General features: G+C 40.2%; 3 protein-coding genes across 11 annotated transcripts in view; 2 read left to right on the forward strand and 1 right to left on the reverse strand.

Moving 5' to 3' along the window:
- Positions 1-39171: 39171 nt before the first annotated feature.
- HNRNPC (heterogeneous nuclear ribonucleoprotein C) lies at positions 39172-94308 on the forward strand. 9 transcript variants are annotated; one of them, XM_044917768.1, is made up of 10 exons: positions 39185-39313; positions 44202-44227; positions 44765-44939; positions 66276-66553; positions 72582-72696; positions 73295-73342; positions 91811-91971; positions 92681-92794; positions 93037-93197; positions 93297-94308. In XM_044917768.1, the coding sequence occupies exons 4-10, from the start codon at positions 66313-66315 to the stop codon at positions 93378-93380; spliced, it is 924 nt and encodes a 307-aa protein (XP_044773703.1). In that variant the 5' UTR covers positions 39185-39313; positions 44202-44227; positions 44765-44939; positions 66276-66312; the 3' UTR covers positions 93381-94308. The 9 variants fall into 9 exon arrangements, with proteins under 9 accessions (XP_021550994.1, XP_021550998.1, XP_021550989.1 ...); XM_021695314.2 differs by lacking the exon at positions 44765-44939 and having other exon boundaries at positions 39177-39313; positions 93297-94064; XM_021695321.1 differs by lacking the exon at positions 44765-44939 and having other exon boundaries at positions 39177-39313; positions 72582-72657; positions 93297-94064.
- A 21845-nt stretch (positions 94309-116153) lies between these two features.
- Positions 116154-117239, forward strand: LOC110585457 (olfactory receptor 5AU1). Its single transcript, XM_021695663.1, has one exon. The coding sequence runs from the start codon at positions 116154-116156 to the stop codon at positions 117237-117239; it is 1086 nt and encodes a 361-aa protein (XP_021551338.1).
- A 26257-nt stretch (positions 117240-143496) lies between these two features.
- The window catches only part of TMEM253 (transmembrane protein 253), a 1942-nt gene continuing 1259 nt past the window's right edge, over positions 143497-144179 (reverse strand). Inside the window, exons 5-6 of the mRNA XM_021695557.2 lie at positions 144025-144171; positions 143497-143661 (exon numbers count right to left, since the gene is read on the reverse strand). Coding sequence (XP_021551232.1) covers positions 143581-143661; positions 144025-144171 — 228 coding nt within the window. The 3' untranslated portion in view covers positions 143497-143580. The remainder of the gene's footprint in view (positions 143662-144024; positions 144172-144179) is intronic.

Genomic DNA, 144179 nt, shown 5'->3' on the forward strand with positions numbered 1-144179 from the left:
GATTCTTATTTTATTCAATGGGTTATAATCCATCAATATCATTATTCATTTTGATACCCAAATTGTCCCAGATTCAGCCACTGTGAGCCTTTTCAGTTGGTTCTGGTGTCATTTTAAAATATCTCCATGAGCTTTTGAGCACTTCCACATTTTTTAAAAAAGATTTTATTTATTGGGACACCTGGGTGGCTCAGCTGGTTAAGCGTCTGCCTTTGGCTCAGGTCATGATCCCGGGGTCCTGGGATCGAGCCCCACATCAGGCTCCTTGCTCAGTGGGAAGCCTGCTTCTCCCTCTGCCTGCTACTCCCCCTGCTTGTGCTCACTCTCTCTCTGATTAAAAAAATAAATAAATAAAAAATTATTTATTTATTTATTTATTTGACAGAGAGAAAGAGACCGAGAGCACAAGCAGGGGGAGCAGAGGCAGAGGGAGAAGCAAAATTAACCAAATTTTATACTTAAATACATTCAGTGTATTACATGCCAATTATACTTCAATAAAGCTGTTTTTTAAAAACTTACTTGTTTTTTTGGGGAAAAAAAAGAAAATTAACATTAAAAAAGATGTGGTATATATCTACAATGGAATATTACTCAGTCATAAAAAATAAGATCTTGCCATGTGTGAACAACATGGATGGGCCTAGAGGATATTATGCTAAGTGACATTAAGTCAGATAAAGACAAATACAATATGATTTCACTTATATGTGCAATCCAAAAAACAGACAAGGGGCACCTGGGTGGCTCAGTCAGTTAAGCCTCTGACTCTTGGTTTTGGCTCAGGTTATGATCTCGGGGTCATGAGACTGAGCTACGCATTGGGTTCTGTGCTCAGTGGGGAGTCTGCTTAAGATTCTTTCCCTCTCCCTCTGCCCTTCCCCCTGCTCATGCTCTCTCTCTCTTACATAAATAAATCTTAAAAAAAATAAATAAAAAATAAAGAAACAAACAAAAAGCAGAAACAAACCCATAAATACAGAGAACAAATTGGTGGCTACCAGAGGGGAAGGGATAGAAGGATGGGCAAAATGGGGGAAGGGCAGGGGAAGAAACAGGTTTCCAGTTATGGAATGAATAAGTCACAGGGATGAAAGGTACAACATAGTGAATATAGTCAATGGTGTTGTATAGTGACAGATGGTAGCTACACTTGTAATAGCATAAGAGTTCATGAATCACTATGGTGTACATCTGAAACTAATGTAACATTGTGTGTCAACGATACTTAAATGAAAAAAAAAGTTTCTCTTCTCCCAAAGCAAAGTTTCCAAAATAAATTCAAGATTGCTTAGAATGGGGGGAATAAAAAAGCTATAACTTCCAAACCAATGAACTTACAAAATAATGCAGCTGATTGCCAGGCACACTTAATAGCTTAACAGGAAAGAATGATCACTAGGAATAAAAATTTTTTTTAAGATTTTATTTATTTGTTTGACAGAGAGAGAGACAGCAAGAGCAGGAACACAATATATATATTATATATATATATATATCACAATATAGACTATTACATATATATATATTTTTTAAGATTTTATTTATTTATTTGACAGAGAGAGACACAGGGAGAGAGAGAACACAAGCAGGGGGAGTGGGAGAGGGAGAAGCAGGCTTCCCGCGGCCAGGGAGCCCGATGCGGGGCTCGATCCCAGGACCCAGGGATCATGACCTGAGCCGAAGTCAGATGCTTAATGACTGAGCCACCCAGGCGCCCTGCTACGAATAAAATTTTTAACATGACGATAAACCTTTATGAAAATCTTCATTTATAACAAGCACTTTATTTACTTTTAGCTATTTCATAAATAACAGGAAGAAAATTTAACACAGTTTGTAATAAAACCTACAAAATTTCTTTCCCACAAAGTAAATATGTACATCCTTCATTTTGGCACCTTCTTTTGAAGAAATATTAAGTTATTTTGGGTTTTTGTTCATGAGGATGGCCTCAAAACTGACTCTCTAGGTGGTTAGTCCCTGCACAGGGTTTTCTGTCACTAGTACTATGACTTTCCTGACTTTGAAAATTATCTCAGCCAGCTCACATTTCAGTTCGTGGAACACTTAAAGCTTTGAGAAGCACAAAATCCCAAGTTGCGCACTGCTGAAGAGCATACTGAACACAGTAGATTTTTCTTTTTTGGTTTTTCCTTTCTTTTTTAAGTAAACTCTACAACCAATTTGGGGCTTCAACTCATGACCCCAAGATCAAGAGCCACATGCTCTGCTGACTGAGTCAGCCAGGCACCCCTAGATTTTTCACTTATTAAAATATTATGATCCATTTAGCATCAGTAATTGAACAAGCTCTAGACATGTGGCTTTGGTTACCACCCAGCTTGACTAGGTCCCACCATGGGTCCTTTTTTTTTTTTTTTTTAAATTAAACATGTTTTATCGTTAATGTGTTAAACAAATGGAAACACAACCCAAAATTTATTGGATGAGATAACAGATAACAGGAAATTTATAGCTACAAATGCTTACATTAAAAAAGAAGATCTCAAATCAACTAACTTCCACCCTGAGAAATTAGAAAAAGAGGAAACTAAACCCAAAGCAAGCAGAAGGAAGGAAATAACAAAGATTAGAGCAGGAATAAATGAAAGAGGAGACAGAAAAATAATAGTGAAAATTAGCAAAACTAAAACTGGTTCTTTGAAAGATCAACAAAATTGACAAAACTTTAGCTAGATTGACCAAGATAAAAGAGAGAAGACTCAAATTATTAAAATCAGGAATGAACGAGGTGACATCACTATCAACCTTAAAGAAATAATTATATGGGAATACTACAAACAACTGTATGTCAACAAATTAGATAACCTAGGTGGAAAGGACAATTTCCTAGAAAGACACAAATTACTAAGATTGACTCAAGAGGGGGCGCCTGGGTGGCTCAGTTGGTTAAGCGACTGCCTTCGGCTCAGGTCATGATCCTGGAGTCCCAGGATCGAGTCCCGCATCGGGCTCCCTGCTCAGCAGGGAGTCTGCTTCTCCCTCTCCCACTCCCCGTTTGTGTTACCTCTCTCGCTGTGTCTTTCTCTGTCAAATAAATAAATAAAATCTTCAAAAAAAGATTGACTCAAGAGGAAATGGAAAATCTGAACAGACTTATGAGACTGAATTTGTAACCAAAAACATCCCACAAAGAAAATCCCAAGCCCAGATGACTTCACTGATGAATTCTACCAAATGTTTAAAGAAGAAATAACATCAATCCTTCACAAAGTCTTCCAAAAAAATAGAAGACGCAACACTTCCCAAATTATTACCTGAGGCCAAAACCAAAGATACTACAAAAAACTATAGATCAGTATCTCTTATAATTATAGATACAAAATCCTCAACAAAATAATAGCAAACTGAATTGAACAACACATAAAAAGGCTTTTCACTATAACCAAATGGAACGGATCCCAGGAATACAGCTTGGTTTAACATATGAAAATCAATCAATGTGGGGTGCCTGGGTGGCTTAGACGGTTAAGTGTCTGACTCTTGATTTCAGCTCAGGTCATGATCTCAGGGTTATGAGATCGAGCCCCGTGCCGGGTTCCATGCTCAACATGGAGTCTGCTTGTTCCTCTCCCTCTGCTCCTCCCTACCACCCTGCTTGTGCTCTCTCTCAAATAAATAAGCCCCCCGGGGGACTCTAACCCAGGACTCTGAGATCATGACCTGAGCCAAAGGCAGTAACTTAACCGACAGAGCCACCCAGGTGCCCTTAAATAAGTAAAATCTTAAAAAAAAAAAAAAATAGGAAGACATCCCATGTTCATGGATTTCAAGAATTAATATTGATAAGCTGCCAAGATTTCCACAATTCATATACAGATTCAATGCAGTCCCTATCAAAATTCCAGTTGGCTTTTTTTCCCCATACATTGACAGGCTGATCCTAAAGTTCATTTGGAAATGCAAGGAACCCAGAATAGCTAAAATAACCTTGAAAAAGAACAAAGTAGGAGGATCCATACATCCTGATTTCAAAACTTACTACAAAGCTACAATAATCAAGACAGCATAATACTGATACAGGATACATATGCAGATCAATGGAATAAAACTGAGAGTCCAGAAATAAACCCTCACATTTATAGTTAAATGCTTTCCAACAAGTATGCCAAGAAAATTCAATGGGGAAAGAATCGTTTTTCAACAAATGGTGCTGAAGGACTAGACATACACATGCAAAAGAATGAAGTTGGATCTGGGGCACCTGGGTGGCTCAGTTGGTTAAGCGTCTCCTTTCAGCTCAGGTCATGATCCTGAGGTCCTAGGATCGAGCCCCACGTTGGGCTCTCTGCTCAGCGGGGAGCCTGCTTCTCCCTCTCTGCCCCTCCCCCCGCTTGTGCTCTCCCTCTCTCACTCATATTCTCTCTCAAATAAATAAATAAAATCTTTAAAAAAAAAAAAAAGAATGAAGTTGAATCCTTATCTCACACCATATAAAAAATTAACTCAAAATGGATCACAGACCTAAATGTAAAAGCTGAAACTACAAAACTCTTAGAAGAAAACATAGAAGTAAACTTTTGTGACCTTGGATTAGGCAGTATTAAATACGACACTATGAAGTTAGACATGAAACCAAAAGCACAAGTGACAAAAGAAAAAATAGATAAATTGAACTTCATCAAAATTAACTTTTGTGGGGGCGCCTGGGTGGCTCAGTCAGTTAAGCGACTGCTTTCAGTTCGGGTCATGATCCCAGGGTCCTGGGATCGAGCCCTGCATCAGGCTCCCTGCTCCGCAAAGAGCCTGCTTCTCCCTCTCCCACTCCTCCTGCTTGTGTTCCCTCTCTTGCTGTCTCTCTCTGTCAAATAAATAAATAAAAAATATTTTTAAAAAATTAACTTTTGTGATTCAGAGGACATCAAGAAAGTGAAAAGATAACCTACAGAATGGGAAAAATATTTGCAAATCATATATCTGATAAGAGATTTGTATCCAAAATACATAAAGAACTCTTACAACCAACAATATAAAGACAAATAACTCAATTTAAAAATGGACAAAGGATCTAACGAGACTTTTTTCCAAAGAAGCTATACAAGGGGCTGGTAAAGACACAAAAGGTGTTCAGTGTGATTATTCATTAAGGAAGTGTAAATCAAAACCACAAGAGAAATAACAAATTTTTAAAAACCACACAAGATATCACTTCAATAACAAGTGAGGATATGAAAAAATTGGAACTCTCATACATTGTTGGTAGGAACATAAAAGGATACAACTGTTTTAAAAATAGTTTGGCAATTCCCCAAAATGTTAAACATAGAGCTACCATATGACCCAGCAATTCCACTTCTAGGGATATACCTAAGAGAAATGAAAACATGTCCACCCAAAAAACTTGTACACAAATATTCACAGCAGCATTATTCATGATAGCCTCAAACTGAAAACAACCCAAATGTCCACCAACTGATGAATATATGAACAAAATGTGGTATGCCCATACAATGAGATATTACTCAGCAATAAAAAGGAATGATAAATGATAAATGCTACAACATGGATGAACTTTGAAAACACTATGACAAGTGAAAGAAGCCAGACTCACAAAAAAGCATATGTTATGTGACTTCATTTATAAAGAATGTCCAGAATAGGCAAATTGATAGAGCCTGAAAGCAGATAAGTGATTATCAGGAGCAGAATGTGGGGACAAGGGAAATGTCCACTACAGGGTTTCTTTTTGGGGTAATTATGAAATTAGTTGGGATGAATGCAAAAAACTGTGAATACAGTAAAAATTGTTGAATTGTACACTATTTTTTATTTTTTATTTTTTTAAAGATTTTATTTACTTATTTGACAGAGAGAGACACAGCAAGAGAGGGAATACAAGCAGTGGGAGTGGGAGAGGGAGAAGCAGGCTTCCTGCCGAGCAGGGAGCCCGATGCGGGGCTCGATCCCAGGACCTGGAATCATGACCTGAGTCGAAGGCAGACGCTTAACGACTGAGCCACCCAGGCGCCCAAATTGTACACTTTAAAAGAGTAAATTTTATGGCATATAAGTTATAGCCCAATAAAACTGTTATGTATAATAAAATGTATTATAAATAAAATACATTATGTATATTATTATAAAAATGTTAGTATTTCCATATCACACATATAAAAGAGCAAATAAAACATATCTGGGCAGTTTGGACAATAATAAAGTGTACACAAACATACATACTAGCTTAAGAAATAGAACATTACTAGTACATGAAGAACCCTCTATAAGTTCCCACCCATTCTATTCCCTTCTTCCCCCAGAGGTGACCACTATCTTAAATGTTCTATAACTATTAACTGCCTTATATTTCTTTATAATTTTATGAAGAAAATTAGATTTATTTATTTTATTATAAAGAAAATACATTTGTTATTTCATTGTATGAATATATATCCATGTGCATTCATTTCCTGAATTACGGACATTTATGTTGTTTCCATTTTTTGTCTTATGAATAACACTGCTATGACCATTCTGGTATACGTTTCCTGGTACACATATGCAAAAATTTATGCAAATTTTTTATCCAGAAGTAAAGCTGCATGTTCAACTTTACTAGATAATGTCAAGCTTTTTACCAAAGTGACCTCACCATTTACACACCCATGGGCAGTGCATAAAGCACCCCACCCTTGAAAAAATTTTATAGAAGTGAAATCAAATAAAAATGGATTCAATAGTAACTGTGACTGAGGGGTGGGAGAGTAGAAACAAAGTTAAAAAAATATCTTAAGGTAAGTGTGGAAGAGGGGCACCTGGGTGGCTCAGTCAGTTAAGCGTCTGCCTTCGACTCAGGTCGTGATCCCGGGGTCCTGGGACTGCGCCTGCATCGGGCTCCCTGCTCTGCAGGAAGCCTGCTTCTCCCTCTCCCACTCCCCCTGCTTGTGTTCCCTCTCTCGCTGTGTCTCTGTCAAATAAATAAATAAAACCTTAAAAAAAAAAAAAAAAAAGGTAAGTGTGGAAGAAGCTCTTGTGGGGCTGTGCTCTTTCATCTTAAATTGCCCACCTTTGTTTAGTGAGAGTGAAGGGCTAATAACATGGATAGAGGAATGGACCACTCATTTGTTCTCAGCTTTTGTTGTGGTGGTATTTAGCTTTACCTCCTAAATCTGCACAGTAAAACTTCTGTTGTAATAATTTAGAAATAAAATGTTGAGAAGATTGAGGAAAAGAGCTGAGAGCAAAGCAGTCACTTTGGAGGCTAGCAAGATGCCACACAATGACAGACTGAAAGTTGTTTTGATTTTAGAAGACTTCCATCTTCAGGCACAATTTACCTTTTGACGCTGGTACCATCAGAGGTAGTTGTTTATTGATGTGTTGTCCACAGGGGATGTGATGTCCTATCAGTTCCCAAGCTATAGATCCCAGAGGACACTGAAATAAAGGCAAATCCAGTCAATTACATGCAACTTTAGGATATCTTCTGCAGGCTGTACCTAAGTTGTATGTATGAATTTATCAACACTTTTTTTTAAAAGATTTTATTTATTTATTTGACAGAGAGAGAGAGAGAGAGCACTCAGTGGGCAGAGGGAGAGGGAGAAGCAGGCTCTCTGCTGAGCAGGCAGAGGTAGAGGGGGAAGCAGGCTCTCCACTGAGCAGGGAGCCCGACGCAGGGCTTGATCCCAGGACCCTGGGACCATGACCCGAGCTGAAGGCAGCCGCTTAACTGACTGAGCCACCCAGGCATCCCTTATCAACACTTTCTTGACAGTACATGACACACTAGCATTTTTTTGTGGTGGTGTTGACCACTCTTTGTTAAAGAGTAAGACTAAGCGGTGCCTGGCCTGATCAGTCAGTAGAGCATGTGGCCCTTGATCTCAGGTTCAAGCCCCACATTGCGGGTAGAGATTACTTAAAAAAAAAAAAAAATACTTTGGGGGGCGCCTGGGTGGCTCAGTCATTAAGCATCTGCCTTCAGCTCAGGTCATGATCTCAGGGTCCTGGGATTGAGCCCCGCATTGGGCTCTCTGCTCAGCAGGAAGCCTGCTTCTCCCTCTCCCACTCCCCCTGCTTGTGTTCCTGCTCTCGCTGTCTCTGTCAAATAAATAAATAAAATCTTAAAAAAAAAAAAAAAAGAAAGAATCTTCTGATCCCTGCCTCCCCACTCCATTTACAGGGACTGACCCTTCAGTAACCAGTTTGACCCAAGCTGGGCCAATCAGATTCTCTTTCTCAGATGGTTGGAAATGGGACTGAGAAAGTTAAATTAGCCTCTTTGGATGACTAAGAACTATTACGTATACTTGGAAGTTCTGGTATGGCCATCCATGTTCTTCTCTATAGCCTTAATAACTGGGGAATCCTATCTGTAGAATTGCCTCCCACCTTGGTCAACACTTCTTCCTGTATTATCGTATCAGTCTTTTGGCTTTAAATACTGTTGCTTCATGGGGCGCCTGGGTGGCTCAGTTGTTAAGCATCTGCCCTCGGCTCAGGTCATGATCCCAGGGTCCTGGGATCGAGCCCCGCATCGGGATCCCTGCTCAGCGGGAAGCCTGCTTCTCCCTCTCCCACTCTCCCAGCTTGTGTTCCCTCTCTCTTTGTGTGTCTCTCTGTCAAATAAATAAATTAAATAAATACATACATACATACATACGTACATACATACATACTATTGCTTCATGGTCAACTAATCTTCAACAGAGCAGGAAAGAATATCCAATAGAAAAAAGACAGTCTCTTCAACAAATGGTGTTGGGAAAACTGGACAGCAATATGCAGAAGAATGAAATAACCACTTCCTTACACCAGATACAAAAATAAACTCAAAATAGATGAAAGACCTAAATGTGAGACAGGAAACCATCAAAATCCTAGAAGAGAACACAGGCAGCAACCTCTTTGACCTTGGCTGTAGCAACTTCTTATTAGACATGTTGCTGGGGGAGAGGGAAACCAAAGCAAAAATGAACTATTGGGACTTCATCAAGATAAAAAGCTTCTGTGCCGCAAAGGAAATAATCAACAAAACTAAAAGTCAGCCTATAGAATGGGAGAAGATATTTGTAAATGACATATCCGATAAAGGGTTAGTATCCAAAATTTATAATGAACTTACCAAACTCAACACCCAAAAAACAAAAAATCCAGTTAAGAAGTGGGCAGAAGACATGAATAGACATTTCTCCAAAGAAGAATACATCCAGATGGCTAACAGACACATGAAAAGATGCTCAACATCACTCATCATTAGGGAAATACAAGTCAAAACCATGATGATATACCACCTCACACCTGTCAGAATGGTTAAAATGAACAACACAAGAAACAACAGGTGTTGGCAAGGATGAAGAGAAAGGGGAACCCTTTTACACTATTGGTGGGAATGCAAACTGGTATAGCCACTGTGGAAAACACTACGGAGATGGTGCCTCAAAAAGTTAAAAATAGGGCGCCTGGGTGGCTCAGTCGTTAAGCGTCTGCCTTCGGCTCAGGTCATGATCCCAGAGTCCTGGGATCGAGTCCCACATCGGGCTCCCTGCTCTGCCGGAAGCCTGCTTCTCCCTCTCCCACTCCCCCTGCTTGTGTTCCTGCTCTCGCTATGTCTCTCTCTGTCAAAAAAACAAAATAAAATAAAATCTTTAAAAAAAAAAAAAGTTAAAAATAGGGGACGCCTGGGTGGCTCAGTCGGTTAAGCGGCTGCCTTCGGCCCAGGTCATGATCCCAGGGTCCTGGGATCGAGTCCACATCGGGCTCCTTGCTCAGCAGGGAACCTGCTTCTCCCTCTCTCTCCCTCTGCTTGTGCTCTCTCTGTCAAATAAATAAAATCTTAAAAAAAAAAAAAAAAAGTTAAAAATAGAACTACCCTATACTCCAGCAATTGCACTACTTGGTATTTACCCAAAGAATACAAAAATACAGATTCAAGGGGGTACATGCACCGCAATGTTTACAGCAGCATTATCAACAATCGCTAAATTATGGAAACAGCCCAAGTGTCCAGCAACTGAAAAATGGATAAAGAAGATATGATGCATATATATATATGACATTTATATACATATATACATACAATGGAATATTAGCCATCAAAAAAATGAAATCTTGCCATTTGCAACAACGTGGATGGAGCTAGAGTATATTATGCTAAGTAAAATAAGTCAGAGAAAGACTACTACCATATGACTTTACTCATATGTGGAATTTAAGAAACAAAATAGATGAGGATGTGAGGGCGATCTGGCTGCGACATCTGTCACCCCATTGATCGCCAGGGTTGATTCGGCTGATCTGGCTGGCTAGGCGGGTGTCCCCTTCCTCTCTCACCGCTCCATGTGTGTCCCTACCGAAGCTGCGCGCTCGGTCGAAGAGGACGACCTTCCCCGATAGAGGAGGACCGTTCTTCGGTCAAGGGTATACGAGTAGCTGCGCTCCCCTGCTAGAACCTCCAAACAAGCTCTCAAGAAACAAAATAGATGAACACATGGGAGGGGGAAAAAAGAGAAAAGGAAACAAACCATTAGAGACTCTTAATGATAGAGAACTGACGGTTAATGGAGGAAGGTGGGTGGGGGATGGGGCAGATGGGTGATTAAGGTGGGCACTTGTTATGATGAGCATTGGGTGCTGTAAGCAGTGAACCATTGAATTCTACTCCTGAAACCAATATTGCACTGTATGTTAACTAACTAGAACTTAACTGTAAATTTGAGAAAATAAATAAATACTGTTGCTTCCAAAATTTTTTTTTTTAAAGATTTTATTTATTTATTTGAGAGAGAGAATGAGAGACAGAGAGCACGAGAGGGAAGAGGGCAGAGGGGGAAGCAGACCCCCCGCTGAGCAGGGAGCCTGATGTGGGACTCGATCCCGGGACTCCAGGATCATGACCTGAGCCGAAGGCAGTTGCTTAACCAACTGAGCCACCCAGGCGCCCCGCTTCCAAAATTTTTATCGCCAGCTCTGACTTTAAGATTTGTACATCTTCGGGGCGCCTGGGTGGCTCAGTTGGTTAAGCGACTGCCTTCGGCTCAGGTCATGATCCTGGAGTCCCGGATCGAGTCCCGCATCGGGCTCCCTGCTCGGCAGGGAGTCTGCTTCTCCCTCTGACCCTCCCCACTCTCATGTGCTCTCTCTCATTCTCGCTCTCTCAAATAAATAAATAAAATCTTTAAAAAAAAAAAAAAAGATTTGTATATCTTCCTGTCTTTTAAACATTTCCACTTGCATGAGTTTCTATCTCAAACTCATTTGTCTCACACGGGAATTTTGATTTCTCTCTCAAACCTAATTTCCCAGTCTTCATTCCCGTAAGTGGCATTACCATCTTACTAATTCCTAAAGCCTTGATTCCTCCCTTTTGTCATCTAGGTATTTCCTAAAAAGTATATCACTCTGTCTCCACAGCTACCACTATAATTCAATTATGTCCTCGAATACCATGTTTTTCTAATGCTCTCCCCATTTCCTCCCCCCGCCCATCAATGCTCCCTGAAACATCCAGAGTGATCTTTGTGAGACAACCCAGGTCATAGCATTTCCTGCCCAAAATTCCCTAATGGCTTTCCTTTACATTTAAAACAAAATCTGGGGTGCCTGTGTGGCTCAGTCAGTGAAGCATCTGACTCTTGATTTTGGCTCAGGTCATGATCTCAGTGTCATGAGATGGAGCCCCATGTTAGGCTCCGTGCTGGGCATGGAGCCTGCTTAAGATTCTCTCCCTCTGCCCCTCCCCCTGCTCATGTGCTTTCTCAATAAATAAATAATCAAATCAAATCAAATCTAAATTCCTTACCATGACTGACAAAGTCCTCCATGATCTGACTTTCCTATTTCTCAGATCCATACCTTGAACATCTCCTCCTCCAGCAAACAACACTCTTGGACACCGGCCTCCTCTTTGCTCCCCCAACCATCAAGCTGCTTGCCCTAAAGCCTTCATCCTTTACAGGAATGCTCTTTCCCTTGCTCTTTACACGGCAGTTTCCATCTCATCCTTCAGTCTCTTGGCATCTTTCCATTTGCCAAGAGAACTTTCTTTGACCTTCATAACTAAAGTGAGCACTTCCTAAGTTATGCTCTGTCATGTTGCCCTGTTTATTTCCCTTGTAACACTTACTATACTCAAAACTTCTTTTATTTATATTTGTTTACTGTCTGTCTTCTCTCACTAAAATCGGACAACTTTGAAGGCAGAAAATTGGTTAATTTTGTTTACCTCTATTTCCCAGTGCTCAAACAGCTCCTGAAACATAGAAGGCTTCTAATAAACATATGTTGAATAAATAGATGAATGAATAAACAAATCAAGAGAGAGAATGACACTGAGTGGCTGAGATGAGTCAAAAAGTCCTGAAGCTTTCTGTTCTTGATTCTAGTCTTTTTCAAGGCCTGTCTCTGTTCCTGCTCTTAGGTTCTGTAGGACAGTCTTATGTCCTGTATAAAAAATACCCCCTTTCTGCAGAAGCTAGCTTGACTTGTCAACTGAAAAGGCTTGTTTACAAGCTTACTTTGAACAAACAGAGAAATGTAATAGAGAAATTCTACCACTGGAAGAGAATATTAACATTTGTTGATCTACTTTCTAGACAATTTAACTTCAGTTGGACCATTCATATTCCATTCTGTAATGTCTCATTTTTTAAAAAACCGTAACAAGTGGAGAACATCTTTCTAATGACATAATTTTAAAAGGATCTATACAGATTTTATAGCATACCTATTTTTTTTTAAAGATTTTATTTATTTGACAGAGAGCGACACAGCGAGAGAGGGAATACAAACAGGAGGAGTGGGAGAGGGAGAAGCAGGCTTCCTGCTGAGCAGGGAGCCTGATTCGGGACTCAATTCCAGGACCCCGGGATCATGACCTGAGCCGAAGACAGACACTTAATGACTGAGCCACCCAGGCACCCTACAGCATACCTATTTTAAAGAAACTAAATAATCACCCACAAGTGGATGTCTTTTCACATGTTAGACAATAGTCCTAAGATTAGAACAGAATGGAAGCAATCAAGGAAACCATTTTGTTTTAAAGTAAACCTCACATTTAAGGTAGCTTTTGCAAATTTGCTAAATTATCCAGTCTTCCCAGCCTCCTATCACAGAGAAGTAACATGAAGGAAGAGGTGAGGTGATTGCATTACAGGCCTTGTCCGCAGGACCTGAAGCCATTTGTAAAAAGAGAACTATAGCAGAAGAAGAGATTCTGTAGTTCCTTACTATTTGAACCCTGAGAAGATTGTCCTCATTTCTGACCATTCCACAATACACCACTAAAGCTGTGTGGCACTGTGGAGCAACTGAAAAGTACTACTGAAAAAACAGAAGCTACAGAAGCTCCAATAAAGACATGAAGGCTGTCAGAATACCAGAAAAGAAAACCTAGGAGAGACAGTCAGTGGAGGCATGATTAAAGAACATCCAAATCCAATGAAGTGGCCAGATTTAATCTCTCAGGGAAAAAGGATTGGAGAGTAGATGTAAGGAGGGTTTATCAATTGTTTTGAACTCAACGGAATGAAAAACTGAAAGAACTCCCTTGAAGTGATATTCAGAATTGCAGTGCACTGGGGCGAAGCTTGGGTGAGGGAGAACAAAGAATAACACTTTAATTGTGATAGATCCATAAAGCCAGCTTGACGACACCAGCACTTAAAATTACACAGCCAGGGGCGCCTGGGTGGCTCAGTTGGTTAAGTGACTGCCTTCGGCTCAGGTCATGACCCTGGAGTCCCGGGATCGAGTCCCACATCGGGCTCCTTGCTCGGTGGGGAGTCTGCTTCTCCCTCTGCCCTTCCCCCTCTCATGCTCTCTCTAATAAATAAATAAATAAATCTTAAAAAAAAAAAAATTACACAGCCAGCTCCTCTACCTCTGATTTTATACTCACCTCTGATTAAATCTGGAGAGAATGAACTGTAAATCGTGGCTATAATCAAGAGCCTAGGAATAAGAAAGACACGGATTCACATCTTTTCATCATGTGTGACCATGGACAAGTTATTTAACCACTTTCCTTAGCTTCTTGATCTATAAAACAGGGATGAAATACTAACCTCATATGGTTATGATGAGGATCAATTAATATAATGCCTATAAAAAGCTAAGCATAATAGCTGGTATTTAGTACAGTCTCCAAATTAGGTAAATGCTAGCTGTTTTTATTGTGTCCACTGAACTAGTCTCTGGCCAATTGATAAGTCTACACTGTATTTATCTGTATAAGGTACTGATTTATATTATGCTATATATGATTTTCTCGTGTGTTGGTGAATATAAGTCAGTTCTCTATAGTGCTTGCACATCATGTCTCCTCACTAGTCCGTAAGCTCTTTTGAGGACATCTTTGCATACAGAGTGCTTAGCGCAGTGTCTGGTACCTGCAGATGTATAATAATTTTTCAGCAGATGCATTATTATGACATTGGATCGTAGAAGAAACTGTTTTCCTTTTTGGAATTACTTTTAATGATTTTACAAAGTTTTGTATTAATTCCCCTCTATATCCAAGGACACAGGGAAGTGAAAGCCATAGTGGTGTCACTGATTGGAGTAGGAGAGATGAGGAATAAGAAAATTTCAAAAATCAAGTGGAAAATCTGCCCAAAGGAACGCCCGTAGCATTTTCAATAGTGCACAGGAAATGATGCTGCAAAAATATTCCCCTCTTTTAAAAATTAATGGATTAAGTATGCATGCATGACAAAATATAGAAGTAGGGTTTTAACTATTTCCAACTGAATATGGATTAGGAATTCAAGTCTTCCCATTGTACAAGGAATTAACTCTAGCAGGCCCCAAAAGAGTCAAGTCCCTGAAAGGGGGGCTGCAGTGGGGCTACTTTGAGTTGATGGTCTGTGGGCAGAAAGGAACAAATTACGAATAGACCTTTAAAAATATGTATATATTTTTATAGTGAGCAAGAGAACCCAGGAGGAGCTGATCTTATGTAAGAGAATAGAAGCAAATGAGATGTAAGTATTGAGAAAGAAACTTGGAGCAGAGATAAAGAGAGGCTGTGGAGAAAAGTGCAGGCTCTGTAATTGCAGCATTGGTTGTATGAATGCTCAGAAAAGATGACAGGAATTCCTGGAATTTGGATGGAACTTAATTTGACAAGTATTACTGTGTGCCCATTTTGTGCAGTTGCTACAGGGAGAAGAAAAATAGAGCCCTGGGCGCCTGGGTGGCTCAGTTGGTTAAGCGACTGCCTTCGGCTCAGGTCATGATCCCGGAGTCCTGGGATCGAGTCCCACATCGGGCTCCCGGCTCAGCGGGGAGCCTGCTTCTCCCTCTGACCCTATCCCCTCTCATGCTGTTTCTCTCTCTCTGTCAAATAAATAAATAAACAAAATCTTTAAAAAAAAAAAAAGAAAGAAAGAAAGAAAGAAAAATAGAGCCCTTGCTCTTAAGAGGTGAATAATTAAGAGGGGAAATGAGAAAAGCACATTCTTCACTGTAAGGTAAAACACAAAAAGTCAATCAGAGAAGAACAAAGCAAAATAAGACTGTAAAGGAAGACTCACATTCACTTGAAGGACCAGATAAAGCTTACTGGAGGGGGGATTGTTGGAGTCTGGCAGAGATTTTGGCAGGTGGAGATACAAAGTATTCCAGAGAGAGGGCAGTCTGAATGGACTGTGCAGGGGTGTGCAAAGAGCAGGGTGGTCTTGGACAGTAGCAGGTAGGCATGCTGAGTTTGAGAAAGAGAGCTGTGGGAATTTAAGTGAAAGGAGGCATATTTTGCAAGACCTTGCATATAAGTCAGAGGAGTTCTATTCATTCTGCAGATAATCAGCAGCGATTACATATTTTGAGCACAAGAGCAATAGAGTTAGAGCTGTGGAAAAGCTTTAGGAAGACTGATCTGGCATTAGTGAGTTAGAGAGACTGGCAGAAAGGAGGAATGTAAGGATATTGCTGTGGTTCATGCAAGTGGCCTTGAACTAGGAAGGATGGTGGCAGTGGGATGGAAGAATGGGATGGATCACAGAGACACTGAGGAAGGAGAATGAAAAGACTTGCCACCTAGTTAAATATGGAATGGAGTCAAGAGGGTGACAGGATTAAAGATGACCTAGTGATGTGGTGCCTGGATGCCAGGGAGACGGGCAACACAGTACAAAATTAATAAACTTATTTCACTCTTCTCAAAAACACCCTAGGGAAAGAAATGGGGGACTATGTGTGGTACATATAAACTTACAGTTCTTGCTTCCTCCAGAGAGCTCACTCTAATTCTTTTCTGACTGTTCCGGTGTCCTCTGGTCCTCTAGAATCCTCTTGTCCTCCTGGCTCATTAAGAGAGGAATTAATACAGTTCTGTTTAGCTCTTAAGATATTAACTCTTTGTAGATCTGAGCTTAAAGGCTGTGCTTTTTCTCTATGTGTGTCATAGTTGAAGAAAGTGCAGCTACAAGATTCCTTAATGTACCAGTTTCTCAACTAAAACTAAAGCTGAAAACATTTATTTGATTTGAGATAATAAAATTTGTTGGTATTGGGAGAATGATCTTTAAATCTCTTCCTGAAGGGCAACAACAGTGGGAGCCCTGAGATCTCTCTGGAGAGAACAAACCCTGATCCGTTGGTGGAATCAAAGTGCCTGCTCAATCCACATGTGTCAGAAAGTAAAAGAATGTCTATCTCCCAGTTCAGTGTGACCATAGTTTCCAAACTGAACACTGGGCTGTAATTATGCAACAGAACTTGGTATTTGAAAATTAGATGTTCTTAAAAATTCTGCATGGGTGATCACTGCATTCATACCATATATTAAGTGGCAGACGGTCTCAACTGTCATATAAAATTCTCTCCTTTATGCACACTCGGTGTGTGCATTGGGAAACTCCATTCTGGTTACTGCCATGAAACACAGAGATACCCAAGAGGGTGAGCACATGTTTAATGGGCCTCGGGTGACTTCCCCTCTATCCTATGAAATAATTAAAATAAAATAAAAATGAGGGAGATAAATAGGAAGTATATAAATGACCTAGAACACATAAATTTCCCAGTGAAAATAAGAAAATCAACATGTTTTCCCAAGTTTAAGTGACAGAAGCCTTTTCTGCACCTAAAATTGCTTCTTGCTCAAGCTATCTCACAAGAAATCTTAGGTCTTCTCTCCTTTTTTAGATGATCTAACTAGAGAGAGTGCTGGGCAAAATTTTGAAGTAGGCCAAGTTTGTATTTGGCGATCTTGCTCTCTCTTTTATCTCTGATTTTAAAAATTTTTTAAACATTTATTCCTGCCCCTTTCAGGCCACCAGTTACCTCTTGCTTTTCTCCTTGCTATCCTCATTACATCTTAGAGTGAATTTAGACCATCTGATATTTTTTTCACTAGGCTTAATGTACTTTTTTATTTTTTTAAAAAGATTTTATTTATTTAAGAAAGGGGAGGGGGAGGGGCAGAGGGACAAGCAGACTCACCGCTGAGCAGGGAGCCTGACACAGGGCTCCATCCCAGGACCCTGAGGTCATAACCTGAGCCCAAGGCAGACGCTTAACTGACTGAGCCACCCAGGCACCCCAGCTTAATGTACTTTTAAATGTGGAATGTAAGGCTTTGTTCCATGTTAAAGTCATTACAAAGGAGTTGGGAGATATCATAACATTTTTCTGATTACAAAAGTAATACATGTCGATGGTAGACTTGAACAGAAAAATTTTAAAAAATGAGGTGTACTAGTAATTGTATCACACAGAGATAGCTAATGCTATCATTTTTGTTTGCATATGCATAAAAGGATATATAATATTAAAAATAAAACAGGATCATTTATCTTACTTCTTAGTATTAAAAAATTCTAATTCTAGTAAAATACACATAAAATTTGCTATCTTAACCATTTTTAAGTATACAGTTCAGTAGTGTTACATATTATTAAAAAACAAAACTCAACTGGGTAAATTTTAAAGATCTTACCGGCTTTTTTCAACAAGTCAAGAATCAGGCCACATCCAATCTTTTTGCTTGTGTATTTGTTCTTCGTTTTTTTTTTTTTAAAGATTTTATTTATTTATTCATGAGAGACAGAGAGAGAGAGAGAGGTAGAGGGAGAAGCAGGCTCCCAAGGAGCAGGGAGCCCGATGTGGGACTCGATCCCAGGACCCTGGGATCATGACCTGAGCCGAAGGCAGACGCTTAACCATCTGAGCCACCCAGGCGCCCTCTTCGTTTTTTTTTTAAGTAGCTTCCACCCCCAGCCTGGAGCCCAAAGTGGAGCTTGAACTCATGACCCTGAGATCAAGACCTGAGCGGAGATCAAGAGTCAGACACTTAACTGACTGAGCCACCCAGGCACCCCAAGCTATATCCCACCTAAAAGACAGAAAGGAGCTGCAAGAAGCTGTACAAAATGAAAGACTTTTATAGGCAAGAGAAAACAGGAACAAGGAAGTTATACTAGACAAAAAAAAGCTGGTTGGTTATTATAAGGTCATTTTCCTACTGGGGATGGCAGGGGTCTACCAGACAGATTAACCAACTAGTGCTAATTAGGGGATTCCTGATTGGTTTAAGATTGCATTTCTGGGAAAGCCAAAACTCTAATTAAGTCAAGTCTCAAGTTTGGTGACATGGGGTTTAGCATAAGTGGCTCCATTCAGGGCCTGTTTTGTTTTTAACAGTATATTCATACTATTGTACAACCAATCTCCAGAACCTTTCCATCTTGCAAAACTGAAACTCATTACCCAACCACTCAAGTTGAAACAACAACTCCCCATTTCCCTCTCCCCCTACCTAGCCCTTGGCAACCACGCTTCTACTTTCTGTTTCTATAGGTTTGATTACTCTAGATCATTTATCATCTTCTATTTTTAAAGTCATTATTTTTCAATACCAGTATGCAATGAACAATAAACGTTTATAAGTGTTAAGTAGTCTACTATATGACTTTAAAAGGCTGCTTAATATTTCTATAAATACATAACTTATTTAATCATTTTGACTTTTTTGTCATTATAACCATATTGCATTAAAAACTCTCATAGAGGGCGCCTGGGTGGCTCAGTTGGTAAAGCGACTGCCTTCGGCTCAGGTCATGATCCTGGAGTCCCGGGATCGAGTCCCGCATCAGGCTCCCTGCTCAGCGGGGAGTCTGCTTCTCCCTCTCCCGCTCCCCCCTCTTGTGCTTTTTCTCTCTCCCCCTCCCCCTCTAAAAAAAAAAAAAAAAAAAAAAAAAACTCTCATAGATAAAATCTTGCTTACATCCATAATTATTTTTCTAAGATGAACTACTAAAATTAGGATTGCTAAGTCAAAGGGAATGCCTATTTTTAAGGTCTTTGGTACTTATTTCCAAAAGGTCATACCAGTTTACACGCCTATCAGCAGCATTCATTTCTTCTCTATTAGAAACATCTTTTTAAAAAAATATCTACTTCATAAGTGAAAATATGAATTCACTGTTCTTTTAATTTGCATTTCTTTGCTATTTGACTTGAACTTTAAAAATATCATCACTGTATATTTCATTTTTTAAACATTTTTTTGAGTATAGTGACACAATGTTACATTAGTTTCAAGTGTACAACATAGTGATTCAACATCTCTATTACCTTATGCTATGTTCACAAGTCTAGCTACCATCTGTCATCATGCAAGGCTATTACAATTCTATTGACTACCTTCCCTATACTGTACCTTCTATTCCTGTGACTTATTCATTCCATAACTGGAAGCCTATTTCTCCCATCCCCCCATTATATATTTCTTTTAAGAGTCCCCGATATGTTAAGGATATTAATTTTTGCATGTTTTCTATTTTGGCTATTATATATATCTGTTGTAAGTATTTTGAAACAGATTTAAAAAAGTATTTTTTAGGGCGCCTGGGTGGCTCAGATGGTTAAGCGTCTGCCTTCGGCTCAGGTCATGATCTCAGGGTCATGGGATCGAGTCCCGCATCGGGTTCCCTGCTCAGTGCAGAGCCTGCTTCTCCCTCTCCCTCTGCCATTCCCTCTGCTTGTGCTCTTCTATCTCTCTGTCAAATAAATAAAATAAAATCTTAAAAAAAAAAAGCTTTTTTTTTAAATTTTATTTATTTGAGAGAGAGAGAATGAGAGACAGAGAGCATGAGAGGGAGGAGGGTCAGAGGGAGAAGCAGACTCCCTGCCGAGCAGGGAGCCCGATGTGAGACTCGATCCTGGGACTCCAGGATCATGACCTGAGCCGAAGGCAGTCGCTTAACCAACTGAGCCACCCAGGTGCCCAAAAGAAAGTATTTTTTAACAGCTTGGAAAAGTTTTATGTACTAGACCTATGCTGTTCAAAATGGTACTGACTAGCCTCATGTGGTTATTAGGTACCTGAAATGTAGCTAATGTGACTAAGGGACTAAATTTTTAAATGTTATTTCCTTTTTTCCTTCCAGTTTCATTTTTTTTAATTAATTTTTTTTAAAGATTTTATTTATTTATTTGACAGAGAGAGAGATAGTGAGAGCAGGAACACAGCAGGGGGAGTGGGAGAGGGAGAAGCAGGCTTCCCGCAGAGCAGGGAGCCCGATGCGGGGCTCGATCCCAGGACCCTGGGATCATGACCTGAGCCGAAGGCAGACGCTTAACGACTGAGCCACCCAGGCGCCCCTTAAATTAATTTTTTTTTAAAGATTTTATTTATTTATGTGACAGAGAGAGAGACAGTGAGAGAGGGAACACAAGCAGGGGGAGTGGGAGAGGGAGAAGCAGGCTTCCAGCTAAGCAGGGAGCCCGATGCGGGGCTCGATCCCAGGACCCCCAGGACCCCGGGATCATGACCTAAGCTGAAGGCAGACGCTTAACAACTGAGCCACCCAGGCGCCCCTCATTTTTTTTTAAAGACTTTATTTATTTATTTCTTAAAGATTTTATTTATTTATTTGACAGAGAGAGACACAGCGAGAGAGGGAACACAAGCAGGGGGAGTGGGAGAGGGAGAAGCAAGCTTCCCACGGAGCAGGGAGCCTGATGCGGGGCTCGATCCCAGGACCCTGGGATCATGACCTGAGCCGAAGGCAGACGCTTAACGACTGAGCCACCACCCAGGCGCCCCTAAAGACTTTATTTATTTGACAGAGAGAGCACAAGCGGGGGGAGTGGCAGAGGGAAAAGAGGCTCCCCACTGAGCAGAGAGCTTGCCACTGGGCTCGATCCCAGGACCCTAGGATCAGGACCTGAGCCAAAGGCAAAGGCTTAACCAATTGAAACCCAGGCACTCCTTTCCTTCCAGTTTCAAAAAACAACTTTATTGAGGTATATTTTACATATGGCCATTTCGGGTGTTAAATACAATGTTTTTTTAGTAACTTCACTGACTAATGCAGCCATCACCATAGATCAATTTTAGGTTTATTTACTTTAAATTTGAGGGGTGCCTGGCTGGCTCAGTCAGAAGAACATGGGGCTCTTGATCTCGGGATGGGGATCATGAGTTCAAGCCCCACATTAGGTGTAGAGATTACATAAACAAACAGATTAAATTTGAATTTGAAAACTGATACTTGATTCAGTTATTGGGAACCTTCTCAGACAAGCTTAATACGGCTTTCTTTTGCTTTTGAGGAGTCAAATAAAAGAGAAGGGACTTTTGCCTATTTTTAAATTGGATTTGGGTTTTTGTTTTTTTTGGGTTTTTTGGTGATGAGTTGTATAAGTTGTTTATATATTTTGGATACTAACACTGTACTGGATATGTCATTTGCAAATATCTTCTCCCATTCTGTCAGTTGCCTTTTAGTTTTGTCGCTTGTTTCCTTTGCTGTGCAGAAGCTTTTTGTTTTGATATAGTCCCAATAGTTTATTTTTGCTTTTGTTTACCTTATCCCAGGAGACTTATCTAGAAAAAAATTCCTAGGGCCAACGTCAAAGAGGTTACTGCCTGTGTTCTCCTCTAGGATTTTTATGATTTCAAGTATCACATTTAGGTCTTTCATCCATTTTGTGTTTATTTTTGTGTATGGTGTAAGAAAGTGATCCAGTTTCATTCTTTTGCATGTTGCTGTCCAGTGTTCCCAACACCATTTGTTGAAAAGACTGTCTTTTCCTCATTGCATATTCTTGCCTCCTTTCTCAAAGATTAATTTGTTACAGAACCTGGACTGGATCGCCTGATGGAAGAACCAAGCAGCACCCAGAGATCTTGGAGAATAGGAGGTTTATTTAACGCCGGGAGGCTCAGAGGAGAGTGGTCTCCAGAGGTCTGAGCCCCGAGCACACACAAAGGGGGCAATTATACACTTCTACTTCCACATACTGGGCACTCTTGGCGCCTGCGTGAAGCGGGGCGGGGAGAGGAACCCGGATTGGCAAGCTCGGAAAGCAAAGCCGAGAGCCCCAGGGCAGGGGCTGGGACTCCCTTGCTGGCTCGGTTGGCCATCTTAGGACACAGATTTTTCCTTATCAAATAGATGATATGGTGTGCCTGGGTGGCTCAGACGTTAAGTGTCTGCCTTCAGCTCAGGTCATGATCCCAGGGTCCTGGGATCGAGTTCCACGTCAGGCTCCTTGCTCCGAGGGAAGCCTGCTTCTCCCCTTCCCACTCCCCTTGCTTGTGTTCCCTCTCTTGCTGTGTCTCTCTCTGTCAAAAAATAAATAAAATCTTTTTCTTTTTTAAAGATTTTATTTATTTGACAGAGAGAGAGAGCACAAGTAGGCAAAGCGGCAGGCAGAGGGAGAGGGAGCAGACTCCCCGCTGAGCGAGGAGCCTGACGCGGGACTTGATCCCAGGACCCTGGGATCATGACCTGAGCCGAAGGCAAATGCTTAACGACTGAGCCACCCAGGCACCCAAAAATAAATGAAATCTTTAAAAAAAAAATTGACCATATAATTATGGGTTTATTTCAGGACTATTCTGTTCCATTGATCTATGTGTCTAATTTTGTGCCAGTACCATACTGTTTTGATTACTACAGCTTTATAATACAACTTGAAGTCGAAACTGTGAAACTGCCAGCTTGGTTTTTCTTTTTCAAGATTGCTTTGGCTATTCGGGGTCTTTTGTGGTTCCATATAGATTTTAGGATTGTTTGTTCTAGTTCTGTGAATAATGCTGGTGGTATTTTGATAGGGATTGCATTAAATCTGTAGATTGCTTTGAGTAGTATACATTTTGACGATATTTGTTCTTCCAATCCATGAGCATGGAATGTCTTTCCATTTCTTTCTGTCTTCAATTTCCTTCATCAATGTTCTATAGCTTTCAGAGTACAGGTCTTTCACCTCTTTGGTTAAGTTTATTCCTAGGTATTTTAGAAAGACAAATACCATATAATTTCACATATATGTGGGATTTAAGAAACAAAACAGCAGGGGTGCCTGGGTGGCTCAGATGGTTGGGCGTCTGCCTTCGGCTCAGGTCATGATCTCCAGGTCCTGGGATAGAGCCCCATGCCGGGCTCCCAGCTTGGTGGGAAGTCTGTTTCTCCTTCTGCCTCTCCCCCTGCTTGTGCTCTCTCTGTCTCTGTCTCTGTCTCTCTCTCATGAATGAATAAAATTAAAAAAAAAAAAAGAAACAAACAAACAAAACAGCAAACAAAGGGAAAAAAAAAAAGACAAACCAAAAAACAGATTCTTAACTATAGAGAATAAAGGGATGGTTACCAGAGGGGAAGTAAGTGGGAAGGAATAGGTAAAACAGGTGATGGAGATTAAGTATACACTTATCTTGATGAGCACTAATATATGGAACTGTTGAATCACTATTTGCACATCTGAAAATAATATAACACTTCATGTTGACTACACTGGAATTAAAATAAATTTTTTAAAAAGGGAAGGGATTTTAATGATCAGTCCTCCACTGCTCAAATCTGCCAATTCAAATGCATGCTACCTTTCTTTGTGATATTATCCCCAATTTGGCATTTCTTTTCATTCCCCAAATTCACCATTTTTTAACTCCTACTATTCTATTTTCACCACTCTTTAGAAGGGAACAGTACTCAGGGTTCTTTGGACAATGAAGTGAGCAGGAGAGTATGTTCTGAATTTTAGGTTCCTGAATATAAATTGAAATGACAAAAAGGCAGTATCCTGGGGGAGGAATTGTGGAATAGGATAGATAAGAATCATTCTATTGAAATGTTCCTAAGACATTAAGACAGGTCTCAAAATTGTGTTTAAAAAATACCTGGGTAGGGACACCTGGATGGCTCAGTTGCTTAAGCGTCTGCCTTCGGCTCAGGTAATGATCCCAGGGTCCTGGGATCAAGTCCCACATCAGACTTCTTGCTCAGCAGGGAGCCTGCTTCCGCTGCTCCCTCTGCTAGTGTGCATACTCTCTCTCGCTCTCTCTCTCGCTGACAAATAAATAAATGAAATCTTTAAAAAAATAAATAAAAATAAATAAAAAATACCTGGGTAAACTTTGTAATGGTCAGTCATGTGAAAGATAATTACTACATAAAATATAATTTCATATTTGAAAGGATCTGAACCAGTTCACATAGTAGTTTTATAACATTTAGATGTGTGCTCAAAAGGTCAATTTCTACCATAATAGAAATGTAAGGCTTGTCAACTGAAAAGCACTCTGTAAGCTGTATAAAGATTAGCCTAATGAAAAATTACCAGAGGATAAAATCTTGTTCTTCAGAGCCAGAAGAACAGATGGCAAGTGTGTTAAGAGGGCTTAACGTACAAGAAACCAGATTTAGGTCAATGATGGGATGAAAATTAGAAGAGGAGCAAAGAAGACGAAGGAAAAGATGGAGAAACATTTAGTAGGAAGGGGGAAAAAGAAATTAAGGAAATAAGAAATAGAAAGTTTTTTTCTGAAAGTTCTTTAAATTAAGTCATTTATTTTCACAATATTTCCTTGAAGGGGCAAGGGCCTATATTATACAGGTTCCACAGCACCCCATACTTATCTTTAGTAGCACTTAATACAATTTACTATAAGTAATTAATTATTCATTTAATACTTGACTATTCTGAAGGTCAGGGACCACAACTATTTTGTTTACTTCTATGTTCTTATGACCTGGCATAGTACTTGGCATAATACTTCTTACATAGCATGCACTTCATAAACATTTGTTGAATAAATGGATAGGATTTTCCATCTTGGCAAACTATTAATAGCTGTACAATGGTTATATGCACACACTCTAGAATCACACTTCCTAGCATCAGAATCTTAGCTACCTCAAAAACTGTGCCACCTTAGGCAAATTACCTAACCTCTCTGTGGTTTAGTTTCCTCATCTTTAAAATGGGGATAATAAAATCACCAGATAAACTAATTTGCATAAAACACTTAGAAAAGTGCCTGACACATAGTAACTGTTCAATAAAGGTTATCTATTATTTTTTTTTTTTCCTTTGGTGGGTAACAAAGCAAGGCTTATTGAGGAGAGTACAGTTTATTGAATAACAGTACAAAACTCCTGAGGAGGGAAGGAACCTGAGATGGTTGCCACCGAAGTTTCTAAGTCTAGGGGTTTAATGGGCTTGTTATCGGGCTGTTTTAATCTGATTTACCCTCCCTGCACCTCTCATCCAATCAGGCTTTTGTCACCCATCTATCACATGGGAAAGGGTGGAGGGCTCCTTCCAGGGTGGTGTAAAATCCTTTTAAGGGTGGTTTCCTCTTAGGGCGGGGGCCCCTTGTCCCTGCCTGCCTGCCTTCCAACTATCCTTCATCAATATTTGAATACTCCTATTCTTTTTGAATGGTTACCCACTCTATACTTTTCTCAAGTGATTAGAATCCTCTTCTGATCCCTGGGGTTTTAAACTTTCCCAGTGAAAAGTCTTGGAGTGAATGTGTTGGGGAGGGTGGGTTTTAGTCTGGAGACTCATAGTGCCAGGAATGGCCAGCAATCTCTGTACCCACGGATGAAAGATTACTCCAAACTTTGCTGTGAAAGAGAGAAGGCAAGGGGGTCAACGCTCAGAGACATGTCTATCTTAATTAAACTGACAAACTTAACTTAGTTCAAACACTGAATTATGTTCCACCTGGATCCTCCCCATTGTCAATTTTTACCTGAGACACTGGTGGGGAAATCTAGAGTGGGTGGTGTTAGGTCCAGGGGGTGTTCTTCTTTGCTCCTTGACAGTGAAAGGAAGAGCCATGGTGCCTGAGGCACCAAGGATGGTCTGGAAGCCAGTTATGCAGTCCACACCCAAGGTGGTGCAGAAACAGGAGAAGAGGGAGGGGGAGACAGAAGAGGCAAAGTGCTGTCAGAGGGCAGAGAAAGGGTTCCTGGTTCTATGGAGCTCATCAGCTCCAACAGGGTAGCAGACGTCATGTTTTCCTGCCAACAAGGAGGAATAGGTAGTCCATGTCAGGCCAGAGAAGACAGGGAATTTCCCCAAAACAAAGAGTTCTAGCAGCTGCTTGGGAATGTTCCTTAAAGTCCCCATCCGGAGGTAGACTTAATCACAGTTGGCTCCAATTACAGCCATTAACCCCGGAAATGAGTGAGGGAGAAGCCCCCACATCTATTAAGAACAGTGAGTGAGAGAGAGAGAGAGAGAGTCAGGAGTCCCCTTTGTCTGGGATGGCCTGTGTTTCCTCCAGTAACCTGGGTTTACTCGGAGAAGGCCTATTTAGATAATTACCATCCAATATGTCAGGAGGGAGTTTACTAGCCAAACACATTCGGTAGAACACATTCTGCAAGGCCCTCAGATTGGGGTCCTGATGTAGAGCAATGAAGGCCTAGGTACGAGCAATGGGTACCTTAGGTCCATTTACCTTTTCCTACCGAAGAGAGCTAACTGATAGTCCCACTAAGGCCATGCAGTGTTACAGGAGATCAATCCTTTACTAAATTTTGCAATCCAAATTGTTTCCAGTGAGTTAAAAGGTATCCCAAGGGAGAGTCCTTGGGAACTGAAGAAAAGAGAAGGTCCATTACCTAGAAAATTGGGGCGCCTGGGTGGCTCAGTTGGTTAAGCGACTGCCTTCGGCTCAGGTCATGATCCTGGAGTCCCTGGACCGAGTCCCATATCGGGCTCCCTGCTTCTCCCTCTGACCGTCCCCCCTCTCATGTGCTCGCTCTCATTCTCTCCCTCTCAAATAAATAAATAAAATCTTTAAAAAAAAAAAAAAAGAAAATCCCCTTGACTCCCAGGTGGTGCCCCACGTGGGATATGTCAGAGGTTCCTGGTGTCAAAGCAACCTGAGGTGTCCCCCGAACAAAACTGCTATGACTACCGCCACTGATACAGGCCCCTGTAGGAGGGAGGCCTGCCCTACCCCCCGCTTCCCCATCGCATTCTAGACTAAGATGGGTGCCGGTGTATGGACTGAAATACCGTGCCTCGAAGGTCATGCCACGAAGGTCACACCTTATTTTACCTTGCCTTGAAGGTCATGCCATAGAAGGTCATGCCTTATGTTACCTCGTCTTGAAGAACCGGCCATTTTTAACGCAGGAAAACACTAGAAGTTTTACAAGGGGAATTATCCAATTTTGTAGCTTAAGTAGTTAGTAGAGGACATTGAAAGAAAACAGTAAAGATAGAAATCCATTATGGTCTAAGCAACATTCCAACACACGTAGTCTTTACTGCCTAGGAAACAGTCCCCTGCAAGTATCGCTTCCCAGATGTAGCCCCCAGTAAGGGTCAACTAAGTGGGGGGCAAAGAGGGGAAGGTGGTGGAATTTCCTAGTTGGTGGGGAGGATGGAGCTCTTCCTCTTTGTTGGGTCTAACCTGAGAAGGGCTAATCTGGGGAGCTGAAGGAGTCATAGGTTCCTCTTCTTTTTCTTTAAAGACATTTGAGGTGTCCTCAGTATGTAAAGAGGCCAGGGCAGACTAGACCCCACATAGTAAGGGAAGCAAGGGACACCTTTTTACCCTGTTTATGGCAATGTTTCAAGCTCTTTCCAATTCTCTCCCATACTTCTAAATCTAAAGTTCCCCGGTCAGGGAACCATGGGTTCTGCTCAATAACACCTGTAACAAACCCTGAAGTTGGTCCTCCATTACAGTGGCCCCGCTCACCTTAAGGAGCTGTTTCTCATTTATAGTAGCCCTGTTAGCCTTTATAAGTTGCTTTAAAACCTTAATATATTGGGGCGCCTGGGTGGCTCAGTCGTGAAGCGTCTGCCTTCGGCTCAGGTCATGATCCCAGGGTCCTGAGATGGAGCCCCACATCCGGCTCCCTGCTCGGCGGGAAGCCTGCTTCTCCCTCTCCCCCTCCCCCTGCTTGTGTTCCCGCTCTCTCACTGTGTGTCTCTCTGTCAAATAAATAAATAAAATCTTAAAATAAATAAATAAAACCTTAATATATTGTCTCTGTTCAAGAGAGAGGTTTTTTCCCCCCATATCTGGAGTTCTTAGAGACCTTTTAATTCCATAAAAATACCCAAGACTGAAACTTTCCGAACTCAGCCGTGAGCTGATGCCAACTTACTGTGCGCAGACTTTTTGTTTCCGGGCGGTCCGTACGATGTCCATTGCAAAATGGTCACACCAGGGTCACCACTTGCCGGGAATGGCCAGCAATCCCTGTACCAATGGATGAAAGATTACTCCAAACTTTGCTGTGAAAGAGAGGAGAAGGTAAGGGGGTCAACACTCAGAGATGAAGACCTATTATTGTTTTTTTTTTAATTTTTTAAAGATTTTATTTATTCATTTGAGACACAGATAAAGAGAGAGAGATAGAGCATGAGCAGGGGGAGAGGCAGAGGGAGAGGGAGAAGCAGACTCCCTGCTGAGCCAGGAGCCTGATGTGGGGCTCGATCCCAGGACCCTGGGATCGTGACCTGAGCGAAGGCAGACGCTTAATCATCTGAGCCTCCCAGGTGCCCCTACTGTTACTATTTAATCTGAAGGTGACCAGTAATACTCACAATCAAATACTACTCAACTTTAAAACCACTAAGTGGATGTCAGGATTCAAAAAAAAAAATTTTTTTTTTTAAAGATTTATTTATTTGACAGAGAGAGAGACACACAGCGATAGAGGGAACACAAGCGGGGGGAGTAGGAGAGGGAGAAGCAGGAGAGGGAGAAGCAGGCTTCCCACTGAGCAGGGAGCCCCGATGCGGGGCTCGATCCCAGAACCCTGGGATCACAACCTGATCCAAAGGCAGATTCTTAACAACTGAGCCACCCAGGTGCCCCAGTATTCAAAATTTCTTTAATCTATAACTTTTTCAAGCTTCGTGGATAAACATTTTTTTATTCTTTATTAAAATTTTTTTTTAAAGATTTTTATTAACTTGACAGAGAGAGACACAATGAGAGAGGGAACACAAGCAGGGGGAATGGGAGAGGGAGAAGCAGGCTTCCCCCGGAGCAGGGAGCCCGATGCGGGGCTCAATCCCAGGACCCTGAGATCATGACCTGAGCCGAAGGCAGACGCTTAACGACTGAGCCACCCAGGCGCCCCTTTATTGAAAAATTTTTAAGCTCAGGGTTTTGTTTATTAAGAAAAAGAGATGAAGGGTGTCTGGGTGGCTCAGTAGATTAGGTGTCTGCCTTTGGCTCAGGTCATGATCCTGGGGTCCTCAGATCAAGTCCCTGAGCTTCTTGAGCCCAGGGGCGGGCTCCCTGCTCAGGGGGTGTCTGCTTCTCCCTCTGCCCCTTCCGCCCATTCGTGGGTGGCTCAGTCTGTTAAGCAGTTAAGCATCTGCCTTCCGCTCAGGTCATGATCCCAGGGTCCTGGGATCGAGTCCCATATCGGGCTCCTTGCTCAGCAGAGAGCCTGCTTCTCCCTCTGCCTGCCACTTCCCCTGGTTGTGCTCTCTCTCTCTCTCAAATAAATAAACCCCTTTTTAAACAAAAGAGATTTAAAAAAAGCCCCTGATTACAGATTATGATAATATTTAGGTAAAAATAAATCCATATATTTTTTAAAGATCTTAAAGATGTACACTAAGTAGTTAAGAATGGTTGCTTTTGGGGGCGCCTGGGTGGCTCAGTCGTTAAGCGTCTGCCTTCGGCTCAGGTCATGATCCCAGGGTCCTGGGTTCGAGCCCCGCATCGGGCTCCCTGCTCGGTGGGAAGCCTGCTTCTCCCTCTCTCACTCCCCCTGCTTGTGTTCCCTTTCTCGCTGTGCCTCTCTCTGTCAAATAAATAAATAAATAAATAATCTTAAAAAAAAAAAAAAAGAATGGTTGCTTTTGGAGGATGGATCAAATAGAAACTTTCACTTCATCTGTAGTTCAAATTTTTACAAAAATCACATATTATTAGAAAAAAAGAAAACAGCTTATTTTCATAGGGAAATCTTTAAAATAATGAAGGGGGAACCACTGGAAGCCTTAAGAAGGTATGTATCCAACCAGAGTGACCAATAATTTTACTAGCAGTGTATAAAGTCTTTTTTGTAGAATCTGTACTCTAGAAGCCAGATCATCAATAATCTATTCATTGGAGTCTAAATTCCAAATTTCCCTAGTATGATTTTACCCACTGCCAAAGGCCTTTGGAACGAAAACAGAAATAGGTATAACAAAATGCCATGTCAAACAGTGAGTCAAATCATCAACCTATTAGATTTTATGATTTACACACATACACCAAGTACAAAATGGGATCCATAAATAAAAGGATTACAGAAAAAAAAAAAACAGTACTATCTTGTTAAAGGGTAAATAATAACTATGAAATGAGCCTGAGAAGGGGTACAAGGCTTGAGTACTGGAATTACGTTATATCTAGTTTTGTGAGTAGAGAAAACAAAGTTAAAAAAAAACCCATGGAGTATTGGTTGATTGAATAAGCAGCTGAAGCATCTATATTCTTTAAAAACATTAACTGGGACTTGAGTTGGGTTTTAAAGAATAGTTGGACTGTGGGGAAAGAGAATGGCAGTGTGGCCTGTTGTAGTCCAAGGACGGCAGGTGCTGGCTAGGCGCAGGGTCTTTTTTTTTTTTTTTTTTTTTAAAGATTTTATTTATTTATTTGAGAGAGAGAGAATGAGAGACAGAGAGCATGAGAGGGAGGAGGGTCAGGGGGAGAAGCAGACTCCCTGCCGAGCAGGGAGCCCGATGCGGGACTCGATCCGGGACTCCAGGATCATGACCTGAGCCGAAGGCAGTCGCTTAACCAACTGAGCCACCCAGGTGCCCCGGCCAGGGTCTTGTGCGGGGTGGGTCGGCGGGGCGGGGAGAGGACATCGATAGGTAACATTGATAGGTAAGGCGGAGCCAGTCACGGAAGAGCTGTGAATGAAACAATGAAAATGTAGGACTGCAATAGAGAGCTATTATAGAATTCTAGTGTGGGAGTCACACACAAAAAAGTGAATACTTTCAGATGATTACCATGACAGTAATTTGCAGAATCAGCATGGGGGACAGCCTCAGTGTGGGAGAAACAGAAGGCAGTAAAAGAGGAAGGGTCTTGAAAGTGATGTGTAATATCTTTATCATGTTATTTTTCACATAGAATAAAGTTGCCTGTAGAAGATAGATTGCAAACATTGGGAAAGGTTTCCAAATGACTGCAAAGAATTATAAAGTACTGTTGGGTACATCAGAGAGCTGTGTGAAGTTTAAATTAAGTGCTTTGTCTGGATTCATCAGAAACCACCTCCTCACTCTCCAATAGGAAGGACATCCTTGGCCAATGGAGGATGCAGAGGAAAAGAGGCAATGACGATTGACTAGTATAGTCCCATTTGACTTGTTGAATGGAATAAGGTAGATAATTAAGTACAATGAGGGCGTGTAGGATGACAGATACTAGTACAACATTCAGCTAATAACTTAGGGAAAAAGTACATTATGTATTTCACAGCTGTTGCTGCTTTTCCTTTCTTCTTCTTGGCAGGTGCCTTGGAATTGGGAGGAGGGAAGGTTGCAGGGGATACATTACCCTGGTAATGTATTTATTAAGGTAACTATTACCCTGGTAATAACTCCAAACCACATAAAGCCTTCTTCAAAGATAATTACTTCTTGAATTAAAAAACAAAAGTTCAGTTTTGCTCTGTTTTTTCTTTATCGCAAGGTAAGGAGTTACTGCTTCTCTGTTCCTTACCTCTTCCCCCACTCCACCTCCATTATTGGAGTCTGGCTCATGGCTTTCTATTATACACAACCACCAATAGAAGCAAGCATTCAACTTTAGAACTGTACGGTGTTTAGAGTAAGCAAAAGAGATCAAGGGCACTTCCTACTTTCCAACTCGCCCACCTAGGTTTACAAAGCCTTAAAAGAATCATAAATATTTGTCATCAACATGGTGCTTAGCATTCTGTCTTGTATTATGCTATTTTTTCACTTATTTTCCCATCCTTAGTAAATTCTAAGTTATTTGACAGAGGGATTGATTGTTAATTCTTCCTCTATCTTCTACTTCTACACCACCTAGCCAAGAAACAAACTCCTTGAAAATATAAATGGTCTCTTAAGTACTTCTCTCACATCAAATACAGTGCTGGTTAATAAATAGGTCATGACAAAGATCACGCAGTAAAACAGATTTCTGGTAAAACGAAAGTAAGTAGGTTTCATGAATATTTTATAGATATTTTTATTCTACAAGAACAATGAGTAATAAAACATGTTAGTGTTGTTAAAAAACAAAATTCAACTGAGTAAATTTGAAGATCTAATTGACTTCATTCAATGATTCATGAATTGGGCAGCATCCTGTCTAGCAAATAGAAAGGAACTCCAAAGAGTTACAGGAAGGACAGGTTTTCAAAGGCAGAGAAGGGGTGAGATAAGGAAGACATAAATGGGGGGGAAAAAGGATTATTTCAGGCTAGGTCACCTTCCTATGGAGGACAAAAGGGTCTATCAGGTGGATTACCTCACCAGTGCTGATCAGGCAATTTCAGACTGACTGGTTAAGATTATACTCCTGGGGGAGAACGAAACTGCAATTAGGTTAAGCATTAAGTTTCAGTTTGGTAGTGTGGGCTCAGCACAGGTGATTCCATTTGGGGCCTGCTGTCTTTTTTTTTTTTTTTAATTTTATCTGTTTGTCAGAGAGAAAGAGGGCACAAGCAAGGGGAGGGACAGTGGGAGAAGCAGACTCCCGCTGAGCAAGGAGCCCAATGCAGGACTTGATCCCAGAACCCTGGGATCATGACCTGAACTGACCAGAGAGGCTTAACCAACTGAGCCACCCAGGGATCCCACATTGTCTCTTTTTAAACAGTGATTATTTCTGTTTACTTCAGTAGTTACATGAATTACAGGTCAACCAAGCCTCCGGTCCCTCTGAGTAAGTGCTATATAAAATATATAATAAAGAAAGGACAGTTTACCTGCGTGTCCTGAGAAAATAACAATTTCTCCTGATAAATAAGTTACTGATTAATACAAATTTCAAACACTCTGTGTAAGGCCCTGGGATATGTAGTAAGCAAGGGGAATACAGAGAGTAGTAAGAATTAAATCCTTCGGGGCGCCTGGGTGGCTCAATCAGTTAATCATCTGCCCTCGGCAGGTGATGATCCCAGTGTCCTGGGATCAAGCCCCGCATCAGGCTCCGTGCTTGGCGGGAGTCTGCTTCTCCCTTTCCCTCTGCTCCTCCCCCCCTGCTCATGCTTGTGCACTCCCAAGTATGCTCCTGCTCTCTCTCTCTCTCTTTCTCTCTGTCATGTCCTCTCTCAAATAAATAAATAAAATCTTAAAAAAAAAAAGAATTAAAGTCTGCCATCCAAAAACTTACCATCCAAAACCAAACAAAGCCCAAAGTTAGTAAAAGGAAGGAAACAGTAAAGATCGAGGTAGAAATAAATGAAGTAGATTGAAACCAGTAGCTGGTTCTTTAAAAAGATAAACAAAATTGATGAACACTTAGCCAGACTCATCAAGAAAAAGAGGGAGGACTCAAATAAAACTGGGATTGAAAGAGGAGAAGCAACAACTGACACCACAGAACTACAAAGGATTACTAGCAACTACTACAAAAACTTACATGCGAAAATTGCACAACCTAGAAGAAATGGATAAATTTCTTGAAACCTACAATTTTGCAAAACTGAATCAGGAAAAAATAGAAAATCTGAACAGACTGATTACTGGTAATGAAATTGAATCAGTAATCAAAAACCTCCCCCAAACCCAAAGTCGAGGACCACATGGCTTCATAGGTGAACTCTACCAAACATTTAAAGGAGAGTTAATACCTATTCTTCTCAAACTATTCCCAAAAAACAGAAGAGGAAGAAAAACGTCCAGATTCATTCTACGAGGCCAGCATTACCCTGAGACCAAAACCAGAGAAAGACATCACAAGAGAAAAAACTACAGGCCAATATCCCTGATGAACATGGATGCAAAAATTATCCACAAAATATTGGCAACCAAATTCAACATTACATTTAAAAAAATCATTCACCACAATCAAGTGGGATTTATTCCAGGGACACAAGGATGGTTCAATATCCACAAATCAGGGGGCGCCTGGGTGGCATAGTAGGTTAAGTGTTGGACTTTCGGTTTCAGCTCAAGTCATGATCTCAGTGTCCTGAGATCTAGCCCCACGTGGGGCTCCATGCTCAGTGAGAAATCTGCTTAAGTTTCTCTCTCCCTCTTCTTCTGCACCTCCTCTCCCCCACCCAGCCATGTGCATCCCCTCACTCCCTCTCTAAAATAAATATTTTTTAAAAATCACAAATCAATCAACATATCACAATAACAAAATGAAGGTTAAAAACAATATGATCCAAAAAACCCCCCAAAAAACAATATGATCATCTTAATAGATGCACAAAAAGCATTTGACAAAATTTAACATCCATTCATGATAAAAACTCTCAACAAAGTGGATTTAGAGGGAATATACCTAAAAATAATAAAGGCCATATTTGACGAAACCACAGTTAACATCATACTCAATGCTGAAAAACTGAAAATTTTTCCTCTAAAAATAGGAACAAGACAAAAATGTCAATTCTTGCCACTTTTGTTCAACATTGTCCTGGAAGTCCTAGCTGCAATAATCAGACAAGAAATAAAAGGCATCCATATTTGTAAGGCAGAAATAAAACTGTCACTATTTGCAGATGACATGATATTACATAGAGAAAACCCTAAAGTCTTCACCAAAAAAAACTGTTAGAATAAATAAATTCAGTAAAACTTCAGGACACTAAATTAATATACAGAAATCTGTTGCATTTCTATGCACTAATAATGAGCTATCAGAAAGGGAAATTAAGAAAACAATCCCATTTACAATTACATCAAAAAGAATATTGTGGGGCGCCTGGGTGGCTCAGTTGGTTAAGCAACTGCCTTCGGCTCAGGTCATGATCCTGGAGTCCTGGGGTCGAGTCCCGCATTGGGATCCCTGCTCAGCAAGGAGCCTGCTTCTCCCTCTGGCCCTCCCCCCTCTCATGTACTCTCTCTCATTCTCGCTCTCTCAAATAAATAAATAAATCTTTAAAAAAAAAAAAAAAGAATATTGTGATTAACATAACGTAATAAAATAAAATTTAAAAAAAAGAATAAAATATCTAGGAATAAACTTACCCAAGGAGGTGAAAGACCTATACTCTGAAAACTGTAAGACACTGATGAAAGAAATTGAAGACATAAATGGAAACATATGCCATGATCGTGGATTGGAAGAATTACTATTATTAAAATGACCATACTAGCTAAAGCAATCTACAGATTTAATGCAATCCCTATCAAAATACTAATAGTATTTTTCACAGAACTAGAACAAATAATCCACAAAAGACCCTAAGGAGCCAAAGCAATCTGGAGAAAGAAGAACAAAACTAGACGTATCACTATCCCAGATTTCAAGATATACTACAAAGCTATAGCAATTGAAAAAATATGGTTACAGATGCATAGATAAATGGAACAGAATAGAAAACCCAGCAATAATCCCATAGTGACATGGTCAATTAGTCTATGACAAAGGAGGCAAGAATATACAATGGGGAAAAAACAGTCTCTTCAATAAATGGTATTAGGAAAACTGGACAGCTATATGCAAAAGAATGAAACTGGACCACTTACTTACACTTTACTTACACAAAAATAAACTAAAATGGATTAATGACATAAATGTGAGGCCTGGAATCGTAAAACTCCTAAAAGAAAATACAGGCAGTAATCTCTTTGACATCAGCTTGGGCAAGGTATTTATGGATAATGTCTCCTCAGACAAGAGAAACAAAAGCAAAAATAAACTATTGGAACTACACCAAAATAAAAAACTTTTGCACAGCAAAGGAAACCATCAACAAAAGGAAAAGGCAACCTTCTGAATGGGAAGAGATATTTGCAAAACATATATCCAATAAGGAGTTAATATTCAACATATATAAAGAACTTATACAGCAGCATGCTTTGCTGGCTCAGGCAGTAGAGCATGTGACTCTTGATCTCAGGGTCATGAGTTCAAGCCCCTTGCTGGTCACAGAGCCTACTTAATTAAAAAACAAAAAACACTTAACACAGCTCAACACTAAAAAAACAAATAATCCAATTAAAAATGGGCAGAGGACCTAAACAGACATTTTCCCAAAGACATACAGATGGCCAACATCACTGATCAGGGAAATGCAAACCAAAACCACAATGAGATATCACCTCACACCTGTCAGAATGACTAAAATCAAAAACACAAGAAATAAGAAATGTTGGTGGGAACATGGAGAAAAAGGAACCCTCCTGGCCTGATGGGGGAAAATGTAAATTTGGGGAGGGCGGGGAATGTAAATTTTTGGTGCAATCACTGTGGAAAAGAGTATGAGTGTACCTTAAAAAATTAAAAATAGAAATACCATATGATCCAGTGATTCCACCACTGGCTATTTACCCAGAAAAAACGAAAACACTAATTGGAAAAGATATATGCACCCCTATAATTATTGCAACATTATTTATAATGGCCAAGATATGGAAGCAACCTAAGTGTTCATCAATAGATAAATGGATAAAGATGATATATATCTTTATATACACACAATGGAATATTTCTAAACCATTAAAAAGAATGAGATCTTGCCATTTACAACAACATGTATGGGCCTAGAGGATATTATGTTAAGTGAAATACATCAGAGAAGGCAAATGCCATATGATTTCACTTACATGTGGAATCTAAAAAACAAAACAAAACAAACAGAAAAAGACTCATAAATACAGAGAACTGGTGGTTGCCAGAGGGGGAGAGAGTGGGTGGGATAGGTGAAATAGGGAGAAAGGGATTAAGAGGTACAGACTTCGATTTATAAAAGAAATAAACCACAGATTCTAAAAGTATAGCATAGTGACTACAGCTTATAACATTATAATGACATCGTATGGTAACTACACTTATTGTGGGTGGTGAGCATTGCATAATGTATAGAACTGTGGAATCACAAGGTTGTGCACCTGAAACTAATATAACATAGTCAACTATACTTCAATAATAAACATTTTTTTTATAAAACCTTACCATCCAGGAGGAGAGATGAATGTAAAATTAACCATAGAGCTGTGAGTTTCCAATGCAATGTGGCAACTGAGCTGGCATTAAGCACCTGGAGGATGATTACTTGTTCAGAGTTGACAATTTGGAAAATACAGAAAAGCACAAGCAAAAAAAAAAAAAAAAAAAAACCCTAAAAAAAAAAAAAACACCAAATTTTCCCAAAAAAAAAAACACAATTAGTATTTTGGTTTTTTTTTTTTTTTTAAAATGCTTTTGGTTTTGCTTTTCAGGTTAGCTTAAAAAAAATACATGCATATGGCAAAAAAAAAAAATTTAGCAGTATAAAAAGGCATACCACTTAAAAAGGTAAAAGGTCCGCTCCCCAGAGGTACGTTGAAATAAATTTCTAGGTCCAAGATGGAGTCCCTCCTGCCAGGGGTCACGTCCCGGAAACCAAACTTTGGTGTTCATTTAAATTCTTCTTGACCAGAAACACTGTATCTTGTCAGCCAATCCCCAAAAGCCAAGTCAACGCTGGGCTCCCAAACGTACTTCCGTGCTCCTTGACCTTTGTAAATAAGGTCAGATATGCAACTCCAGGCCTGTTTTGATTTGCCGCGTCTAGCGTCTAATGCTCTGTAAAAGTCGCTGTTGCCCAAACGCCCTCTAGTAGAAGGCTCCATTGTTTGTGAGGCACTGTATTCTCCTAATCCGTGGATGGTTTTCCCTTGGGAAGAAAGGACATCAAGCTAGTTACAAAATTGTTTGTTTTGTCATTTGACAGGTAACAGACAGCTTCGTTGTGAATCTATCTGCAATTCAGAATTAATGCAAAACTAATGCATAAAACTGCATTCACATATACATTTACCCCTTAAAATGGATACAGATGTAATCACGTTAGCAGGTGTTCTGCATCTTCCTTTCCTTAACGGCACAAGGGAATCTCCCTCCTTAGAAGAGCTAGACCTATTTCTTACTGCGTTCAGAGCTGCTGCAATATAACCAGAGGGACTGGGCAGGTGGTGACCCCACCCAGTAGACAGTAGGTCATTTCGGGAGGCGGGGGGAGACAGAGGGGTAAGCCAATTTGGTTGGCATGTACGGTATCAGCAGGATGATTGGAGGCCAGAGGGTGGGCATGGTATTCCAGGCCAGCACTTTAGACTTCCTTTACTTCTTGTAGTGGAAAAGAATAAGTAAGTCAGTTGGTTTGGGTGAGATACGGTTTGTATGAAGGGCTTGACGGGCTGACAAGTGGATCCAGGAGGGAGCTGACATTTGAGTCTAGAACTGAGAAGGGATCTAGGGTCAGGAAAACTGTAGGGTTGGTTAGTTTTCTGCAGCCTGGTCTTCACTGCTCCCTCCCCTAAGAAAAGTCCTCTCTTTAGCTACATTCGGTGGAGGATTCACTAAAGGCATCACCTTTTTCCTAGGCCGGGTGCTACAGCAGATCCTTCGAGCCGGTACCTAACAAAATCCCTCAATCCTTTCCCCGTCCCCGGGCCGCGGGAATTCTGAGATCTGGGCGGGCCTTCTGCTAGGCGCTCTATGGAGCAGGGATAGGAGAATACAGCCGCCAATCAGACCTCCCAGATACCCGGATGCGAAGCGATGCGCGATACAAAGGCGCGTTACCACCCAGCGCTTCGTCAAGTACAGTGGCCAATAAGCACTTCTCAGGTGATAAATGACAGGAAAAATAGCCATTTACAAACTAGTTTCTCTCACGCATGTGGAAATTCTCCTGCATAGTCTAACCCACTACTGATTGTGATTGGGCAGAATTGTGAAGAGCGGTAGAACTGTCTAATTAGAAGCGGGAGCGAGAAAAGTCGCAGCCAATAGCACGATTCTCGGGAGCGGGGCGGGGGCTAGGCCTTCGCCTCGGCGGCAGAGGAGACTCGGGGGCCATTTTGTGAAGAGACGAGGACTGAGTGGTGTGGCCGCGTTGTCGACCTCGAGCAGCAGTTGGCTTCTCCACGTAGAACTCGGGAGTAGGAGATTCAGAATCGAATCTCTTCTCCCTTCCCCCTCCTGGTAAGTGGAGGGGGCAGAAGCAGGGCAGGCGCTGGGTTCCTCGGCGAGCGCGAGGGGGTGTGGGAGAGAAGACGAGGGAACCCTACCCTCGGTAGAGTAACCAGGCCTCCATTTATTTTCTTTACGTTGGGGCATTAGGTTTTATGCAAAGAGAGTTTTATAGGCCTCAGCCCTTGCGCAGATTTAACCTAGTGTCCTCTAGGCCACGATCGGCAGGGAAAACGTCCTTTTCCTTTTTCGCTCTTTTTCTGTGTTAACGGCTGCTTTCCTTTCATTTTCTACGACCATGAGGACTCCGAGAGAGATGAAAGGGAAGATCGAGATGCTCATTAATACAGTTGGAAGTTCACGTAGTGCTGATGCCTCCTGTTAAATTTAAAAATTGGGCGGGGGATGGGTAAGGGTTACCAAGTAGATACTGTACCGCGAGCCTCTCAATTCTGGAGCGTACCGCAGGGCGTAAGAGTTGTAAATATTTTAACAATAGATTTAATGTTTTACTGATCATTTTTTATTTTACACCTCTCTGAGCAACGGCGGACCTCGAAGTAGTTATTTTCAGTTCTATTTTTTTAATATTGTAATCTCATTTACATATTAACAGTAATAATTAAAGCTGGCTTACTTTTTATCTGCAGGTTACAAATCACTTGAAATATATAAGTTAGTGGAACTTTGCTTGAGGTAGGTACTACTATCTTTCTCAGACAGAAACAGAGGCACAAGAGTGTCGGTTGCCAGGGTCATAATAAATCAGTAGCGGAACTAAGGAATTTGACTCTACTAGGTTAGTCAAGTGGTTTTTACCTAGCTGTTGGAATAGTAGGTATTGATAGTACTGTATTTGAATTTTTTACGAGAACCTAATTACAGCAGTCACTAGCGGTAACTGGAAATTCCCAAACTGCACTTGGGAAAAATAATTACGAGAATTGGCAGTTATTAATTTAACATTCTAATACAAACTTAAAATTTGACTTTCAGGGTATTCTGGCATTGATTTTCCAAAATATCTATCTGAAAATATGTAGTTAACCATACTTTTTATTAAGAAAGTAGTATTGTGCCCACTATTTGCTAAGTCCTGAAATTTAGGAAAATTTTCGCTAGGTTTATAAAAATTACATAGGTGTTTCTAAGTAGTATCACATTCACTTATCCAAGAAATCGCCTTTTTTTTGGATACTTGGGGAAGGGGAAGATTTCTTTTTTCATAGTGTGTTCTCTCACAAAAACTGTTAGGCAAAGTTTAAACCAATACTGAAGGATAAAATCATCCCTTAGGAAACAGATAAAAGGTAAAAGTACTTTTATCCGGAATGGTGAATGGCGCTTAAAACTAAAGTTTGTGTCACTGCAGAAGTGTTAGAAATGAGATAAGGGCAGTGATTAGTTGATTTAACTCGTAAACATAATAAAAATATCGTTGGCAAATAGAAATGTAAGGAATTAATATTTAATAACAGTTGATAAAAATTGAAAATAATTGGGCACTTGCCTTGACCTCTTAGAAATACTGGGTTTCCTGGGATCAGCATGTACGAAGGAAACCGTTCCTTTGAGTTACTATCCATCTGGAAAGATTGGGCCCCAGAATTAATGTCTGAAACAATTTTAGAAGGGGTGTTCAGATAGGCTTTAATAGCATTTTCATGTGGCTAAAGAGGAAGGATTTAAGAAGGATGCCTAAGTTGCAGGTCTTCCGACCTTTTTGTGTTTCCCATGCTCGTTGCACTGGAATGCTTGGTGTTGGTTGCTATTCCTTCTGTGGAGAATTTAAACATTCCTTATATTTGTGATTAGGGCTTTAGTGGGTTTCACATAGCACGCATCTTCGTTTTGGTTGGAATTGCTGTAAGAACAAGCAAGGAATAAATCCAAAATCGTTAATTCTAATAAAAATTATATTAGGTAGTCATTATCTAAGATGTTAACTGGGGAGTGACAGTTGAAAGAATCTTGGCCTGAGAGAAGAGAACTGTATCCCCATCTCCCTTACCCCCCCCCGTTATTGTATTAGGCAAATCAAAAGTTATGGATTTCAGTTTTATACTTAGAAGAGGGCTTAGACATTTTACCTATTTTAATTTCTGATTTCTACTCAAGTCATTTGTCAGAAGGCTGAAGTGTATAAAGTTTTATTAAAAGCAGTTTTTATATATTAATATCTAAAAGTCTTGAAATAGCTTTATAATTGTCTTTGGAGATCATTATTTGCTCATATTTAATATGCATATTCATTCTGATTGGGGTCAGGGAAGATGATGGTTATTACCTATTAGATTTATTAGAGAATTGACGGGTGAGAACCACCACTATTTGATGTAGCATAAATGCAAGTGTTCTCTTAGATATTAGAAAGTTGGGGCTTATAGAGGGGAAAAAGGATTACCATAGGGTTTTTAAATTCTCTTGGTGCATTTACTATGGTAAGTCATGATCTTGGATTTACTTTATACCACTCTTAACTATGGGATAGGGGTTCCCCATTGAACCCTCATAGTGGTTCTTAAATGTGAACCAACATTAGAATCAGTAAGGGGAATAGTTAAAATAGATTGCTGGGCTCCACCACCAGTTTCTAATTAAGTCTGGTGTAGGCCTTGGTAATTTGCATTTCTAATAAGTGCCACTTGGTGCTGGTTGGCAACCCACACTTAGAGAATAGTGCTTTAGAAGAAGGGATCCAAACCTCCCAGAGGTATTACAAAGTGTAACTTAGGTACACTGTTAATTGCAAAGTATTATAATTAGGCACTAAAACTGGTCTTTTTTTTTTATGAGTTGGTAGCTCATCAATTTAACGTAACTTTTTGGAAGACCTCTTGATGACTTTCAGAAATGTAAATGTTTCTTTTCATCTTCTTGGTGAGCGTTTGTCTTGCGACACGTGCAAAGGCTTTATTTGTAGATGAGCCACAAAGTTAATTAACATACCCTGAAGATTTTGAGTACCGGGTTCAAGCTGTGACTTAAGAAAATTGAAAGTTTCACCATAACTGGACATCACAAACATTGCCGTAGAGATAATATTCAAATGTGTACGTTTTCTACAACTTTTTTTTTTATGGTTTGTATAATTTGTTTTGAAGATTTTATTTTTAAGTAATCCCTACACCCAACATGGGGCTCGAACCCACAACCCTGAGATTGAGTTCCACACTCTCGGAAAAATTTACAGTTAAAATTTTAGAGGTTTAGTACCTGTTCTGTTGCTGTAGTCATCCACACATAATTGACTCAAGGAACACTTTAATTTTAATTTTATTATTTTTTTAAGTTTTTTTGAGAGGGAGTGGGAGAGGATTCTTAAGCAGGCTCCAGGGCCAGTGCAGGGCTCAAGCTCACAACCCTGAGATCATGACCTGAGCTGAAATCAAGAGTCAGATGCCTAACCAACTAAGCCACCCAGGCTGCCCTGACCTTTTTTTTCCCCCCCCCCTGCTTTTTGAAGTAAGCTCTACACCGAACGTGGGGCTTGAACTCATGGCTCTGAGATCAAGAGCCACATGCTCTACCAGCTGAGCCAGCCAGGTCCCCCTAGTTTACTGACATTTGTAAAGGAGAATAAGGCCATTTGGCTGAATATTAAAATAAGAGGGCGGTGATTTCCTTATTTTCTCAAAAAACCTACAGCCTAATTGAAAATCTTGTAGCTGATGAAACAGCCAATTTGTCATGCATGTTATTTTTTAGTGTGGTGGTCTGTGTCAGATTCTTAAAATTCATATCTTGAAATTAGCTCTGTATACTAGCTTATAAACGGTGAGACCACAGAAACAAATCCATTAAGGACCATAATTTTCACTTTATGACATTATTCAGTAACTCTAGTAAACTTTTCTCCTTCATTTGTGGTTTTTCATTCTGTCACTGGAATGATGAGCTCCTTATTTATTAATTTTTATGATGTGCTCCTTAAGTAAACATCTTTTCCCCCTATAGAACCTATCAGGTCTTGTAGTCTCATCACTTTACAGGTTTTGAGAATAGATGTCATCTCTAGTGTGTATCTTCATGGTAGACCATTCCCCTTCATAATCTTGATACTTGATACTTGCTCACTTCTTCATCTCTGTTGGCCTGGTTTTTCTATAATTTCTTTGTCCAAACTGCTGATTATCAAATGAATGTTTGAATGTAGATTTTTGTTTTTAAGACCCTTGTGGGAATATAGGCATATATTTAGTAAATTTTTGTCACCTACTGATAACTGAATTGTGAAGACAGTCACTGGTAGAGGTGATGGTTCTATAGAGGCTCTTCCCTTCCCAGTGTAATGTTATGCTTTACCAAAATGTGTTACATGCAATGGACAGATGTTTCTGTCTTGGGGGTTTAGGGCACAACATTTCTGAGGAACTCTGACTCAATCTGTCCCTTCTCCTTTCACAGGGCAGCAAGGCGAACCCCATCCCTACTCACTGGAGCTCAGCTTTGATTTTTAACCTCCCTTCCCCACCCTTCCAGAACACACACATTCCCATTCCAAAATTGATTTTATAAAGAGATTTTAAACATAATGATGCAACTTGGTGTGCACTACGGCAAATTTACAGGTGTTTTTTTTTCAATTGTTTCCAAAAACGGGACTTGGATTTAAGATGTAATTTTTAAAATTTCTATTCTATTTTTTCTGCAGCAGTTGGGTTAGAGGAGGAGGAGCCTTTTAGCCTCTCATAAACTGACCTCTCTACTTCCTCGTGTATTTTTAAGATTGATTGATGATGTGGAAAGGGCTTTGCTTGTCTGCTACTGAGAACTTTACCCTTGCGGTTTTTGTGGAAACTGCTTTTGGAAAAAGAAAAGAAATGAACTTTACTGACTTGACATTTTTGCACCTCCCGTTTTTCTAATCTGGGCTATTTTTATTTTTGTTTTTTTACAGTGAGATTTTTTTGATCTTCAGCTACAGTAAGTTATTCCAATTTTTTTTTTTACATTTTTCCTGACTTTCCGCTGATTTCCTTTTTATTGTTGTTACTAGTTACTATTATTATTTATTATTATTATACTTAATGATGGTGATGATGATGATGATAATGACACTGATGATTTTTAATCGGATTAAAATCGAGTTTTTCTGAATGTTCATAAGAATTTCTCCGGCCTCCTGATTGACTTTGGAGTTTTGCATCTTGGGAGAGAAGGTGAAGGCATTAGCATTTTTAAGTGGATTGATCACATAAACCTTTTCTCTCCCAACCCCACCCTTGCCCTCATCCCCTTCCCCAGGCTCGAAAGAATTTTACTGGCTGTTAAGTCTGTGACCTTATTTTTCCTGATCTTTAACTTAACTGTTTAAGAGCATCTCTGGACGTCTGTATTTTTTATTTTTTATTTTTGTTTTTTTTATTTTTAATCTTTCATTTGTTAAAATTTTTAAACTGTGCTGCAATAAAATGTGTGTGGTACTACTTAACACCTATGATGGTGATGGCATTTTCCCAGAAAGCCATTTTCCTCCTGTTTCCCTTGAAATCCCATCCTGCTTTTCCTGTACACTACTACCCCTCACAAACCACAAGCTGCAGCAACATGGATGCCCAGCCTGGAACAGCAGCAGCCAGGATGACCTGGAGCCAGGGGGGCCTTCGGAACAGATGCACACCCTTCCTGGGTGATGGTAAGAGGTGTGAGGTCCACTTGGTTTCATTGCAAAGACTAGGAAATACACCCATTTAAGTCTAGTTGATACAGTGTAGGTGATAGCTTCTGGTAATGTTTGGGTTAAGATTTTTGTGTATCGAGATGTTTCCCAAAGGATGCCAGCTCAGTTTTTTATAAGCTAGTGGGATTATGAGGTTGTAACTAACTTGGGCTGACTGAGAATTTTTGATAATTGGAAAGAGCAGCTGAAGTTTACATATACTTCAGAATGAAAATGGTTTGTTTTAAATAGCAACAAGACAAGGACATATTAGATGGGTTTATTCTTAGATTATTGCAAATTAGTAAAAATTTTCTGTCATTCAGAGTAATCTTCCTTGGGTTTGTAACAGTAGTTTTTGATTGTACTCCAGTTAGACTATTCTTACTGAAATTTAACATGAATCAAATCACAAGAAACATGCTGTAATATTAAATGCTATCTTACTGGGAGGTTTTTTTTTTGTTTGTTTTAAAGGATAGGTAGATTTTTAATCTCAGAAAGCAGTGAAATCTCTTTAACCTGTATCCAAATCAGGAAAGGTGTAGAGTTGCCCTCTTTTTCAGTGGTGACTTGTGACCCAGCAAATGTTGGGGAATCTAATGTGTTCCCAATAGTAATAGGAAGGAATGAGTACCTAAAGAATTAAGAATTTTAGCAACCTGTAGTATTTAAAAGATTTATTCAATTTAGAAGTATTTAAAAGATTTATTCATTTAGTAGGGGCAGAGGGAGAGAGAGTCCTAAGCAGACTCCACACTGAGTGTAGGTCTTGATCCCACAACCTGAGCCAAAACCAAGAGTTTGATGCCCAACCAACTGTTCCACTCCGGCACCCCACAGCTTATAGTATTTTACTGACTACAGTGGAATATTTTGATAACTCGCTCTAGAGTTGCTGTAGATTTTGAGCTGAAGGAAAAAAATGATTTTTTAAAGGCCTATTCAATGCTGTGTGTTACTAGGATAAATCACATACTACTTCCTTATTTGTACCAAATGAATAAAATAACACTGAAGGCATCCTCAAAGGAAAACCGAATGGGAGAAGGTTATATAAAATGTCCTGAGGTTATCTGGAAGAGGAATGGAAAATTTTCTTTTCTAGGTCCAAGTATTATTGATGTCCTCTGTTACATGAAAGCTATTTTTACCTGTTAACTCATCTGTCATTGTGTGGCTGCTGTTCACTATCGGTCCGTCCTTGTTAATTTTACAAATTCTTGTGGGTCATGTTCTGATTTGGGGAGACACAAAAAGGTATGGTAGTTTTTCAGGGACTTGGAACCTTGTGAGGGAGACAGATGAATGAGACAATGTCGTCATGTGATCAGAGGTAAACATAGAACCTATAGAAGCATGTAAAAATGAGTACCTGATTGACTCTTAAAAGGGCAGGAAATGCTTCTAAGAGAAAGGGAACTGAATTGAACCTTAGAATTAAGGCCAGGTTATAAAAATTTTAATGCCATGCTAAGGAGTTTGTATTTTATCCAAAAACTATTGATGAGCTATTGAAAGGTTCTAAACCAGGGATTGAGATCAGATTTTCATTTTGGAAATGTCATTCTGATGGTGTGGAAATGGCTTGGAGGAGGTAGGTGATAAGGAAGATGGTAAAATACACAGAAAAATAATGAGCTGGCCTGGTCAAAAGCAATGGTATTGGGACTAGAGAGGAACTGATAAATTTAGGAGGATTTGATGGTTACTGTGATAATGAGGAGCAAGGGATTCAGTGTGACTCCCAGGATAGATGAAGGGAGCAGATTAGGGTAAGAATAGGAGAGAGCAATTTAAACAATTGGTTTTTTGAGGCGCACGTGGAACATTCAAGTAGAGATGCTTATGCATTAGACGTTTGAGTGCTTATTCTGAAAATCACCAGTAGGGTGGGGCATAGGGATGAAGAAAACCTACTGTCCCCTGTCCTCTCTTGGACAGATCATTGAGGGGAGAAATTGAGTGACAAAGAGCACTATATCTAGAAGGAAAGAACAGAGTAAGATTATAGAAAGGGAACCAAATTTAGAATATGGAGGTGGTAGGGTGCTTCCAGTGAAGTGACCTTGAATTGATGGTGAAATTAAGATCTAGAAGTGGGTTATCCTATCTGAAAGCACAGGTAATGGAGGGAAATCTTGACTTCCGAGCAAAAAATACTACTGGAGAATAGTCACCAAGAATGCATAGAATAAGAGACAAAGTTGGAAAGATAAACAATTAGCAAGCATGGTATACAGGTCTTTGTAGGATCCTTATTTAATATCTAGGTTGTCTTGGGAACAAAGGGAATCTTTTGAAGGACCTTGGAGGATGCTGAGATCCTATTAACTTTGGAATTTCCTTCTGGCTATTGTCTGGGGAATGTTAGTAATGAGGACAGAGTTCAAGGAGGACAATATATTAGACCTATCAGAGTAGGTCACTATCTTCTAATCTTTTAGAAAAAAGTAGTAATCCTAGGCCTGGGGATACTTGCCCAGTTGTTTCAAATGAGTTTTTTGTGTGTGTATTAATGAGCAGATGTAATTAGTTTGAAGAGGACAGGTTGATCAGACTCTAGGAAACTACTGATCACTTCTCTGAGAGGAAAAATGAAGTAGACCCTCAATTTTTTCCTTTTGGAAGTAATAATCTGGACACCTTATTGTGAATATGTCTGTCATTGTTAATGTTCTTACAGCTTTTTTAATCATCATAAACTTTGTGTATTATCATTAGAATTTTGGAGATGAGAATATGGAAACACAATTTTAAGAATTTCCTCACAGTTAGACATACCTAATAAATGGTGACACATGGATTCAACCCAGGCCATTAAGCCTACAGATTTCAACTCTTAATCATACTAGATTGTTCTTTATTTGACATAATGAAGTATTTTCGAAAAATCTTCAGTTGGGCTACAGTTACCCCTCCCCCCCCCAAAAAAGAAACTGCTTCGGACTTCTATTTTTAAAGAGTTTCCAACTAAATATCATCAATATATTTTTTTTTTTAAACCCATAAGCATTATTTTTTTTTTAAAGATTTTATTTATTTATTTGAGAGAGAGAGAATGAGAGACAGAGAGCATGAGAGGGAGGAGGGTCAGAGGGAGAAGCAGACTCCCTGCCGAGCAGGGAGCCCGACGCGGGACTCGATCCCGGGACTCCAGGATCATGACCTGAGCCAAAGGCAGTCGCTTAACCAACTGAGCCACCCAGGCGCCCCTATCATCAATATATTTAGCTTAATTCTTTTTTTTAAGATTTTGTTTGTTTATTTGACAAAGACACAGAGAGGGAACACAAGCAGGGGGAGTGAGAGGGAGAAGTAGGCCTCCCGCGGACCAGGGAGCCTGATGCAGGCCTCGATCCCAGGACCCCGGGATCATGACCCTAGTGGAAGGCAGATGCTTAACGACTGAGCCACCCAGGCGCCCCTTGTTGTTTCTTCTTATCTATCACTTTATTTTTTTAAAAGATTTTATTTATTTGAGAGAGAGAATGAGAGCACATGAGAGGGGCAAGGGTCAGAGGGAGAAGCAGACTCCCCGCTGAGCAGGGAGCCCGATGCGGGACTTGATCCTCGATCCTCGATCCCGGGACTTCAGGATCATGACCTGAGCCAAAGGCAGTCGCCTAACCGACTGAGCCACCCAGGCGCCCTGTTCTTATCACTTTAAATGACACGATGAAGAGTTCAAGGTAATAACTTAGAGGTAGCTTTGTGGTATAATTTCATAAAATGTTTGGATGTGACCATATTTCAGGGAACTAAACACACTTTAAAAGTGAGTTTTAGTTGAAGAAATAAATAATTGCATTTGTGGTTTTAAAAAAATACACATCCCAGAGTGGTGTATTGCCAAATCCAGCAGTGGTCTTGTAGTCCTCATCACACTTGACCAGTTGGTGTGATTTAACCAGTTGGGCCACTTTCCTCCTTGAGGAAAGTTTTAGGTTTTTGTTCTGTATCTGGCTTTTCTTCAGCTCTGTTGGAGTACTCTGTGTTCATTCCTTCCACTTCTCTTTTTTACATTCCCTGGGTCATTTCATTCAATCAGATGATTTTCTATACCATCTATAAGCTAATGAGATTCCCACGCTTGCATCACCAGCCTGGACTTTCTCAAATGACATGCCAGTATGTCTAGTTACCTAGCTGACGACTCCTTGAATGTTAACTATTACCAATTTAAAAGTCCCAAACTGGGCTCCTGCTAGTCTCAAACCAGTGTTTCCCGTTTTGGTTAATGCCTGTTTTGGTTGCTGCTTGAAAATCAATAGCTTCCTATTTTCAATGTTAAAATTTAAAAATTCACTGTGATTTAATACCCTACAATGATGTTGTGCTCCTCCTCCCTTAATAATACACTTAGTATATTCTGCTCTAGCCGCATTGCCTCCTTATTGAGTCTTGAATGCTAGATGGTCCTATCTCAACCTTTTCTTGGAATTTTCTTCCTTGAGACATTCCTAAGATTACTTGGTTGCTCATTTCATTTAGGTTCTTATCTCAAAGGTCATGGCCTCACTGATGGCTTCCTTCACTTAGCCCTTCAAGTTTCCCCCTCCCTACTGGATACTCTAGCACATTGCACCATCGCACATATTACAGAAGTTTATTATCTATGTAAAGGTATAGGGAAATATCTTGAACGATACAGGTATAACAACATTGTTAGCGTTGGAAGGAAACTTGCTGTGTGCTTGAAGAGTAATATAACGAGCAACACGGTATTCTCATTTAAGTAAGACAAAACTTAGTAGATCTGCTTCAATTTTTCTGTGGCTGGGTGTAAATGGCTACAGCCTATGTACTAGGGGTTTAGTAAGCAGTTTTATAGTTGAAAAACAGCTTTAAAACAGGTCTGGCTGTGGTGGAATGGATCAAGTTTTCATTTGAGAGCATAGGCTATTGTGTTTCCTGTGATAGGGCTGCAGGCAATTTGGAAGAACTTCATTTTTTTTTAAAGTTACTCTCGTGAGTATGCATATAGGCTTTTCAAAACATACACATTCAAGTACAGAAAAATTTTTTATTTAATGTGAACATAATATTAACATAAAATTAGTAGAAATCTGAAAATTTAAATAGCTACATACATAGCATCCTTCTATAATATTTTACTTAAATAGAACTCTGTCTTGGGCCTTTAATGTTTTCCCATTTTTCCCTTGTATACATAATTGAACAGTCTGACAAAATTTTGTAAATACCCTTAAGTATTTTATTTCTGGATCTGTGTATGCATAAATTTGGTGCTATTTTCATTTTTGTGGAAAACTTCCGAGAGGAGTATAATCTCCCTGAACTTGTCCAGCTTTAACAGTCCTTGGGTAATCTTGTTTCATCTATACCTGCATCTACCCTCTCTGCTTCATGTTATTTTGAAGTAAATCCTTTATATATTTTATCTGTAGATATTTCAGTATCCTATTTCTGAAAGGTAAGGACTTAAAAATACAGTCATTGTCACACAATTATTTAAGACCCTAAAATACTGTGGGGACTGAGAAAGGCATTTCCCAATTGTGTTTTATTTTTGTGGGAGTATTAACAAGGATGATTGATTTTTGCTTACATGTTGTTTTTTGCTTAGTCCTTGCTGGACTTTGAGAAGTTCTTTTCTTAGAGATAAGTTTTGTTTGTTTTTTTAAGTTGAGAGAATCTTGGCATTTTGTTCTCATTGGTGATAAAATTGAGGTCAGGGTAACAAAAGATGGGATTCCTCTCTATATTTTACTGTTAATTTGCAGATTTAGGTATAATACTATGTTCTAGCTGTTTAGGTCTGAGTAATGGAGAATGTTGTAAATTTAAGTTGGATTTCCTTATTAAAAATAATTTCTTTACACAAAATAATTTTCCTCTACTGGTCAGAGATCTTTTATTTACAATTCAGAAATCTAAAAATTTATGGGAAATTTTTTCAATAGTTTGACAGTTTGGTGACAGCCTGACTTCAGTTGACAGGAAATCATTTATAGTCTGTTAAATTAAGTGACTATGATTATGCATATGATTGCAGAAATACTAATATATTTGATTTGACAGCTGTGTGCTTCCCCAGATCCCAGTGGGGATCTGGGGAAGCACAGTATTGGTAAATTCTGTGGAAAACGCTGATTTTCCAAACATGTCCCCATGATAGACTTTTTTAAAGATAAAAGTATATTTTGTTGGAATTCAATGAAAGATAATTTAAAGATAAATAAAAATTGAATCTACTGTCAGTAAGTATTGTTGACCCTTGCTATTCAGAATATGGTCTGTGCTCCAGCAGCAGCAGCATCACCGTCGTCATCATCATCATCATCATCATCATCATCATCTGGAAGCTTCATAGAAATACACAATTTCATGCTCTGTCCTAGAACTGTGATGGGTAAAAAGAAACTGGTATAGACCACTTGCACTCCTTTTTGTTGCTTGCTTGTGATTTAGAAATTTTGATGGGCTTTCTGGCAAGGGTTTTCGGTGTTTGGGGGGAAAGTTGAGGATCATGGTATGGCTCCATTTTATGTAAATTTGAAATAATGCAATGTAAAAACGGTTTTATGCGTAAGATTTGAACTAATGACTCTCACCAAATTGCAAATAGGATTAAGAATCAAGTAATTTCGGGGCGCCTGGGTGGCTCAGTTGGTTAAGCGACTGCCTTCGGCTCAGGTCATGATCCTGGAGTCCCAGGATCGAGTCCCGCATCGGGCTCCCTGCTCCCCGGGCGCCCTCCTCTCCCCCTCCCTCTCTCTCTCTCTCTCTCTCTCTCTCTCTCTCTCTCTCTCTCTCTCTCTCTCCCTCTCTCTCCCCCTCCCCCTCCCTCCCTCCCTCCCTCCCTCCCCCCCCTCTGTCTCTCATGAATAAATAAATAAAATTTTTAAAAAAAATCAAGTAATTTCAAATAGGCAGACTGGGTAAATGGTGATAACACTTAAGCTAGTAATCGAAAAGAATGCCATCCTGAAATAGATGGATTTTGAATTATTAGAGCTTTTAGGCAAATCATACATCTGGTATAGTGTGACCACTCTATAATTACTTTTTGGTGGTATATGATAGCTGAAGAGAGTAATATTTTAAAAACATAATTTTGCAGGTCAGTGTAGATCTGATTATAATACTTGTGAACATAATTTTCCGTTTCCCCAACATTTTAAAGAAAATATTCAAACATACAAATAACAATGTAATTTTCTTTTTTTTTTTTTTAAGATTTTATTTATTTATTTGAGAGAGAGAGAATGAGAGAGAGCACATGAGAGGGGGGAGGGTCAGAGGGAGAAGCAGGCTCCCTGCCGAGCAGGGAGCCCGATGTGGGACTCGATCCCAGGACTCCAGGATCATGACCTGAGCCGAAGGCAGTCACTTAACCAACTGAGCCACCCAGGCGCCCACAATGTAATTTTCTATATACCTTCCACCTAGATTGCCATGGTTCCATTTTCTTTCAGTGTCATTTGCTAAACCATTTAAAGGAAATTCCTGATTTAAGACAGACCCCTAAAATTTAAAGCATGAATCTCAAGTATAAAGATAGCGTTCTAACCAGGGGTTTATACAAATTAAACCGTGTATTCTCATTCAAAAAATTTTAGTGTTATACTGGAAATAATAAGGCCTTCCTGTATTTTTTTACTTACTTTTATATATTGCATATGTTCTTGATGTTTTAGTTCCCAGTCGAAATTTATTGACTTCACTGAAGTCATTTTGAAATGTTGATCTTAATTCTTTCCCTGTTAATAGCATTCTTTTACATTTTTTTTAAATATTTTTTTTGAGAGTGAGCGAGAACACAAGTGGGGGGAGGGGCAGAGGGAGAGAGAAAAGCAGACTCCTCACGGAGCAGGGAGCTTGAGGTGGGGCGCCATCCTGGGACTCCCAAGATCATGACCTGAGCCTAAGGCAGCCGCTTAACCAACTGAGCCACCCAAGTGCCCCTTAAATATTTCTAATGCTTGATACTTGTAGATTTGGGAACCTCTTTTTTTCGAATGGCTTAAAATGTTCCCAAAGTAAATAGATGTTTGTCAAGGGGAGTTTTGCTATAGAGAAGCTGCTCTGGTTAAGAATATGATAGGCTGGGGCGGCTGGGTGGCTCAGTCATTGGGCATCTGCCTTTGGCTCGGGTCATGGCCCTGGGGTCCTGGGATCCAGCCCTATGTCAGGCTCCCTGTTCTGTTGGAAGCCTGCTTCTCTCTCTGCCACCCCCCCCCCCCCCTCTTTTTCCCCCCCCCCTCTTTTCCCTTTAAAAAAAAATTTTTAAAAATATTATGGCTTCTGAAATGCTGGGGTTTTCTTTTCTCTTTTTTTTTTTTTAAAGATTTTTTGAGCGAGCACAAGCAGAGGGAGGTGCAGAGGGAGAGGGAGCCCGGTGCGATGGAGAGCTGATCCCAGGACTCTGGGGTCATGACCTGAGCCAAAGGGGGGCACTTAACCATCTGAGCCACCCAGGCGTGCGCCCCCCATTTTGTTTTTTATTTAAAAAAATTTTTTTTTTAATTTTTAGGTAATCTCTGCACACAGTGTGGGGCTCGAACCCACAACCCCAAGATCAAGGGTCACATGCTCTATCAACCCAGGCAGCCAGGGCTCCCCTCTCCCCTCTTTTAAGTCTCATGTAATACTCTGAAGCAGACGAATACCGTTTAGTAATGGCACAGTTGATTATGAAGGTTGAGACTAGAGAGAAGTGTCTGTATTTGGTGGGACTACCAATGAGAGACCCCCAATTTATGAAACAATATCCAGTGAAAACTTTGGTATAGAGATGACCATTTTCTTGATTTTATATAGTTGTTTTTGTTGTTTTTTTTAAGATTTTATTTATTTATTTGACAGAGACACAGCGAGAGAGGGAACACAAGCAGGGGGAGTGGCAGAAGGAGAAGCAGGCTTCCCGCGGAGCAGGGAGCTCAATGTGGGGCTTGATCCCAGGACCCTGGGATCATGACCTGAGCCGAAGGCAGACGCTTAATGACCAAGCCACCCAGGCGCCCCGATTTTATATAGTTTTGAATTGCTCTTGTGGAAGGGAAGCACTCAATCTTTACAACCTCTGTTTAGAGGGTTATAGAAATCTTCACTGATTCTAGGCCAAGCTGTGTATCACAATCATTAAATCTCAAGGTAGCATTAAGCTGTCTTTGCAAAATGAAAAAATTATGAAAGCAGTGTGGTTGTTGAGGAAAAAGTACTTTACTACTACGTCCTGAGATGTCTTACTTAATGATTTAGATAACTTGTACAGTTGACTCTTAACACGGGTTTGAACTGTATGAGTCCTCTTTTGTGGGATTTTAAAAATATATAGTACTGTATGTATATTTTCCTTAAGATTTTAATAATTTTTGTCTTAATTGCAAGAATGCAGTATATAATACATACACAAAATATGTGTTAATTTACTGGTAAGGCCTTCCGGTCAACAGTTTCTGGGGAGTCAAGTTACATGGGGGTTTATTTTTGACTGCACACTGGGGAGGTTGGTGCCCCTAGCTCCCTGTGTTGTTCAGGGGTCAGCTGTATGCTCCTTACCATCTTGAACATCTCTCAGTGTCAATACATTGTCATTTTTATTTATTTTTTTAAAGATTTTCTTTATTTGAGAGAGAGACAGCGAGAGAGGGAACACAAGCAGGGGGAGTGGGAGAGGGAGAAGCAGACTCCCCATGGAGCAGGGAACCCGATGTGGGGCTCGATCCCAGGACCCTGAGATCAAGACCTGAGCCGAAGGCAGACGCTTAACGACTGAGCCACCCAGGTGCCCCAGTACGGTGTCATTTTTAAATAATTGTTGCTGCTTGTATTCAGTTGGATTGATGCACTGAAGTTCATTTAGCCAGTCCCATATTATCATACACTTACTTTCTAAATGTCGACATACTTGTTTCCTTAAAATGAGTTCTCAAAAATGAGATTATAATAGAGTCAAAGAATATTCACAGCGTTAAGGCTTTCGATAAAAGTCCAATTGTCCTATAAAAATAAGGTACCAATTCATAGAAATAATACATTAAAATGACTTTTAAAAATGTTTTTCCAGGGGCACCTGGGTGGCTCAGTCATTAAGTGTCTGCCTTCGGCTCAGGTCATGATCCCAGGGTCCTGGGATCGAGCCCCGTATCGGGCTCCCTGCTCTGTGGGAAGCCTGCTTCTCCCTCTCCCACTCCCCCTGCTTGTGTTCCCTCTCTCACTGTCTCTCTCTCTCTGTAAAATAAATAAAATCTTAAAAAAAAAAAAAAATGTTTTTCCACACTTCATCTAAAACTAATGATGTAATGTATGGGGATTAACATAAGAAAAAAAAAGGGAAAAAAAAATAAAACATCCTTGTTTTCAAAGAAAAAAAAATGTTTTTCCTTGTTTGGGAAGTGAAGTATGATAATTGGTTTAATTCCTGTTATAGTGATGTTGAATTTTTTTAAAAATCTCCATGGACCTTTAGTATTATTTGCTAATAACCTGTGTGCATCCTTGCCCCATTTTTTTGTTGGTATTTGCCAATAATAGTAAATGATGTAGTAATAGTAACAGCTGCAGCAGCAATACTTGCTATATGCCAGGGACCATGTACTTGATTTATGCCTCATATCTCACCTGGGAGACTAATACTGTCAATGATATTCATTTTACAGTTGAATCTGGTTTTTGAAGGAATTGGCTTCCCAAAGGGTAGTGTACACTTTTCAGAGGGGTTGAGTTCAAAATTGAAACAAGTCTGTCTCATCCTAAAGTCTCAGACCTCTTAATCATTAGGTTGTATTAATATTTTCATGCATTTTTGTATACATTACTAAGAACTTGAATTGTGAACAAATGTGTATTGCAGACATTGGGGTTTTTTTTAGTTTTTTTGTATTTTAGTGTGGGGATGTGTTGAATTTTTATGTTTAGAAAGTTCTCTTTAGTCACTATTTTAAGCGAAGTTGGTCATGGTGGATATGGCTTGAATTTGTGGGGATAGGTATTTTTTTATCTTCCTTTGTGGTTTAAAATTGTTTTTTTAAATAGGCTTTACCTAAATTTTGTTCTGCAATTTTTTGAGTTATTAACCCATGTCCTGCTCAAAACTAAACCAGGGTAGGACTTTTCAGTATACAGAAAATATGCGAAAAGACAGTTGGGACTGACTTTGTTCGTTGTCATTGTTTTAAAACTAGTATATAACATGAAAAAAAAATTTTGTTATTGAAGGAAAATTGTGTTGATATTAAACTTTTTTAAAATGATAAGGGTAAGACTCCTCAGTATGGTGAACAAATCAGTGAAGAATATATAATTGTAAGAGATTGTTAATACTTAACAAAATCAAAATCTGAAACTTTCTTCATGCTGGAACTAGGGGCAGTGAACTATATGTAGGAGGATGAAATGGTATTTGAAATGTAAAGCTCGGGTGCCTGGGTGGCTCAGATGGTTAAGCGTCTGCCTTGGCTCAGGTCATGATCCCAGGGTCCTGGGATCGAGTCCCGCATCGGGCTTCCCGCTCCTTGGGAGCCTGCTTCTCCCTCTGTTTCTGTCTCTCATGAATAAATAAATAAAATCTTTAAAAGAAAAGAAAAGAAATGTAAAGCTCTATACTAGATGTAAAGAAACCCAACAAAGTAGTTGTCCCAATACAGGAAGTTAGCGTTATATTAATAAATGTGGAAGAATTAGGGGTTTACTTAGTGAACTCTGCATGTGTTGACAATGCAAAAGTTACCAGAAACAGTAGCATCGGAGAGCATCCAGGGTGTGTTCCATTCATTGTTTTTTCTTTACGATTTTATTCATTTATTTGACAGACAGCGAGAGAGGGAACACAAGCAGTGGGAGAGGGAGAAGCAGGCTTCCTGCTGAACAGGGAGCCTGATGTGGGGCTTGATCCCAGGATCCTGGGATCATGACCTGAGCTGAAGGCAGATGCTAAACGACTGAGCCACCCAGGCGCCCAATGTGTTCCATTCTTGAAAGAGCAACCAAATTTGGATTGTTACTGTGTTCAAAGGGACATTGACAGATTAAATTGTATTTGTTACAAGGCACCATTTTTTATTTTCGTAGAAGATGGTGAGGATAGGGAACAGTTTGAATAAGATGATTTACGTTAAAGAAAAAAAATTTAATGCTAATGAATGGACACTAAAGGAAGGATGGAACTAAAGGAAGAAATTAGTTAAAAGCCAATTAAGTTTTAGAATTGAATATCATATTGTGAATTCCTTGACTTTGGTGGCAGTTCTCAGGAGGTTAGATTATTAGTGAGCAAGGATGTTGTAAGGGGATTCTAACATCCTCTGAAGATCTGTGGGGCAGTTGAACTACATGATTTAGTTTTTTCCTCTTTGAGATTCTGGGAATATTGCAGAGGGGCAGTTGAACTACATGATTTAGTTTTTCCTCTTTGAGATTCTGGGAATATTGAAGACCTTCATTTTAAAATTTTTCATAATATGTTTATACTTTGACAGGAACAATCTTTTATAATAAAAATGCTTATTAAGGAAGACTTGAAGGAAATATGTATATAAAACAAAATATATTTTTTTAACCACTTAATATTTTGGTGTTTGGGTTCATCTCTTTCTTACAGCTATAGGTGTACCTATATACCTGTATTTTCTGATAACATTTTTAGCAAAATGGAATCATTACCATATGTAGTTTCAGAGTCTTTGTATTGTAAACATTTTTCACCTAGATTTCTATAGTATGTTTTTGTTAAGTGGTTGTGTAATGTTTTTTGTTAACAGGGATTTTTAGAACTTAATAGATGTTCAGAGTTTTCTCTTTCAATTCCAAACATAGGATGACCTGAAATTCAACATTGCCAATTGCTTAGTTAATGCAAGTATGTAGGCCTGCCCATTGCTTGGCACTTTTTAAGAATTTTCAGAGGAACCTACAGAAATGTACTGGTTTACTTAGTACAGCCGTGGGAGTGCCAGGTCTTTTAACCCCATTGGATGATCATTTTTATATTAGAAAATACAACAAAAAATACAATTTGATATTTTGTGGGAAGTGCTAAAGCGTGTTACCTGGTATGTATCATTTTTCCGTTTGCTATAATAGGAGCTTTAATAAACTTTGGAACAGGTAATATTACATACGTAAAATACACCATCCGTTTTCCAGCCTTCTTGTTCTGGTAGCTACTGGGTGGATTGCTATGTTTGCTCTGTGTGTGGTGTTTTATTTTGGTTTTTTTCCTTCCCGAATGATGTTAAAGTTTTAGGCATGATACTTAGGCACTTGAACATGCCTGCATCTCCTCTAAGAATAAAGATAAGCTATATCACCAAAATAATTATCAAGCCAATGAGAATTAACACTGATTCAATTTAATATTCTCTTGTATACAGTCCATAATAAAATACCCTGTCACCAAAAAGTTGTTCACAATCCAGTGTCCAGTCAAGGTTCACACATTGCTTTCTTAATCTAGAAAAGGCCTCTACATTGTATGTATGTATGTATGTTTGAGGAGTCCCAACCAGTTAATATTGTTGTATAATGTCTCTACAAACTTGAAATTGTCTGTTTCCCTATGTGCAGGTTCAAATATTTTACCAAGAATATTGCATAGGCGATGTGTGTTTTAATTTTGTCACACCAAGAGGCATGTAATGTCAGATCAGTTGGTTTAAGTGGTGGCATTTATGTTTCCATTGTAAAGGTACATTTTTTCCCTTTTGTAATCAGTATTCTTTTGGGTAATATTTTGAGATCCTGTAAATCCTTTTCTTCCCAACAAGCTTTTCCCCAATGATATTAGCATGTATCGACAGTTGTCTGAATTAATTCTTAACAGTATTAAAATTTTTCATGTTTATGATTTGTTTTGCATTTCCTGCCCCTTTTCTTGTTCATATTTGTTGGGACTGTTGGATGTTTTCTGTTATTTAGGTTTTGACAACTGCGTATGTAGTTTTTTACATTTACATTTTGATCCATCTATTAATTTATTTTTGTATACTGAGTTACGTTTTTCGAGGTTTTTTTGGTTTTTAATAGCTATGTGCTACCATTGAATTATCTATTTCTCTCTGTAATTTGTAATATCTTGAGTATTCTCTTAGTTTTAATTCTTAGGCAAAGCAGTTAGAATAGCTTATCAAAAAAATGACCAGCACCTGGCTCAGTTGGCTAAGCGTCTCACTTTTGATCTCACCTCAGGTCTTGATCTCAGGGTCATGAATTCAAACCCTGTGTTGGGCTCCACCCTGGGCGTGGAACCTACTTAGAAAATAAAAATGGCCAACTTAGCTTTTTATGTCCTGAAAATGTCCTAAAGGTACCACAATATTCTATTTTCTCATGCTAGTAGTCTTGACCTTGATATCATATCTGTGTTTTGATGTATAATAAGTTTTGGGGATGGAGCAGATTAAAGTATACTCTTCTTTTTGCAGACACATGGACAGTTCATTTTAGCCAGAGGGAAATAATTGATGAATGCAATAAAGATACATAGGTAGAGAACAAAGGAGGGCCAGATAGAGTAATGTGAAAGAGTACCTAAATGGGCAAAATAGGAACTTCAGTTTGTTTGAGTGCAGATGATGATGCCCTAAGTAGAAGGGGAAATTTATAGTATCCAAAAGGTACTGAGAAACTTTGACATGTTGTGAAAGAAAGGCAGTGCAAAATAGAAAACCTTGGACTCCAGATTTAGTCATCTTTTTATAAAATTGCCAACTCGTTGCTGCCATCTAGTGATATTTTGCTTTTTGTATTCTTCACAGAAAGATGGGAAATAACAGCCAATAATGGTAGTTGCATCTGATTCAAATTGAATGTATAGGCTAGTTAAGGGGTAGTAATGAAAGTTCTGAGGTAGGGTTCTGAATTTTCTTGTCTGAGGCAAGTTATTTCCCTTGTTCTCTAGTTAGTATGATTTGACATTTCATAAGCCATACAGATACTGTATTTGATTTTTTTTTTTTTTTTTGGACTAACATAATGTGGTATGAGTAAGTATAACTGTGAGTAGCCTAGGTGAATAGGGTGAACAGGTAGAGGATTGGCTGAAATCTTCATTAGAAACATCTTGTGGTTTGTTACCTATTTTCTCTGATGGGCTTTTTTGTTTGTAGTAAATGTGCCTACATATGATACTGAACACAGTCTGAATAAGTGGCACTGTTTATGTCAAGTATTTGTCTTTCCAATCGGTTTCCACTACAGGTGGAGTTTATTGCCCTGCAAATAAAGGAAAGGAAGCTAAAGGCTTGATTTCAGTTATAAATTGAATTTGGCCCTGCACCTAACAAAATCCAACACCTCTCATAATAATCAGATCATGCAATCTGCCTCTCCCACCTTACTGCACCTCTTCCCAGCAGAATTTACTTGAGATTTAATGCTAACTTAAATGGGGTAGTTGTTACAAACATTTACCAAACTTTTACCTAGATTGCAAATCCAAGATAGGTTTGTCTCAAGAGGGCAAAGAATGAGAATAGCACGAGCTTCAGAATGAACAGTTAAAAACAAAATTTTGACAGGTTTGACATTCTAACCAGATGTAGATTTTACTTACTGGTTTTAGGATGTAATTGGAATGGCAGGAGTGGAAATAGAAATATTTCTTTTTTTTATTTGTCAGAAAATGAACAGGGGAGTAGCAGGCAGAGGGAAAAGCAGGCTCCCCGCTGAGCAGGATGCTGGGATCATGACCGAGCCAAAGGCAGGCACTTAACAGACTGAGCCACCCAGGCATCCCTCAGTTACTTTTTTTTTTTTTAAGATTTTATTTATTTTTTAGAGAGCGAGCAAGAGAGAAACAGCATGAGAGGGGAGAGGGTCAGAGGGAGAAGCAGGCTCCCCGCCGAGCCGGGAGCCTGATGTGGGACTCAATCCCAGGACCCTGGGATCATGACCTGAGCCGAAGGCAGACGCTTAACCATCTGAGCCACCCAGGCGCCCCCCTCAGTTACTTTTTAAAGTAACTTAAATTCAGGGGCACATGAATATATCCACAAATCTTAAGCATTTCTTGTCCTTCACACTGCTACTAAAATCTCTTAGTTTTATTTATTATTTATTTAAGATCAAGAGAGCAGAGCAGGGGAGAGAACAAAAGGGAGCAGAGGGAGAGGGAGAAGCAGACTCCCCATGAGATAAGACATGCCTTAGTGATACTTTGATGATAAAAATCATGGGATGAGGGGCACCTGGGTGGCACAATCAGTTAAGCATCCAGCTATTGAGCTCCGTTCAGGTCTTGATGTCAGGGTCATGAGTTCATGCCCCATGTATAAAAAAAAATCATGGTATGAAAATATGTGTATATATAAATGTAAAATACATAGTATACAAACACCTGTATTCATATGCACCTATGGACTACAGTTTTGAGTGCTACTACCCAAATAACCATTAGGAAAATGTTCATTTTATTCCATTTTATTTTATTGTGTTCAAATTCTGCTTTGCTGGAAACCAGATTCACTTAATCATCAGTAGTGAATTAAACAGGATGCACACACACACAAAAATAGGATGCACAGTATCAATGGAACATAATCATTTCAGAAATCTACCCTCTTTATTTTTTTTTTTTCTTTTTAGAGAGAGAATGAGTTGGGAGGGGCAGTGAGAGAGGGAGACAGAATTTTAAGCAGACTGAACACCCAGCGTGGAGCCCAAATGTTGGATCCCACAACCCTGAGATCATGACCTGAGCTGAAATTGAGTCGGAAGTTTAGCCAACTGAGCCACCTAGGTGCCCCAGAAATCTACTCTTGATTTTTCTCTTTGAAACCAATTTTAGGAAAGAAACTTTTTTTATTCTGTGTACAAGTAGAATGAATTTGACTTAAAAAAATTTAGGGCATCTGGCTGGCTCAGTTGGAAGAAAAGGCAACTCTTGATCTCTGGGATGAGTTCAAGTCCCACATTGGGTGTAGAGATTACTTACATAAAGACAAACTTTTTTAAAAAATGATTTTTCTGTTAACACCTGAAACATATATATTAGCTAACTAGAATTAACATTAAAACTTTTAAAAAGGTTTTCTCTGAGAAAACTTAAAAGGATATGACTGGACTAATTTCGTCTGTGAGGAAATATTGAGTGTTCAGAACGTGCCAGAAACTTCTGGTTGTGGAATTTATAAACTGGTTTGAGGAACTGGACTTCTTGAGGAACTATAGATGATAAGGATTAACCAAAAGCAGAGTCTTGCTCTTTCCTAAGTATGATTTTTATGTGAATAGTTTATGTATGTCTCCTGTTACTGAACAACTGTAATACTGCTTTTTGACGTAAACATTTATTTAAAGATTTATTTATCTATTTTAGAGACCCCTTGATTATGCATGCACAGGGTGTGGGGGCGGGCACAGGGAGACGGGAAGGTAATTCCAAGTATACTCCCCACCAAGCTCTGACTCCAACAAGGGACTCAGTCCCACAACCCCGAGATCATGACCCAAGCTGAAACCAAGAGTCAGACACTCAACCATCTGAGCCACCCAGGCACCCTTTGACTAAACATTTAATCATAATTCCCACATTATTTAAAGTGATTTGCAGTTATTTATTTTTTTATATAGTAATCTCTTATAACCCTGAGATAAGAGTCGCATGTTCTCCTGACTGAGGAAGCCAGGTGCCCCTAAAGTGATTTGCAGATTATTCTAAAGACTATAGTTGTTGGTAATTAGAATACCAGGTTGTTAAAAATTAAAAATGCATGTAGAATGTAATACGCTACAGAGGTAAGGTAAAAAGCAAAAGTTAACCCGTTTTCTTCTGAAACTTGCTTTATTCTTATTTTTTTACTTGTAAATTTTTTTAAAGATACTTATTTGAGAGAGAGTGAGCTCGAGCAGGGAGAGAGGCAGAGGGAGAGAGAAAGGAAGAGAAGCAGATTCTCCGCTGAGCATAAAGCAAAAATCCTGTAACTACTAAAGCCTGTAAAAACAATTTTGTCAGCAAGGTTTACAATTTGGAATGACCCTGTGACAGTTTGGAAGTAAATAGAATAATAACATATTTAAAGAAAGAAAATGCAGTGCTAAATTTATACCCAGCAAAACCAACTTAGAACCGACTCTAGAAATAAGAGGGCACAGGCAAACTGTTACCAACATGCAAGAGAAACTTGTTCTAAGTAATAGATGAGAGATAAACCTAAGAAACTATAATACTTAAGGTGTAGAATTTAAGCATTAATAACCACAAAAAGACAATGTCATTTATATATAGTCTTCCAAAAGATTCACGCATGGATCTGATCAAGGCTTTGGTCCCAGGTTCCAATTTCAGGAAAAAACAGAAGAATATGTGGAATTGTACTAAGAGTATGAAATTGTGGAAAATCCAGACTGGGAAACTTCAGGTCGTGTACCCTGTATTCTTCAAAGAATAAATTTGAATTTAAAGGGATGGAAGGAAAACTTACCTAAAAGGGGTGCCTGGGTGGCTCAGTCGGTTCAGTGTCTGCCTTCGGTTCAGGTCATGATCTCAGGGTCCTGGGATTGAGTTCCTCATCTCTCTCCCTGCTCAGCCCTTCCCCTGCTCGTGCGCTTGCTCCCTCACACAGGTAAAATTAAAGTGATTACTATAAAGTTAGAATAATAGTTACTTTGGGGTTTGGAAAGGTTTTAAGAATGGAATGCTGCACGTGCGGCTCTGAGTTTTGAGATTTTAGAGACTAAGCTGCTCTGGCACCTTAAGACGTTTTTATGAGTACCATTGGGGTTCCTTGACACCCAAGTTTACTATCTAGTTGCTTTTATGTGGGGATTCAGGAAGGTTCAAAAACTGCTTTGCTGTTGCTTTTTCTTCTAGGAAACCCAGGGGTTTCCCCTTGCCTGCAGTAGTTTCTTTGCATTTAGGATGCTGACCATTTTACACTACCCTCCCCCCCCCAGCAGATATTTCATGGGTAAGGTGCCTTAATGAATAGAGGTAGGGTGAAATGTGACCTAAGCTCATTTGGTTATTTGTAAAATTTTGGGAAATATGTTCCCTCTTCAGTAAAATTTTAAACAGTGGTATCATTAGTGTGTAAACTCTGAGGAATCCTGTCTCTATTTTTCCTCTGAAATGGCCTTGGTGTACCTAGTACTTAACAGATACTCAATAAATGTTCAGGGAAAAATGTATAAATTTGTAGTAATTTATTCTTTAGAAGATGTGTTCCTTGGAGCAAGATTAATGGACCTTTGTGGGTTCACTTGTTTTTACTGTTGCTCAGATCTTGAATAAATTCTTAGAGTAAGTATGGGCATTGAAAGCTATTCCACTGACTTTAGCCAAGCTTTTGAGGTTGAGGTCATTATTATTTTTCTGTTAACAATTCATGATTCTTGTAGCAAATTTAGTAACCACATAGAATTGGAGAAAATAGATTATATACTGAAATTCAGAGATGGCAACCATTGTTAGCACCTTTTTACTTGTGTATCTGGATGTTTCTTTACCAGCCTTTCCAAATGGAGTTCCATGGGTATTAATCCTTAATATCCTAAGGCATTCTTTATATGTAATGAATTGTCTACTTCTAGATTGGTACTAGCTATGTACCATCTTTGTAAAAAGTGAGAGAATAGTCCCGATTTCCGTTCTGTGGTTCCAAGGAGTATATTTGAAGAGGACGTTATTGTTTGGTGTTTTACACTCTTGTTCAGTTTCCTGATGTCATGTAGAACCATCCTCTTTCCCCTCACAGGTAATTGCTAATTCAACCTAGGAAGATTTTTCCTATACTTATTATTATTTACTGTAATATGTAGAATATTTATTTTTGGTGAAAATATTTGTAGAAAATTGGCTTAAGTTCTCCCCACTTAAAATAATAGCATACCTTAACCAGCAAGTAATATTTGAAACCAGTTAGGCCTTTCACTACATTTTTTTTTTTGACATTCTAAAGATGCTTTCTGGGACTCAGAGTTGAAAGGGTGTTGGTAACTGTGCTACTGTTCGGTAAATTTTTATTGCGTAGTCTAAAAAAATTAACTTGTTTATAAAGCTATAATTCAGAAACCAAAATCAAGTAAAGACAATTTCTTGAATTTTAGAAAGGGTAGGAGGGAAAAGCAATTGTTAACAGCTTTAAAAAATCTAGGTACTAGTTGTGAAATGAGTAGGTGTTTTAAGGATCAGAATATTAGTCTGTATAAATGATGTTATGCTACCTCTTGTCACATATATATGTATATAGAAGATATTTTTACATAATCCATGAACTAGTTTGTCATTCTCCTGGGGATTGGAAAGATAATATACTAGACACTGGTATCTCATTTGAGTGTCAAAGGGATGAATGGGAAATAAATCTTAAGAATGCGGGCCCATCTTAAACTCTGTTTAGTTTTGGTAGTTGGAGTGGGAAGGAGCAGCAGATACAAAAGCTAAAAGAATGTCAAAATGTTTCCACTTGAAAAAGACCTGAAAGATGATAGTATCATGAATCTCCATGTAATTATGATTGAACCTTCATATACATAAAAAATTTTTGTTTTGAAACAGTCTGAGGAAAGTTGTACTCTTCTTAGTTCTCTTGGTCCTCTTTTGATTCATGCAGTGTTTTATCTGCCAGTTTTATCATCATCACCATCTAGTATTAACAAATATCCTAGCTGTATTTTGTAGATTATCACATAAAAAGTAGGTCAAGAGTCATTGCATTCTATAAAATGATGGTATTGTTACTTAAGGTATCTCTGGCATATTACAAATCAATTAATGTACCAGAAATATTTCCAGACTGAATGATTTGGGTCTATATATTGCCTTAGTATAATAAAGTTAATTATACTTGAAGGGGAGAGTGTCTGTTGAACAAATTTAGTTAAAGAATGGTTTGTGGGCAGAATTTGGAGTTTTGTAGATCTTTGGAATAGGTGAGCCTCATTTTAATAATAGCAATGTATAAGAAGGTGGAATTCTTGATATATGGCAGAGAATGGTTAGGTTAGTATGACAGGGAAGGTTAAAAATACAATGAAAAGTTGGTGGTAGAGAGCTTAAGGGGTTCTAAATTGCTTGAGGACTTCAGAACAGAGAGGGCTCATTTGAAATGAATAATATCCTTAATTGTGTTGCTAGTAGTCTTCCCCACCCACTGTCCCGTGAACTGGTAGTCTAGTGCTGCTGGAATAGACTAGGGAAGATGGAGCCTGAATTTGTATAAGGATGCATATATTCAGGAGCTCTCCTCTCTAAAATAGTAATGTACTTGCTGCTGTGAGAGCTCTTTATGTTCACTGATACTCTAGTCACAGTGGTTCAAAATAAAGAGTAGAAAGTTTTATCAAGGAGTATTTTGATTTTATCTTTTTTTTTCCCCACCTGAATGCATTTTTTTTCCTTTCTAGTTTTTCAGCTTTGTGAGGAACCTTATCATCAAAGAAAATGGCCAGCAATGTTACCAACAAGACAGATCCTCGCTCCATGAACTCCCGTGTATTCATTGGGAATCTCAATACTCTTGTGGTCAAGAAATCTGATGTGGAGGCGATCTTCTCAAAATACGGCAAAATTGTTGGTTGCTCTGTCCATAAGGGCTTTGCCTTCGTTCAGTATGTTAATGAGAGAAATGCCCGGGCTGCTGTGGCAGGAGAGGATGGCAGAATGATTGCTGGCCAGGTTTTAGGTAAGATCTGGGTTGAATTTCTTCGTTGACTGTTTAATTGAGATACAAGGTTTTCCTGTTCATGCTTCTGTTTTTCTCTTCATTAAGCTAAGTAAAAAAAATTTAGGTTATAGGTATAACTGGCTAAATAAGGATTTTATTCCTTTTCGTGTAGCAGAAACTGGATAACAAGTTGGTGGTCTTGAGTAAGGTCAGGAGGATAGGAATGATAATACTACGTCAGGTACAGTTGCTGCCTAAATAGCTGTCCTCCCGCTCACAGTAGAATGGGCAAAGACTATAGCTTAGTCACTCATGGGCTGTGGATCAGATTGCTTGGCACAACTGTGTGTTGGGCAGTCCACCTAATTTGGTGAGTCTTCTCATCTGTTAAAACGGAGGTAGAGTACGTAATCTGTTTTCTGTTCTTACCTGAGGTAATAGTACTTTGGTGTTACCAAGAATTTGGATTAATTAGGATGATTCATGAGAAGCTTCTAATACAAGTCTAGCATGTTACGCTCAATAAAAGATACTGTTGCATATGTTTTAGCATTAGCAGTACAAACTGGTTTTGTTTTAGGTGTTAGTTTCCCCAATAAGGGGTCTCCTGATCTACCATGTTCAAATGTTTGGAAGATGAGATCTGAGCTCTGCTCAGATGTTTATATTCTAATCTTTAGAAAATCTCATTACATATTAAGATTTTAGAGCACATAAGTATGTTCCTGATGATTGTAGAATTTCATCTCCTTGAATAGTTTTCTAACCACGTATCAGTTGCTAAGATTTGCTATCAGAATCATAGTTAATTTTATATAGCTTATATTTTCCTGGGTATGAATATTAGGGAAGCTGAAAGGTTTGTAAGACAAAAGTCTATTTCTTTTTGCTTTTTATGAATAAGAGGGAATAAGCACACAGACCTCTTGAGTGCCAAAGAATGGCTAGTTCCATTGTTGATAAGGTATTGCTTAGCAGTTAAACAAAATTACTACTTTAGATTTATAAAGTTTATAGCAATTCATAATTGAGACTTTTTTTAATTGAGAGTTTTCTGATTATTCCTGTGGTGGCTTATTTAAATTTTCATTTTCTTTTCAGCATATTCAGGAGTTTGTATTTGGTTTTTTTAAATGCATAATGTTCAAGTTTAATTCCACCTTAAATGTTTTATTTTCTACCTGGCTTCCTCTCTTCAGGTTGCAGTGGATTTTTGTCCCCTTAAGTGTTCCCATGTTGGTGTTTCCCTACAGTACTACACAAAACTTCAGCATTTCATAATGTTTGTAGTATTTAATAAATACTTCTTACATAACATGATTTATTGTAAAGTTTCAACAGTTTTTTTTTTTTAAATAAGTGACAGCTCCATTCTTGTAGTAAACAGCATTACTCTTCATAGCAGGAGCAGCTCTTCTAAGATTTTTTGTTTTGTTTTTAATATTTTTTTATTTGACAGCACAAGCAGGGGGAGCACGGGAAGAGGGAAAAGCAGGCTTCCCACTGAGAAGGGAGCCAGATGTGGGTCTCCATTCCAGGACCCTGGAATCATGACCTGAGTCGAAGGCAGACACTTAACTTGAGTTCCCCAGCCTCCCTCTTTATTTTATTTTCGTGAGGGGGAGGGGGCAGAGGGAAAGGGGAAATATCTGAAGCAGACCCCCCTGAGCACGGAGCATGATGCCCTACGGGGCTCCCATCTCATAACCCTGAGATCATAACCTGAGCCAAAACCAACAGTCGGATGCTTATCTGGCTGAGCCACCCAGGCGCCCCTCACTTTTTATACTATTTTGAATGTTTGATTATGGTCTCTCAGTGGCTCTTTCATGAAGAGCTCTTTCATGCTAGAATAAAAGTTTTGTGTAATTTGTAAACACTTCTTAAATACTATTTTTAAAAATCCTAACCATACTGGGGGCACCTGGGTGGCCCAGTTGTTGAGCGTCTGCCTTCGGCTCAGGTGGTGGTCTCAGGGTCCTGGGGTTGAGCCCCGCATCGGGCTCCCTGCTCAGCGGGAGGCCTGCTTCTCCCTCTCCTACTCCCCCTGCTTGTGTTCCCTCTATCGCTGTGTCTCTCTCTGTCAAATAAATTTTAAAAAAACTTAAAAAAAAAAAAAAATCCTAACCATACTGGATTGGGAAGGAAAAATATTGGAAGTTAGAGAGCCTTGTAATCCTTGACATTGAAGATACATAGAATAGTTGTAATTGAGAATACATAAGAAATTTTCATACCCATTTGTCCTATACCCAAAGTATAGGAAAATACATGTATAAAATTTGGGCATCTGTAAAATGGCTGCAGTGAAAATGAACTAAAACAGGAGTTTTGCATCATAAAGACAGGGTTCTTTTGACACTTGTTTTTTTTAAACTGTCATGGAAATTTAACACAAAAGTAGAAGAATTTAATGAATCGTGTGTAAGTACATCTCACCTAGTTTATTTTTTTTTTTAAGATTTTACACAGGGAACACAAGCAGGGGGAGTGGGAGAGGGAGAAGCAGGCTTCCCTCCCGCTGAGCAGGGAGCCCAATGCAGGGCTTCATCCCAGGACCCTGGAATCATGACCTGAGCCGAAGGCAGACGCTTAACAACCGAGCCACCCAGGCAACCCACATCTCACCTGGTTTAACAGATACCAGTATTTAAATTGTTTTCATCTGTTCTTTCTATTGGTTTTCTTTTAAATTTTGTTAGAGTAATTTTAAGACGTCAGCATATATCCAACCAGATAAGAAATTTTAACAAAATGCAAACCACACTGCTCTTACAGCATATTAAAAAAACCTCACAGTAATTCCTTAATACCATCAAATATTTAATCCATATTTAGATGGCTTTATTGTCTCAAACTTTTTTTTTTGTTAAGATTTTATTTATTAGAGAGCGAGCGAGAAACAGCATGAGAGAGGAGAGGGTCAGATGGAGAAGCAGGCTCCCCGCTGAGCCGGGAGCCCGATGTGGGACTCGATCCCAGGACCCTGGGATCATGACCTGAGCCAAAGGCAGTCGCTTAACCAACTGAGCCACACAGGCGCCCGTCTCAAACTTTTTTAAATCAAGACCCAATCCATGTCCACATATGCATTTGATTTAATTGCCCCTTATGTCTTTTATTTTTTATTTATTTTTTTTTTAAGATTTTATTTATTTGAGAGAGAGAAAATGAAAGACAGAGAGCATGAGAGGGAGGAGGGTCAGAGGGAGAAGCAGACTCCCCGCCGAGCAGGGAGCCCGATGCGGGACTCGATCCCGGGACTCCAGGATCATGACCCGAGCCGAAGGCAGTCGCTCAACCAACTGAGCCACCCAGGCGCCCCCACCCCTTATGTCTTTTAAATCTGAGTTTCCCCATCCCTTCCTTTCCCATTTAAAAAATTTGTGACATTTAATTTGTTGAAGAAAGCCTCAGTGTCTTCCATACTGTGTACTGATTTGATCCTTTGTGGTGTCATTTAATTTGTTCTTCTCTACCTCTGTTTTGTGTAATACTGCTAGATCTAGAGCAGTGCTGTCCAGTAGAAATATAAACATGTATACTTAAAATGCATCTGAATTGAGACTTGTGGCTAGCAGCTTACTATATTGGACTGTGCAGATCTAGAGGCTTGATTCAGTTACAGTGGATAATGTTAACGTATTTTATATTGTATCACACCTAACATGATTGCAACCTAACATGGTTGCCCATTTTTAGTGACGTTAAGGATAATTTGGGTTCAGGTTTTAGATCTTGATCCATCTGTGATAAAAAGTTTCCCATCAATTTTTCACCTTAATGGTGATCATCCATTGATGATCATTGATTAGATATTTCATTAGGGGTTGCAGAAGAGTAGATTTCTCGTTTCCTTCTGCGTAACTTTTCTGAAATGAACAACTCACTAATATTTGCTTTTTCTGAAATACCATTTATGTTGGAAAGTTTTTAGCAGGAGGGTGGGGTAGGAGGGGCAGCAAAGCAAGGTTTATTGAGCAATAGCAAAGTGATAGTACAAAGCTCCCAAGGAGGGAAGGAACCCGAGAGGGTTGCCTAGCCTTTTTTTTTTTTTTTTTTTTAAGTTCTATAAGCTCTTTCCCATCCATGGGCTTGAACTCAAAACCCCCTAGATCAAGAGTCACATGCTGTACTGACTGAGCCAGACAGGTGCCCCCATAATATTAATTCCTCTAATAATTTAAATTGGTGTGTTTTAGTACATTCCATATCCTTCTTTAGAGCTCAAAATACTTCATCTGTGGCCAGTGTAACCTGTGTCCTTGAGACCTTAGTTTTTTTGTTTTTTTTTTTTAAATTTTATTTATTTATTTGAGAGAGAGAATAAGAGACAGCACATGAGAGGGGGGAGGGTCAGAGGGAGAAGCAGACTCCCCGCCGAGCAGGGAGCCCGATGCGGGACTCGATCCAGGGACTCCAGGATCATGACCTGAGCCGAAGGCAGTCGCCTAACCAACTGAGCCACCCAGGCGCCCCGAGACCTTAGTTTTATAATTTCATTGCATCCTTGCTTTCTGGCACCACAAGATACTCCAGGTGATCTGATGTATTTCTTGACCTAAATCTCGATTTGCCACTTACTGAAATAATGGGAATTATATAGAAGCCACTGTCTGTACACCAGAAGTGTTTATAATTCAATTTTAATTGCTTCTGTCTAGTTTTCAGGCAGAATAGGAAGCACTTTTTTTTTTTAAGAAAAAATTTTATGTGTGATTAGTACCACAGTTTCAAAATAACTATGCCTTTTTGTTTGTTTTTTACTAAAATTAAGATTACTAAATGCATTTTTAGATTTGAGGTTCTAAGAGAGTGGGCCTGCTGGGGGTAGGGCTGGGGGACACTGCCTGGAGCCTACTTAAAAAAATAAAAATAAAAGTCAACTGTAAAGGCAAGGTTGTTAACGTTGGATGCTAAAAATTGGAAATGAGTTTAGTGAACCAAGAACTCTGCAGATTCTTCATAAATGTAATGGTGTTCAGCAAATAGTGTACTAAAAATCTGTTTTTTAGTTGGTCATTTGATGAACTAAGTTTTGGAGAGCTGGCTTTTGACCAACGGATTCTTGTTAGAATAAGAAAGAGATATGAATTCTTTTGTTTGGTAGGCAGTGGGTGGCAGGGTTATAGCTGGCCATGTTGGAATAGTTGTTTTTAATAACATTAGTTGTTTATGGAAACTAGGACTTTTCCTTTGTTCCCTTAAGTCTCCCTTGGTGTGTGTGTCTGTGCGTGCGTGTGCACACAGACACACAAGTGCACACACAAATGTGTATGTAAAGGTTCAGCAATTCACTGAATAGTATTTTTTTTTTAATGAAGTCTGCAAATTTTTTTTTTTCTTTTTCAAAGATTTTATTTATTTGACAGAGAGAGAGAGAGACAGAGAGGGAACACAAGCAGGGGGAGCAGGAGAGGGAGAAGCAGGCTCCTGACTGATCAAGGAGCCCGATGAGGCGTGGGACTCGATCCCAGGACCCCCAGGATCATGACCTGAGCTGAAGGCAGACGCTCAACGACTGAGCCACCCAGGCGCCCCCTGAATAGTATTTATTAACTATTTTTATTCAACTTTTACAGCTGATCCTGTTTGTAAGGAGAATGAAAATTCGCCTTTGGGGATAATTTGAGGGTATCAATAATTCGTGAATTGCTATATATTTTATATCTCTGAGGTCATTCATTGATTCCTAATATATGCTCTTAATAGCAAGAGTTTCATTTTAGCGGGAGCTGAGGATAGAAGGTACCAAAGAGAAATGTCGTGTCTTATATAGGAGTGTGTGTGTGTGTGTGTGTGTGTGTGTGTGTGTGTGTGTGTATGTCTTATATATAATGAGTACTTTTTACGTTAACAGTACAGAGGACAAAGTATTGAAATACTAAGTACTAGCCTTACATAAGGAAGGATGAGATACAGTGTTCGGCCTTTGTTGATTTATATACTATGTACAACTTTAAATACTGTAGTTTAAAATTCTACCCTATCCCTGCCCCAACAGAGTTGTCATTAAAAGTTTTTATCTTCATTTTTGTTTTTTCAGATATTAATCTGGCCGCAGAGCCAAAAGTGAACCGAGGAAAAGCAGGTGTGAAACGATCTGCAGCGGAGATGTACGGGTCAGTACCAGAACACCCTTCTCCGTCCCCTCTACTCAGGTCCGGAACTTTATTATTTATAACTGCATTGTGTCCATCAGTGGGCATCTTCTCTATCTGTTTTCTGGATGTGGGGAGGGTTAACTGTAGTATGTTTTATCTGTGTAAAAATGCTTTATTAATTTTGTATTAGTATACCTCCTTTTCGCCCATTTCCCAGAGAATTACTAGAATTCCCTGAGATTTTTTACTTACTAAGGAGCAGTTTGCTATTTTTAACATACAATGAAATCTTTGAGAGTTGTTCAGTTTGTATAAGAAGCTGGGAACTATGAAAGGGAAGGGAGGGTAGCATAAGAATGTTTGGTTTACTGTTGTATTTTTCAGTGTTCTTATATTAGCTATTATGTTTTATGTTGAAATTGTAGCAGATTTACGCCTAAATTTGCAAATTAGCTGCTGCATGTCCAGTGGCTTCTAAGATGATTGGAATTTTAGTGATTTGTTGCTTGAATGATTGGGGATTATTCCATGCTAATCTCTTGATCTGTTTGTTATGGTTGGTTTTGCATGGTTTTTTGTTTTTGTTTTTCCCATCTGCTATTGTGAATTTACATCAACAGCTCCAAATTAATCCTTTTCGGTATTTATTTTTCAGCTCCTCTTTTGACTTGGACTATGACTTTCAACGAGATTATTATGACAGGTATGTTAAAGTTGTTTTGTCTATTCTGGTAAAAAGCCATTTAGTAAGAACCATTTATTTTTCTGTTTTGTAATGAACATTCTCTTTGTAGTAACGAACAACAAACATGTTGTCAAAGTCCCCCCTTGATAAACAAAATGAAAAATACCTTCCTGCAAATTGTCTGGGTTATACTAGGGTGACATTTCTGTTGATTTCAAAGAATCAGTTTATATAGTGTCAGGGCATATGGGAACATGTCCAGTATTATATTTGAGTTTGTGTGCCAGACTTGCCAAATGACAAAATAGGACTGAATTAGCATTTCCATGTTCTCTTCATTATTTCCCTATTGCATACTTGCCATTTGGCTTTGCATTGTAGGGCATTACAGCAAAACTACTTAAAAAAAGATCCGTAAGTCTCCCTTGAGCAAACCAACTAATAGAAAATAGGATACAGTAAGCATACATAAATGAATTAACAATATAAATTGCTTTAGGGGTTATATAAAGTGTTGAAGACTTGTAGATTAGGGGTGGTGGTTGACACCATTCTAAAAGCCAAGGTGGTAGGAACAGTGGTTGATTTGTGTGTGTGTGTGTGTGTGTGCCTTCAGAAGAGCATTAGTATTTGTTGAAGAGACTTGAGAAATCGGAAGATGTGTGGATAGGGATACATTATGGACAATTATGAATTAGAGATTTAGATGTGATGATATAGGAGTTAGTTATTGGGGAATGACATAATACACAAAAGATACTAGTAACATTGGCATTCTGTTAACATTAGTCCTCATGAACATTAAGAAAATACTAAGTTTATTTGGTTTCCTGCTTTTTTAATTACGCATTATATGGAGGTATATGGAGCATACCTCCTATATTGGACTTGATCTAGTATGAATTTTCCTTTGCTTTTTCATCTTAGGTTTTCGGTATTCCAATCATAAGTATGATGTTAATATATATAAGAATTTCAATTAGATCAATTTTTGCTTTGGAAATAAAAATAATGTCTTGATTTGGGAATGTTTCCCTAAACTAGAACTTTTGGAACTGAGTTGATTAGTCATGCCAAGGGAGTTGGGTAATGGAATCAAGTCAGTCAGTAAACGCTATGAGTAAGGCCTGAACATGTATACTTTTTGTGTTTGAGAGAGATACGGACTGCAACAAGCTAGTAATTAATAGGCCAAAAAAATAAGACTGGAAAAATAGTTTGGGCCTACATTGTTAAGATCTTTAAATGCCATATTAAGGTTGCATGATTGAGTATTCTTCATGTATCATCAGAATGGTTCTTTCATTTGTCCTTAGAGATTTCTTCACATATTTGTGTCTATTTATGTTTGAATACATATATTGAAAACTATGGTGATTCTCATACTTTGAAAATATTAAAATATGCCCAGATCTGTTCTCATTTTATCTCTTTGCTACTGAAAATGTGATCATTGGGTGAGTGACTTGAAGGCACTGAGACCTACTAAGTTAATCTGAAGCAGCTACCCTTCACCACACACTCTGCTTAAAAAATACTCATGCCCAGCTATACCTATAGGGATTCTGGTATACATGGTATATAGGTAGATTCTTGAGTATTGGTGTGTGTGTATATATATGTATGTATGTATTTTTATTATTATGTTAATCACCATACATTACATCATTAGTTTTTGATGTGGTGTTCCATGATTTGTTGTTTGCGTATAACACCCAGTGCTCCATGCAGTACGTGCCCTCTTTAATACCCATCACCAGGTTAACCCATCCCCCCACCTCCCTCCCCTCCAGAACCCTCAGTTTGTTTCTCAAAGTCCATAGTCTCTCATGGTTTGTCTCCCCCTCCGAGTTCCCCTCTTCATTCTGCCCTTCCTGCTATCTTTATATATATATATTTTTTGAAGTTTTTCAAGAAATTTGATGTCAGAGTCAAGTAAGAAGGGATGGGGAAGTAGTTTCATTTCTGTAATTCTTAGCCTGTATCTTTGTTCATGGCTCCCTTTAGAAAAATTCTAATACATTTATATATATGTATATACATAATAAATAATTGGGGGTGTACCATAGACTCACACAAACTCCTGTTTCCTGTTTTAAATTGAGTGATAGAGAATTTTAACATGTACAATCCTACCTTTTTCATGAAAATAGCGATCTAAAGTTTTACTTTTTAGTTGTCCTGTTGAGGCAGCAAAACTTTGGACCGTCCCTACCATCATCCCACTATAAGTAAGTTCGGAAAAGATTGTTTTGAGTGAGGACTTCTGAAGGGTTAATTGAAAAGAGCTGTAAACAGCAGGGAATAGAGAAGAAATTTAGATGTTTGCAGAAATACCTTCAAATTTCTTTCCACTGCTATTTGATCCTAAAAGTTGGTGGCAGTGCCACTATTGGTCTCACTCTTTCGTTTTTCAAGAGGCAAGAGAATAACTTTAGTCAGTCTGATGTATTGCTTGATTTTATATAGGGTTGGTGAAAGTAATGTCTTTCTCCTTCCATTCTAATCTCAGCCAGTAGAAAAAGACTTCTGATAACTAATCGAGCAACAACCAGGCAGTATCTGGGAAAGAGCCGATTCAAGTATATTACTAAGGTCTGTGATGGGAAAATGAACCTGTTTGGTCAAAAAAAGAACTAGTCAGGAAAATTGCATTAGTTTCTTCTCAGAAGTCATTCTGAAGATAATTTGCAAGGTTAAGACTTTTGTTATTGTCTTTGTTGCTAACATAATGATCCTAAATCAACTGTGTTGGATTCTTTATTAAAGCAGAAAATTGGCTCTGAGATGAGCTGAAAGCTCTGGGTCTTCCTATGTAAGTGGGGTTAAATCAGTGTCTACCTAATCTCTTTAGTCATACCCTTAAAAACATAAAATTCACATAAATGTTTCAAGACATATATGGCATTTCTTTAGGTTTGGGGTTTTTTTTTTGTTTTTTAAGATTTTATTAGAGAGCTTGAATGAGCTGGGGGAGAGGGAGAAGCAGACTCCCTGCTGAGCATAAAACCTGACACAGCCTGATGACTGGCTCCATCCCAGGACCCAGATCATGACCTGAGCCAAAGTGAGATACTTAACCGACTGAGTCACCCAGGCGCCCCAGATCATTTCTTTGTTATCTAGCTTTCTGCGATTTTGAGGTCTACTTATTCTTACGGTAGAGAGGCAGCTGATAGAGGGCCTAGGAACGAAACAGTTGAAGAATCCAAAGGCGTATTTAGCAAAGAAGTTTATGACCGAAGTCATATGTAATCACAATTTTCTTATCCCTAAAATGGAAATAATGCTTACTAATAGAGTGGGTATGAAGACTAAAGGAAACCTGAAAGATAAGAAATTGCATTTTAAGGGCGTCTGGTGGCTCAGTCGGTTAAGCGTCTGCTTTCAGCTCAGGTCATGATCCCCGGGTCCTGGGATCAGGTTTCACATTGGGTTTCTGCCCCTTCTCCCCTACTTGGGCTTTCTCTCTGTTTCTCAAATAGAATCTTTAAAAAAAAAATTAAAAATTGCATTATAAATGTAACAACGCCCAAATATTGTAACTATTAACAGCCAATCAGTGAAGACCTTGAGGATTCATTCCTGTTGATTATCAAGATTTCTTACATGCTAAGTTTGCTGAAAGTTATACTTCTGAATTAGTAGTTTTATTAATCCTATTAACACTGACACATACTATTTTGTTGACACTTAGTAAAATGAAGGGACTGGATACCCCACCAGTGCTCTTCCCAAAAAAACTAACATCTGTAGCATAACTTGTTCTTTATGTGTGACAGTAGTCTTACCAACTAATGCATAGTAAAATGAACAATGGTTAGTGTTTGTTTTCTAGACACCTTTTTATTTTAACTCTGTCTTCTAAAACATCTCAATTTAAATATATGTAAAAGAACAGATGGGGCACTTGGGTGGTTCAATCAGTTAAGCATGTGACTCTTGATTTCAGCTCAGGTACTGATCTCAGGGTTGTGAGATTGAGCCCCTCCTTGGGCTTCACACTGGGCGTGAAGCCGGCTTAAGATTCTCTCTCTTCCTCTCCCCCCACCCCCCAAAAAAGAATAGTGCACAGTAAAAGATAAAGACTGCTTTTATAAACATAATCCCAGTACCATTTATAGTTAAAATAATATTTCTTAATCTCATCTGCTTTCCACAGACTTGATACTGTGGGTTATATTTTAGCATGTTTCTCTGCCACCTGTATTTTGTCTGACCTGCTGGGTAGATTTGCAGGCTTGATAAGATTTCAGGTTCTATTTTCTTTTTTTTTTTTCCCTTTCCTTTAGGGATGAGGGAACATGAGGGGGTTGTGGGAAAGAAGAGCAGAATACTTCATTAAAGGCATTATGCATTTTAGTTATCATTAGCCTGATTTTTGACAAATTTTAAGAATGCAGGAAGCATTGGGTGTTGTATAAGGAGATATACTTTAGATATCAGGAAGTATGTAATTAACAGTTGTTTTCTTAGGAGAGTTAGAATGACCTGTATTTTTGTTTGGGGATGAGTGGGCATTTTTTATCAAGTCCCAAGGATTGTAAATACTTTACCTTTAAAACTGGAGGGTAATCAAATGTTAAGACTTAACCAAGTCACTTATATTTTAGTGTGTTGTCTACTGAGGAGACAACGGGATCAGATTCTGTAGCTTTATGCTACATCCTGCAGTGATTTTAATTCGGAGTATGGGCGGAAAAGTTAAAACTGTTACCTGTGATCATTAAAGATTACCATAGTTCGGAAGGATTCTCAGTACAGGGTGCTGTTCTTCCAAAGTTAAATAAAGGTATTTCTTAATATCTTAGCATTATTACAGTGATCAGATTGTGCATTTTAATGATGTAAAAGTCAAAATGATTATTAGGTTTTTTCCGTAAGTTACCTTTTTCACTGATTACCTGAATTAGGCCTGTCTTGTTTTTGTTCCTAAGGCCATTCCTAATTTTATAGGTGTTGGACATTTTGGGATGAATTTTAATAAAAATTGCTGATACATGTTAGATGTATTAATATTTTGACAAACTGTCCACTCTGTTTCACATACCAGATTCATTAACCAAAACATTTTTTTCTGGCAGGATACAGCCCCATAAGGTAGTTTTTGTTGTTGTTTAATGATGACCATTGATGGGCATCTATGTATAAAACTAAGGGAGTTGCGTCATACCTGTGTGCAAAACATTACTGTTTGTTGATGCTGAAAGCCTGAAAACGTGTAAGCTTCTGACAGAGATCCAATTTCAGTTGTGTCCTATTGCGAATCTTGTTGCTTTTAGGAAAATTGTTGCTGTAGGACCTTGTGTGAGCAGTTGCTTTGAAATACTGAATTTGAAATTTATTTCTAATTTAATTAAAATCTCCACATTGAGTTTTAGTCATTCACTTTTGAAATTATGGATCATTAGAAGGCTGTATGTGTTCTCGTGCCAGAAGTGTTGTAATAAAAATACTTAGCACAGGGCGCCTGGGTGGCTCAGTTGGTTAAGCGACTGCCTTCGGCTCAGGTCATGATCCTGGAGTCCCTGGATCGAGTCCCGCACCGGGCTCCCTGCTCGGCAGGGAGCCTGCTTCTGCCTCTGACCCTCCCCCCTCTCATGTGCTCTCTCTCTCTCATTCTGTCTCAAATAAATAAATAAAATCTTTAATAAAAAAAAATATTTAGCACGTTATTGGAGATACACGGGCATTAAAGCTCATTTTTTTTGAGGAATCTTAACCTTTTAAGCAAAATTGGGATATACTACAAGTAGATCTGAAAGTTCTTAGGCTGACATATGCACGGAATTGATGTTTGCCATACTTATACTGGCATTATTAAAATCATATTTGACTTGTGTTTACTGTTTGTGCACAAATATTTAGTGTTTCCTTAAGTAAAAAACCATCCATTTTTAGAAAAATACTGAGATTCTATGGATTTTAATCAGTTGTGGTCCCACTTTTGTTTCCCTTACAAGATAACCCATGAGGGCGCCTGGGTGGCTCAGTTGGTTAAGCGACTGCTTTCGGCTCAGGTCATGGTCCTGGAGTCCCTGGATCGAGTCCGGCATCGGGCTCCCTGCTCGGCAGGGAGTCTGCTTCTCCCTCTGACCCTCCCCGCTCTCATGTGCTCTCTCTCTCTCATTCTCTCTGTCTCAAATAAATAAATAAAATCTTTAAAAAAAAAAAAAAAAAGATAACCCATGAAATTGTTCTGGAATTACATAGTGGTAATGGTTGCACAAGTTTGTGTACATTTATTCTATGGTATGAGAGTCATATGTCAATTTAAATGAAAAGGAAACTACCCAGTTATGGACAGCCACGTAATTCTCCTTATTCTATTGAGAACTTGAGAGCACAGGAAAAAGTGTCTTATTAGGTTTGATGGTAGGCTATAATATGAAAGCTGAGACACAATAAACATCTGGTAAGTGATGGTTCAAAAAGATCCTGATTTTAGTTCAGTGTGATCTGAGGACTTTATAATAAAAATCACACATTGCATATGGTATGTGAATAATAATGTAAACAGTGTATAAGTGATTGGACTGTAAAAATTCTTCCATCAGAGCTTTTTCAGAGTGCTATTTTTATTCCATATCGAAGTATATTAAGTAAATATGCCGGCACACCATGAATAAAAAGAATGGAATACATCAACTCACATATCAAATACAGTGCGTGTATGACAAGCCATATGTTATTTAATGAAGAAACTGTTGTAGCAAGCATTATATGATACAGTGAAGAAAGTGATGTGGAATTAATATCAGCTGCTGTGTTCCCTTCATCGTATAGGATTGTGTCATAGGAAGACGAGTAGTGTTGCCTTTTGTGGAGCTCCATGCTCTGGTAAGATTTAAAGAGCCCCCAGGTAGTTTCACAAAGTGCTATATTTCAACTTGCTTTTGATACTAAGTAGGAGGTTTTGCCACAGATGGGGTAAAGGTACAGAGTTGTAAATATCCCTGGTTGTATTTGGGGAGCAGCCAGTTGTAACTGGAAAGAGTGTTGGTTGGGTCCCTGGGTGGCTCAGGTTAAGCATGCGTCTGCCTTCAGCTCAGGTCATGATCCCAGGGTCCTGGGATCAAGCCCCACATCAGGTGCCCTGCTCAGTGGGGAGCCTGCTTGTTCCTTTATCTCTCTGTCAAATGAATAAATAAAATCTTAAAAAAAAAAAAATGTTGGTTGTAGAGGGCTTTGTATGGCACGTTAGGCATATGTCCCGTAGGCAGAAATAACTTAGAAACAGCTTCATGGCTAGAAAAGAGAAATTGGAGGGGAAAAAAGATGTTTTAAGTAGTTAACATTGTAAATGTTGGAATGGAGAAGGAGGTATAGGAATTTCTGAGGTAGACTGGTCTTGGTGTAATTGATTTAAAGTTATGAGAGTAAGTGTTTTGAAGGGAGAAAATAAGTATAGCTTAGATTTTTATCTTTTATGACTGAGATTATACTAGTAAAGGTTACATGAAAGGTTTAGAGGGCTTGAGTTGTTTGAACTTTGGGAAAAAATTTTGTTGATATTTCTCTTACAGCTTTTCTAGAAGGTATCCTAGTAGACAGTGGAGAAAAGTAGTTGAGGTGAAGTACAGTGGTAGAGAACTCTCCATTGAAATGCAAGACAAGGAAAGAGGCTAGCCATCATAATTAAACCAGTATTTAAGCCCTTATTTTGTTCTAGGCACACAGAGTTTTAGGTTTTGGATTAATAAATTACAGAAATAGTGACTATAGGTCATAGCCCCTCTCCCCCATGTTACTGGGATTAGTGGGGCTATCATCTTGCCTCCCCCTTTTTTTCCATTTTTCTGATATCCTGAGTAGCAGTGGCCCTGAAGGAAGAGCACATAAAGTATTTAGGTTTTGAAGAATTGGGTGAGACCATCCACTTGGAAAGCCATGTGATTCAGACCAACGCGGTTCTTAGCTACTTGGGAAAGCTAAGGGATGCCTTCGTAGATGTCATTTTAAGCATAAGGTGAAATTTTGGATTTCCTCTGAGCCCCTCTGATGGTTTTATTTTGCATTGGAACATGATCATGTCATTGTTGCTAGGAGGATTTTAGTTAAGGGCATAGTTTAGTACAAATATACTTTCAACATAAACCTGGTGGTATCGACTTAAAATTTTGACAGTACATTCTTTATTTCACTTAGCATTCATTTTGGGCTGTTTGCTTATTTTTCTGTGTGTCTTGGACTCTTGGTAAGTAGGAGGGACATACTTTTTTCTTGGGAAAACATTTGACCCTCAGTTATGGACAGCCAAGTAATTCTCATTCTTCTGTGGAGGACTTGGGAGTGCAGGAAACAATAGGTAATTATTAGGTTGGACAGTAGGCTATAGTATGAAAGCTGAGACACTATAAACACCTGATAAGCAAATGATGGTTCAATAAGACCCTGAGAATCTGCTATATGATTCTGAATTAAATGCTGTTCTGGTTATAACCTCTAATTGAAAGCCTCTGCTGTTATAGGATTCTGTTTCAGGATACTTTTAATTCAGGTAGATTTTGTCATTCTTGACAATTTTTTTTCTTTTTAAAATTTAGCTTTATTGAGAGAGATGTATAGTATATATACGTATTACAAAGTTTTTATTTTTAAAAAATTTTTAAGAGATTTTATTTATTTGAGAGTGAGAGCTGAGGTAGGGGAGGAAGAGGGAGTAGCAGACTCCCCACTGAGCAGGGAGCCCTATGTGGGGCTCGATTCCAGGACCCTGGGATCATGACCTGAGCTGAAGGCACTTAAATGACTTGAGCCAGCCAGGCACCCCTATAAAATTCATTTTAAAGTATACAATTCAAATTAGTACACTTAGAGTTGTGCAGTCATGACCACCGTGTTCTAATGTTAGAACATTCCATCATATGAAAAATAAACACTTGTTAACAGTCATTCTTTATTCTTCTGGCCCTGGACCTAGCAACTACTAACCACTTTCTATCTATAGATTTGCCTACTCTGGACATTTCATATCAGTGGATTCGTACAGTATTTGTCTTTTATGACTGATTTCTTCCTCTTAATACTTAATGGTTCATCCACGTTGTACCATTTGTTAGTACTTCATTCCTTTTTTGTTTTGTTTTGTTTTTTAATTTTATTTGAGAAAGAGCATGAGCAGGGAGGGGGTGGAAAGGGAGAGGGAGAAGCAGACTCCCTGCTGAGCAGGGAATCCAGTGTAGATCCCAGAACCCCAGGATCATGACCTCAGCCAAAGGCAGAGGTTTAACTAACTGAACCACCCAGCAATATAATTGCTGGATTATATTCCATTGTATGGATGATACTGTGGATAAATATGGTTTATCCGTTCATCAGTTGGTGGACATTGGAGATGTTTTCACATTTTGAATGATGCTACTGTGGACATTTGTATACACATTTTTTTGCATAGCTAAGTCTTGTTTTCGTTTCTCGGGTATATACTAAGAGTAGAATTGCTGGGTCTTAGGGTGTTTCCATGTTTAACCTGAGGTACTGCCATACTGTCTTTCAAAGCAGTTGTACTATTTTAGATTCCCATCAGCCACGTATGAGGGTTCTACTCTCCACATACTTGCCAGCATTTGCTGTATTATTATTTGTCCTTGTTATTTAACTACTAGTTCGAGGGTGAGCAGTGTTATCCCATTGTGGTTTTGATTTGCATTTTCTTAAAAACGAGTGATGTTGAGGGGCACCTGGCTAGCTCAGTCGAAAAAGCATGCAACTCTTGATCTCAGTTGTGAGCTCAAGCCCCACATTGGATGTAGAGATTACTAAGAAAAATAAACTTAAAAAAAACTAATGACTTTGAGTATTTGTGTTCTTACTAGATACTTGTTTATTTTTGGAGAAATGTGTTCAGATCCTTTGCTCGTTTTTATATTGGGTTTTCTTGTTGAATGTAAGGCTTTGTATATTGTAAATACACGTCTATGGATACCATTATCTGACACTGACATTTTTGAGGTTTATTACTGTTTTCAGTTTTTTTTATAGTTTCACCATTCTGCCTTGTGTTCACAGGAGATGTGTTAACTGTCACTTTATACTAAGGACATTTACTAGTTTATAAAGATTAAGGTTTTATTATAGACTGAAAAATTCTAGAATTCTAAGCTGTGTTTGGAAATTATATATAGGCAATACATACCTATGGAAACAAAATAGAACGGTGTCCGATAGAACTTTCTGTGCTGATAAAAATATTCTGTATCTACAAGGTTAGTGTGGTAGACATTAGTCAGATATGGCTTTTCTGCATTGAAAATGTGGCTAATGTGACTAAGGAACTGAGACTTTAATTTGAATAGCCACATGTGGCTAATGATTACTCAGCTTGACACTGCAGGTCGAGGGTGCTGCAAAGTTAAGCCTTACTGGGTCTAATGAATTTTGAGTAGTTTTGAGTATGAGAATTGTAATGACAGAAGACTTCTCTTAAGCAGGAGGTTAGAGAACTCAGACTGCAGTTTTAGAACAAAGCTGACAAGGAATATTGATGGGTTAGGGTTATCCAAGAAACTAAATTTCCAGGGAAAGAGAAGGTACCCTTTGGTAAATAGGATAAGATTATATTTTGATATGCCCTCTTAAAAACTACAATCCAAGGAATGAAAAAGTCTAACAAATAGAATTTGACTTACTCAGGCAGATAAACTTTTTTTCTAGGACTTTTATTACCTTACAATAATAAATGTACTTACTGTCAGATTAGTGGAGTTTAGCAAGGGAAAGAGATTCTTAGGGTACAAAATATGTAATAGCAGGAGAAACTTAGCAGTGGAAATTTTCGTTTGTGATTTCCTTAAGGCAAGTATGACAGGATAGTCTCATCACATCCATTATTGGAAGATCTGATTTTTATTTTGTAATAGCTTGGAAAATGATGCGATTTTGTGGTAGTTTGTTATACTCAACTTATTTTTGCCTGATTTTCCTAGGGGGAAACTCCCAATAGTCTTTATAAAGCTAGGGAAAGACAAGGTCAGTGCTCCTGGCTTTCCAGCTATAAAGATAGTTTAGTGTGTTGTGTTGATAGTGTTGTTTGTGACAATTTCTTTCCTAGAGGCCACTTTAGGAGAGACATTGTTGTGTTCACCAAGGGTGCTGCGGTGGAAAATAAATGGTCTCAGAGAAGATGGGTTGGTTGAACACATAGCGAGATGGGAAGCAGTTGGAGAGTTCTGAGGTAATCCAGACAGATTTGCTTACAGATCAATGTGAAGGCTGAGAGAGGAATCAGATGTCACCAAAGTTTTGACCTGGACAACCAGAGACTTGGAATTTACAGAAACAGTGATAGGAGAACAACATGGGAACTAGATTGGAGAGTGAATATTCACAGATTGGTCATGGATATGTTTATTAGACATTCATTTTGAGAGATGTTAATTAGGCAGTTGTTTATAGCAGAGACACCTGCTTATAGGTTGTAAAACCCACAATATTGGATGAATGAAGATAGAAAGTAGAGATCCCTGAAACACTGCAACTTCGCAAGACTGGGGAGGGGGGAATCAGTATGGGTAATTGAGAATGCCATAAAGGAAGAAACCTGGAGAAAAACCAGAAGCTTGAAGTGTCCCAGCTGTGTGAATATTAATACATATTAATAGTGTATTCTATTAATACATATTAATAGTGTACTCTAAAGAGTAGAGGGATGAACTGCAAATGTTAAGTAATACGAAAAATTAAAAATGCGTGGGGATCATTGGTGACTTCAGCAAGGGTAGGTTTTGATAATGGTCGGGCAGAAACATTACAGGGAGATTTCAAGAATGGAGAAAGATAAAAATAGGACACCTTGTTACATACAGCAGAATTTACTCTGTACAGTTTTAACATACATAGTATGAACACAGTATAGTATCTACCAGTATAATCAAGATAGAGATAGTTCCATCCTTCCCAAAAATTCACCATGTAGCACTTTCCTAGTCAGTTTCTCCACCCTAGCCCTTGGCAAACCACAAATCTGTGTTCTCAGACAACTACTTAAAAGAAATTTTATTGTAAGCTAAAGAAGTGTACTCGTCTGGCCTGGCTTGGTAAAATGAGAATATAGGAATGAATGTGCTTACATGTTCTTAACATACGGTCTGTAAACAGTATTCTCAATAAATACTCTTTTTTTAATTTTGGCTTTATAAAAAAAATAAAAAATTGTACCACACTTGACAGTTTTTAAGACATTATCTTTGTAAAAGACCCAGTGACATTTGGGGAGTAGTATATATGTTAACATTATGACAAATGAATAAGGTCATAATTCTTGGGAAATTGTGTCTATTAAAGATTGTCACCTGGATGTAAAGTTTGATATAAGCAGAAGCAGATTTAAAAAAAAAAAAAAAATTTTTTTTTTTTTTTTTTTTTTTTTTTTTCCCCTGAGCATAGTCTTCAATCCAGTACTGTTCCTGAATGGATTGATCAAAGCAACCCACATATTTTATTGCTCAGATTATTTTTTGTTTAGAAAATTCTCAGTTGAATTTTCAAGTTGTCTTTTCTGGAAACACCTGATTTTGTGTTAACATAGCTTCCTAGATGAATCTGTCAAGACAAATCACTATATTTTCTTAATTTTAAGATGTAGCTTTTATTTTTTTAAATACATAAAGTTGGGTGCATCTTAAAATGAGTAGGTATAGTTAATTTTTTTCCCTCTCGCAGAGTTGTAAATAAATCAGTGAGGCAATTTTCAGTTGTATGTATTGAAATTTCAAATGTTACCTTTGAATTTGCAAAAATACCCCTAAATACTAAACCTGACAGTTCTTTCTGAAAGATTGTAGAACCATTTACTCATTGGCAACATTGTTTCTACATCTACAGGGGCTGTTAATTCCTTCTTTCTGTCAGCAGGAATGCATGTGCTGTTCCCAGCCTTGATCATTGTTCTTGGGCAGTGTTCTTAAACCCACAAAGGTGGCTAGGTAATCTTTGTTTTTCCTTTAGTTAACAACATTGTTTTTTCTTTAAAATTTAATAGTTTGGGTGCCACTATATATTGAATGATCCTTTGTAGCATACTGGTTTGTCCTTTAGTCCCTTTATCATAAAGGGTGAGCAGGGCTTGCTCAAGTTTTTCAGTCGTATAGATCATCTGTCTTTAATGGACTATTGGATAAAGGCGCAACACAAAGCTAAGGAACATAAAGTACAACTCTGCAAATTTATATTGGTAATTAGCACTCTGTCCATAAATTGCATTAGCAAAACAAGTTTAAGTTCACAGTTTCATTTCAGCTTCTCCCAAGAAGACTCACCAAGGCAGCATGTTTGTGGAAAAATACCTGCAAATAAGGCTTAGAAATAGTTTCTTTAGAAATAAAACACAAGGGCGCCTGGGTGGCTCAATTGGTTAAGCGACTGCCTTCATGATCCTGGAGTCCCAGGATCGAGTCCCGCATCGGGCTCCCTGCTCGGCAGGGAGTCTGCTTCTCCCTCTGACCCTCCTCCCTCTCATGCTCTCTGTCTCTCATTCTCTCTCTCTCAAATAGATAAATAAATCTCAAAAAATAAAAAATAAATAAATAAAACACAAATTATAAAAATTTAGCTAGTTGATTTATTTTTAAGCACAACAAGCATTTCGGCAACATGAAAACAGGTTTTTTGGAATCCGTTTTTTTTTTCATGAGTTTCATATTTACATTTTAATGTAAACCTGGATTAAACATTACATAGACATTTTAAAGCTCCCCCTTTTATTCTAAATAAAGAAGAATCAGTAGCCTACTCCTAAATCTTTGAGATTTAAAGAAATACTATTAAAATTACATTAGGGTGAACTTAAAAATTTTTAGTTTTGGGTGCCTGGGTGGCTCAGATGGTTGAGCGTCTGCCTTCTGCTCAGGTCATGATCCCAGGGTCCTGGTATTGAGTCCCGCATCGGGCTCCCTGCTCGGAAGGGGGCCTGCTTCTTGCTCTCCCTCTGCTGCTCCCCCTGCTTGTGCTCTTTTCGCTCTGTCAAATAAAGAAAGAAAAATCTTTTAATAAAATTTGGTTTTTAGTTAAGCATTTGTCTACATGTTAAAATGAACTTTATACCATAATCTTTAATTGTGCGTTTAAGGTAATTTCATTGTGTTACTTTTACTACATTAAAAATGAATGACAATGATTTTTTAAAAAGTCTGAGGGGTTGTACTATTTCTGTGAAAAAAGTTTTGGTAGTTTTAAAAGATCATGGAAAATAGTTATCTAATCATTCAAATACAGTTTCTTAGAAGCTTTTATAAGGAATGGGAAAGAACTATCCAGAAATATTTTGTAATGTTCAGAGATACTAATTACTGAAAGCCTTGATTCTTGAATAGTATATAAGGAGTGCATGCTGAAGGTTTACCCTGGATGGTACGGTGGGAAACCTGTAGTTGAAGTTGTAGATTGTCACAGGAGAGAGAGCACACTGACAAGAATAAAACTTAAAACAATTGCAGTAGCAGAGAGTCTTCACTCAGGGCTTTAGTTTCAACTCTTTAAGTGAATTGTTGGTGCACTGGTTTATGTCTAGAGTCATGGTGGCTAGAGTTTGAGGTGAGTATCTCATCAACTGGGAGTTTATTTAACTAGTAAATACTGGAGCTAGGATGCTGCTCTTTGACTCTTAAACTCTGTACATAATTTTTGCTATTGTTTCCCATGGTTTCTTCTAGATGTATCCCACAGACTACATTTTACTGATACTTCCTGGGATTTTGTTCCTATCACTTTCTTAAAATCCTTCTTTTTGAATCTCATGAATTTGTACTTAGTTTTGTCTGGACTTCTCTAAATGAAAGCACATTTTAGGTGGCTGGCTTAGTCGTAGAGCATGTGACTCTTAGGTGGTGAATTCGAGCCCCATGTGTGGCATAGAGTTTCGTTTCTGAGAAATGAGCACTCATTCTAGATTTGGTCTTGTTCCTGCATCAGTGATTTTTAACTTTATTGTGAGTAGGTACGTTCATAGTATTTTAGCAGTTTGAGAGATCCTCACACATTCTAAAGCCCAAACAACATGGTAGCCTGTAAAACCAGTCCTAGGAAAATCAGGGGTAAGCAGGGAGAAACAACATCTTGAAATTTCATTGTAGATAAAAAATAATGAAGCAGAACAAAATACTTCCTGACACTTGAATGAAATTATAATGGGATTGCATATTTAAACTGAACTTGATAAACCATTGTTGTACAGGGAGGAGGGAGTAATCTTATTAGGTTGCTCTTACCTATAAATTACAGCATGTAGCTTTTATTTTTTTTTTTATGATTTATTTTAGAGAGAGTACACAAGTGTGGGGGGAGGAGCAGAGGGAGAGAGAAAAGCAGACTCCCTGCTTTAGCCTAGAGCTGATGTCATGACCCTGAGATCATGACCTGAGCTGAAATAAAGAGATGTTTAACCGAGCCATTATTTTATTTTATCTTATTTTTTTAAGTAATCTCTACACCCAACATAGGGCTGGAACTTAAAACCCCAAGATCAGGAGTTGCATTCTCTACTGACTGAGCCAGCCAGGCACCTCTGTAAACTTCTATTTTTAATAAATGACTTGTAATGCTTATGTTTTGCTTAGAGATTAGGACAGTTTGTTTTATCTGTTCAGATAATTACCTAGCTAATGTGCTTCCAGAAGTGTTTTAATTTCTTTAAAATGGTGTTTTAATGACCTTTTTTATTCGGGCTAGATTTTATACCAACACTTAAATGTCCAGATTTCTGATTTAGGGTGCAGTCGTAATTCTCAGGATTTAGTGCTTGTTCCTTTGGTAACAATGAGACTTTCATGAAGACTTTTTAATGACTTTGGCTTTATCACTAGGGAATCAGCACATGATACTGATCTTTTTTTTTTTTTTTAAGATTTTATTTATTTATCTGAGAGAATGGGAGACAGCATGAGAAGGGGGAGGGTCAGAGGGAGAAGCAGACTCCCCGCTGAGCAGGGAGCCCCATGCGGGACTCGATCCCGGGGCTCCAGGATCATGACCTGAGCGGAAGGCAGTCGCTTAACCAACTGAGCCACCCAGGCGCCCCGATACTGATCTTGATAAGCAAGGTTTTCTTGGGGGGGGGGAAATGATTACTTAATTTGTAACTAGTTCTTGAAGCTGTAGTATTTCCTATCCCTTGGACCTTGAGTGTTGTCAGAGTAGGCATAGTTTTCTCTTCATGTTTTCACAATTGTGCACTTTGACATTTTACAAGGAAGATCTGCGTAAACTTCCTTAGAGGAACCTTTGTGTGAGTTTTTCAAGAGTCCATTTTTGCTTGAGCAGCAGTTAAGTTCCATGGCACTAAAAGCCCTTTAGCACTACCAGTTGGTCTTCTGAAACTTTTTTTTTTCTTCTGAAAACTAGAGCATTTGACTTCCTATTTGTATTTGTGGGACCATTACACAGATTTAAAACTGCATTTCTTGCCTCATTTTCATTGTGATGATTTACCTGCATCAGGTGAAATTGTATGGTTCAAAAGGAAGTTCCAGTGCCTACAAATAGAGGGAATCTGGAATGGCAAGATAATTGGTTTAGAGACTGGTGCCCTTTCCAGTGAGTGGGTTGGTTGGAAAGAGGTAGGTAGGTAGTTTAGATCCAACAGTATTGGGTCATGAGATGTTTCATGCCCAAAGATATAGATAACTCACCTTCGTTTACCTCCAGAATTGCTTTTAAAATATCATCATCTTGCACAAAGGAGAGTGGTTTCTGAATTATTTTATATTTTATTTTATAGTTTTGAATTATACTGTGGGACATTAATGGGCCAAAAGAAAAAAAGCTTTATGTATGGAAAGTAGTGATAATAAAATGTTACTATATTTTTTGTTTGTGCTAATTCCCATAAACCAATTAAAATTGACAAATTAACAACTCATTTACAATTTGATGCAGGACTCCTGGGTGGCTTAGTTGGTTAAGCATCTGCCTTTGGCTCAGGTCATGATCCCAGGGTTCTGGGATCAAGTCCCACATCAGGCTCCTTGCTCAGCAGGGAGCCTGCTACTCCCTCTGACTGCTGCTTCCCCTGTTTGCACATGCTACCTCTCTCTCTCTCTCTCTGGCAAATAAATCTTTTTTTAAAAAATTTGCTGAGAAAAAACCTGTAGAAGCATTAATAATACTTTACTTTCTGAATCCTACATTTTCTTACTTCCTGGGACTCAAAACTTATAAAGTGTTCCTTAATAGAACTTAGAACAAGAATTATGAGTGCTTTAGTAACTTATACCACATCGTTGATTCTTTAGTACTTGACAAATTAATAACTACTGTGCTTCAAGGGAAAAAGTATTGGGTGGTCTTGACTAAAAACTGCTTGATTGAAAATTACTAACTTGTACCCTCACTTGTTCAGCAGTGTACCATGTGCTCTTTCTTAATTTAGGAAAATGTTCCTGTCATAGCTACTCCTAGAAAAAAATGAGCTACTAGTATATTAAAGTAGGATGGAAAAAACAGTGGGTTGAGGAAAGTTAGCTACTAAAAAGGTGCAGAACAGAATTAAAAAGATTTTTTTCCATGGTAGGTCTTAACTTTCTTATGTTGCCAGTCTATTGTAAAAATAAAAACATGGAATGTAGAGGTTTTCTAGAACTATTATCCATGTAAGTTTTTTTTGTTGTACTTTGAATTTTCTCTTTACAAAAATGAAAGTCATTACCAAGCCATCACTTCGAGGTGTATCGTTAGCAGTTACTGGGATACTTCTCCACTGGAAGCAGCAGTTAAGCAACCAGTGGTTTTGTGTTTGTTTTTTTTGTTTTGTTTTTTTTGAGAGCTGAATGTATGCTGCACAGTGGATTTAGGCACTAGTGAATAGCGAACAAAACAGACCGTATTCTCCATCCTTTTGTAATTGGAACTATGAGTGCATACTCTGCTTAAATGTTGTTAGAATGGATCATGGCTTTTTATACAAAGCGAACACATATGAATGGTCCTTTGTTTTTGTAGGCCAAAACTGGTTAATACTATCAGTTCTATAGGGTTCAATTTAGTATCGCTAACTAAAGGGATTTAACTCACAATAAACACCACTGTTTGCAGACTCCGTTAATTGCAAACCCTTTTTGTATTTTATTTGGGATTGTTTCTGTGTTTTATTAATTTATGAATTATTGTAGCATATATATAGAGTAAAATCACAAAATATGTGTATTTTGTGTATATATATGTATATTTTGTGTGTGTGTATATATATATATACAAATACATATGTAGGCTATTCATTGTACAAAGTAATGCTTTATTAATACTACCAGAGTACAGAGGAATCTTTTATGTCCATCCCTTAAGGCCAACCAACTATCATTGGATATGCGTGTGTGTATGTAGTATTTTGAGTAGCTGCTGTATTCAAAACGGCAAAGGAGGTAGGTTTTTACTGGACTTTTGAATGAAATTAGCAAAAAGATACAAGTTGAGGGACAATGAACATTTATAAGGTCACTGATCGATCTTGCTGACTTAGTTGTGAAGGAATTCTGTTTTCCTTTTATCCAATAGGATGTATAGTTACCCAGCACGTGTTCCTCCTCCTCCTCCTATTGCTCGGGCTGTAGTTCCTTCAAAACGCCAGCGTGTATCAGGAAACACCTCACGAAGGGGCAAAAGTGGCTTCAATTCTAAGAGTGGACAGCGAGGATCTTCTTCCAAGTCTGGAAAATGTATGTATTATTATTGCAGCTTTGTGATTCTGCTATTTCTTGTGTGTTGAAATAGGGAAATTGGGGTGCCTGAGTGGCTCAGTAATTAAGTCTTTGGCTCAGGTCATGATCCCAGGGTCCTTGGGATCCAGCCCTGCGTTGGGTTCTCTGCTCAGCGGGAGGCCTGCTTCTCCCTCTCCCATTCCCCCTGCTTGTGTTCCCTCTCTCGCTGTCTCTCTCTCTGTCAAAATAGATAAATAAATCCTTTAAAAAAAAAAAGATTAAAAGAAATAGGGAAATTAATGTAGTTAATAATGTTCAGGGTTTGTACAAATGGCTTTGTATAAAGAAAACAATGGAAGAGAAGATAGTAGTGATTAAGGGGCCAATTAAAGTTTTAGACTTTAGGGAGCTAAGCACTTGTGAATTTACAAAATGTGTAAGTCAGTCAAACAGTACAAAAAGTGCTTTCAAACATAATTGAGGTCTTTAGTGGGCCTACGAAAGTAAGAATACTATTGCTAAGGGAGTAGACACAGTAGATTTAGTTTTTAGCTACCAACTAAAAAAATGAGGATCCCCATGACTGGGACAGTACATGATCCTGGCTCCATTTCTCCCCCGGGATCTCCTGCTGGCTATTGCCATATGGTTTAGTTGGAAATGTGTTTCAGCATCTGGTAGCTTCTGGTAGAGTTGATTCTAATCTAGAGTTTTGTTTGTATTAAAGTAAAAGGCGATGACCTTCAGACCATTAAGAAGGAGTTGACCCAGATAAAACAAAAAGTGGATTCTCTACTGGAAAGCCTGGAAAAAATTGAGAAAGAACAGAGCAAACAAGGAGGTAAATGGTCTTGCCGCTTGTTGGGTGTAAAATTGGGTTAGTTACCAAAGGTAGTTGAAGGTATATGTTGGAATAGTGGGGTATAAAGCAATTGAATATGAAGCTTGGGGAATTTGAATTGGGAAGGGCATTTGTGCGGGAGGATTTAGATTTGTGCTGCAGTTCTGTGATCATTAGTGGGGATTGTCTACATCCTGTGGACATTACTTGCCCCTAGACAGACTTGTCCTTCTCATCCCCAGTAGAGATGAAGAATGATAAGTCAGAAGAGGAGCAGAGCAGCAGCTCCCTGAAGAAAGATGAGACTAATGTGAAGATGGAGTCTGAGGGGGGTGCAGATGACTCTGCTGAGGAGGGGGACCTACTGGATGATGATGATAATGAAGATCGGGGGGATGACCAGGTGAAAACCACGGGAAAGGAAAGAAAGAGGTGGTGGAGGGGGGAGCAGGGACACATGGAGTGCCTCTAACTCCATCCTGTTTGTGTCTGTTTCTCACAGCTGGAGTTGATCAAGGATGATGAAAAAGAGGCTGAGGAAGGAGAGGATGACAGAGACAGCGCCAATGGCGAGGATGACTCTTAAGCACATAGTGGGGTTTAGAAATGTTGTCCCATTATTTCTTTACCTAGGCGCTTGTCTAAGATCAAAATTTTCACCAGATCCTCTCCCCTAGTATCTTCAGCACATGCTCACTGTTCTCCCCCTTCCTTGTCCTTCCCATGTTCATTAATTCATATTGCCCTGCGCCTAGTCCCATTTTCACTTCCTTTGACGCTCCTAGTAGTTATGTTAAGTCTTACCCTGTAATTTTTGCTTTTAATTTTGATACCTCTTTATGACTTAACAATAAAAAGGATGTGTGGTTTTTATCAGCTGTCTCCAAAATAATCTCTTGTTATGCAGGGAGTACAGTTCTTTCCATTCATTCATACATGAGCTCCAGTAGTTGCTTCCCTAACTGCAGAGGCAATCGCATTAGTTGAGTAGCACCTGAGAGCAGCTTTGAGTTAGAGGTATGTGTGTTATACCCCACATAAGAGTGCTATGTGGGGCTGTTCAACACAAATGTAACATGTATTTTTGTGAATGAGAGTTGGCATGTCAAATGCATCCTCTAGAAAAAATAGTGTAATAGTCTTAAGATTTGTTTTCTAAAGTTGATACTGTGGGTTATTTTTGTGAACAGCCTGATGTTTGGGACCCTTTTTTCTCAAAATAAACAAGTCCTTATTAAACCAGGAATTTGGAGAAAAAAAAAAACCTGGTTTTTTATTTTTGTATTTTATAATTGTTTACTTTAAATTCTTTGTTTTGCAGCGGCCTCCACAAAAACCCTAGAATGTACTAGATATATTTTTCTTTGAGTCATAGTCATCACTCATACCAACATACACTACTCAAATGATGTGTCATTGGGGTGGGTATTGCATTAAGGAGACAGTAACTTTGATGTGGAGTGGAGATTCTTGCGCAGAATAGCTTTTTTTATCCTAATGAAAAGGTTTGGGAATTATATTAAGCTTTTTCATTGATGATTTGTGGTCCAGTTGGCACCCCTTTTGAGATTTTTGTGTGTGTGCTAAATCGTTTTGTCCTTAAATGGAAGAGGTTCAAACATACCACGATTTTAGGAAAATTGGAACAACTGGAGAATGAAACCTCTGTTTTCTTCCACTTTATCCTTTTAATTGCCATTTAGAGTCCCAGTTACTTTCTGGATTCTGAGTCTGTGCCTCCAAGTTGCCAAAAATAGGAAAGCTCTTTCTTCCCTGCTCTTCTGTAGTTCATACCTTCCCAGGTGGCTGAGAACATCTACTTTCAATTAGTTTAATCCATATAAATAATTTTTGTCCCCTCCCCCTGTGTGATTAATTTCAGGTTTGGTTTTTTTTTTAGGCATGATACTAATTAGCACCTAGACTTCCAAGGATGGATTTATTAAACAGCTTCTAGATTTGTTACGCTTCCCTAATCCTGAAAGGTCTGGTTTATTTATGTTTTATACTTGGTTCCAGCAGAGCAGGACAAGAACATCGTTAGTTTGGACTATTACCATTCACACAAACCTTGGATTCTCCAGAAAGTTGCTGTGTTTCATAGCATGCAACAAAGGCATTTATTATCAAACCTGTGAGCAGAAGTCCTATCCTATTAGGATCTCAAAAATCATTTTATATAACAGGTGACAAAGCAGAATAGAAGGAAGAGGGTGAACTATGAACTACCCCTTTGGACCCGACATCCATAGTACAAAAGTAGCTTTTGTGGGTTAATTTGGTCAGAAATATTTCTACCCACCCTTTTTCTGATCTTACATGATTTCATGTTACACAAACTCACTTTCAGCACATAATCCCAAAAAGAAAATAAGTTGGATGCTTAGAAGAAAGGGTAAAGGTTCTAAGATGTTAACAAAAACCATTTAAGGTTGTTAGCCATCAGTACCTCTAAGATGCTGAACCAGTTAGACCAGGCATGAAAGTGTCTACTTTTTAAATTTCATATGAAACCAAGTATTGAAAGAAACTGTAGAAAGCTTAGAGAATGGTCATATTCTCTTGGAAAATGTATACACACACAGACGGTTATTGATAAAATGCCAAGACATCTGTGTCATGATGGGGCTTGATGAGGAAGAGTAATTTCACACTCTAGGTCTCAGGCTATTAGGAGTTAAATTTCCCCATGGAACTAAGAGAACAGTACTGTAGATTTCTATAATCATGGGTTATACTCTTCTAATACTTTGGAATTCAGGCTCCTAGGCCAAAACTTACAGAAAAGGAAACGACTGAAATAGCGTATAGTTCTGTATCTTGCAAGCTGATCAAATGCAGATACTACAAGCTTATTAAAAAAGAGGCCATTGTCTTAAAGACCATTGATCTAATGAAGGCTTATAGTCACTGTTAACATGATTTAACTCTGGGCCCCAGGAAGAGATTGGAATGGGTTCAGTAGAAATAGAGGCAGAGCAAGCAGCGGGCTCTTTGGGTTAGCAGTGGGTTGGCAGTGCAGGTGGGGTTGAAAAGCTTGACAGTTTTAGAGTCAGCTAATTGTTTAGAGGGAATTCTGGGTAACTTTGACTATCTCAAAGACCAAGACTTTAAGCTATTTAGAAGTAAGATTTAAAACAGTAAAATACGGTGATGCATTTGTTGGGTATTACAAAATTCAGAATAATGGTTTACCCAATATGCCCAGGAAATGTAAGAAAATAGTCTGGAAGCCTTTAAGATTGCAGTGTCCAGCCAAGATTGGATGAAGAAGGTGGATGACTTAAATGAAATCTCTTTGGAACATTTCTGATGCTACATAATTTCTAATGGGGAGACTTCTATGGAGTTCACTGGCAAAGGTACTTTTCTAATTTGCTATTTCACCAATGAAAGGAGCTAACTTAAAGCTGTTGGATTGGAATGGATGACATCTGGAATGCTTGAAAAGAGGGTTCCCAATAGATTTCAGTTCACCTGTCACCCCAACATCTGAAACCTGTAAGGATTAGTAGTGCTAGGCAGTACATACATGTTTTAAAGTCTCTCTTAACAGACTGAACTAGGTGTAAGAGAATGGGAAAATGCAAACAAGAACAATAGAATTACGGTAAATTGGAAAGGAATAAAACGAAGTCAACTGAGTATTGAGAATGTAATGGAAGGAAGGGATAGATAAAAATAAGCATCATTCTAGCTATATAGTAACTATAAAATATCAATAAAGGAATCTAGTGAATAACTTAGCAGTAGTATGTTGATTCAAAAGAAGAAGCTAGGGGAAGCAAAGCCCACAGGTATGATATGCAAAGTAAAGAAATGGAACTGCTGAGAGACCATACTTCACAAACACTGGTGGTTTTAGGTAACCTGGATGATAGGGTGGGATGTGTTGTGGAGGTAGTTGGGAAATAGGAAATTGCTATGTGTTTAGGAGAATCAGAAATCATCATCATTGCCTATGGCCTGGGAGAAGAATTTAGCCATAGAAGTTGACCTTATAAAGTGAGGGAAATTCACCTGTACCACTGTCAAATGGGGTTTGAGTTTCTGGACTCTAGATCGGATCACATTGGCCAAGGAAATGCATTCAGTTGAGTTTTAGATGGAAGAAAAAGAAATACCTTGAAGCCAATTAAAAATCATAAACATATGACAAAAATGAGAGTGACCAGTACATGAGATACATATGTATAGAATGGGCTGGTAAGTAACCATAAAGAACCTCACTTGCTTTATCAATGCTATATCTTGTAGAGAACAGGTATCATTTATACTGTGGTGTTTATTTGACGAATAAGGGGCACTCTCGGAGAATTTTTTAGTTTTGGAAAGACCTTGGGATAAAGTAAGAATTGGGCCAGCTAAACTGTACAGAAAAGGCTAGATTTAGATGTATACCTGACTGGGATGACAGAACTCCAAATGTTTAGAGAGGAGAATAAATTAGGGGTGTTGGAAAATTCCATGTTTGAAATTTAGTTAATCAAATTAATCCTAATCAGGAAGGCCTCAAAAGAATATGTGGTTGCATTAGTAACTTTTAAATTAATTAAAAAACTTAATTATCCCAATTTTGAAAAGCAGGACCTGTGTAGAGAGTTGGAGTTAAAGCCCTGTTTGAGCTGGGGCGGGCTTCTCCCTTAAGTCAGAACTACAATAGAAGGGATAGTGTAATGGGGTGAATGCCAAAAAGACAAGTAGCTAACTAAATAGGAGTAGAAGCCCAAGATTTTTAGGAGTCCACACAAAGAAGTTGAAGGAAATAAAAATGTTCTGAAGATTTGACAAAAATTTGCTTGTGCAAAATGACTCTCACAGGCCTTTCATAAACCCAAAGTGAATAAAAATATTTTTATAGTATGTTAAATTTGTTGTCGAATGGATCTCAACTTTGGTTGTGCATTAGAATTACTAAGGGAGCTTTTAAAATCCTGGCACCCAGGTGTGTACTCCAGGCCAATTAAATCTGTGCAGTTGGGACTTGACAGTAATTTTCAGTTTGCTAGCAACATGGGAAACCCGTGCACCAAGAAGCAAAGTGTCCTTTCCAAGGTAAATAAGGTAGAAGGGAGGAATTAGGGCTTTTAGAGAGGGTGTCTGGGTGACTGGCTGGCTAATAAGGAAGTTAGTAAAAGAATGTTCATGTCATATGTTAAGTGGGTTAAGACAAGTGCTTAAAGTAAGAAAGCATGATGGTGACACTTCATTTAAAATGACAGCATCTGGTGAAAGGGTGAGCGTGTACCTGCCTTGAAATCTATGGCCAAAGTATAGAAAGCACTGAAGGGGAGGTGTCTGGATAGGGTTAAAAGGTGAGATAAGCTAGGGTTGAGGGAGAGACAAAGTCTTTGTTCCCTGAGGGTTACAAGAAAACATGTTAAAGTAAGCCCAATCTTACCCACTCACCACTCTTAAACTATTGCACTGTCCAATAGAACTTCTGTGATGGCAGTGTTTCATAAACACATTGACTAATGTGCTAGCCCTGTGGTTGCTAAGCCTTTGAAATGTGGCTAATGTGACTGAGTAGTTGGATTTTCAATTTTATTTTTAATCTGAATAGTGTGGCTCTCTTACTGGATAGTGTAGTGCTACAAAATGAGCAGTTTTAAATAAAAGTACAGATACTGATACGTTAGCTGTAACTTAAGTGAACCAAATGTGACTTTCTGAGGTGTTTCATGTCCTGAGGTCATTGAAAATACATATTTCTAGGCCCTAGACCTCTAAAGACTTAGAACATCCCTAGACCAACATGGAAAACTTGACTGGTAGGACATCTACAAGCCTTGTGCATCCAAGAATGATGCTGGGCAAGCATTTAAGATAAAATCTTAGCTGATTTTCACACAATCCTATTACATATGTATGGAAGTAATTCCTAAGTTTCAAAGAGTGCCCTGTTGAAAGCCCCATAGGTATTAAATGGTAGAGCCAACATTTCAGCCTGTGATCTGGCTTATCCATTGGATTTTGGACCTAAGGAGAGGAAACGGTATCTTTTAGCTTACATCCTCAATCAAAAAATGACACAACTATTTCCAAAGCACGATAACAGACTAGGGTCCAGCACCTTCTCTCTCAAATTTAACAAGAGGAAAAAGAACCATTTTTCTCTTGATTCTGTACACTGAATACTAAAGTGGTTCATAGACCTAACAGTTGCTAACACATGTTGAAAAACACCTGGCTAAGAGCAGAAACTACTGGGTTATGCAATGTGGTTGGGCTTTAGAAATGTAGCAAGAATACAGAGAATAGTCTCCCATTCATTTTCCTTAGCTCTTCCTGGGGAGCCCAGGGGCACTATTATAAATTAGTTCTTCTATCTCAAACTTCCCAAATATCTTGTAAAAATCATTATTTGTCTGGATAATAATAACCCTGATCATACAACTTCCGACCCTGTACCGTGATGCCTGCATGTCCATTAGAAGCACCTGGCAATGTCATTACAAGAAAAGTCCTAAAAAGGATTTGGTCTTCCCCAAAAGGATTTATTAATGTGAAAGGGGTTCAGTGACACAGGTTGAGTCACCTTTGCAGATTCATACAAGCCTTGATAATGGGTTTCTGGTACGAATGTGGGACATAAGTGACCAAAAAAGTTTGAACCTGAGAATCTGTCAAGTTCAGTGACTCAGAAACTCCCACCCATTTACTGCTTGGTAAAAAGCTTTAGTAGTTCCCATCCAAGAAATCTTCCTATGGACCATAAAGTCTTATATTTTTTGCCTTTTTTGTCCCTGCCCTAAACAATTATGAATGAGATCCTTAAAGCCTCTCCTGACGCTACTTGGGGGAAATTACCCACCCAGAGGGCTTGTAGTGGAGCCAGAGGTCTGCTAGATAGCTAGAGCCAGCTGCCTGCCCAACCTCGCTGAGTGTTCCTCTCCCTACTCAGAACGCCGATACTCCATTTTGTTAGTTTCCTCAGCCAGCCAAACCTGTCCTTTTCGCAGAACTTTATACGGACTCCGCAAAAGCTGTTCTGTAGCAGGTCATTCACAAAGAGACAGAAGCTGCTGGGGTTTAGTTGCCAGAAAGTTACCTGCTAGAAATGCTGCAGTGGTCTGCTCTCTTGGGCAGTAGGAGGAGCAGCCTTTATTAGAATCTACGGGGGCGGGGGGTGGGGGGAATGAAGCAGCATCCTAACGTGCTCACTGTTATGTGACCACCTACGGAGACAGCTTCAGTGTTTGCTGTCAGGTTTTCATTCCCTCTCCTGGGCATACAATCCTGATTCATTCCCCTGGTGTGAGACCCCCTGGGTAGATACACTGGTCCCTACTATCTCCCTTTCAGCCTGTGAATGAGGCACATGGCAGTACTACTACTCCGAAGTTTATCCTGTCTTGTCCTCATAAGCACTCACCTAAGTGTAAGGATATACATCTTTCCTTCAAAATATTAACCCTCCAGCACAGTCCCTCACTTGGCCAAGTAGTCTGCAGTCTTCACACAAATGACTTGAAGGTTTATTTTCCCTGGATCTCTACAGACCCAGGGAAACCGTATCTGAGGAATGTTGTTTTAACTTTTTCCACCAAGATGGCAGCCTCCTGCCTGCCCTGTATACACTGGTTTTTCTTTTTGCCTTCCTTGCAAAGCCTTTTGGTTGTCCGTGTTTCCATAGCCATGTTTCCCTCCACCCCGCCCTCTTTTTTGCAACGTTTTCGCAATCTTCAGTCCTCTCCTTGAGTATTTATACTTAACAGCTTCAGAATATCCTAGGCACAATTCAGTTGCAACATAACCACACACCATTTCCCTAAGAAGAAATACACTAGTGAAAGAACAACCACCAAACTTAATCCATACTCCTGTATCTAGCTGATGTAAACACTTGATTATATTTGCTCTGTTCAGAAATAAAAATGACATGCCACTTTTATAGCTACTGTTAAAGCTCCTGTGCCTCCTAAAATGTGTGTCCAATCATTTTTATTTTCTCCCAATCTTCACGGGCACCATTCCAGTCCAAGCTATCATCCCTTTGCTCCTGGTTTAATGTGATACCCTCCTGTATACCTACACCCACTGTGATCCTTTTCCAGTCACTTCTCCACACAACAGCCTTCGTGATCTTTTCAAAACACATACAATGACAAAACTTCTTACCACAGTGCATATGGCATACACGGTCTTTCCTTACCTGTCTGTCCAGACTCTCTATCATGTGCTCCTCACTTCCCTTGTTCGAACTTTGGTGCCTCTCACTCCCCATGCTCACTCCCTCCGCCTTTGTCCATTTGGTTCCCTAGTGAACTTAGTTCACCCTTAAGAGTTCAGCTCAAGTATTGCTTCCTCCAGGAATCCTCCCTGCCCTGCAGGCTCCCCTAGAACCAAGAATCTCTTTGTAGCACTAATTACAGCCACAGTCAGCAGTCTGTATGATTACTTGATTAATATTGTTTTTCTTATTAGAGTGGAACTCAATGAGAGCAGGAGCTACATCTATTATGTTCAATATTATCCCAAGTGTTTCAGAGTGTCTGATACATCAAAATATGTTGAATGAATGGGCCGGAAAGGAAAAAGTACAGGAGGGTCAGCCCTGGGTGAGGCAGTCTTGGAAACAGACTGAATGCCCAGCAAGGCTGAAGAACCGGCTGTGCACCACACACCTGGAGGAATGTTGCAATGCCTTGGGCCTGTCTCAAGGGGATGCATTCTTGCAGGTAAACTTTAGTGCCCCTGCTTTCACTGTAATATTTCACAATCCTTACCCAGTGCCTCCAACAAATCCCTAATAATCCATGTCTGATTGCCAAGGATGAGAGAGACAGTGCATTATCCAAAAAAGATGGATGTGCTCATTGAAATTAACCTCTTTCAGGGCACCTGGGTGACTCAGTCGGTTAAGCATCTGCCTTCAGCTCGGGTCGTGATCCTGGGGGTCTGGGGGCCTGGGATCAAGCCCTGTGTCAGGCTCCCTGCTCAGCAGGGAGTCTGCTTTGCTTTTCCCTCTCCCCCTGCCCCTCTCCTGTTCATGCTCTCTCTCAAATAAATAGATAAAATCTTTTAAAAAAAGAAAACCTCTTTCAATACCTGTAAGTCGAATTTCCCTTACAAAGCCCACTCTCCCCTTAGTGGGCAGTTCTACCCCTCAACACCTGCATTCTTCTTAATATTAAAGTATACATATATACTATAAAATGCATGCACTTTAAGCATACAGCTTCACGAAGATTTACAAAATGAACATACCTGTGTAAACACCACCCTGATCAGGATATGGAACATTACCAGCACCCCAGAAACAACCTTCATGCCCCCTCCAACCATTAACCTCCTCTAGGTAACCACTACTCTGACTTCTATCACCATAGATAGGTGTCCTCTGTCTGTGAACTATACGTAGATGGAATAGTAAGTACTATTGATGTTTGGGCTCCCCGTGGCAGACACTTGGATGTAGTTTATTTGGGGAATGATTCCAGGAGACAGGACTTGTGAGGAACTAGAAGAGTGAGACGTTAAGAAGAAAAAGCCAGTAGAAAGGTGTGTGACTGAGATTGGGTACATAATACTTCTCCGAGTTTTCTAAGGATGGGAGAACAGGAGGCTGGAATATTTATCCACTGGCTCCTGTTCCCCACTGACTGAGGGATGCCACAAGGAGGTTCACTTCTCTGCAATTTGGGGCTGTAACTGATCTGAACTGGCTCCAGCAGCATCGAAGGACATTTAGATTGTTTTTGGTTTGAGATAATATTTTCCCATGAGCATTCTTGGACATGTCTTTTGAGAACACATCTGTACACATTTCTGTTATGTATGTATATAATTGGGTGGAATTGGGCATAGGGTATGTGTATATTCAGCTTCAATAGATACTGCCAAACACCTCTCCAAAGTGATTGTACTAATTTATACTTTCACTAGCTGTAAATGAAATTTTTAGTTGCTCCACATCCTTGTCAGCACTTGGTATTGTCAGTCCTTATAATTTGTTTTTTTTAATGAGTGTGTTTGAGCTTGTCTCACTTTGCTCTTCGGTAAACTTTTATTGTATAATTTACATAAAGAAAAGTGCACAAATCATGTGTACAGCTGTTATTTTTGCACACTGAACACACAAAAATTAGCAAGAAATCAAGAATTGGAGAATCACCAGCACTGTAGAAGTCCCACACATGCATGCCCTCTTCTGGCCACTTACACCACCATCCCAAGGACATCTATTATCCTGACAGCATAGATTCTTTTTGCCTGTTTTTGAACTTCAAATAAGTGAAATAATATATTACGTAGTTTTATATGTCTAGCTTCTTTGATTCAACATTATGTCTTTTCAGTTCATCTATATTGTTGCATGTTGTAGTTTGTTCATTCATACTATTGTATAGTATTACATTATACAGATATACTGCAGTTTATTCATTCTGTGAATAGGCATTTAGACTTTTCAGTTTTGGCTATTATGAATAAAGCTGCTATGAACATTCAAGAGCATGTCTTTTTTTGAACAAATGTGTCTATTTCTGCTGGGTATAAGTCTAAGAATGAAATCACTGGAATAAAGAGTGTTATCTCATGCCCTTGCATACCTACTATTTTCCAATCTTAGCTACTCTGGTAGGTATCCTGGTGGTGTCGCTTTAAAAACTTTTTTTCTTAAGGGGCACCTGGGTGGCTCAGTCGATTAAGTCTCAGACTCTGGATTTCGGTTCAGGTCATGATCTCAGGGTCGTGGGATCGAGCCCCATGTCAGGCTCCGTGCTCAGCTGGGATTCGGCTTGAGATTCTCTCCCTCTCCCTCTGTTCCTCCCGCCCCACCCCGCTCATGCTCTGTCTCTCCCGCTAAAATAAATAGATCTTCAAAACGAACTTGAAGAATGTTTTTCTTAAGAATTTTTCTTTCCTGGAACACCTGGGTGGCTTAGTCAGCTGAGCGTCTGCCTTCGCCTCAGGTCATGATCCCAGCGTCCTGGGATCAAGTCCCACATTGTGCTCCCTGCTCAGCGAGGAGCCTGCTGCTTCTGCCTGCCTCTCCCCCTGCTTGTGCTCTCTCTCTTTCTGACAAAATCTTTAAAAAAAAATTGATCTTTCCTTTTTAAAAATCAGCTTCTAGGGGCACTTGGCTGGCTCACTCAGAAGAGCATACGACTCTTGATCTCAGGATTGTGAGTTCGAGCCCCACATTGGGTGTAAAGATTACTTAAATAAATAAAACTTAAAAAAAAAATAAGCTTCAGGGACGCCTGGGTGGCTCAGTCACTTAAGCGTATGACTTTGGCTCAGATCATGATCCCAGGGTCCTGGGATTGAGCCCTGCATCCAGCTCCTTGCGCAGGGGGGAGCCCATTTCTCTCTCTGCCTGCCACTCCCCCTGCTTGTGCTCTCTCTCTGACAAATAGGTCAAATCTTAAAAATAAATAAAAATAAATAAGCTTCTAAAGTTGGAGTAACAGATTTTCAGAAAAGTTGCAAAGACAGTACAGAGAGTAAGTGATGAATCACTGAATTCTACTGAAACCAATATTGCACTGAATGTTAACTAACTAGAATTTAAAATTTTAATAAATAAATGCAAGCCTCATCATAAAAAAGAGCTCCCTATATGCCCATCCTCAGTTTCCCCTAATGTTTCTGTGGTTTGTTTTTTTTTTTTTAAGATTTTTTAATTAATTTATTTGAGAGAGAGAGAAAGAGAAACAGCATGAGAAGGGAGAGGGTCAGAGGAGAAGCGGGCTCCCCGCCGAGCCGGGAGCCTGATGCGGGACTCAATCCCTGGACTCCGGGATCATGACCCGAGCTAAGGCAGATGCTTAACAACTGAGCCACCCAGGTGCCCCTCACCTAATGTTAACGTCTTAATGCTTTTGTCAAAACTAAGAAATCAACACTGGTACATTACTATTAAACTCCAGACCTGGGGCACCTGGGCGGCTCAGTCAGTCGGGCCTCCGACTCTTGATTTCAGCTCAGGTCATGATCTCAGGGTCCTGAGATTGAGCCCTGCATCAGACTCCACACTGGGCATGGAGCCTGCTTGAGATTCTCCTTTCTCTCTGCCCCTCCCCTGTGTTCACGCTCTCTCTCGTGCATGCTCTCTCTCTTAAAAACAAAAAACTCCAGGGCGCCTGGGTGGCTCAGTCGGTTGAGCGTCTGCCTTCAGCTCGGGTCGTGATCCCGGGGTCCTGGGATCAAGCCCCACATCGGGCTCCCTGCTCAGTGGGAGGCTTGCTTCTCCCTCTTCCACTCCTCTGCTTGTGACCCCTCTCTCTCTGTCAAATAAATAAATAAAAATAAAATCTTAAAAAAAAAAACTCCAGACCTTATTCAGATTTCAGCAATTACTACATTCACTCGTGTGTTTGTGTGTTTCCACACAATTTTATCACACATATAAATTCATGTAACTACCACCACACTCAATATACAGAAATGTCCCATTACCACAAAAGAACCCTTATACTACTTACTGTCATACTATGTCCCCCATCCTCCTACAACCATTCTTAACCTTTGGAAACCACTAATCTGTTCTTCATTACTATAATTTTGCCGTTTCAAGAAGTTATATAAATGGCATCACACAGTGTGTAACCTTTTGAGAATGGCTGCCCCCCCCCCCCCAACAAACACACAGCACAATGCCCTTGAATTCCATCCAAGTTGTTACATGTAACAATAGTTTGTTCCTTTTTGTTGCTGTGGATGTACCAGTTTGTTTAACCATTCATCTGTTGAAGGACATTTGGGATGTTTCCAGTTTGGGGCTATTACAAATAAAGTTGCTATGAATATTTGTGTATCCGTTTTTGTGGACATACGTTTTCATTTCTCTGGGATAAATGCCCAGGAAGGAGTGTGGTGATGGGTGAGTAGGATGGTAAGTATATGTTTAATTTTATGAGAAATTGCCAAACCATTTCTCAGAGTTGCTGTGTTATTTTACATTCCCACCAACAAGAACAAGAGATCCAGTTTCTCTGCATTCTTGGCAAGATTTGGGATTGTCACTACTTTTTTTTTTTTTTTTTAATGTAATCTCCCCACCCAACCTGGGGCTCAAACTCAAACCCTGAGATCAAGAGTCACATGCTCCACTGACTGAGCCGGTCAGATGCCCCAGGATTGTGACTAGTTTTTATTTTCACTTTTTTAATAGGTATTGAGTGGGGTTTTGTTCTTGTTTGCTTGTTTGCATTTCCCTAATGGCTGATGATACCATCATTTCAAGTGGTTATCTGCCACTTGGTGAACTGTCCATGCCTTTTGTCCATGTTATAATTGGATTTTTTTTTTTTTTAAGGTAAGCTCTTTGCCCACCGTGGGCTTGAACTCATGACCCCGAGATCAAGAGATGCATGCTCTACTGACTGAGCCACCCAGGTGCCCCTAAACTGCTGAATCTTGAGGGGATTCACCATGTTCGGTGCAGAGCTTACTTAAAACAAACAAAACAAAACCTACTGATTTTGAGAGTTCTTTATATATTCTAGATACAGATCCTTTGTCAAATAGTTTGCAAATATTTCCTCTCATTTCTGTAGCTTGTCTTTTCATCTTAACAGAAGTTTGTAGAGCAAATGTTTCTAATTTTGATAAAGTCCAATTTATCAATTTTTGTCTTTTATGGATCATGCTTTTAGTGTCATTTCTAATAACTCTTTACCAAGAACTAGGTCCTGACCTGATGATTTTCTCCTATATTTTCTCTAATAAGGTTTTTTATGTAAATTCAATTTGCCAACATATAGTACCTTATTACTTTCAGATGTAGAGTTAAATAATTCATCAGTTGCATATAACACGTAGTGCTCATCACATCACATACCCTCCTTAATGCCCATCATCCAATTACCCCATCCCCCCACCCACCTCCCCTCCAACGACCCTCAGTTTGTTTCCTATAGTTAAGAGTCTCTCATGGTTTGTCTCTCTCTGATGACTTCCCATTCAGTTTTCCCTCCCTTGCCCTATGATCTTCTGTGCTGTTTCTTACATTCCACATGAGTGAAACTACATGATAATTGTCTTCTCTGATTGACTTAATTCGCTCAGCATAATACCCTCCAGTTCCATCCACGTCAGTGTAAATGGTAAGTATTCATCCTTTTTGATGGCTGAGCAATATTCCATTATATATATATATATATATATATATATATATATATATATATATACCACATCCTCTTGATCCATTCATATGTCGATGGACATCTTGGCTCTTTCCATAGTTTGGCTATTGTGAACATTGCTGCTATAAACATTGGGGTGCGTGTGCCCCTTCGGATCATTACATTTGTGTCTTTGGGGTAAATACCTAGTAGTGCAATTGCTGGGTCATAGGGTAGCTCTAATTTTAACTTCTTGAGGAACCTCCATACTGTTTTCCAGAATGGCTGTACCAGCTTGCATTCCCACCAACAGTGTGGGAGGGTTCCCCTTTGTCCCGCATCCTCGCCAACATTTGCTGTTTCCTGACTTGTTAATTTTAGCCATTCTGACTGGTGTGAGGTGATAATCTCATTGTGGTTTTGATTTGTATTTCCCTGATGCCGAATAATGTTGAGCATTTTTTCATGTGTCTGTTGGCCATTTATATGTCTTCTTTGGAGAAATGTGTGTTCATGTCTTCTGCCCATTTCTTGACTGGATTATTTGTTTTTTGGGTGTTGAGTTTGATAAGTTCTTTATAGATCTTGGATACTAGTCCTTTATCTGATATGTCATTTGCAAATATCTTCTCCCATTCCATAGGTTGCCTTTTAGTTTTTTTGGCTGTTTCCTTTGCTGTGCAAAAGCTTTCTATCTTGATGAAGGCCCAATAGTTCATTTTTGCTTGTTTCCTTGCCTTTTGAGAGGTGTCTAGCAAGAAGTTGCTGCGGTTGAGGTCGAAGGTGTTGCTACCTACCTGTGTTCTGCTCTAGGATTTTGATGGATTCCTGTCTCACATTTAGGTCTTTCATCCATTTTGAGTTTATCTTTGTGTGTGGTGTAAGAGAATGGTCCAGCTTCATTCTTCTGCATGTGGCTGTCCAATTTTCCCAACACCATTTGTTGAAGAGATTGTCCTTTTCCCACTGGATATTCTTTCCTGCTTTGTTGAAGATTAGTTGACCAGAGAGTTGAGGGTTCATTTCTGGGTTCTCTTCTGATAAGTTTTATAGTTTTATCTTTTACATTTAAATCTATGATCCATTAAAAAAATTTGTGTGTGTGTAATATGTAGGGTTTAGACTGAAGGGTTTTTTAAAATTTGTTTTTACCTATGGCTGTTCAACTGCTCCAGCACCATTTGTTGAAAAGACTATCCTACCAGTGAATTGCTTTTGCACCTTTGTCAAAAGTCAGTTGGGCATACTTATTTGAGTTCTATTTTTGGGTTCTCTATTTTGTTCCATTGATCAATGTTTTTATCCATCTGTCCATACCATATTTTTGTTAACTGTAGCAATATAGTCTTAAAATTGGGTAGAATGATTCTATTTTATTCTTTTATTTTTATATCTTGATCTTGTATCTTGCAACCTCACTGCACTCTCTTATTCTAAGAGTTTTGTTGATTGCTTGGTTGGTAGCTTCATTGAGAAAGCAGTTTTCTCAATTCATTGAGAATTTTGTAGACCCCTCTGCCTAGATAGTCACGTCAACTGTAAAAAGAGATAGTTATATTTCTTCCTTTCCAATATGTATGCCTTTTGTTTCCTTTTCTTGCATTCTTGCACTGGCTAGGATTTCCAATACAATGATGTATAAGGGTGGTAAGAGAAGATATCCTTGCTTTGTTCCCATTTTTAAAGGGAAAAGTATGCAGTCTTTTATGTATGATGTTAGCTTCAGGTTTTATCAGGTTAGGGTAATTTCCCATTTTCCTCTACTTTTAACTTGCTGAGAGGTTTGTTTGTTTGTTTGTTTGTTTTCCCCATGACCGAGTGTTGAATTTTGTCAAGTGCTTTTTGTGCATCAGTTGATGTTATTGTGTGACTTTCTTCTTTCGCCTATTAATATGGCGGGTTCTACTGACTGCTTTCCAAATGTTGAAGGAAACTTGCATCCCAGAATCAACCCCACTGAGTCATGGTACATAATTCTTTCTACATGCATGGTTAGATTCTATATGCTAATATTTTGTTGCAGACTTTCATGTCTATATTCATGAGACTTTTTTTTTTTTATTAGTGTGGTCTTATTCTGGTTTTTGGTTTGGTTTGATTTGGTATCATAGTTTGGAAAAGTTTCCTTCTATTTTCTTGAAGAGATTATGTAGGATTGGTGTGATTCTTTTTTAAACATTTGGTGGAATTATCCACTGAAACCATCTAGACCTAGAGATTTATTTTTAAGAATTTTTAAAATAGGGGGCGCCTGGGTGGCTCAGTTGGTTAAGCGACTGCCTTCGGCTCAGGTCATGATCCTGGAGTCCCGGGATCGAGTCCCGCATCGGGCTCCCTGCTCGGCAGGGAGCCTGCTTCTGCCTCTGACCCTCCCCCCTCTCATGTGCTCTCTCTCATTCTCTCTGTCTCAAATAAATAAATAAAACCTTTAAAAAAAAAAGAATTTTTAAAATAGGTAACTCAGTTACTCATTATCTATTTTGTATTGAGTGATTTTAGTACTTTCATATAAAATAAAGAAGAGTTCTGTGGGCAGAACCATGATTTCAGAGGTGGAGCCAAGAGCCATGGACAATTATTTCCAGAACTTGAATCCTAATCAAGGAATTGCCATCAAGCGCCCTACTGGATTTCAGAATTTCTATGACTCAATGACTTTTGTGTGTCTACCTTCCCCATCTCCCCTTTTTATTCTATAGTGGTTATCCCATACCTGTCCTGCCATTATATGTTGTGAGTGTAGAAGCCAGATGTAACTTGTATGTTCAGCTCATCAGACTTATGATTGAGTGAAATTGTACTGGAGAAATGCTATGTAACTCTGCCTAATGAGTTTCATCCTTACCTGTACCTAATTTAGATGATGTGATCATGGACTTGAGCTGACACTGTAATGGGATGTGACTGTGGAGGGCCTTGGGAGGGAGTATTTTGCATATAAGGTGGACATGAATCACTGAGGGCCAGAAGGCAGACTGTGATAGCCAGTCTTCAAGATGGCCCCCAAGATTTTCACCTCCTGGTATTGATACCCTTGTGTAGTCCACTCCCACAGTGAATAGGGCCGATCTGTGTAACCAACAGGATACTGTGGAAAATATAGTATGTCACTTCTAAGGAGGATAATATAATCAATGTTTATTGATTTATTTTTTTAAGATTTTATTTATTTGACACAGAGAGAGAGAGAGAGTGCAAGCACACAAGCAGGGAGAGCAGCAGAGGGAGAGGGAGAAACAGGCTCTCTGCTGAGCAGGGAGTCCAATGCAGGACCCTGAAATTATGACCTCAGCCGAAGGCAAACACTTAACCGACTGAGTCACCCAGGCGCCCCTCAATGTTTATTGATTCAAACTACTAAATTATGGGAGAATTTATTGTATGGCAATAGAGAACTAATCCAGTGACTAATTAATTTACTTAAATATCACTATGAACTCGGGGTCCCTGGGTGGCTCAGTTGGTTAAATGTCTGACCCCTGGCTTCCACTCAGGTCATGATCTCAGGGTCATGAGATCCAGCCTCGTGATGGATTCTGAGCTGAGCATGGAGTCTGCTTGAAATTCTCTCTCCCTCCCCCTCTGCCCTTTCTGCTTGTGCTCTCTCTCCCTAAAATCAATCAATCAATCTTTTAAAAATATATCATTATGAACATATTTGATAAGCATATTTGATAGACTTAAATATCATTGTTAAATATTTAATGATAGCTACTAATAGAAATAAAAAAATCAGTAGAAGGGGAAAAAAGCATATTGAAAAACAAAGAAAATTTAATCCAAAAGGAAATAAAAATAAGGCCAGAGAGTGGGAGAGGGAAGCAAATTGTAAAAAGTATGATAAATGGAAAAATCAAAGTGAGATGTAAAAATAAATTCAATATATATCAAAAGTCCCCCAAATTGTAAAAAAAAAAAAAAGCCAAAAATAAAAACCAAAACCCCCAAATCTCACCAAACATAAAAACAGAGATACTCTGATTGGCTAAAAGAGAAAATTCCAGATATATGATGTTTACAAAAGCCACACCTAAAACTTGGGAGTGTTGGTTCTCAAAATGATTTTAATGAGTAGCAAGCTAACAGAAACAAATAAAGGACATAGTAAAGGATATGAGGGACTAACCGAATAACAATATCCGCATAGAGAAGAAGACACAGCTGCACTCTAGCAATGGAACAACTATCCCCGGCTTTCAGGTCTCCACAGGTCTCCACTGCCTAGGATAGCATCTGATCAGGGTAAGGATCTTGTCCCCTTCTTCACAAAGTTGCCTTTCACTGTGTTTGTTTGATTTTTGCTTCGTCCATACCAGTTTTTCTAGTAAAGCTTCAAAACATTCCTGAATATTTACTGTGTGACAAGGTACATCTGAAATCAGTTTTTCAGGCCTATCCTCATCCTAGAAAGACCCAGATTTCAGGTCTGCTTGGAGAAATTCTGCAAACATAATGGCACAGAAAAGTTGAAAATAGAAAGTTAAGAGTAAAGGGATGGTAAAAGATCTAAGATCTACCATGCTAGTAGTAATCAATAAAATTGTGGTGACAGTATTGCTATCAGAAAAAGTGTATTTCAGAGCAAAAAGTATCAGCAGGCATAAAGAAAGTAATTTTATACTGATAAGTGGGTAAATTTATCAAGAGGGCATAACAATCTTTACATGTTTATTTGCCTAATAAAGGAACTTCAGAATACCTGAAGCAAAAAGTAAAGAACTGTAGGGAGAAATAAACAAACTCACAATTACAGTTAGAGATTCATTATACCCCTCCTTCAATACTTTATGGAACAAGTAGGCAGAAAATCAGAAAGGATATAGTAGACTTGAACATCACTACCAAGCAACATGACCTAATTGGTGATTATGGAACACTCTACCCAAGAACAGCAGAATATACATTCTTTTTAAGTGAACATGGAGCATTCACCAAAACAGAACATATTCTGGGCCATAAAACAAGTCTCAATAAATTCACAAGCATTCAGGGGCGCCTGGGTGGCTCAGTCGTTAAGCGTCTGCCTTCGGCTCAGGTCATGATCCCAGGATCCTGGGATCAAGCCCCGCATCGGGCTTCCTGCTCCGCAGGAAGCCTGCTTCTCCCTCTCCCACTCCCCCTGCTTGTGTTCCCTCTCTTGCTGTGTCTCTCTCTGTCAAATAAATAAATAAATAAAATTTTAAAAAAAATTCACAAGCATTCAAGTCATACGAAGTATGTTTTTTGACCACATGCTATTAAATTAGAAATCAAGAACAGAAAGATCCCTAGGAAATACCCAAATATTTGGAAACTAAGTATATAGCTTTAATTTTACTATGACCTTGGGCAGGGAGGTCTTAGGTGTACATTGCCTAACTGGCATACAAGAAAGAAAAGCTACAAAAACGTGGTTTTCCAGTGGAGCAGAAATACAACTAATAATTACATAAGAGTTAAGTTGAGGGTTAAGGCAGAGCAGTCCTTTGAGGCTAATGATGAGCATATTGATTGGGATCTCGTGTGGATCCATTCTCTCTATTTCCAGGTTCCCAGTCACCTTATTATTCTTCCGGATAGAGCCTCATGGAGATGCTACTAACTTCGCAAAAACATTAGTGGGTCTACCTGGGGCCAATTATTCTTACTTCCTCAGCTGCCTCCTAAACTCTCATCAGTGAACACATCATCCTCCCCAGCTGTGAGCTCCTGGGCTGCCCAGGGGAAGGGATGTCTCTCCCCACCCTTGAGGATCAGTTGAGAGGATGTCTTGGGGAGTGGGGGCTGTTTTCTTCCATCACCACGTGAGAGGTTAAAGTCAGTAGTGGTCTCTGATTTCCACATTCAGTCTACGGACCCAGAGTCTGGCTTTGTTTTTATTGTTTTTCTACTGAAGGCTTGTGTTCTGATTCCCAGAGTAAGAGCTTTGCCATCAAGTCATATGCTTTACTAGAAATAAATGATTTGTTTAACGACTGAGCCACCCAGGCGCCCTGAAATAAATGATTTGTTTAAGAACATGTCAAGCAACCTTTGAAGGAGGAAGTTCCCTGGTGTTTGATTATCACAAGGTAATATTCAGATTTCTGGAAATTGTTGATATTGATACACATTCGGGAAAGAAGAGAATGGCCAGGACAACCATCCTAGTCACAGGCTGATTTTCCAGGACATGGAGAATTCCAGCAGTTTAGAAAAGGATGTTTATATGTGGCTCAGGAAGATCTGTCTGCTCCTGCAGGTACCCCATGGTTTAGTGTTTCTCAAAGTGTGGTTCAGAGATCCCCTGTTTCAGAATCACTGGATTTGGGGGCCCAGCTATAGACCTGTTTGATCAAATTTTCTGAGGTTGGGACCCGGAATCTGCACATTTAACAAGCTTCTCCGGTGAACCTTGGGCAGGGCACCTTAATGCTTGAGAACCAATAGTGTTTGGGGTCACTATTGCTCAAGACACACTAGCTGCTTCCTTGGCTGCCTTCTCTCTGTCTGCGCTCCCAGTCCGCTATTCCTGGGAGGAGGGCGAGGAGGCAGCTGTAAATAAAGCCCCTTGCCTACTCCTCCCTCACCTACAGGCCCCAGGCATCGGTAATCACTCCTAGACGCTCTCCTCCCCAATCCATTTCCATGTGAAAAGACCACCCTTAAGTTTTCTTCCTAGATTTCATTCACAGGTACAAACTTTAGCCAACAGAAATAGTGGTTATTCCAGCGTCCTTTGAAAAACTGACAGAGATGTCAGTTTCTTCATCCCTTGCTTGGCTTACTCTATATTCTGAATAATTCTGAATTGAGTGCAGATTGGAGAAGAGAGATGAGAGGGGAAAGTGGAGGGGAAGAGAGAGAGTGGATTTTTTTTTTTAAGATTTTAAAAAATTTATTCATTTGAGACAGAGAGATACAGAGAGAGAGGGAGAGGGAGAAGCAGGGTCTCCACTGAGCAGGGAGCCGGATGTGGGACTTTATCTCAGGACCCTGAGATCATGACCTGAGCCGAAGGCAGAGGCTTAACGGACTGAGCCACCCGGGCGCCCTGAGAGAGTGGATTTAAAGCAAGTAATGAACCTGGAGCCTCTGATCAGCTACCCGCGGTATTCCCTACCACCCTATCCTGTCCCTTCCCATCTCCCCGCCTCATCGACGCTATCCTGACCATTGACCACATTCCCACTTTTCTCAGCTGTTGTTCACTCTTTTCATGAGAGAGATACCTGCAGGCCAGTTACCCACACTGAAACAGTCTATTGAGGGAAGATGTGAAGTTGGGTCTCAAGAAGTCCTGTTCCACTCTTAACAACAATTTCTCAGCATCCTTGAAGTTCCTCTAAGTTATTCCATCCTGGGATTTTTATAGTCATTTCTCTGAAGGCCTTGTAATTTGCTTTGAAGTTGGGTTGGCTTTTGAAACCAATGGAGCCAGTGACATTTGCAACCCAAATCTAGGGCTGCCCACACCCCTACAATAATGGAGTTTATTATAAACTAGCAGCTATTAGTTTAAGAATGGCTGAATGGGGGCACCTGGGTGTCTCAGTAGGTTAAGCATCCAACTTTTGATTTTTGGCTCAGGTCATGATCTCAGGATCATGAGATCGAGCCCCACATTGGGCTCTGCGCCTAGTGCTCAGTACAGTGTCTGCTTGGGATCCTCTCTGGCTCCCTCTGTCCCTCCCACTGCGCTCATGCATGCTCTCTCTCTCTCGCCCTCCTTCAAATAAATAAATAAATAAATAAATAAATAAATAAATAAATAAATAAATAAATATTTAAAAAAAAAGAATGCCTGAATGTTACATCTCAGTGACATCAAATCACAGAGTTATGCTTCATGTGCTTTAAAAGAAGTTACCAAGGCTCTGTGTTCAAATTTGCCCTCTTATATTTTGAGTATCTCAACTTTAGTGGGGCATGTGACCTCTTCGGGCATTACAATGCTTTCTGCTTGTCACCAGTCACAGTGCTCTAGCAGTAGCCATAGTGCCTTCATTATCTACTTGACAGTCGAATTTAGTTATCCATGTGTTTAGAGTCTTCTCCTGCCCTGGTAGTTTGATGATTCTGGAAACTCTGCCAGTGGGATAAATTAGAAACTTTGCTCAATCCAGCTCTCCTCTCCCAAATCCTCCCAACATCATCCACAGCTGTGTCATTCACTTACACTCCTGCCCTGAGGAGCTCCTTGAGGAGCTTCCATCCTACCCAATCACATCTGCTGGCTTCAAAGTCTTTGCAGCTGAGAGTCCTCACCAAAGAGCATGGAGTGCTTAACTGACTCCAGAACCCAGAGGTAATTCAGAAACATGGGCAGCACAGCAGCCAATGGAGTGGAAAAGAGTATGGTGTTTAGGTGGTGTAACCATGGCCTTGTTCATTCTCCGAATAGGAAAGGCATTTACAAAGCCCTGGGGAAGAGCTGTTCCTTCCCCTCTGGCCCCAGTGGCCTTCGAGTTCAGGGTGAACCTATTCCTTGGAAATGACTCGAGACTCTGCAAAGGATGCTTCCAAGAGCAAGGTCTCGGTTTGCTCTTCATGGCCCTACACCATCCCCATCTCTCCACATCCCCAACCCTCATCACTGTTAGAACTCACAGTAGTGCTTAACTTGTGCCAAGTTCAGAGGCCATTTTAGAGCTGAGCCAATAAATCGCCTTCAGCTCCTCTAGAACATTCCTCTGAAGGTCTCTTCAGTCACGCTTGCTCAGCATACATGTCTCTGTCTGTGTTGTTTGGTGGTGGGTTGCTTGCCAAATTTTGTCATTGTTTCATTTTATTGATCATATTTAGTTATGCACTAGGTCTGTCTCTCCGATGAGAATAATCAAAGCTAACATTCTTCGAACTTTCTTAACACGCCAGGCTTTGTTCAAGTGCTTTATGTGGATTAACTCATTGAATCGTTACAACAATCTTTTGAGATTAGTGCTATTATCCCTATTGTACAGATGAGAAAACTGAAACTCAGAGAGGTTAAATAACATTCCCAAGGTTACACAGCTAGTTAGTGGCGAGGTCCCAGCTTGGAACCTTGGCAGTCTGATGCCAGGGCCTGTGTGCTTTAACACAAAATATACTATCCCTAGAATGTAAGCTTCCTAAAGACAGACACTTGAATTTCTGACAGGAAGAACACAGAGCTCAGCATATGGAAGGCCATCAACAAATATTTCCTAACTAACTGTTCCATTATTTAGAACTTCTTAAGGTCATGGAGAGACCAAATTGTATACATTTCTTTTCTGTTTTTTACTACTGCTCTAGTAATGCTTACAAACTAACCAAACAACCAAGTAGAGAAGACCTTCTCTATGAAAGAGTTCTACCTACAGAGGACCTCCACAGTGAGACCAATCTTCAGACGGCTGCCCTTGGCTAAAGCAGAACCAAATCCAGTGAGAGCCCCTGGGTGTTCCCCCTCATTTCGGGTGGTACCCTCGTTCCACACACCAGGGCACTGGAGAAATATGGAAGGGGCAAACCTGAGCCAAGAGATTGAGTTAGAGCTCTTGGGCCTCACCAGTGACCCCCAGCTCCAGAAGCTGCTCTTCACCATGTTCCTGGGCACATACACCATCACTGTGCTGGGGAACCTAATCATGTTCCTTCTGATCCACATGAGTGCCACTCTGCACACACCCATGTGCTCCCTCCTGAAGAGCCTCTCCTTCTTGGACTTCTGCTACTCCTCCACAGTTATCCCGCAGACCCTGGTGAACTTCTTGGCCAAGAAGAAAGTGATCTCCTATTTTGGCTGCATGGCCCAGATGTTCTTCTATGCAGGTTTCACCACCAGTGAATGCTATCTCATTGCCGCCATGGCCTATGACCGCTCTGCCACCATTTGTAACCCCCTGCTCTTCCCACTCACTGTGTCTCCTGAGATCTGTGTCTCTTTGATTGTGGGCTCCTATGGTGCAGGATTTCTCAATTCTCTTATCCACACAAGCTGTATCTTTAGTCTGAAATTCTGTAGTGCTCATGTGGTCACTCACTTCTGTGATGGACCACCTATCTTGTCTCTGTCTTGTGTGGACACCTCGATGTGTGAGATCCTGCTCTTCATTTTTGCTGGTTTCAACCTTTTGAGCTGCACCCTTACCATCTTGGTCTCTTACCTCTTAATCCTCATCTCCTTCCTGAGAATAAGCTCAGCCCAGGGCAGGTTCAAGGCCTTTTCCACCTGTGCTTCCCACCTCACTGCTGTGTCCCTCCTCTATGGCACACTTTCTATGTACCTGCACCCCAGGTCCAGCTACTCGTTGACCCAAGACCGCACAGTTGCTGTGATCTGCACAGTGGTAATCCCAATGCTGAACCCCCTTATGTACTCCTTGAGAAGCAAGGATGTGAAGGAAGCTTTAAGAAAGGTTTGGGGCAGGAAAATAATGGAATGATCCTCTCAACCCATTACCACATATCTTTAGAAAGCCAAAGGAGGGGCTCCTGGGTGGCTCAGTCGGTTAAGTGTCTGCTTTCGGCTCAGATCATGATCCCAGAGTCCTAGGAGTGAGTCCCTGTGTTGGGCTCCCTGCTCAGCGGGGAGCCTGCTTCTCCCTCTCCCTCGGCCGGCCCCTCTCTCCCCCCACCTCAAATAAGTGCCCTCTCTCTCTCAAATCAATAAATAAAATCTTAAAAAAAGCAAGCAAGCCAAGAAAACTACCTTATGTGGTGCCAGCCCAAGCACATGTCCATGCTCCTCCCTGGGAATAAACGGCATACGCTCTGGTTGCTGGTGCTTCTGCATCCACCTGCCACAGGAAGAACTGGTGGTATCATAGAGACTAACCAGAACTGAGAAGGGAGTGTCTGCTTGTTGCAGAATTTGACCCATTGGCAAGATTTAGCCGTGTCTTTGTTCAGATGCTTCGCTCGTATTTCCACGTTTGTGAATACTTTATTTTTAGAAACTGACGTTTATATTCTTCATAATAAAGTCTCTCATTAACTAAGTTGAACACTTTGACTGCTTGGGGAACTTCTCCCCTTCTGTACAGTCTCCTCTTTGTAAAAACTGACTCCTAATTGTCTGATTATTTGACAATTATTATATTGTCTAATGATACTGTAACAATGTCAAAAGCTCACGTGATGTTTTATTGTCTTTGTTGACCTTTCCCCCCCCACTCCCCGGCCAAATAGCCACTTGGTCACTTTCAAACTGGATGAACTTGGGCAACTTACTTAACTTTTCCAAGTCACAGACCTTTCCCCTTTTAACTGGTGTGAGTTTTAAATTAAGTGTTCAGTGAAATATTGCAGGTAAATCGTTCAGCACATGGTCGGCATTTGTATGCTTCCTCACCTTTTCCTTTACAGCAGACCCTAAGCTCTCACAAAGTGAGAGAGAGGACATGTTTTGCCTTTCTCAAAGGCTAGCTCTCTCTGCTAGCGTTTGATTCTTGGTAACTTGTAAGTTGTGATTGAATTAAGTTAAACCTATTTATTTACTTATGTATTTGAGAGAGGGGGGTGGTGGAGAGGCAGAGGGAGAAAGACAAGCAGACTCTGTGCTGAGCGCAGAGCCTGACTGGAGCCCGATTTCATGACCCTGAGATCATGACCTGAGCCAAAACCAAGAGTTGGATGCTTAACCAACTGAGTCACCCAGGTGCCCCTAAATTAAACCTTTTTAAATAAGAAGAATCACTTAGAGGGAGTTCAATCAAACATGATATTCCTGGGATCTCTGTACCCATTGATAAATGTGAAGAAAATAAACCAGGATTGCTTGGCTAGTCCCCTCACCAGGGAGACCTGCCTCGGCCCAGTGCATCCCTCTGGTGCTGACTGGTCAGCAAAGTCCGCCTAACTCTGCAGTTCAGCTTCATAAAGACTGGTTTCCCACAGATGCAATCCATGGACTCTGATCCAGCCTTTAATAGTTTCCCATCTTATTATATTTTATCCTTTCTCTAACGTGTTCAGAATTAGGAGGGAAGATGGTGCTGTATATTGATAGATCCTCACAGAGATTTGGACACTGAACTTGTTCCTGAAATTTGGCCTTTTATTTGTAAAGTTTACTGTTAGTTTTTCATAATATTATTAATGTTGATCATATTTAAGTATAGTGATTTCCTTTTAGTGCTAACCAGAGATTTTGTTAGAAGCAGCGCAGTATAACTCAGTTTGGGTTCGGGAGCCAATCTGCCTTGGCTCACATCCTAGCTTCAACATTTCCAATATGCGTGACATCATTTCACCTCTCTGAGTTTCAGTTTTCTCTTTTGTAAAATAGGAAAACTAATAATTGTAGCAATACAGTTGTTGCTAGGAGAATTAAGTTGATGCCAGCAAAGCACTTAGAACAGTGCCTGGCACAGAGCAAGCACTTAATAAACATGAGCTCCTATTATTGGAAATGGCTGCTAACTTTTAGCAAAAGCCTTTCAGTAACTCTTGATATAATTGTGTGATCTTCCTCCTTTATTTTGTTCCTGTGCTGAATTGGAGACACATATTTCCTAATGTTAAACCATTTTTGTTGCCTGGAATTCTACCTGGTCATGAAATGATTTTCTTTTAATAGATGGTTGTTGGATTTGATTTGCAAAGTCTAAAATTTGATTTGCAAAAGCCTAAAATTTGATTTAGACTCTTGGCATCTATATTCAAAGATAAAGTTGGTCTGTTTTCTTTTTGTATTATCTTTATTATGTTTTAGTATTAAGAGTAAACTAGGCTTGTAAAATGTATCAAAGTTCTTTCTTCTTTGATTGTAGTGTGGAATAATTTAAGTAAGATAGGAATATCTGTTCTTTAAAAATGCTGTATACTTTGTGGTGCCTGGGTGGCTCAGTCAGTTAAGTGTCTGATTCTTGGTTTCAGCTCAGGTCTCCATCTCAGGGTCATGAGTTCATGCCCCACGTTGGGCTTCATGCTGGGCATGGAGCCTACTTAAAAAAAAAAAAAAGTAAAATAAATAAAAATTCTGTATACTTAGCTATAAAACCATCTGAGACTGATGCTTTCTTAAAAGGTAGATCATTAGGGGCGCCTGGGTGGCTCAGTTGGTTAAGCGACTGCCTTCGGCTCAGGTCATGATCCTGGAGTCCCGGGATCGAGTCCCACGTCGGGCTCCCTGCTCAGCAGGGAGTCTGCCTCTCTCTCTGACCCTCCCCCCTCTCATGCTCTCTATCTCATTCTCTCTCTCAAATAAAAAAAAAAAAAAAGGTAGATCATTAATTAACTTTCTTATTTCTTATATGATTACTGGTTTCATTTTAGTTTTTTTCCCCTGCTTATTAAGTCAACTTGATCATTTGTATTTTGTTCAAAAATTATTTCCTTCCGGGGCACCTGGGTGGCTCAGTTGGTTGAACGTCTGCCTTCGGCTTGGCTCATGATCCCAGGGTCCTGGGATAGATCCCTGCATCAGGCTCTGTGCTCTGCAGGGAGCCTGCTTCTCCCTCTCCCTCTGCCTGCCACTCCCCCTGCTTGTGCTCACTCTCTCTCTGTCTGTCAAATAAATAAAATCTTAAAAAAAATTATTTCCTTCTTCTAGTTTTTCAAGGTTATTGCCATGAGTTGCACATAATATTCTCTTATAATTTTTGTACTTGTTCTCTAGGTCAGCACCGTCAACACTGACTCCTCTAGGTCTCTCCAGATAGTTTCTTCCATACTTAGGACACTGTAGAAAAGAAATCCTCTTCCATAAAATGAGAGAAACGGAGTAAGTGGTCTGGAAGGGTCTTCTGGACTCTAACACTCAACGAGATGTACATTTGAAGAAAGGCAGTGCTGAGAAATGACTGAGCACATAGCCTGAAGTGCCTGGCTGCCTAGACTCCAGTCCCAGGTCTGGCACTCACTAGTCACGTGAGCTTCGGGAGGTCCTTCTACCTCTCTGTGCTATGTTTTTCCCATCTGAGAAACAGGGATATCAATAAACTTATCTCAGGTATGGAACTGTTGTTGCAAAGTCAATGACATAGTATCTAAAACATGCCTGGCACATGGTGACTCCTAAGCATTGGCTTCTTTTGTTCCTTTTGTTTGTATCTGTGTTTATATTCCCTTTCTCATTCTTCATATTTTTGTGGTTTTCTTTTCCTTAGTAACGCTTGACAGAGGATTTTATCAGCCTTTTAAAACATTCCGTTTTGGGGCTTTTCTTCTTTCTAGAGCATATCAGTTTCCCATTTTATTGGTTTCAGGATTTTCTTTATTAATTCCTTCTTTCTGCTTTTCTTTTATTTATTCTGTTTTTCTATTGTCAAGTTGTTATTAAATACTGAAAATCTACAAAAGAATATATATATTTTAAAGATCTTATTTATTCCAGAGAGAGAGAGAGAGAGAAAGTGTACAAGTGAAGAGGAGGGGAGCAGAGGGAGAGGGACAAAGAGACTCTGAGCTGAGCTGGGAGTCTGATGGGGGGCTCATTCTCAGGACTCTGAGATCACGACCTGAGCCGAAACAAAGAGTCAGATGCTTAACCCACTGAGCCACCCGGTGCCCCTACAAAAGAATATTTTTAACGTCTGTCTATCTATCTATCTATCTATCTATCTATCTATCTATCTATCTATCCTTCCTACATTGATTAAAAATAAAATGCAATTACTCACAATTCACCTAAAGAGACAATATTGCCAATCTACTAGGAGCTACTCTTGGTTTATCTTCCCGAGATGCTTGTTCATAATTCATGACTTTTTCTTTTTGATTTGTAATATTTTTGTATGCTGAAAACCGATCTCTTGGTAGTTAAATATGTGGGAAATACCTTCACCTAGTCTATGTCTTTTAAAAATGTCATTTATGTTTACTTTCTTTATGATGTCTTCATTAACAGAAAATCTTAATTTTAATATCCACAAATTTACCAATCCTTTCCTGTCTGGTTTGAATTTTTAAAACGTGTGTCTTAAGAATCCTTCCCAACTGTAATCATAAAGACAGTCTATATTGTCCTTCTGAATTAAACCAAAACAAATTTTTGCCTTTACATTTGTTTTGGTGTTAGGTTGGGATTAAGCAAAAAAAATTTTTTTCAAAATGGGTACCCAGTTGTCCCAGAACTGTCTCTTGCACAAGCTTTCAATACCCTACTGACCTCCAGTACCAGCTCTGTTGTAAATCCAGTCTCCTCACACACATGTGTGTGTCCTTTTCTGGGTTCTTTATTCTGTTCCATTTGTCCATTTGTATTTCTTGCACTGAAAGTGCACTGTCTTAATTACTGTTTCTTCGCCATAAATCTATCTTGTGGGGCATATCCCCCTCTTCCCTCACCTGGCCTCTAGCCTAGATCTCTCTCTTTAGGTGTATCTTGGTAATTCTTGGCCTTTTGCTTTTTTTTTTTTTTTAAAGATTTTATTTATTTATTTTGAGAGAGAGAGAGAGAGAACATGTGTGAGTGGGGGAGGGGCAGAGGGAAAGGGAGAGAGAGAATCTGAAGCAGACTCCACACTGAGTGGGAGCCTGCCACGGGGCTCCATCTCACAATCCTGAGCTCATGACCTGACCTGAAATCAAGAGGCGGATGCTTAACCAACTGAGCCCCCAAGCACCTCTTGCTTTAAAAAAAAAATGTATTAGCCTGTTAAGTTCTATGAAAAATTTTGTTGGAATTTTTATTGGAATTATTCTAAATGTGTAGATCTGTTGGGGAGAATTCACATTTTTAGGATATTGAATCTTTCTGTCTATGAACATGCTCTATCCTTGTAATTATTAGGTTTTCTTTGGTGTCTTTTAATAAGACTTTAGGATTTGTTCATAATTTCTGCATATCTAGAGACCTTGTACTTTTGCATATCTATGTAATATATAGTATTTTTAAAAATAACATTATCTGGATATTTACTGCGTGTGTACAGAAGTAAAATTGCCTTTTATATATTTACTTTTTTGTCCAAATACGCTGCTACACTTTCTCTATCAATGCCAAATTTTATCTATAGACTGGGAGGGGTTTTCATGTAGGGAATATTATCTTTTTCCTTTCCAATCCTTATGCTTAAAATAATTTTTTTCTTGCTTGGCTGCACTGATTTGGAACTTCAGCCTGATGCTGAATAGAAATATTAAAGAAAGACTTTTCTGTGCGTCAGGAATCTGGGCGTGGCTCATCTGGGTCCTCAGCTTCAGGGTCTCATAAGGCCGCAGTCAAGGTGTCAGCCAGGACTGGGTCTCATCTGAGGCTCAGCGGGGGAAGGATACACTTCCAAGCTAACATCCTTGTTGTCAGGAGTCAGTTCCTTGTGCTCATGGGCTGCCAGCCAGAGGCCATGCTCAGTTCCTTGGCATGTGGGCCTCTCTGTAGGGCAGTTTACTTCATGAAATCTAACAAGAGTGAGGGTCAGTAGAGTCCGTAGCAAGATGGAAGTTACAATTGCATTTAACATAATCACAGAAATGATATCCATCACTTTTGTTGTATTCTATTTTCTAGAAACATGTCTCAGGCCCCATTCATACTCCAAAGGCAATGGACTACACATGGGCGTGAATATCAGGAAGCAGGGATGACTGGAAGCATTTTAGAATCTGTCTGTCACTACCTCCTACTCCAGATCCCCAGTTCCTATTTTCAGGGGAGCAGCTCCTCTTACCTGTTCCTTGCAAACCCATCCAGAAATATTCTATGCATCTATGGGAAATCACACCTCCAACACACACTCAAAAATGTATACACTTGTATACACAGTGCTCAGCACCCAGATTTTTACATTTAACAATATGTATGTTTTAAAAACTAGTCCATGTTAGTAGTTACAGATCTCCTGTTCTTTTTTAGGAGTATATACTCTTGCATTGTTTGGATATCCCACCATTTATTTTACCAGCCCCCTCTTTCATAGATATTTAGATTGTTGCAAATCTTTTGCTATTACAAACAATGCTGGAAGGTATGCTGCAATTCCTGACCAAAAAGTACATACATTTTAAGTTTTGATAGTTATTGCCAAATGGCCTTCCTAACAAGCTGAAGAACCAGTTTATACACTGATCAGCACTGAATTAGAGTGCCTGTTTCCATTCTCAGTTTACGCTCTAGAAATACTGATCTATTTGTACATCCCAGAGTATACCACGCTTCCTTAAGCTTTTTCCCTTGGCCTCATACTTGTACACTGTCTGTAACATTTTCCTTCCATTTGCTTTCTTGGAAAAAATCCTACACATTCTTCAAGTTCTCTGCTCAAACGTCACCTTTCTGTGAAGCTCCTTTTGCCGAGGATCCTATGTTCCTGACAACCTTGTGCGTATCTTTATTAAGGGTGTGATTATTTTGATTTACAATATTATAATTATAATAGAATCATTTCTCTCCTTCTCCACTAGAAGGTAGGACCAATTTCTTTTCATTTTTATTTCCAGCACACATAACACCATGCTTGGCTTGTAACCACACAAGTATTTGTTGAGTTTATTAAGACGAATCTTACTCGACAATGTAGTCCAGATCCCTTCCCCAGGTGCTAATTATGGCACTGATGACACTAAATCAGCCTTCTATAAGTTGTGCAATTTGCGGGTTAACAATATCTGCAGGCCAACCCCTCCTCTCAGTAACGATGCAGTAACCTCCTCCAGGAACTGCAGGAACTTGTGGTGAACCAGAACACACCGGAAACCATTCAGATGGCAAATTAGCTCAGGTTGCTGGCTCCTTCCTCGAAAATCAATCCTGGGGAAAATATAAAGTACGAGGAAAGCAGAGAATCCAGGAATGAACCACCATAACCACTCCCTCTGTGAGAAACTCCTGGGGAAGCCAGTCTGTCTTGAACTGGAATGTGTGGGAAGAGATGGGAGAAGATGGGGGTTGGGGGTGGAGAGTAACAGAGTCAGCAGGCTCTGCTCTGGGAAGAGGGTAGCAGTGAGAGAGTAGGCAGAGAAAAGCTTCCTGAAGTTCTGCTCTCCGGTACAAACTTCCAGTTACAAAATAAAGTCACAGAGAGGAGAAGTACAGCATAGGGAACATAGTCAATAATATGGTAATAACGTTGTATGGTGACTACAATTATCATGGTGAGTACTAAGTAATGTATAGACTTGTCAAATCGTTTTATCGTACACATGAAACTAATATAACATTGTATGTCAGCTATACTTCAATAATAATTTGAGAATATCTGCTTGCTCAGTGCCCGGGTGGCTCGGTTGGTTAAGCGGCTGCCTTCGGTTCAGGTCGGGATTCCGGGGTCCAGGGATCGAGCCCCGAATCAGGCTTCCTGCTCGGTGGGGAGCCTGCTTCTCCCTCTCCTCCCCACTCATGCTGTCTCTTGCTCTCTCTCTCAATAAATAAAATATTAAAAAAAAAAAAAGCTCACCTCTTGCCTTTCTGCAGAGTTGTTTTGGGACAGTTATTCCTGCCCCTTCACCGCAAAACGAGTGGCAGCACCCTAGACCCTTGGGGATGGTATCCATGGGAGTTGTATCTAACAACTGCAAAATACTCCATGATTTTATTGGTTATTCTGTTATCCACTCTACCAGAGCTGCACACCAGTTTGCCTCCAAATTCCCTGCCACAATTCTATTCCCTTAAATTGTTCTTTTTCTGTTTCTGTTTGTTTGTTTATTTTTATTTTTTTTTTTTTTTTTTTTTTTTTTTTTATTTTATTTTTTTTAAAGATTTTATTTATTTATTTGAGACAGAGAGAACGAGAGAGAGAGAACACATGAGAGGGGATAGGGCCAGAGGACGAAGCAGACTCCCTGCCGAGCAGGGAGCCCGATGTGGGACTCGATCCCGGGACTCCAGGATCATGACCTGAGCCGAAGGCAGTCGCTTAACCAACTGAGCCACCCAGGCGCCCTGTTTGTTTATTTTTAAAGTAGGCTCCACACTCAACGTGGAGCCCAACATGGGGCTTGAATTCATGACCCTGAGATCAAGACCTGAGCTGAGATCAAGAGTTGGACGCTTAACCAACTGAGCCACCCAGGCACCCCCCTTTTTCTGTTTAAACCATCCAGTTAGTTTCTGCTATTTGTAACTATTAACCTCGACCATTAGTGGAAACAAGTCTGGAAAAAAGGAAAGTCAGGAGGTTATTATAATAAACCCGATGAGAGATGTATGGGCAAGAATGTTGGAGGAATAACGGGTTATGGGATTGGGGATATATTTTGGATATAAAGGAGACAGAACTTTCTAAAGGATTGGATAAGGAAGAGGAAGAAAGCAAAGTAGTCAAGGATGACTCCTAGGTTTTTGGCCAGCACAACTGTGTGACTGGTAGTGCCATTAATTGATATGGGAAAGACTGAGGGAGAAGGTTTTTCTTAAGGGTGGAAATTAGAAGTTCTGCTTTGGTCATGCTCCAGTCCAGATTCCTGTTAGACATCCAAGTGGAGATGATATATGAGTTGGGCTTCCACACAGAGACATGGCTGGAGCTATAAACTTATGGCATCAGCAGGAAATAGAGAGAGTATTTAAAGTCGTAAGACTGGTGTGCCTGGGTGGCTCAGTCAGTTAAGCATCCGACTCTTGGTTTCAGCTCACAGCATGATCTCAGCATCATGGGATCGAGCCCCACGTTGAGCTCTGCATTCAGCTGGGAGTCTGCTTGAGATTCTCTCGCCCTCTGTTCCTCCGCCCACTCGTGCTCTCTCTCTCTCTCTCTCTCCAAATAAATTAAAAAAAAAATCTTAAAAAAAAATAAAGTCATAGGACTGGATGAGACCATTAGGAAAATAGTATATATATATATATATATATATATATATATATATATATATATATATGAAGAAGATGTTCATGAAATGAAGCCTGAGGCAAAGATACTTAGATGTTGGGAAGAAAAGGTGGATCTAGCAAAGGAAATGAGAAAGAAGCAGCCAATGAAATACAAAGAAACCAGGAGAACGCGGAGTCTCTGACGCCAGATGAAAGCACTCTTCCAAAAGGAGGGAGAGATTGGTATGTCAACATGCTGCTAAGAGTTCAGTAAGCTGAGAACAGAAAATTTATTGTGAGATATGAACAGATAAAAGTAATCCGGGTACTTGGCAAAGGCGTTTTCATACAGCGCAGTGTGGAGAAAAGCCTGGGCTTTGCTTTCTTTTTCCCTCCATCCAACGTTCTCTTTCTTCTTGCCTGGAACCTAGATAAAATGGCTGAAACTATTGTAGCCGTATTGGGTCATGAGGTGAACTTGAGAATGGAAGCTTTGTGCTAAAGATGGCAGAGCAGGAAGCCAAAGGGCGCCTGGGTCCTTAGTGACAACATGGAACCATAATATCTACGTCTGAGCTTCCTTCACATAAAAGAAAACAAACCCTATCTTATATATATGACTCTAATTTGGGTTTTCTATTTCTTTTTTTTTAAAGATCTTATTTATTTATTTGAGAGAGAAAGGGAGAGGGAGCATGAGCAGGGGAAGGGGCAGAGGGAGAAGCAGACTCCCCACCGATCAGGGAGCCCGATGTGGGCCTTGATCCCAGGACCCTGAGATCATGACCTGAGCTGAAGGCAGACACTTAACCGACTGAGCCACCCAGGTGCCCCTAATTTCAATTTTCTGTTATGTGTGATGAAAACTAATTCACACTGACATAGGAGAACAAAGAAAAGAGGCAGTGTGCTGACAGAAACAAAGTTTTTTTTTTTCCGTTGTGTGTGTGTGTGTGTGTGTTTTTAAAGATGGAAGATCCTAGGGGCGCCTGGGTAGCTCAGTCGGTTAAGCATCTGCCTTCGGCTCAGGTCGTGATCCCGGGGTCCTGGGATCGAGCCCCGCATTGGGCTCCCTGCTCCGCGGGAAGCCTGCTTCTCCCTCTCCCACTCCCCCTGCTTGTGTTCCCTCTCTCGCTGTGTCTCTCTCTGTCAAATAAATGAAATCTTAAAAAAAATAAATAAATAAAGATGGGAGATACTATAACATATTTGTAGGCTGGTGGGAATAATTATATAGAGAAAGAAATTGATGATGCAGAAGAGAGATGGTATAATAGAGGACCAAGGCATGTGAGGAAGGAAAAGGGATTGGAGTTCAGTACACGGGTGAGGGGATTGGCTTTCGACGGTAGTGAGACTAGTTCATCCATTAAAGGAGAGAAGGCAGACAAATACAGGCCCAGATAGCTTGGTAGCTTTGGTGAGGAAAAGGAAGTAGTTTTCAACTAGATTATTCTATTTTCTCAATCCAATATGAAGTGAGTCCTGAAATTAATTACGGTTTATCTGTAAGTTGGGGATAATAATAGTGTTGCTTCCAAGGGTTAATTTGCATGCATGTACATCCCATACGGTATATAGGCCATGCTAGCTTTGCTGTACTGCAATCTCTGGGAGACCTGATTGCACAGCAAGAAATGACACTTGCAAGTAGCTAAGTTATATGAAGTGATGCCTGTGGATTTCATGACTGGGTTTTATTTTTACCGCACAGGATGAACCTAGAACTCAGGTGTTAGTTGGGGTAACAGACATTCTCTCCCAAGCCTCAAAATGGAAGAAAGGTCTACTGTTCTTGGTCCTTATGGCTGAGGTCACTGAACTTTGGGTGCAGCCCCATGAGAAACAAGGGAAGGGCTGGGAAGCTGCTTCAACTTTGTCCTCATTCTCAAAGTCCTCATTCTTTCATCCTCCAAGTCCTTGAACTTTGGCCAACCCTTGTAGTCTGTCCTAGCCTAAGTGTTCACTTTGGAATTTGTATTATCATCTGAGTTGACGTAGTTTGTTGGAGAAAATAAGTGGCTAAAATAGTACACTAAATCATTTATGCCTTTTATCAACCCTCCCTTTTGGTTCTTGTACAATTCTCTCATGCTTAGAGGTCATATAGAAAAATGTCATGCCGGGGGCGCCTGGGTGGCTCAGTCAGTTATGAGGCCACTCTCGGTTTCGGCTCAGGTCATGATCTCTGGGTCGTGGGATCGAACCCCATGTTGGGCTCCACTGTCCGTGGGGAGCCTGCTTGGGATTCTCCCTCTGCTTCTGCCCTTCCTTCCCCACCTCGCGCATGCTCTTTCTCCTCCTCTCTCTCAAAAAAAAAAAAAAAAAGTCATGCCGAATGTGAGAATCCTTATGACAATGTCAGTACTAGGCACTCTAGCCAGCTCAAGCTTGCAGTTGACTGCGAATTCTGCCTTACCTGATAGACCCTTGCTACCTAATATTAGATGGAAACTTGCCTCCGGGTTAGCTTTGACCTACTGGTATCCTTTGTACTTTCTGGAGTCACACAGGTCTTTATAGATGGTGATCACTTTCATTTCTGCAAGTTTTCTTTTCAAGCTAAACAACCACCAAACCAGTGTTTTTCAATGTGTGGTTAGTGGGTCTTTTGCTTCAGAATCAACTTTTCAGCTTAAAAAAAAAAAGAACAAGAACAAGAAAATTCCTGAGTCCTATTGTCTAAAAACTAAATCGGTATCTCTTGAGGTAAAGCCCCAGAATTTGCACTTTTAATTAATTTATCGAAGGATTCCCATGCACCCTCATGTTTTAGGACCATTGCTCTAAACTCCATGAGTCAAGGGACTATGCTACTCTTGCTCACCGCCATAGTCCCCGCACCCAGCACACCACCTGCAGTGTAGCGCTCAACAACGATTGAATGAATGAATGAATGAACAAATGAATAAATTATGGCAAGCAGCCTTGATTATTCCTTCAGAAACCATGTTCCCTTTACCTTAGGTCAGGCAATGGTTCTCAAACATCTTGATTTGAGGATCCAAAGAGCCTGACATAGAAAATCCTAGAAAACGCAAGACTGTACAAACACATTTTTTTATTAGCCATTAAAGTTGACATCATTGGGGCGCCTGGGTGGCTCAGTTGGTTAAGCGTCTGCCTTTGGCTCAGGTCACCATCTCAGGGTCTTGGGATCGAGCCCCACATTGGGCTCCCTGCTCAGTGAGGAGTCTGCTCTCTCTGCCTCTGCTTCTTCCCTCACAGTCCCCCAGCTTTGCTCTCAATTTCTCTCTCATAAATAAATAAATAAATACATAAATAAATAAATAAAACCTTAAAAAAATAAAGTTGACGTCATCACACTTCCTATAGCCTCTGGAAAGCTCTGTATACTCTTAAGAGAGTGAGAAAAAATTTTTTAGCGTTATTATAGAAATAGTTTTGACCTCCTGGACTTCCTGAAAGGCCTTCCCTTAGCGAACCACTGCTGGGGGGGATGTTTTGGCCATGGGGCTGGTAAAACGTCACGGTTAAGTGCGTGAACTCTAGAGTAAGGATGACTGGATATGAATTGGCTCTTTCACTTACTAGCTGCGTGACATTAAAGTGTGACACTATGTGACCTTCCTGTGCTTCCTTCTTCTCTGTAAAACAGAGATAACAGTGCCTGCTTCTTAGGGATGTTGGGAGAATTCAGTGAGTTAAAACACCGTAAGTGCTTAGGACAGCCTCAAGCACACAGTAAGCAGGACAGAGGTACATGTAAATACTATTATTAGAAATGAAGGTATCATTAGCAGGAGTTGTCCTAGTATAAATGCTACATGATTGCTTATAACTGCTATGTTCTCAGGCCCCTTCCGAATGCTTTCTCACGGATACAAACCACATTTGCAGCCCATCTGCCCTGCAACCCAGTGGCCAGCTATAGTCAGAGGTCACGGGTTTGGACTACAGTTTTCTAACTCCTTCTCTGACTTCTTTTTATTTTTTTTTATTTTTTTTATTTTTTATTTATTTTTTTATTTTTTAAATATTTTTATTTATTTATTTGAGACAGAGAGAATGAGAGAGAGAGAGCACATGAGAGGGGGGAGGGTCAGAGGGAGAAGCAGGCTCCCTGCAGAGCAGGGAGCCCGATGTGGGACTCGATCCCGGGACTCCAGGATCATGACCTGAGCCGAAGGCAGTCGCTTAACCAACTGAGCCACCCAGGCGCCCTCTGACTTCTTTTTAAATCCCCAGGTGCTGTTTGTCACATACTGTTGCAAAAGCAATTTCTAGTCTGCACCGCTTAGTGTGATTCGGTCGCGTCATTTTCTTTGCTTGCCTTTCCCTTTTAGAAAAAAGGTACTTCTCCCTTACAATAATAATGTTTATGAGTCTGTTAGCTCTGCAAGAGGGTTTTTTTTTTTTCTTTCTAAGCACATGCTCATCTCTGAATATTCTCTTCCTTTTTCCTTTTAATAGTGTCCAGGTTCTTTGGTGTTATTTCCCTTTAAAACTTTATCTTTCATTTTTTCCCCAACTAAAGGTTTCATTTAACAAGCAAGGAGGGTTTTTGGCTCAATATAAGGAAAACTTTGAAGTATATATTTAAAACGCAGATTATGAAGGTAATATATATTCACTGGAGGAATTCTGAAAATGTATGTATGTATGTATGTATGTATTTTATTATGTTCAATTAGCCAACATATAGTACACCATTAGTTTTTGATGTAGTGTTCAATGATTCATTAGTTGCGTATAACACACAGTGCTGAAAATGTATTTTTTTTTAAAGATTTTATTTATTTATTTGACAGAGAGAGAGACAGCAAGAGAGGGAACACAAGCAGGGGGAGTGGGAGAGGGAGAAGCAGGCTTCCTGCGGAGCAGGGAGCCCGATGCAGGGCTCGATCCCAGGACCCTGGGACCATGACCTGAGCCGAAGGCAGACGCTTAACAACTGAGCCACCCAGGTGCCCCTGAAAATGTATTTTTAAAAAAGTAAATAAAATTCACCTATAATCACTCCACTGAAATATAACCATTAATATGTTGGCACATGCTCTTCCAATAGGTTTTTTTTTTTTTTTTGCAGTAGGTGTATTTTTACAATAATTGGGACCATTCAAATATACTATTTTGTTTTGATAGCATATAAATATATGATGAACACTCACTCCTCTATTTCATTACATATTATTTTACAGCATTTTTAAAGAGATTTTTATTTATTCATTTATTTGTGACACAGAGAGAGACTGCGTGCGCACAAGCAGGGGGAGCGGGGCAGGAAGGGGGAGAACGTGGAACTTGATCCCAGGACACTGGGATCAGGGCCGGAGCTGAAGGCAGAGGCTTAACCGACTGAGCCATCCAGGCGTCCCCCTACAGTATGTTTTAAAAAGGACTCAAGTAATCCAAGATTACTGTAGAAAAATTAGAACATTAGTTCTAAATGACCATCAAAGGACAACCAGAGTAATTTGATATTTATCCTTCTACACTTTTTTTCTATGCATGTTCTAGAAAAACAAAACCAACTATACCTTCTATTTTGTAATGTACTTGTTTTTATTGTAAAATTCACATAATATACAATTTACCATTTTAACTATTTTAAAGTGTTCAATTCAGTGGCATTTAGTATTTTTACAATGTTGTGCAACCATCCCCACTCTCTAGTTCCAGAACATTTTCACCATTACAAAAGGAAACCCCATATAGCCATTATGCGGCCACTCCCATTCTCTCCTTCCCCCAGGTTCTGGAAACCATTAATATACTTTCTGTTTCTATGGATTTGCCTCTTACTGCATATTTCAGATAAATGGAATCATACAGTATGTGGCCTTTTGTGTTGGTTTCTTTCACTTAGCATAAAATTTTCTGGGTTCATCCATGTTGTAGCCTAGTGGAATAAGAAATATTCCATTATACAGATATATACCACATTTTGTTTTTCCATTTATCAGTTGATGGACACTTGAGTTGTTTCCCACTTTTGGCTACTGTAAATAGTACTGCTAAGAACATTCATGTGCAATTTTTCATTTGAACATCTGTTTTCTGTATACCTATGAGTGGAATTGCTGGATCCTCTGGTATTTTATATGCTTAATGTATTGAGAAACCACCAAGCTATTTTCCACAGCGGCATTTTCCATTCGCACTGGCAGTACGTAAGAGTTCCAGTTTCTCCACATCCTTGCCAGCACTAGCTGCTTTCCATTTATTGTTGTTTTTATAGCTATCCTAGTAGGTGGGAAGCAGTAAAGTGGAATCCTACTGTGGTTCTGAATTGCATTTCCCTAATGACTAATGATGCTCAACATCATTTTCATGTACTTACTGGCCACTTGTAAATCCTCTTCGGAGAAATGTCTCTCCAAGTCTTTTACCTATTTTTCAATTGGATGCAATGTGCTTTTTTTAACTTAGAATAATACCGTTGGGCATCTTTTACTCTTTATCATTTTTGTGCCAGGGTAATGTAGTATATTTCATTCTCTAGGTTTATTACACTTTAGAAATCAATTACCTTACCATTAGATATTTAGACTGTTTGCACTTTTAAACTTTTTAATTGATGCTGTAGTGAACATTTCAATAGGTGACTCCTTACACATGTCCAAGAGTATTCCTGAGAAAAACTCCTTGAAGCAGAATTGCTCAGCCAAAGGTAGGCAATTCTTTCTTTCTTTTTAAAAAGATTTTATTTATTTGACAGAGAGAGACACAGCGAGAGAGGGAACACAAGCAGGGGGAGTGGGAGAGGGAGAAGCAGGCTCCCCACTGAGCAGAGAGCCTGATGCGGGGCTCGATCCCAGGACCCTGAGATCATGACCTGAGCCAAAGGCAGACGCTTAACGACTGAGCCACCCAGGCGCCCCAAGGTAGGCAATTCTTTTTTTTTTTTTTTAAGATTTTATTTATTTATTTGAGACAGAGAGAATGAGAGAGACAGAGAGCACATGAGAGGGGGGAGGGTCAGAGGGAGAAGCAGACTCCCCGCCGAGCAGGGAGCCCGATGCGGGACTCGATCCTGGGACTCCAGGATCATGACCTGAGCCAAAGGCAGTCGCTTAACCAACTGAGCCACCCAGGCGCCCCCAAGATAGGCAATTCTTAATCTGTAGATAAAACATGTTAACTTGCTTTCCATTCTGGTTATATCAATCTACAGCCCTACCAGAGGCATTAGAACATGTCTATTTCCTTGCATATTCATCAACAACGGGTTATATGTATTTAGCAATATTAATAATGTGATTGGCACAAAATGGCATCTTATCATTTTAAATCTCATTGATTTAACTACTGTAAATATAAATCATCTTTCATAGATTTATTGGCCATTTCAATTTCTTCATTTCTTTTTGGTAAATTGGTTGTTTTGTCTTTACCAATTTTTAAATTCTTTTCAATATTAATACTATCAATCTTTTAGCTATATGTCACTTTCTGTCATCCTCCCTTAACTTTTCATTTTTTTTTTAAAGATTTATTTATTTATTTGAGAGAGAGAGAAAGAGAGAGAGAGCAGGGGGAAGGGGCAGAGGGGAAGGGAGAGAGAATCTCCCGCAGACTCCCTGCTGAGCACAGAGCCCGATGCAGAGCTTGATCCCAGGACCCCAAGATCAAGACCTGAACTGAAGGCAGACGCTTAACCAACTGAGCCACCCAGGTGCCCCATCTTTTTCAAAATTTTTAAAAAGTAAGTTCTACACCCAACTTGGGGCTTGAACTCAAGACTCCCAAGATCAAGAGTCTCATGCTCAACCAACTAAGCCAGCCAGGCATGCCTACATGAGCTCTATTTTTGACTCTCTTCTGTTCCATTCATCTATCTGTCTATTCTTTTTTTTTTTTTTTTTAAAGATTTTATTTATTTATTTGACAGAGAGAGACACAGCGAGAGAGGGAACACAAGCAGGGGGAGGGGGAGAGGGAGAAGCAGGCTTCCCGCGGAGCAAGGAGCCCGATGTGGGGCTCGATCCCAGGACCCTGGGATCATGACCTGAGCCGAAGGCAGACGCTTAACGACTGAGCCACCCAGGCGCCCCTATCTGTCTATTCTTGTGCCAATACCACAATGTTTTAATTTTTTATCTTCATAATATACATTAATAGCTGATAGACCAAGTCTCACCTTGTTACTCTTGTTAGAGGCTCTTTCTCTTTCTTTTTCTTCCTTCCTTCCCTCCCCCCCCCCCTCCCTCTTTTCCTTCCTTCCTTTCTTTCCTTATCATGTGTTTATTCTTCCAGATGCACTTTACAGTAACTATCGAGAACAAGGTGAAAAAGTTGAAGTAGCAGCTATGGGAACTGAGAGCTGCCAGTAATAGTGTTATGGGCAAGCCTCCAAGATCTCATTGCAATTTGTGACCATGACTTTGTTGCTGCAGCTGCTGCCACATTTGAATGATTTTCTCCAGTGGCACCATTATTGTTAATGTTTTAGCTGACTGAATAAGGCAAAAGACTGCACAGGACTTTATATGTCGAGTAGAATGCCTTTTAAGGTTCCTTCTGGGGTGCCTGGGTGGCTCAGTGGGTTGAGCGTCTGCATTCAGATTGGGTCATGATTCCGGGGTCCTGGGATCGAACCCCGCATTAGGCTCCCTGCTCAGTGGGGAGTCTGCTTCACCCTCTTCCTCTGTCTCTCCCCCTGCTCATGCTCTGTCTCTCTCTCTCAAATAAATAAATAAATAAATAAATAAATAAAATCTTTAAAAAAATAAGGTTCCTTCTGACTTAGTCTATTTATTAATTTATTCAGTAAATATTGGATGTTTCCTATATGTCATTCACTTGGCTAAATTCTGGGGCTGTAAAGACGAATAAAACAGTTCTTGCTTCAAAGATGGACACATAAATGATAATTTCAATTGTAGGGGAAGAAAAAATCTTTTCTCTATCCTCTTAGGCTTAATAGCTGGAGCTTGCAAATTAAATTGACAAGAGTCAAATTAACAGGAGAAGGGGCGCCTGGGTAGCTCAGTCAGTTAAGCATCTGCCTTCAGCTCAGGTCATGATCTCAGGGTCCCGGGATGGAGCGCCACATCGGGCTACCTGCTCGCTGGGGAGCCTGCTTCTCCCCCTCCCTCTGTGTGCCACTCTCCCTGCTTATGCTTTCTCTCTCTATCAAATAAACAAATAAAATTTTAAATTAAAAAAATACAATCTTTTAAAAAATAAATAAAAAACTTGGACCTGATCTTATAGGTGATGGGAGCCACTGAAGGGCTTTTAAGCAGGGAAGCCGTGTGGTCACATTTTCGTGGCTACGTGCAAGACGTATAGCAGAAGGACAAGTCTGGAGGCATAGAAATTCTTTCAGAAGCTTTTCCTGTGGCCTAGGTGAAGGACGGTGAGGGCCTGACGTGGGGCAGTGGTGGTGGAGAAAATTGATTCAAGCAGGAAGAGAATCTATAGAACATGGTGAGCATTTGGCTACAGGAAATGAGGGAGAAGAGCTTAGCATCCAGCTTGTGTGACCAAATAGCAATACCGGTTAAGAAAGAAAATTCAGGGGGAAAAAAAAGATAGAAAATTCAGAAGGGGAAAAAAAAATCAGAAGGGGGAGTAAGAGGCAGACAATAGGGGTAGGATTTCAGGCTTGGGATGTGCGATATGGTTCTTGTAGGTCTTTATAGGTCTCCTTCAGTATAAGAATCTTGGAGAAGTTAGACATTAAGTTCATGAAGTCTTTCTTATTGTAGCTCTCTGAGGGACTGGTTTTCAAGGAGGAGGCTATTTTGCTCCCCAGGGGACATTTGGCAATGTCTGAAACATTTTTGATTGTCACGACTCGGGGGAGGGCTGCTATTGGTATCTAGTGGTTAGAGGTCAGGGCTGCTGCGAAGCATTCTAACATTCCCCAGGACAGCCTTTCACAACAAAGAGTTATCTGGCCCAAAAGTCAGTAGCGCCACGGTTGATAAACTCTGTTCTAGGGACTAGAGGAATACTTGACACCTTACTTTACAATTGTGCCCAGGGCCAGTCATTCTGATGAGAGGGTAGGGATGGGTCAATTAAAAAACATTATCCCTGCTGAAAAGCCAAATACTACTGTTGGAAAAGAAATTAGAAGTCCTCTATTCTGATCATTCAGCTGATATTTGAATAGTTGCTTCAATAATCTATCAGTGCAGAAGTACATAGCACAGAACACCTCTAACATATCCAGAGGTTGAGAGCCAAATTCAAAGCAGATCATTTTTTTTAAGACTTTTATTTATTTATTTGTCAGAGAGAGAGGGAGAGAGAGCATGAGCAGGCAGAGGGAGAAGCAGTCTCCCCACTGAGCAAGGAGCCCGATGTGGGGCTCGATCCCAGGACCCTGGGATCTTGACCTGAGCCGAAGGCAGACACCCAACTGACTGAGCCACCCAGGTGCCCCAAAGCAGCTCATTTTTTGAAAAGTGTTCAGTTTTTTCTCTTTTTTGATCTAAAATTGGCTTCTCTGTAACAAGTAACCACTGGACCCAGCTTCGCTTCTTAGGTTCACAAAGAACAGTTTCTCTTCATCATAAGTATCTTTGAGATTTATAAAGACATCAATCCTGTTTCTCCTAGGCCATGACTTTAAGTCCTCTAGCTTTATCTAAAGCGTAAGTGTGGGTGTATAGCATTTTCTTTATATGTAAAGGGAACAAATAATTATAATGAAGCAAAACAAATTAAATTATATCTTGGGGGAAAACATTTCAAACAACAAAACTTTATAAAGGCAAGGAAAAACAACCAAGAATCAGCGAAGACAACTCATTAACTTTGGGCAGAACATAGGAAAAGTTTCTGAAAAAAATAAACCAAAGATTCATATGATAAGTAGAATCAAGAATAACATGCAATATAAAATATAAATGAGGGGCACCTGGGTGGCTCAGTCAGTTAAGTGTCTGCTTTGGGCTCAGGTCATGATCCCAGGGTCCTGGGAATGAGTCCCACGTCCGGCTCCCTGCTCAGCGGGGTACCTGCTTCTCCTTCTCCCTCTGCCTGCCACTCCCCCTGTTTGTGCTCTCTCTCTGTCAAATAAATAAATAAAATCTTTAAAAATATACATATATAAATGAAACAAGGCAGAAAGATATATACAAAGAAGGAAAAACAGAAGAAACAGAAGACAACTCCCATTAAGTAAATAGCATCTGAATTTTAAAGAGAAGCAATACACACAGGCTTAGTAGCAAGCTATCCCCAGCCTGAGGCCCTAGGAAATTAATTATACAATTAATTTCTTCTCCCTGAAATTTTTTAAAAAGATTTTATTTACTTATTTATTTGAGAGAGAGAGAGTGAGTGCACGGGGCGGGGGGGGGGGGGCAGAAGCAGACCCCTCGCTGAACAGGGAGCCCTAGGCGGGGCTCAATCCCAGGACCCTGAGATCATGACCCAAGCCCAAGGCAGATGCTTAACTGACTGAGCCACCCAGGCAACTCCCCCCCCACCCCGCCCAATTTTTATGCAGGGAAAAGCTGGTTAAAATAAACATCAAGGGTGGTGGTTTCTCCTCCTCCTCTTTCCTCCTCCCAGTCCTCCTCCTCTTCTGGGGTTCGGGGTAATGGGGTTGTGGTACAATCAGTGCTCTCCATAAAATGGTGAACATATGGAAAGTATATGGGAGGGGCTAACAACTAAGGGACAGTTCTACAAATTTGCTTTGGCAACTAGAAGGTTTTTAACACAGTAGTATAATGAAAAAAAATTAGCACCAACTGAAAATGTTTTCTGCCTTCCCCTCTTGCGGAGTCACTGCTCAGTCACCAGTAGCCCAGATTCCCTGTACCCTGGAGAGGGACCTCTGGTCAGTACAGTGCACAGATCCTGTCGTATTTATAGGAAACATTGCCTCACTGGGAGCACACTGCCAACTGTCCTGCTCAACCCATCAATCAAATATTGAACTTGAGGGCCCCTGAGTGGCTCAATCTGTTAAGCATCTGACTTCAGCTCGGGTCATGATTCCGGGGTCCTGGGATCCAGACCCGGATGGGACTTCCTGCTCAGCGAGGAGCCTGCTTCTCCCTCTGTGCCCCCCTCCCCCATTCGTGCTCTGTCTCTCTCTCTCTCTCTCTCAAATAATGAATAAAATCTTTAAAAAAAACAAAACCAAAAACCAAGTATCAAACTTGAGGAAGCATGGGCTGGGCAAGCCAAGATGAAGGCCGTGGACACAAAGCAACACAAAATGGGCCTACACAAGAAAAAGAAATCCAGAAGTCCAACAAGCGAACCTCTTCTCGCTGAGATTAAGAACATCCCAGGCCTGCGCGGCACTGGCAAGAAGCTGCAGGCCAACCAGGCCCCGAATACTCCTGGATCCTTGGGTTTACTGACGTCGGTGGCTCAAGTCCGGGCCCGCACGACAGAGAGAGGCCCACCAGGGTGACGCGGAGGGGTCCCCGCGCCTCCCGCCTGCCCGCCGCGGCCGGGGTCCGCGCCACGCGGCGTGCGCCTCGGCCCCGGTGGAACCACTGCAGGGGAGGCATTTGGGCAGCGGCCGCAGCGTGCAGAGCTTCTCCACCTGAACCACTGCCTCACGCCGTTCCCTGGTGGAAAGGCTCTTTGTGAGACCTCCACCGGGGCAGCCGAGAGGCCACGAGATGGCAGCAGAGGACACAGCCCAGGACAGAAACCCTGAACCATTGGCAAAAGCAGATCTTTCATTAGGGAGATATGGTCAGTTGCCTATAATCTTGTATTCAAGGCCAGAATAAATTTCAGAGAAATGAGGGCAAAATTCATCAACATGGAGAATTTCCCAACCACCACAGAATTCAGCGGCACATGAAGCCACGTATGAATCGGATATTTCTCCAGGGCTTAAAGCAAGGGATAGGGGTCAAGGCCTTGAAAAACTGACGTCAGCAGGAACCTTGTCACAGTCACTTCTTTCTGTGAAGTTCCAATAGGCCGTAATTCAAGTATAATACGAGTGACTTCCACAGAGGCTGCCAAACTGATGAAGGGGCAGATAAGGGTGGTTGCTGGGAAGCCACGCAGCAGAGCAGAATGCTTTCAGGGAGCGTCCAGGGACTCGGGCAGTAGGCAGGGGCGGGGGCAGATAATGAAGATCACAGGACGTGTCAGACAACCTTCACTCAGAGCTGAGGGAGGACGATGCATAGGGAAGGGGCATTAGTAGCCCTGGGACTTAATCTCTGATCTTCTGACTTGCCATCTAATCATCTAATGCTCCGTCCATTATAAACCCCACCCCCAACACCCAGTTGTTACAAGCCAAAATATCTCTAGACATTGCCAAATAACCCTTAGTGGGCAAAATACCCCTCCCTGAGAATCAATGCCATAGAGAGATACTGATTTAAAAAAAAGGTTAAGTTCGTAATGTTAAACCTCTCCAAGACTCTTGGATTTCAAGAGAGGCCTCAAAGGCCTACAAGAGGTATTGCACACCCAAAACCTGAATTCCTATCATATGTTTAAATAGGAAGAGATTATAATTGAAGGACGACAGGATGAATGCGGTCCACAGCTTAAGAAAAATTTGTTCTCAACATTTTAAAATCAGAAGAGTTCACATTTAAAAAGTCAGAATTTCTGAGGTCCCTGAGTGGCTCAGTCAGTTAGGTGTCTGCCTTCAGCTCAGATTATGGTCTCAGGGTCCTGGGACTGAGCCACATGGGACTCCCTGCTTGGTGGGGAAGTCTCTTTTCCCTCTCCCTCTGCCCCTCTCCACTCCCCCCTCCCCCCCCATCGCCCAGCTCATGCTGTCTCTCAAATGAATAAAATTTAAAAATAATTAATTAAAAAGTCAGAATTTCTGACTTGTCTAGGAAAATTGGAACTATGCCAATACCAGGCCCACAGTCCCACATGGCAATAACTGGGTGGAGCTGAGTGGGGGTAAAGTCTTGAAGTAGATGTGTGTGCTCTAGCTTCCCACAGTTCCCACCGGTCCCTGTTACATCACACCCAATCTGTTTCACTCATTTACGCTACTCCTCATCTCTGTAAGCAATTTATTTTCAACTTCTGAAGTGGCCTTAGAGTTTCAAAGTATTTTCCCATGTATGATTTTATTTTAGCCGGGTACGCCAGTAAAGTAGAGAGGATAAATACTATGATTCTAATCTCCATGTAAGCAAAATCTACTTCAGAGAGGCTGACTTGCCCAAACCTACACAACAAAACCAGAATCTGAATTTCCCAACTCCTAGTCCTATTATTTTTTAAGGAAAAGTTTCTTTTTTTTTTTTTTTAAAAGATTTTATTTATTTATTTGACAGAGAGACAGCGAGAGCAGGAACACAAGCAGGGGGAGTGGGAGAGGGAGAAGCAGGCTTCCTGCCGAGCAGGGAGCCCGATGTGGGACTCGATCCCAGGACCCTGGGATCATGACCTGAGCCGAAGGCAGACGCTTAACGACTGAGCCACCCAGGTGCCCAAAAGTTTCTTTTTTTTAAGACTTTATTTATTTATTTGAGAGAGAGTGAGAGAGAGAACAAGCACATGAGCAGGGGGAGGGGCAGAGGGAGAGGGAGAAGCAGACTCCCCACCGAGCAGGGAGCCCGACGCACGACTCCATCACAGGACCCTGGGATCATGACCTGAGCCAAAAGCATACCCTTAACCAACGGAGCCACCCAGGTGCCCCTGGAAAAGTTTCTATTAACAACTGCATTTAGTGGTTCAGGGAAAACCAAAGAGGTAGATACGGGCATAACTGCTGGAAAAGATGAGTTCCAATTACTAAACTTTTTCAAGAATCACCACAAATGATTAACATTTTTTCTTTTAATATTTCTGCTTCCCTTCTTCTAGTCATTTGAAAAGATTGCCCTTCTAGCGGTCCTGAAGTTGGGTGTGGCTATATGACTTGCTTTGGCCAATGAAAGTGCTATGTGTTCTGTTGAGGCAGAAGCATGGAAGAGCTCATGAACAATTCATGCTTACTTCACACAGGAGTGGGGAGTGGGGACTCTAAGCCTCATGGTGACTTAGGTAGGATCTCAGAATGGTGGAGCTCCATCAGCTTGGGTTCCTGAGTAACTTATAATGAGCAAAGCCCACTGCCAGACTAGACATGTACTGCTGAGACCAACATGTGTGGTTTAAAGCCATTAAGATTTGGGCATTGTTGGGGGGGGCCTGGCTGGCTTAGTAGGTAGAGCATGTGACTCTTAATCTCAGAGTTGTGGGTTCAATCCCCATGTGGGTCACAGAGTTTACTTAAGGGGGAAAAAAAAAGATTTGGGCATTGTTACAAAGCATAGCCTAACCTAACCTGACTGATAAGGTTCGTTTGTAGGGTCACTGAACTCCAAGAACTAGAATGCAATTCTTAGATTTCTGATCGTATCACTAAAAGCTGTTGATCCTATCTAGAAGACAGAGTGAATTGTTGATTTTTTTTTTACCCCCATTTCCTTATCCACCACCATCTTCTCACTTTGAAGAAAATTATTTTCCGAGTCTTGCACACAGAAGCTCTACATTATTCCTCCGGCAGTTAGAATGGGAGGAGAAGGGGGAGGCCCAGATCTTGTTTTCTCTATTCAAGAGTCTAATTCCACAACTGTCTCCACCCACTAGTACTCACACAACTTTGTCATAGGGCGACTATTACCACTCCCAAGGTGTCACAAACAGGAGCTCTCCCGCGGGCACCACTGCAATGTCAGGGCAAGGCAGCCAGGCTGCGCTCTTTCCTCACTGATGCCTGGGCTTGGCTAAGTCCGGAGAAGCAGCATTCTCTAGGGAAAGAAGCCTTCTCAAGTGGGAACAAAAATGAGTGTGAGGCGCACACCCATCCCGGGCACTATGTGAATTTGGGGTGAGTTCTCTTAGTACTCCAGCTGTGGTCAATTTCTAGTTTCTCTAGCGGCTAGTAAGCTGCCCGGCTGGTGCTACTGGGTCTCCCAGTTTTCCTGGGCGTTTCGCAAGCCCACTCGAGCTTGTCATCTTTGCACACGTGCAAAGGTCATAAACAGTGGGGGCTGAGCCCAACCAGAGCTTCAGGACCAGACGGCAGCCGGGATCAAGGGTCGGCGGCGCAGCCGAGAGGCTGAGCCTGCGCAGTCCCGCTCCCGCCTTGGAGAGAAAGGGTGGCGGCAACGCGGGCTCGTTACACCGGCGTGCTCGCAAGAGGCGGGAAAGTCTTAGCTCGGGTCGCCGCGTCCCCTCCTCTTCCTGCCCGGTCCACCCGTCTGCCCAGCGAGCCTGTCCTCGTCCGGCACCCGGGCCCCGAGGGAGGGGGACGAGAAGGGCCCCGGGCTTCTGACTCATCATCTCCAACCCCTTTCTCGCGCGCGCTCCAAGTCTCAGGACTTTGGATTTGGGCTCTGGGGGTGGGGGGGGGGCGCGGCGACAGCATTTGGGAAACCCAGCCCTGCCGAGGGCCAGCCCCCAGCCCCTGCCCGTCCCCGAAGCTGCCAGAGGGAGGCCCGTGGCCCCACAGTCAGCTCTCGTTGCCGTGGGTGGGGCGGCGGCGCCCCCGCGCAGGATAACCCGCCTGGCGCCTCCCCGCACGCGGGGCCAGTGGTCGCGTCCGAGGAAACTCTCGGCTAGGCCCCGACTTTCAGCGCCTCGCGTCACTCAGCCGATGCACAGCGCCCCCATCCCGGAGGGAAGGCTCTTTATTTCCCATCAGGCCACGGGGCAGCGGGGGCAGCCCGGGACTTGTAGTCTTCGCTAGAGTAGAAAGGAACCGGATCGAAGGGAGAAAAAACTAAAGCACCCGTGAATTGATTGCCGAGAATGGGCTTGTACGGGACCCCGGGCTTGGAGCGGATGGGCTTGTGAAAGGTGGAAAGAAGAGAAATAAGTGAGATGAGGCAGATGTGAAGCTGTATGGGGAGGCGACGGGTAGGGAGGGGAAGGATGGAAGGGGGTACAGCTGAAAGTTGGTTTAAGGATGTCCTGCAGGAGGGCAGCTTTCCAGGGCAATGAGGCGAAGGAAGACTCTGGTTCAGGTATAGCTAGGGGTAGCGGGGAAGGGAAGAGCAAGGGGCCTAGTCTGCATGAAAACTGAAGACGCTCCTCCGGACTTCATGTAGGTCTCAGAGGACTCCATCTAGCTTCTGAGTTCTGTGGAGTGAGGGCAGGAGGGTCTGGAGAACGCTCCTGCCGGGTTATGGAGCAGGACTTGTCTGCCTCCGCTTGCCAGCTCACTCATTTGTTGCATTTGCTGTGCTAGCCACTGTGGGACCATTCTCCAAGGCAGCAACTTCCTCCAACTCAGAGAGACCCTAAAAGCCAGACAGTTGTGAGGGGAGCAAACTGTAGGGGTGAGAAAGGAGGAATCCCAGACAGAAACAACTTCCTCCTTTTCTTCCATTTTTTCTTGTTCCCATAGTTCATCCGATATTTAGGCAGCTTCCTAATGCTCTCCCGCATTTTTAGTCTCAGCCATTTAGATACCCAGTTCCCTCTTACTCAACACTACGGAAGAAATGTCTAAAACCAGAAAACCAGTTTCCGGCTAGGACCCCTTCTCTCCCTCCGCCCCCACTAATCCCATTATTTTCTCTTAAGTGCCGCTGACCACAATAGCCAGTAAAAAAATCAGCTGCTAGCTCACTGCTCCATACTTTCCTCCATGCCCTGAATACCTCCTCGAGCTCCTGGTAGTGCAGACTCTGGCTCCTGCAGCATCCTGGCTTCCTCTGGCTCAGCAGGAATAGCGAGTATGCAGAGACCAGCACTCCCCCTAGGGTGAAGGCCTCAGTGCTGACCTCCACCACCAGCAAGCCAGCCAGCTGCGGGT

This window comes from Neomonachus schauinslandi, chromosome 9 (assembly GCF_002201575.2).
Source record: "Neomonachus schauinslandi chromosome 9, ASM220157v2, whole genome shotgun sequence".
NCBI classification, from domain to species: Eukaryota; Metazoa; Chordata; class Mammalia; order Carnivora; family Phocidae; genus Neomonachus; species Neomonachus schauinslandi.

Excerpts from the sequence above, each read along its gene's own strand:
- LOC110585457 (XM_021695663.1), top strand. The coding sequence starts at position 116,154 with ATGAAAGAGTTCTACCTACAGAGGACCTCCACAGTGAGACCAATCTTC.
- HNRNPC (XM_021695314.2), top strand. The coding sequence starts at position 66,313 with ATGGCCAGCAATGTTACCAACAAGACAGATCCTCGCTCCATGAACTCC. Across the intron at positions 91,972-92,680 it reads TTCTTCCAAGTCTGGAAAAT|TAAAAGGCGATGACCTTCAG; the intron begins GTATGTATTATT and ends TTTGTATTAAAG. Across the intron at positions 93,198-93,296 it reads AAGATCGGGGGGATGACCAG|CTGGAGTTGATCAAGGATGA; the intron begins GTGAAAACCACG and ends TGTTTCTCACAG.